We start from the raw sequence: 138388 nt of genomic DNA on the forward strand, positions 1-138388 counted from the left end.
TTAAATTTAATAATGTTCTCTAAACAAAACATATAGTATATATTTTAGAGGCTGAATTAAAAATAGTAACTTAGAATCTCTCCACACAAGTCATTATACAACTTTAATATAATTATTTAAATGAGATATTTCTGTTGGCCTACTTATTATCTAAATCGAAAAAGTGTTTTCTGTTGCTCTCTACTGTCAACTAAACAAAATGGGAAAAAAATAATGTTCAAAAAGAAAGTGAAAGTGGCTAGACATTTTTTCTGAAAGCAATTACTTATTATAATTATTAAATTATGTCAAATTTAATGCAAATGCTACACACAAGCAATTTGTTTTTAGTGCCTAAGAATATGTATATTGACACACAGTTGTAACTTTTGGATATGACAGCAGACAATGATGTAAACTGGGTAGTGTAGCAACTACAAGCTCCTCCATCTCATGTCACTATAGTGTCTAATGAACAAATGAGATTTTTAAACAGTTCAGTGGCTTTGTCTCACATCACATCTAGACACAACACAGAGAACCGTTTTTCTTACTACACTGCGGCCGTGCTGCTGCATGCTATGTATTGTCTGCACACGTTGTGCTTGCAGTATCTTTGTTCAACACGCAGTTCTTAGCCATGATCCAGTGCCAAACTGTCATTCAGGTTCCAACAGACAGTTTGAGGGTCACCTTGTTCAAAGCATTAGATTAAAGTGTTGTGTATGAAACCTCACTGACGTGGATGAACTTGGGATCATCCGTCCTTTCTGCTCAGGGTCGAGGACACATGGCTGAGTGAATGTTGTGTTTTATAGCCCCGAATCATAAATAACTTTAATGAACTCTTTTGCGTATCAAACATTAATCCAACTTCCCGTAATCCAAACCAAAAAAAAGATGGACACTTAAAAGACACACAGAGAATCCACGAATGTGTTGTTTAGATGACAAACAGAGGAACGATACAAATGTTTTGACAGAGAAAAACTTTGTCACTAAAGTTTCCCATTGAATAACATGCATATATACAGTGAGTTAGTTATACTGTATTCTAGTGCTTTAACACACTGTTTTGACTTCTTTACCCTGAGTTTATATTTAGACTGAGAAGCCAAGGACTTTTATTGAACATTTGAACATTGGACACAAATTCCACTTACAAAATGTGGATAATTTCCTGATCTAAGTATTCTAATAATTGGATATAAATCAACACATCAAAGAGGTGCTGAGTCCACCGATTTTACACATAAAGGTCATTTTACTCGTCATGGTTTGTACAATACAGCCTGTGAAAACAGCTCAATGTCTTCTTTGACTTTTTGAAGTCCTGGAGGGAAGTATATCAGAGTGTAGAAATTCATAACAGAAAGCATTACAAACTGAGGGCATGGGGTCTGAATGTGTTCATTTACCAGACAGAAAGGGTCTCACAAAAAGCTATTATTGGTTGCATTATGCAGTATTTTTGGAGCTTGACTAATACCAGAGAGTTAGAATCAGGATATCTCGTACTCTACTGCTTATTTCTGGTGTAAATAATATTTGATACACTGTTCTAGAATTTCCCAGTAAAATAACATTAAAGTACTGGCAGCAGGGTTGCCTTTATGTTACTGTAAAATTAACATTATTATACTGTCGCTGAAATTTACAGCTTTGTACTGTCAATGAAAAATACAGTTTGAACTGTTTTTTTTAATTAATTTCACAGTATTTTACAGTTAATTTACTGTTTAAAGATACATTATATAGCTGTTTTTCACCTTTCTTTTACATTATCGTACTGATTTGTTTTAATGCACTATTTAGGTTGTATTTTTTACATACATTTTAATAAACATTATTTTTTGCCTAGATGAATAGACTTAGCAGGTTACAGACATAGGAATAGTCACACTAAATACAATTAAAGGCACTTGTTAGGAAAAAGGCTATAATAGACTTGTTGACACTTTTCCCAAAATGTCTGTCTCTAGCTGGCTACAAGCACAGAATGCAAACCAGAACAACATGTGAGTGAAGAACAATAAAGCTAATTCACTGATTTTTACAATCATGTACAATGTACAAGCCTCACATGTGCAGATCAGGTCCCAGAATTAAAAACATACTGCATGAAACTGTTACTGATGATACTTTAGACAGTTGATCAGCAGTAAAGTGATGTTTTTTAAGAATGCATTATAGTTCAGTTAAAAAACGGCCTACGAGCGTAATTTAACAGGTTTTCTTTTGTATTAACAGTAAAGCACTGTTTTTAGCTATAACAGGTTAATACTGTTGAAATCCTGCTGTAAATTAACAGCAATTGTTTACAGTGTACCTCTTTATTAATTTTTTTCATGATTGACTTTATACAGTAGTAGGTGTATCGTTTTTTTAAAGTTACTTATCTAGCAGTCTGTTCTCGTACTTTTAATGCTGTAACACTTCAATTTCTCTGTGTGAGATCACAGCTTCTCTTCTATTTCTCATGTCTTATATTACCACCACGTACAATCATTTGTCCCAATATGGGTGAAAACAACAACATTTTCTTACTATTACTAAGAACCTTTTTTGATAAACTATATGCCGTGGTGTAGTGGTCGTTGATGAGGTGGTTGTACTACTGGGTAGATGGGTAGGTTACAAAGGGGGAAGTGGGTATACTCTCCTATATATTCCAATTATTTATATATTTATATTTATATATATATATATAATCCATTTTTGGATGTAAACTACCAGAAAAAGAGGTGGGTATACCCCGAATATCTGCACGTGTGTATATCCTCCACTACACCTCTGACTATATGTATACCCTCTAAAGCTTCAGCTAGAGATCTGAACATGTGAATCCTCTCTGGCTGACTGTTTTAGACCTATAATTCAGACTATTAAGTCACTGAATAGTCAAGAAAATATGAGAAGATGACTGCTGTTTCCAAGCAGACATCGAAGCCTAATCATTACCAGTACCCAATCAATTCTCCTGTTTGGAGACAGTCACTGAGGCAGCTGCAGCATTGCGTAATTAGGCAGCTGTACAAACAAGCAATCCATCTGCAGAAGACTACATAGAAGCAGTAGAAAAAGAGGTGCGACTGAACAGCTGTGAGGACAAGCAACTTAGTGAACCTGTCACTGACACACAGTCACCTTCAAACCAGAGGGGGATTCTGAATGGGATTTATCAGAGCTGGAGGCAGCAGCAGGCCTCGTCACAGGCCGCAGCTGTAGCCTGGTAGCATTCACCATGTAGTGCCTGATCCCAGACACATTGTGACAAAGGTGAAGCAGTTAAATAGGCAGCATGCTTGTGCCGAATGTCAAGGAGCTGCACATAGTCAGGATGTGTCTACTGGCAGCGAACTGTTTAGGTCCCATTGAAGTCGTATGCTGTCACAGCGGGGTCTGAAAAAGGTTAATCAGAGTAATGAGGAAGATGTGAATTCAGACTCTGTTGCTTATGATGTACTCCTAACTGCACTATTGGATCAATCCTCAAGTAGTTTTTCAAAAATCAGCAGGGGTGGAAGAAGTACTCGGATGTTTTACTAAGGTCAAATTAACAGTACTGCAGTGTAGAAATACTCTGTTACAAGTAAATGTCCTGCATTCAAAATTTGACTTAAGTAAAAGTACAAAAGTATTCATCATGCAGAATGTCCCATTACAGAATAATGTATCATTGGATTTCCCCCCCTTATCTTATCTTAACCTTTAATAATACATCATGTTTTATTTGTTGATTATATTTTGTGTTGTTAATCTGAATCGACAAAGTAACTTAAGTTCTCAAATAAATGTAGTGGAGTAAAAAGTACAATATAAAGTGTAAAGTAGCAGAATATTGACATACTCAAGTAAAGTATAACCCATATCTCATTCCTCTTTCTCATTACATTTGTGCAATACTGTTGGAGATGGTCACTTACTTTTACACACTTTTTATATCATTTATGTGATCAACGTATTGTAACTTTATCTTATGATTGTCTTTCTAGCTTATTAATGTTATACTATATTATTATTATTATTACTTTCTTATCTTATATTGCTTTTATTGCTGAACTGTCCAGTTCTATCATCGTATAGTTCATTGTACTGTTGACCCTGTTAACCTGCTTATGACAAATAAAACTGTAACTGAACTGAACTGAGTAAATGTACTTAGTTACTTGCCACCACTGCAAATCAGAGCTGTTTATTTAAAGGTCTTTTGACGGTCTTGAGTGTTCATCACACTTCACAGGACACAGTATGTAGCTTTGTGAGGAGCAACAAGTGCTGCAGCAAGATTTACATGAGACAATACAAAGATTGTGTAAGCGCAGTGCTGAGTAAAGAAATGAAATAACAAAACCATGACGATGGAAGAGAAAGAGAGAGACAGAGAGTATTTAGATTTAATTTGGAGTAGCAGAAGTAATATCAGCATTTGGACTTTGGTGGCTGAAAGGCAGATTATTTAAAGTGCAAACTTTCAAAGTCTGGATCATAAATCTGTCTATCTTTAAGATATTGTCTTGTATGTTTTTTGCCTTCTCAGTGCAAATGTAATCTGTTATATGACTTGCACACTGAGGCAAACCATTTCATATGCTGAAAAGTTACATTAAATATTCATATTTAAGTTTTGCATTAGATGCAGCTGAATTCCCTATGCCCTCAAATGTATTACACAGCAACATCTTCGTCATTCAGAAACTTTATTTTGAATTGTTCAATGAACTTCAGAGTGCTGTGTGTAGTTTCCAGTACTAGATGGCAGCACAGTGCAGACTGCTATTTAATTCAATGCAGTTTTTCTCTTATTGACCTTTTCAGCATGTTGTTTTAATTTAATTGGTATCAGGCAGCAGATCACTATTGATATCACTTATATAATCAGCTCTTACAGATTTCAAACATACTAAGACAGTCAAAAGTAATACTCATTAAGTGCACTACACTATATAGCAATCTCCTATAAGCTGCATAAGGTACTGTTATTCAAAAGATGAAATTAATTTGGTCAGAGGTGCATACATGACATAAAGTAAAATGTGTTTACTGAAGCGAGTGGTTATTTATATGCACCACTGGCATAACAATGCTTTGATATTGTGAATCTTAAAAGTGTTAATTTGTCTTTTACTGGTCACTTCATCATTTGTTTATTACACATTTCACCTGACTGACATTTCAGTGAGAAAAAAAGGAGTGAATGAACTATATACAGTATAAAAATAGACTTTTTTGCACGTTAATGAACTACTACTGCTACCTCTGACTACAAGCAGCCATTCATTTTACAGAATCACACAGATTTGAATTTCCCAGATATCCACTAAATAAAGCAATAGTTACCAAGACGCTGCAAAAAGTAATGAATAAATAAAGCAGTCAGCTTTTTTTTTACAGCTAATTACAGTATTATTACAGTAAAGTCACCATATTTTTTTTGCATTTGCAGAAGTCTGGTTTACATGATAATATATGATGCAATATTTATCCCACTGACATACAGTATCAGCCTGGTTAATATTTACAGACGTCAAGGTGTTACAGTAAATGTGGAGCAGTTTATCAGCCAGGTGATGAGATCCCAAGTTCACCAGGTTCGTGTGACCGACAATGACCTATTCAACTAAATACGTGGTATAAGTATATTTGCTGATTTTCATGTACTTTAACTAAAGTTTTTCCATTTTATGCTACTTTATACTTCTATTCCACTACATTTCAGAGGGAAATATCATACTTTTTACTCCACTACATTTATTTGATAACTTTAGTTACAAGTTATGTTCCAGATTAAAAGTTTCAAGAATATATGACCATCTTCTAAAATATGCTGCATTGCAGATTAAACTGCTTACCAGTAAATAAAGTAGTTAAAACAACTCCACTTTGATGATATTAAAATGCTGCTAACATGTCAATGCATTTGTATTATTTCAATAATATATATGATGAATACTATGAACTCTGTGTAATGAGTAATTTTCCTTTTGATACTTGAAGTACATTTATGCTGATAATACTCCTGTACATCTACTTAAATGCACGTTTGCCTGCAGGACTTTTACTTGTAATGAAGTATTTTTAACTTGGAGTGTTAATACTTTTACTTCAGTAAAAGATCTCAGTACTTGTCGCACGACTGGCGATATGAATTAATGGTCAGGATATGCAATGCTGCAATACTTTTTCACACCAGTAATGGTCAATTAAAAGAACAGTGTGTAACATTACGGGGGTTCTATTAGCAGAAATGGAATATAATATTCATTACTATGCATTCATTAGTGTATAATCACCTGAAACTAAGAATCATTGTGTTTTTGTTATCTTAGAATGAGCCCTTCATATCTACATAGGGAGCGGGTCCTCTTCAAGGAGTCCACCATGTTGCTCCGCCATGTTTCTACAGTAGCCCAGAATAGACTAACAAAACACTGGCTCTAGAGAGAGCCTTTCATGTTTTTACGTTACCTGAAGGTCACCGTAGTTCTGGGACACGTTTGTGAAACTGCGGTAACGTGAGCCGCAGAGCGCAAACCTGTTGTACCGCCGTCTGACATCTGTTGCTCCTCAGTAGTGTTATTATGGTAAGGATGGACTCTGAGCGAGGCGAATGGTGTTCCCACGGTTTTGCACTCGGCGGCTCATGTTACCGCAATCTTGGAAAGGGAGGAGTGAGCGGAGGGGAACTCAGTTGGTTGCAATCTGCAACCACACCACTAGATGTTGCCAAACACACTGTACCTTTAACAAACACAAATATGTTAAATATAATTAAAAAAACTGACACACAACTCTTGTTTATTACATTTTAATAATGTTGCATAATACAAAAAATCTCTTGCATTCCTCTGTTGAGCCATTACTTCCCTTGAATTCATTGTTTCAAAATAAATATCAAGGCAGACTTGAAGAGTTACACACCCTATATCCATCATGTATATGCAGCAAAGGAATCATAAAACATCAAAACATCTTAGCACAACACAACATTTTTGCTTTGCACACAAAAGCAGCCAATCAGTTCAGTGAGAATGACTAGTAGCAGAAAACTGGCCCAGATTTGCAATAGAAGAAAAGGCAAAAGGTATACAATATCTGATATGGACCGCGTATTTTTAAAGTAAATATATAAAAACACTAATTGTTGGGAAATCCAATAAAGAGTATGAAAAATATAAATAGAACTTTGTCTGTTCAATCAATTAAAATCTTTACAAAATAATATACTAGCGATAAGAAATTTATATTGTTTAATGACCTACTTAACAACTTTCATACATCCCTTTAAATAATAAAAAATCCTTTGGAAAAAGAAAGAAGTATGGTGTCTGACATTTCCATGAGGAGGTAGCTTCGCTCCTCCTTGATTGATGACTTTCACATACCAAATTGTACCTTGTCCTAAAAGTTATGACTTGTAGATGTATAAGCCATAAATAATTCAAATTCACAATAGCCAGGCCAGAAATGCAGTTCATATTGAGATTACTGATTGAAGTAAAGTTATGTTCATTTGTTACTATTGAGCATATGTATATATATATATATATATATATATATATATACACTGTATATCTGAACAAAGCTGTTTGCAAAGGCACTGTGATGCACAGCAATGTCAAATCAAAACAACTCGTACATAAAGACCCATTACCCAAAAAGGACTTTGGTGCCACCTGTCATGATAAGACAGCCCAATTATTTGGTTTGAACAACATATTGTTCACTGCTTTGACTTTGAGCTGCAGCAGGTGACACCCAAACACACAACTTTCAAATACTTTTTAAGAAATTTGCCAACAGTAGATCTGTGATTAGTGTGTACATACACAATTGACTGTTAAAAAAGATTCAATAATAATGGTGGAATTAAGATTCCACACTGAAGCTTTAATCTTTAAAGCTCAATAGAAACTGCCTATTTCTGGCAAGGCTAGTGGAAGTAGGACTCCAGGGTACCACGGCGGCGGATATCGGTTGTCCAGCAGTGGAAGCCACCACCCAGGGAGTTGGCATGGCGAATATTCACCTTTATGGTCTCGATACCTGCAAAAAAAAAAAAACACATTCATGCATCAAATACAGAGTATTTTCCTCACAGATGAATTAGAAGACCAGAACATCTGTTGAAATGAATCTTAAATGATGCAAACATGAGCTGGAATAACTTGAATGTACGAACTCACCAAGGCTCTCAAACATTTTTTGAATGGTGCCTTCATTGGCGTCAACCATAACACGCTTCTCACCCAACATCAGGACGTTCATGGACAGCCATTTGGAGGACATCCACAGTGGGTGGTCTACATAGGAAAGGAGAGGGAGAGTCTTTTTTCAGTTAAAAAATCGAAATGTTTTGCTAATATAAGAGAAGATATGTTTTAGTACCCACCGTCAGGAATCAGAGGGGTCGGAGGTTTCACAACAGTCCAACCAGCCTTCTTGAACATGTCGACCTGAGGTAAAGGACAAAGAGCAGGAGTGAACGTGGAGCACTACAAGTTAAAGTCCACAATAAGGCAGCACAGGACACTATAAGAAATGAAAAGTTGCCCATCCTGTTCTATAGTACTACCTGGCGACATGGACGATCAGGGTTAGACAGCACCAGTCCTGGCCCGATGATGTTAAAAGTGGCATCAATGTGCATGGGGTTAGGGTCCTTGAATGAGATGATGTGGATGTTGTAGTCTGGAGCCAGATGGCGCCGCATCCACTCAATTCCCATGTAATTTGTAACCTGCAAAAAACAGTAGAGGAGGTTTGAGGGAGGTTCCCATGCTGTATACTCAAGATGCAAATTCTTAAACTTTTATGACCATGTGTTAGTTTTTGAGTGAATAAATGGTAAATTGGTGTTCACGCGCACACAGAGACCTCTGTACGTCATCGAGATTAGCAGTAGCAAAACTTTGCTTTATCTTATCTTTAATTCTGTACATTGCATGTCGGTAAGCAACAGACGTTTAAACTATATAGACTTCAGAATTTGTACCTGCTTTAAGAAAGGTCACTGTCCATATCAGATAGCAGCACATGAAGTGTAAGAGCCTTCATACCTGACTCCTCTGGACAAAAAGGTCCCTCCCAGCTCGGATGAAGTCAGCAGCATCGAAGCAGGGCTCGTACTCTGTGGTCACAAACTTCCCCTCGGCCGCCAGCTTGTGTCGGTCCTCCACTGTGCGGATGGGGTAGTCCTGAAAGACACCAATAATGATTTAAACTCTAGCAATCCGTGTGTAGCCTGCAGCCTTTTGCCACGTACAGGGCAATAAACAGCACACAGCAAAGAGTTCTGTGGTGACATGAAGAACCTAAACAAGGTGTTTTAATGCAGATTTAACTTTATGTTGAAGTTAAAAACATAATCCCTTCAAAAAAACATTAGTCCTACACAGTCCACACTGTGAAACTGTCCTAATCTCACAAGATAAGGCCTCACCTGATCATACAGCTCATCGGCCATAGTGGGTTTAGGGGCAGTGGTCCATTTAGCGCCGTTTCTGAAGTACTCCTTGATCAGAGGCCTGTAGGCTCGGTACTCAAAGAAGCGAGCCCTCCAGGCCATAGGAGCCTCAATAATCTCATTCCCCACAACCATAAGGATGTCTCTTGGCATGGCAGCATACATGCCTGCAACAGATGCACGATAAGCTTACATTAAATATTCTCTGAAATACAATATGATGCATCGATGCTGTTATTCAGTATTGAGATCATTTCCTTAAGTAAAAGTAAAAGCATTACACTGTAAAAATACTCAATTTTGCATGCAAACTTTTACTTAAGTAGAAGTACATAAGTATGAACAGCAAAATGCACTTTAAGTATCAAAAGTAAAAGTACTCGCTAGGCATAATAGGCCTTGTCAGTGTTATATCAATATATTATTGGACCATTATTATTGATGCATAAACAAGTACTTTAATGTTGTAAAATTAAATCTCTAAAAATGCGTCATATTTAATAAACTGCAAAGTAACTATAATTGTGAAATACATGCTGTGGAGTAAATAGTACAATATTTGCCTCTGAAATGTGGTGGAGTAGAAATATAAAGTAGCTGTAAATGGAAATGCTCAAGTAAAGTACCTACAAATTGTACTAGTACTTGTAAAGTGTGTAAGTGTCTTCATGGATTACTGATCTGTGAACTACTTACAGACATATTTTTGATATTAATGGGCACATATATGAAAGGCTGATCAGTGAGTGATGCCTCTGCTTTGTCTATTTATTTACCTGATGATGCGAAGTCTGGAGTTTTGTATTCCTGGGACCAGTCGATGCGTTCTGGCCTCCTTACAGTGACGCCCTCGTGACGCAGAATATTGCACATTTCCTCAATCTCAGCAACAGCTTTTTTCAAGTGGTCCGCAGGAAAAGAGTGGCCCCCATACTTCTGGTAGAAGGGCCAATGCTTCTCATATGTGTTAGCCTGTTGAGAGGTTCACAATATGACAACCTGGACTTAATCTCATTGTCTCACAATTCAATTTAGGCATCATTTTACAGCTTTGGTGCACTTTTTTTGTCAGTGACCCACACATGAGCATTATGTAACCTGGTTCACATCTTGACATCATAGCTTACTTTCACTTCCACAGAGAAGGGAGGCACACGGGCGTTTTCAGCACGACCCACGATGACCTCCTCAAGAGGGTCCCATTCATTGTAGCTGCACACAGGGCATTCCTGCAGCACAGTTTCAGTAATAGGTTCAGCTGCATGCTGTGGCTGTGCAGCAGCTGCACTGGAAGTGCTCTGAAAGGCCCTCTGCACCCATCCAGTCGCCGCCCGGCCAAGCTGAGGGGGGAGGAAAATGGATAATTTTAATGTTCTGCAGCACAAAAATGGCCTTCAGTTTTGTGAAAACTATGCCATTTTATTTTAGTTAATAGACCTCTTCACATAAAAATAATATAGAGCCTACATATTAATACAACAGTTGTAAACAAAACTGTCTGTGTGTAATTAACATTGCTGTATTTGTTTTATTATTTCATTTTAGTTCCAGATACTAAGTGAAATAAGAAGGTCAAATAAATTACTTAATTGTCTGGCAGCTCACATACAAAAAAGGCCAATTCAAATACATTAAAAGAGTATATTCTGATATAACACAGTGTGCATACCAAAGAGAAATGCTCCAGTAAGGCAGATTTGTTTGGTGCTAAAGTACACGTGTTAATAAGAAGCCGCTATCTCCACAGAGAGTCCTCTGCTGGCTCAGGAGCAGCTCCAGTGTCACTGAGTCTGAGAGAGCATCTGTGACTATCAGCTGTTCACTGTCACTCAGGGACCAAACACCAGAAAGCTCTCTCAGCAGATAGAGAAACAAATCAATCCTTTGACTAAGGTCTCCTTGAGATAATCTGTGTGTTTTTTTCTTTTTCTTTTCCAAATTGTATTTTCAGCAAATAAAATGCTTACTCAGACAAAATCAATAAATCAATGATCTCAAGTGAAAGAAGCAGCTCAGATGTATAGCCTCGTGCAGATTTTCTTTATTCACGTTTACCAATATGTGCTTTTTTAACCAAAAAAAAAATCTAAAATTTTTGGAAGGATAAGAGAAGACATGAAACCACCATATAATACCAACCATGGCTCCGATCAGATGGGCAGCCTCGGCCCCCCTGCTACCTCCTCTCAGACACCTGACTCGCAGCATTGTCCAATGTGTTAGTGAGTGTGTAGTCTGTGCGCAGGATCCACCTCTCAGTCTGCTCATGAATGAAGACGCCTCAGCTCTCAGCCAACTTTATAGCAGCGGGTCTACGTGTCTCTGAGTCTATTGGTCGACCTCATGTGGGGAAGCAACGTGACTTGAGAAAAAAAAACACTTCTGAAACACAATCCCTGACGCCAGCAAATTCTTATCAACTGGGCTATACTTGCGTTAAAAGTTCTCAAGGACGACGTCTGAAAATATATATCAAGAATTATTTTCATTGTGAAGAATATTTTTTTTTCCCTCCTTGGGAACTGTTATTTCTGCTAAAGAAATAATGAAGGAACAGATTAAAGACATGTTGGCATTGCAAAATAAACTAAATGACTGGAATTAGGCTACATTTTGATTGCAATCGCATAAAAAAGGCTGGAAACACATACATTGAGCCTTTTAATCTATCCTATTTATATATATTTTATATTTTAAATTAAGTCTACAAGTCTAATGGTATGTTAAATCTTCTCTTATTATTATTTCCTGTGTTGATCACAAAATTGCAAAAAAAGGCTGGAAACACATACATTGAGCCTTTTAGTGATTTAATTTATATATATTTAATATTTTAAATTAAATCTAATGATATGTTAAATCTTCTCTGATTATTATTTCCTGTGTTGATTACAATAAAGGCCAAACAGGTAAAGCTGCTGGCCTCAGACCCAATGGGGCTACCTGGGCCAAACTTTTGCATTACTGCACTTTATGTATCTTCAGATCTTTTAACATAACAAAACAAAACAACCTTTTTGCGTGTCTTTAGCATTTCTATTGTACTTTGTTGTTACTTTACTCGTTAGCAACAGGCCCACTGGCCTAGCACGACCACTTTACTGACAACTACCCGCTGATCTGTTCACATCACACCTTATCACCTTATCATCTACACCACTCTGATCCCTTATAGCCTACTGGGGGTCAGGCATGTGATTCTGAGGACTATTAACCCACCTGGATGTCGAAACAAAGGGGCAGGAAACTTTGGCTTGCGTTCAGATCAACTGCAGGATTTATTCTGTACCTGCGGGTTTAATTTTGCAACGCTGTCTCTGAATGTTTTAATAGTTTCCTCTCAGCGCTATGCGCGACCTAGAGACCTGCTGGAGTGTTGCACTACAATGTAACAAGTGGAGTACAATGTAACAAGTAGAGTACAATGTAACAAGTGGAGTACAATGTAACAAGTAGAGTACAATGTAACAAGTAGAGTACAATGTAACAAGTAGAGTACAATGTAACAAGTAGAGTACAATGTAACAAGTAGAGTACAATGTAACAAGTAGAGTACAATGTAACAAGTAGAGTACTATGAAATTGGCATCAAATCACTATTTAAGACACAATAAAATTAAAAAAATATATATAGGGGTATCTGTTTTTAAACACATTTAACTTATTATCTTTGCAATGAACTGTACCATAGTCCCATAATGAATTGTACCATAGTCCCATAATGAACTGTACCATAGTCCCATAATGAACTGTACCATAGTCCCATAATGAACTGTACCATAGTCCTATAATGAATTGTACCATAGTCCCATAATGAATTGTACCATAGTCCCATAATGAACTGTACCATAGTCCTATAATGAACTGTACCATAGTCCCATAATGAATTGTACCATAGTCCCAATGACATTTTAACATCTTTTTTTAATGCCATTTCTTTTTAAATTCCTTTTACATAAAACATATTTAAAAAGAAGCAAATTTAATAAAGCTATTAAATAACTGGTTTTACTGTGTGCTATTTGGGAGTGTCATGCTTGCTTGCTTGCTTACTTGGCTGTTTTTGACTCCAGTGTGATATAATAACAATATTGTTTGGGAACATTACCAAAAAGACACTCTGGAAAGCACAGCAGAGGGTGAAAAAGAAAGTGGACAATCGAAGAAATAGATATCTTTGTGTCGGCTGTGTCGCCACATGCTTCTCTGGACTGTGCTCACAAGAGTTTCACAACCCAAAGACCTCATTGACCGCTGGAGGTCCCGCCCTCTGAAAAAATCTCTGGCTGGTGTCCAGGGGTTCACAGGATATGCACAGAGGATGCCTCCAGCTCTTATTAGCATCTTACCGGTCCAAAGGTCACAAAGACAGCTTAGTGATATAATATTTTATCATTAAAGCTGCACTAATCAATTCATGGTCACTAGGGGGCAGGAAAAAAAATCCATACAAGCAGATACATACACGGCTGATATACAGTGATGACGAGAGTTCAGGAAGTTACTGCTCCCAGACAAGAAATAGTCAGATAACCCCCCAAGAAAACTGCAACCTATTGTTTTCACACTTCATTTTTTAAAGATAAAATGTGTTATTTAGTAAGCTTTAGAGGTGCTGGTATAGGTGGATTTTGTTACTTTTAAACAGAGCCAGGGCAGCTTTTTCAACCTGTTTCTAGTCTTTGGATTACAGTTCTTAAAGCTGCAGTGTGTAGAAATGGAGCAGATATGATTTTAAATAAACATAACACATAAACTGCAGGACTTTTGAATGTGATGTTTGATCTGAGGGTCTGAGTCCTCGTCCACTTTATCAGAGAAGCTCTCAATCCCAGGTGTGTCACAGTGTTTGGTCATCAGGAGGACGGTGACGTCGTGCTCTATCAGTGAGGGCAGCACGTCCTCCACTGCTTCCTTTAGCTCTAGAAAGGGACATACAGTACAATCATAACCACCAAATACTAGTTTCAGATTAATATACAGATATTGGCCCAATAATTGGCATTGAAATATGCAGCGTTACAGAAAATGTAAGTATGATTAAAGCCAACCAAAACCTTGCAAGCTCAACTTTCACAGACTTATAAGTGTGGACAGCAGTAACTGAGAAGCAGAGCAGCTGGAAGACAGTCAGTGAACTTTGGTAATTAGTTCAGGAGACAACGACACTGTGGTTGCAGTATTTGGAGAGCAATTAATACGGTCTACATCCATAATTGGATTAAAAGCTGTTCCACTAATCTGAAAGGCAACTTTTGAGAATTCCTGAAAGCGTCCACTGAGCCTTGTCAAACCAGAGTGAAATTCTGTGCCTGAATACAACTAGAACCAGAAATCTCTATATAGGCCATGATATAGGCTTGAAATTTAAACTTCAGTTGGATATAAAATCATTTTGGTACTTACTCAAGTACTGTAGCCTAATTAAGTACAATTTTGAGTTACTTTTACTTCACTTGAGTATTTCCATGTTATGCCACTTTACTGCACTACACTTCAAAGGCAAATATTGTACTTTTTACTCCACTACATTTATTTGACAGCTTGAGTTACGAGTCATTTTACATAAAAAAAAAAAAAAGCACATGATAAATTTAGGCAATACTTTGCATTGTTGTAGAGATGAAACCAGTGGTTTCAAAACAAGCTGTGGGGTCCCTTGTCACTTTTCAGGTGCCTATGAGTTGTTAGACGACATGTGTAGCAGATCTTGTTTGTTATTGCTATCATCTCCCAACTCCACAGGTTTGGAGGGAGTCTGACCCTTTGGGTTGGGAACCTGGAATAAATCACCAAACTGTAGCCTGTATAAAGGAGTAATACAGGCCTATTTCACTATATGACTAATAATGATCAGAGAACCTCAAAATGCATTATTTTTTTGTCAGTTGCTAATAATTCCTTCAGCCGTTAAATGGACTGTTTGTAACTTTTTACACGTATAAATCTACCGGGTCGGGATCCCATGCGCGCTCGCATATGCATATGCGCGCTCGCATATGCACGCTCGCATGTGGCCGGAGTCTCTGCTCCTCTGCCTGCTTGCCTTCAGTCACACACCACACGTGTTGTCGCTGTCACGCTCCAACTCTACTCGTGCATGCGTGCAAACTCCACACTGCAGGAGAGTTAGTTTAGCTCTGAGAATATCTAGTGAATATACAATGGACGTTTCTGCTGCAGCTCCTCCAGACCAACAGAGGCTTTCCGTGTCTTGTGAAGTGACGGGGCTCCGCAACGAGAAACGATATTGTCGCTGACCGGGTGCCGGTGTCTCCCTGCGGGCGCATTCGGGAGACAATAACGTTTCTCTTCCTGCTTCAGCCCCGGCACCGACCCGCACAGGAAAAGCCAACACTAGGATCAGTGATTCATGGAGAGACCTTTGTCTGGTCAGCTAACATTACTGCCAAGCAGGTGAAATATAGTGATATTGTTGTCTTAGCTGACGTGTGTCGCCTCACTGTTTTGAGCGACGCTCGTTCAGGTATATTTAGAGCGAGCACAAGCCCGACGCTGACTTTCGTCCACTTAACGGCCACAGGTGTCGCTGTTAACCAGCATTTCTGAAAGTTACAAACAGTCCCTTTAACTTTGTTTTCTTAATAAATCTTGATCAGTTCTGTCATCCAAAGTGTGAAGACCACTCTTTTCCTTTTTTTTTTGCAATAAAAAAAATGTGCCACGCAGCTGCTGAGCAATAAACCATTCAATCTTCTGTATTCCAAATGATTCACATATTTTCCATTTTCCATGATCTTAACCTACTTTGTGAGAAAATGCCCCTCCCACTGAACACAGTCCGTAATGCCACAACATGCCCCATTCTGCAGCTGTGGCTACACCTTGTTTTTCTTTTTTCTACAGGACCTGTGGCTTTTAAACGAGACGACATGATGCTGATATATATGATTTCAGTCCTTTTAGCAAGTCTATTCATCATACCGTTCGCACTCAAGACTTTGTCCCCTTATCTCTGGATGGATATTCAGTATTTCGGGGATCTACTGCGGATTGTAGTGAAGTTTATGTCGAGGCGAAGGAGGAGACCTCTCTTCTTTGTTTTGGACCGTTTCTTGGAGCAGACCGCTGCGCATCCACACAAGCTGTTCATAGTGTTTGAGAATGAAAACTACTCGTTCACTTACACAGATAAGAGGAGCAACAAAACAGCCAACGCGCTTCTGTCTCAGACTGGGTATAAAGCTGGAGACACCGTGGCACTGTTCATGGGGAATGAACCCGTCTTCATGTTTACCTGGCTGGCCTTGGCTAAGTTAGGCTCCCCTGTGGCTCTTCTCAACCACAACATCCGCACCAAGTCTCTGCTTCACTGCTTTAACTGCTGTAAGGCCAAAGTGTTGATAGCAGCCTCAGGTATGCATCTGTGCACACAGCAAAAGAGCAAAACTTTACATAAAGTTAAGGCAGAAAGACCAGGAGCTGTTGACTTCCTTCCTGCATTCAGATTGGATGTTAAGTTTTTTAAACAGCTGTGAAACTAAATGATTTCTGGTTTTAATGTGACCTCAGTCACGCTTAAAGGTTTAAGCTGTTTTAGAAGAAGAAGAAGAAGAAGAAGAAGTTAAAGTTTGTTGCCCATTGTTGGCACAAACTCCTAAAAGTGAACATGCACAAACATGTTCAGTTATGGTATGCTGTACAGTTTGCTTTTAATTCAACTTTGTGTGTTTCATCACAGTGAGCCAAGTGGCTGGTACAGTTGATGTTTCATCAGAGATGTAAAGCCAGATTGATTTAACACAGTCATGTGCAGGGGGAAGGGATTTAAACCTGCAGTAGGCAGAATATTTTTGGCATCACTGGGCAAAAATAACCTTTCAGCATATTGTAATTCAAGTGTTCTGAGAGAAAACTAGACTTCTGCACCTCTTCATGGCTCTGTTTTCGGGCTTTAGAAAATCTAGCCCGTGACAGGAGACTTTGGCCAATCACAAGTCATTTCAGAGGGAGAGCGTTCCTATTGGCTGTTCATTCAATGGAGTTATGTCTCACTCACTCGTGAACTCCGATCATACGCTCAAACTAGGCAGCGCTGATCAAATATGAATCAATATTCTGTTACGTTAATGCCGATTTCTCTCCTCAAATGTTTTCAGAAACATCTTGTAGTGCACTGTTTAGCTGTAAAATGAGAAAGTTTGCTCCGGCTGGTGGGCGGTGCTTGGTATATTACTTTATCATTTTTCTCCCTTTCTAGAGCTAAAGGAAGCAGTGGAGGACGTGCTGCCCTCACTGATAGAGCATGGCGTCACAGTCCTCCTGATGACCAAACACTGTGACACACCTGGGATTGAGAGCTTCTCTGATAAAGTGGACGAGGCCTCAGACACCCCGCTCCCTCGATCCCTCAGATCACACATCACATTCAAAAGTCCTGCAGTTTATATTTACACCTCTGGAACTACAGGTATTGGTTTGTTTATGAGTTTCATTAGATAATCTGTTCACACAGCCACATATCAGTTCTTTGGTTGTCAAGGTTTGTGTCTTGTTGTATTTCAGGTCTACCTAAGGCAGCGGTGGTTAATCAGAACCGCCTCTTAACCGCTCTGGCTGTTTTATCTTCAAACGGTGTAACGTCTAGTGATGTCATCTACCTCAACCTGCCTCTGTACCACACAGCTGGATTCATTATAGGCTTTGTCGGCTCCATTGAGACAGGTGAGCCGATTGAGATGTTTTATTTTTATTTTATTCTATTACCTTTATTTAAAGGGACTGTTTGTAACTTTTTTAGCGTATAAATGTACAAAAGCGTATAAATGTATGCTTGCATAAAGCAAGCATATGTACCCACTCCCATGTTGATAAGAGTATTAAATACTTGACAAATCTCCCTTTAAGGTACATTTTGAACAGAGAAAAAATGCAAATGCAATTCATTTGCAATAAATCATAATTAACTATAGACAATCATGCAATTAATCGCGATTAAATATTTTAATCGATTGACAACCCTAGTTTAAATCCAATTTAAATCTTTATAGTTGAACATGCAACAGATTGTGAAACATTTTGAAGAAAGGAAAGAAACAGAAAGTTAGAGCCTCAAAAATTGCTTTAGGATGACTGGAGATCTACTTCATATTGTTTTCATCCTGTATCAGCCTGAACAGTCCAGTGTGGGTCAGGCTCTAGTGGGCACATCACTATACTTACACAAATATACACATATCGACAAGCAGCAAAAGAAAGCAGACATAAACATACTGTATATAGACCTACAGTTTAGTTCACTTTAGATAGGGTAGTACAAGTAGTGCAAGAGTACAGAGCAGTGCAATAATATGACTGATTAACCATAGCAATTTGAACACTAGCCTACACACTGCAGGAACACATCTGACTGGTTTTGTGAACAATGAAAATAATCTGAAACATTCATGTGACGATAGCATAGGGGAGAGTGGGGTGAGTTGAGCGGGCTTTTACTTGAGGCGTCTTTAAAGTGTACAACATGTACATGTACAGTATATACAGGGTGTGTTGCATCCTTTGGAATAATTGGATCTAAAAGCTTTCAAAATATGACTTTCCAAAAAAAGAAAAGTGGTCTCTTGGCTCAACCTGCCCCCGATGAGGGGTAAGTTGAGCCTCGGGAGAGGATGTTGAGCCATATCGGTACGCCTAGTCTATCAATCATACCTGTCTATCACTGATGTTATCAAAGAAGTCCCCCACATTGAGCCTAAAGGCAGCAGCTCTTCTGACAGATGGTGACACACCCTAAAACCTGAACCAAACACATCCTAGAAAATGTAAAAAGCCTATATAATCATCTTTTTATTCATCCTTTATTGAACCGTGTCAGTTTACATTGAGCTTGACAGGACAAGCTGAAGCTATAATCTAATTATATATAATAATAAATGGCTCCATTGAGACAGGTGAGCCGTTTGAGATGTTTTATTTTTATTTTATTCTATTACCTTTATTTAAAGGGACTGTTTGTAACTTTTTAAGCGTATAAATGTACCGGGTCGGGACACATGCGCGCTCGCATATGCGCACTCTGCTCACAGAGTTAATTTAGCTCTGAGAATATCTAGTGAATGTACAGTGGACGTTTGTGCAGAAATAAATGCTGCAGCTCCTCCAGACCAACAGAGGTTTTCCGTGTCTTGTGAAGTGACGGAGCTCCTCAACGAGTTACGTTATCGTCTCGTTACCGACCGGGTGCCGGTGTCTTCGGCTGCCGGCTGCGGTCGGGAGGCGATAACATAACTCGTTGAGGAGCCCCGCAGCTGAAGCCTGCGCTGAGCAGGAAAAGCCAACACTAGGATCAGCATTGATTCATGGAGAGACCTTTGTCTGGTCAGCTAACATTACTGCCAAGCAGCTGAAATATAGAGTGATATTGTGGTTTTAGTTGACGTGTGTCGCCTCACTGTGTTGAGCGATGCTCGTTCATGTCTATGTAGAGCGAGCAAGCGCGAGCTCGACGCTGACTTTCGTTGCCTTAACGGCCAGGTGTCGCTGTTAACATGCATTTATGGAAGTTACAAATAGTCCCTTTAACCAGATAAATCAATTGAGAACCAATTCTCATTTACAATGACAACCTGGCCAAGAGGCAGCCACAGAAGGCAAGCGACAAGACATTAGAACATAAATACAACTAGCAATAAAACAACATTAGTAGGGCTGTCAATCGATTAAAATATATAATCGCAATTAATCGCATGATTGTTAATCGTGATTAATCGCAAATTAATCACACATTTTGTATCTGTTCAAAATGTACCTTAAAGGGAGATTTGTCAAGTATTTAATACTTTTATCACTATGGGAGTGGGCAAATATGCTGCTTTATTCAAATGTATGTATATATTTATGATTAGAAATCAATTAACAACACAAAACAATGACAGATATTGTCCAGAAACCCTCACAGGTACTGCATTTGGCATAAAACAATATGCTCCAATCATAACATGGCAAACTGCAGCCCAACAGGCAACAACAGCTGTCAGTGTGTCAGTGTGCTGACTTGACTATGACTTGCCCCAAACTGCATGTGATTATCATAAAGTGGGCATGTCTGTAAAGGGGAGACTCGTGGGTACCCATAGAACCCATTTACATTCACATATCTTGAGATCAGAGGTCAAGGGACCCCTTTGAAAATGGAAATGCCAGTTTTTCATCAGTTTAGAGCATTATTTAGCCTCCTTTGCGAGCTAGCTTTAAAACTGAGCCTGTTACAACCTGAAAATCGCAAGTTGCGTTAATAAGTTCAAGATATTAGTGGCGTTAAAACGAATTTGCGTTAATGCGTTATTATCACGTTAACGTTGACAGCCCTAAACATTAAAACAAAATTAAAACATCACAATATATACAACAATATACAGTTTGTGCTGTGTTCGAGAGGCATATTCAGAAGCAGGTGCATTGATCAGAAACTATCGCTTGTAATGAGTTATTAAAGGAGGGTAAAGGGATGAGAGTGTGGAGTTCTGGCATTTTTTGCAACCCGTTTCATTCACTAGGAGCAGCAAACTGGAATGAGTGACGACCAAAGGAGGTGCCGACTTTAGGAATGACCATACTTATAAATTTGCTAGAACATAGTGAGCAGAGATATGGAGGGATTTTGCGTATGATAGTTTCATAAATAAACTGGTACCAGTGGATGTGACTCCTGGTATGGAATAATGGCCAGTTGACTAGAGAATACATTTGATGAGTGTTGAAAGGGGCCCCGGTGACAAAGCGAATGGCAGTATGGTAGATGACGTCCAGTTTATTGAGAAGATTTTTGGAGGCCATGTGTCTCTGCTTCTTAAGATAAATAAACCATTTAAAAAAGCCCTTGGATTAGCTGAAAAATGTGTCGTCACAAAGCTGTTTTTCTTAGCTCTTCTTCTTTTTTATGAAAAGTGGATGTTACATACATAGAGATACATAGTTTTCACAGGACAACAACAATAGTTAACACATGATGTTTATTCATTTTACTACTGTATTATGAAAAAAACAAGCTATGACATGTCAAAATTCATATATTTAGAATGATTAATCTTTCAACATGCAGTGACAAGGTATCGAGGTATCACTTGAACCTCAGATCTCTGTGGTTGAGGGCAAGTAAATATTATTATGCAGATTTACGACAGTTGCACCCTGTTACAAAACCTTCATAAGGTTCTCAGGCTAAATATGAGGCAAAATTGTAAACTGAATCCACACACTACACAAAAAGTGATGCCCCTGCTCCTCCTCCTCTTCCTCCTTCTTGTTTTCCTGCTCCTTTGGGAAACTAAATGAAAGAGTCTTTTGTCGCTGTTGACCAGGAATCTGAACAGACCACAACCAGATTACCTCTATTTTCTAACTGCTTCTTTCTAAATGGGCTAAAGTTCACGCTGCTATTATGTGTCTGGGTAAGCAGCCTGAGTTACAACACTGCTGCAGAACAATCCCCGTCCTGTTGTGTAGTACATGCAGTTAAATGGTATGCAGTTCAATATTGTTGGCATGAGTGTTTTGAAAATATCCAAGTCTTACATGAAGTACAGTAATTAATCTTTAATTCAAGTCAAAATATAGTGTAGAAATAACTAGGGATGCTGCAGTTAATACAATAGTGGTATTTGTAGATTTATTACACCTGGCATTTATTGGTCAATCATTTTTAAAATGTAGCTGAATATCCTTAATAAGCATTTTGTCTTTTTTTGAATGGGCATTACCTGTATCTTTACTTTTATAACTATTATTTAAAGTCTTCAAAAGTTCAGCAGAATTGAAAGCCATAAAAATTTATCTGAATCTTTTGTCATCACATTTCTTTGCTCTTTAGCTCATAATCAAATTTTAATTTTTGCTGTCTTATTTTGAAGGGTCAACGATCATTCTGAAGAGGAAGTTCTCTGCCTCTAAGTTTTGGGACGACTGCAGGAAACACAGTGTGACTGTTGTGCAGTACATAGGAGAGGTGATGCGTTACCTCTGTAGCACACCGAAGGTAAAATTATTATTATTATATTTATTTTTTATTTTGTCAGTGTGACATAGTACAAACAGGTGACAAATTAGACAGACAAAGGTGTAACAAATGTACAGAATATACGAAATAGACATTAACACAAGACGTATGAAACCAACGTTATGATTTCAATTTGGTATAGATTTTGTTTTGTTTTCGTTAGTGGGAGTATTGTAAGTATTTGTGTACATGTATGAAATCTGTAAGTGTGTCATATATATGAAAAACTGACCAGAGCAATGTGCAGGTATCCGAGGAGAAGTAGTAGGAGGAGGAGAGAGAGAGAGAGAAATAAATAAATGGAAATAATAATGATGTTGAAAGGTAAATTCAATAGCTACATAAATAGATAAATAATAATAATAATAATTATTATTATTATTATTTATTTTTTTACTTTTGTTATTATTATTATTATTATTTATTATTTTTCACGCAGTGTTGCTGCAGCCATGCAGAGTTCAGTACTGCAAAACTAAGCTGATTTTGAAGTCTGATGGCAATATTTTGTAACTGTTTTAAGCTGCTGATACCGCCCTTTAATTTCTTAATCATTTTATGCTACTAAGTATCAGTTATTCCATGTTTACACCACTTCGTTTTCTCTGCAGTCTCAAAAAGCCTCTGCAGCAATGTCTTGATCAGGTGACAGTCAAAACTCTCAACTGAATTGCAAAGTGTGCCATTGCTTTAGGGCTGGCACGAGATAAAGGTCACCCCTCCCTCTTAATCAGGGCGGCAGGGACATTTGAATAGATGATGCCTTCAAAGGAAGTTTTTTTTCGACCGAATGTAATTGTACAATGTAAGGGAGAACAAAAATGTATATGATTGCATTGCAGTTTTAGTCATCTGTGGTTGTGAAGGAGCTGTCATGATGTCGAACCGTCGTACCTGATGCCTCATATTCAAAAATATCGCTGCGATATATTGACTGACTGATATATTGGTCCAGCCCTATTTCATAACCTGTATCTCTTCATTCAGTTTTTCAATTACTAGAAAGATTGTAACACAAATAAGCTCACACAATATCTTTGGCTTGGCGTGTGGGAACGATGTGTTCCTCTCTGCTATTTCAACCAGTGTAAAACTCCTTGTGATCAGGACAGCTGCCAAGACAGAGCACTGTAAACCTGCTGCAGCAAGCTGCCTTTGAGACAGATCTGGTCAGAGAGAACTTTCCAAATCAGTACATTCCCGCAGAGCAGCACAGTTGGCTTACCAAAATAGAAATCGTTAAATCGCAACTATCGGGTTCCAGCCTTCTGCGTCATTATCTGTAAGGGTTTGAACGGCATGAAACATTATGGATGCATGTATATATGAATTGCTGATGTGATAAATGGATTTTGAAAGTAGCATTGCATACTTTCCAGATCTCTTAAAGATGCATCTGCTGTATTTAGGAGCACTGTAAACATTCTGCCTACATGTATGGCCATTCAGAGTATCTAATTGCATCACATGAAGTGCAGTCTCAATTTACTGCATGACCGTGTTTGAGTCAGAGGAGGTGGTCTGTCTGTATCTGGTCACCACTAGGAATAGATGCTGACCTTAACTTAGACCATATCAAGTAACTTGGCAACTAAACTACCCTGTACTAGTAGACGTTAGTGTCACATGTATTACAGTGAATTGTATTTATTATACAGTATTTGTTTGGTTTTTAGAGAGATGAGTTTTTTAAGTCACACTGAAGTATTTTTGGTCTTGCGATCTGGTATTTAAATTACAAATTCTCACATATAGACAGGAATTAGCCACTTGATCAGAGAGGATCTTAATTAATTAATTAGATGACTGATGTCTGTTGATTATAAAGCACATGACTTCACATATGTGTGTGTGTTTCAGGGGTGCAAACATGTCACCTTTTGGCAAAATCTGCGTTTTGAATCCAAAATAGGTCATTTGTGTGGTTTGTGTAGATCCAATGAGTTTTGTAAATTTTTGGAGGATGGGGGGTGTCTGGGTCTGTTTAGCTTGCAGCCCATGTCTGATTCTGGCCGCTCGGGCCTTTACATGTAGCAGTAAGATTGCATTAATCTTACACAAAAAAGTGTGTTCCTATTGTAACAAATGTCCCTGTTAAATTACAGTAAACTACTGGCAGCTACTGTTGCCAGCATGAAACTTTTATTATACCGTTTACCTACTGTAATCTACAACAACAGTTTATTACTGTAACAAAATATTACAGTAGTATGCTGTACAAGCTTTACAGTATAATACTGCCAGCTGCTTGGTTGCCATTATGTTGTTATTTTAGTACTGTAATCTCCATAAACAGTTATTAGCCTACGGTAAATGATATCTGCAGTTGGTAACTATGAGCAAATATGACATAAGGTTTTATAACATGGGCACTATATGCTGACAGTGGTGCATGAGACAATCTGTGAAAGTAATTATGTTCCTCTGCCTCCCTCTTGTGCTTCTAATGGCATTTGCAAGTTTCTACCGCGCCCGAACAAAAACTACCAATCAAAGCCGAGAACACGATTTTTTTCAGATTACCTGTCTCATATATTATTGTCAGGATATATTGACCATTTTAATATATATATATATATTTTTTTATCATATTTGCTCAAAGTTACCAACTTTAGCTTTTAAGTTCTGAAGACTGTGATTTTTACTGTCCTCATGTTAAAATCAACTGTAAATCCACATTTTAAGGATTCATTCAAAATTCTTCCTGGGGCGTTCACATCTTTGTCACCTTTTTCAACCCGGATGAGTTTGCACCCCTTCTGTGGTTGATAACATTCATTCGATTCTAGTACTTTGACAATTTAAGCTAATCAGCTATCAAATCAGGTATTTCAGTAGTACTTGCAAAATGCGTGATCTATTTCTTTTCTTTTTTTATGTGACAATCTAGAGAGAAAATGACAAGGACCATAAAGTAAGACTGGCCATTGGCAACGGTGTCAGAGCAGAGATATGGAGAGAGTTTCTCAATCGCTTTGGGAACATTCAGATCCGAGAGTTTTACGCCTCCACAGAGGGAAATGTGGGATTTGTCAACTACGCAGGGAAAATTGGAGCTATTGGACGAGTCAACTTTTTTCATCAGGTAAGAATGAGATCAGAAAAACTTTTATGTTTCTGTTAACATTGTTGTGTATATGTAAAAATAAACTTATATGTAAATTTGTTGGATTCACACATATGTCTTATATTAGATATATAAAGTTGTATAAAATGTGTAAAGTATTTAGTTAGTATAAAGATGTATTGGGCACATAATGCAACACTGATGTCTTTACTCCTGTAGAAGCTGTTTCCCTTCACTCTGATTAAGTACAACACGGAGCTGGATGAACCGATTCGAGATGCTAACGGCCTCTGTGTGGAGTCACCCAAAGGTGAAGAAACTCCTGCTTAAACTTGATATAGATTTCAAGTAGTCAATTGATAGACAATGGCAGTAAAAGACACGTCTCTTGGCTTTTTCTTTAAGGTGAGACCGGACTGCTGGTGTCAAAGATCACAGACATCGCTCCTTTCGTCGGCTACGCCCAGAATGAAGAACAAACTGAGAGGAAAAGACTACGTAATGTTCTCAAGAAAGGAGATCTTTACTTCAACAGTGGAGACCTAATGAGGATCGATAAAGACAACTTCATTTACTTTCAGGATCGTGTAGGCGACACATTCAGGTACAAAACTCCTCTGCACCATGATTTGATTTTGATGCTCATTGTTTGTTTTTTACAGATATTATACAATGACAAATGAAAGACTTTTACAAATAGAGGATAAAACATCACAAGCTTACTGACTTTTTACTGTTAAAGGTGAAAATGGTTAAATGATGTATTACAGAATATATCCATTGCGTTTTAGTTTCTTTAGAGATCATAACTTTCTCTTTAACAGAAATTCTGCCACTTTTTGTAGAAATTTAGAAAGAAGAAAAAAAGTTCTTACTAATGATTAAATACAAAATTAAACATAAGGGTTATACCTTTTTTTCTCCCAAATGTGCCATTTTCTTTCCTTTTATATTTGTATGAATATCCTCTTCCTGTTTGAGACGCAATCCGTTATTCTTATACAACATGCTTTCTACCAAAACTATCGAAACTGGAGAATTTTACGAGACAACTTCAAGAACCAGTGTGTAACAAATCTGCTACACGCTTGGCACACGGCTTCAGTTGGTTGCAATCTGCAACCTCACCGCTAGATATCTCCAGATCCTACACACTGCTCCTTTAATATACTGTATATATAATACATTTCCTATTGGTCCCTAAATGCAATTTTCTAGCAGTCCTGCAACACTTAATGTACAAACCTGCATGTTATTCACCAGACTCTTTTGAATGAGTGAGGCAAACTTGTATTTGTTGCTCAGACATGAATATGTTTTTGATTCCTCACATGCACAGACCTGTAAATTGATATAACGTTGTAACTTCATTGAGCCCACAGATGGAAAGGTGAGAATGTGGCCACGAACGAGGTGTCTGACATCTTGACCATCAGTGATTGTCTCAAAGAAGCCAATGTTTATGGAGTCCAAGTGCCAGGTGACGGTCATTTCCTCTGCACATTTTACCTCACAGTATGTTTGATAAGAATGTCATGACTTCCAAATGGCAAAATATTGAAGAAAGACATTGATTTGGTAATGAGTTGGTAAATAAATGCTTGTTTGGCAACGTAGGGCATGAGGGGCGGATAGGGATGGCAGCTGTCACTGTGAAGGAAGGTGCCCAGTTTGATGGAAGTAGAATATATCACCATGTGGTGAACTACCTGCCTTCATATGCTCGACCTCGCTTTATAAGAATACAGGTACGTTTATTTCACACACACTTTTGGAAGAAATGACGCATTAAATGTAAAAAAAAATTAATAAAATTTGTGATGGAGTGTCTGTGCCACCATTTCAATATTGGACAATGTATTTTTCCCACTGTGTTTGCAGCATGTGATCAAAAGCAGATGATGATATTTTGAGTATTTTGTACTTTTCTTCCAACTAGAATGCCGTGGAGGTGACGGGGACTTTCAAGCAGATGAAGGTGAAGTTAGTGGAGGAGAGTTTCGATCCAGGACGTATCCAGGACCCTCTTTACATCCTTGATGATGCAGAGAAGAGTTACACACCGCTGACAGCTCAGGTCTACAGCTCCATCATATCAGGAACCATCAAACTATGAGTAGGCTCTCAGTGTTCACTAACTGTGCAGGCTTTTCAGTCTGGCTGCATTGATACTTTTAATAATGAACTTCCAGGTCAATGACTGAAAAAATCTATTTTAATAATTGTCATATTATTTTCTGTTTAGTAAAAATAATGTGGAAACTTAAAGGTACAGTGTGTAGGATTTGGTGGCATCTAGTGGTATGGTTGCAGATTGCGACCAACTGAGTATCCCTCCACTCACTCCTTCCTGCGGTAACGTGAGCTGCAGAGGGAAAAACCGTGGTAACGCCGTTCGCCTTGCTCAGCGGTCATCGTTACCATAACAACACTACTTTAGGAGCAACGGAAGTCAGATGGCGGCTGGCGGTATCACGGTTTCGCACTCTGCGACTCACTTTACTGCAGTTTCAAGTGTCTTGGACAACTACGGTGGCCTTCAGGTAACTTAAATACGTGAAAGTCTCTCTAAGGCCAGTGTTTGTTCATTCTCGGCTACTGTAGAAACATGGCGGACTCCGTGCAGAGGACCTGGATTGCTCCCTATGTAGATATGAAGGGCTCATTCTAAGCTGGCAAAACACAACGATTCTTAGTTTCAGGTGATTATACACTAATGAAAACGTAGTTATGAATATTATATTACATTTCTACGAATAGATCCCCTGAAATGTTACACACTGTTCCTTTAAGCGGCTTTATTAAAAACAAATTGGAGATTTTACTTTATTCAGTCTAACAATAGTGCTGACAAGCGTTGCTGTATGTATGGACAAACAGATGTAGTTTAATGATATGTTTTTGAGAACAAACTTTAGGACAGTGGCTATTGGACTTTCTTTTACAGGTAGTATCTGATGTACCTAAAATATGTTGAACAGGACCTAATAGAGATGTTTAGATTCATGTGCCAATATCTGTAAATATGAATTACTTTCCTAAAAATTAAAGTGATTTTTATTGTAAAACCAGGACTAGTTTCCATGTCCATGTCTGCTCTGATTTTACTCATAATTATTATATCAATACAAAAACAAATCTCAGATGCAACAGATGTGGAGAGACCACAAGGTCTCTGTCCTCAGTGTAGTTGTGATATACACTAATTACACTAGTATACTAGTTAGTTAGTTAGTTAGTTATTTTATTGACACAAAAACAAAACATTTGGGTCCAAACAATATACAAAACAAAGAAAAAATGTAATATACACAATAAACCCATTAGTAAAAATAAAGAAATATTAAAAGGTAATACAATTAAAACCACAAAATCCCATCAGTCAGTCTAAAGACACTTGCTGATGCTCAAATAACGCAAGGCAAACGTGTAATATAACTAGAATTATTTTTTAACAGTGTCCACAAAGTGCTCAATTCACAAAGAGTACTCAAGTGAGCTCAATTCATTGAAGTCATCTCCATATTTTTCACGGATATCCTATGTGCAAGGGCACACAAGTATGTGTCCTTCGTTTTGTATGCCAGTCTTACAGTAACACACATGTTGCTCAGGTGGTGTATGCCTCCACCTCCCCATTTCTACTCGTAGTCTGTGAGAGGACAACCGGAACCGTGTAAAGGTTTTTCTCAAATGGTCTTCAATATATGATGCATTACTGGTGTAAAGTGGATTGACGGATATATCTGGGTTGATGGCTCGGTAGGTTTTGTGTCTTGTTCCCTCTTTAGATTGTAATTTCTCAATCATTTCCATCTGGCAGAGGTTCGCTGCCGCGAGAGCGCATTGGTCTCCTAGATGGATTCCAAGCCTTGTCAATCCACAGCTCCACTTGAACCTTGTCCAGTGTGGAGGCAGCATCCTCTCTCTACTCAGACCTGAGCTGCATCTCAATTCCCGATTTTTTGCCTCCTCGTCTCCTCGCTCCTCGCTCCTCGATCCTCCGGCTTGTGACCCGGAAATCGATCTCAGCGCTCAATCTTGGAGGACATCCTAATTCCTAAACTGCATCTCGAGGAGCGAGGAGCGAGCATGGATGTATTAAAAGAACTGGATACAGTGTTGGAGGCGGGGCCCCGGTCATTCCTATGAGAGTTGCTCATTGGCGCATGAAGCCTAAATGGCTCGACTTCCGTCTGGAAAAGTACCCGGATCTTGGCGGATCTTGGGCATCTGGGACATGCGCAGTAGCATCCGCTCGGTCACATGACTCGGTCGCGGGGTCCAAACGTCACGCCGTCATCGCGGCTTGCGCTCCAGCCTCGGTCTGGGTCTCACTCACATGAACGGAGGAAGGGAAATAACTCTGGATTCAGCTATTAGTGCCTTTATTTCAACTTTAAAAACTTATTTTTTAAAATAAGGGCTATTAAAGTGTTCGTAATGTGGAGTTGATTCACCTAAAAAAAAAAATTTGGCTGAGTTACAGACGTCTCTTTCCCAAGGTAAGTCTATGGGAAAAAGTATTTTTGGGCCCAACGGCATCACGTGACTGACACGGAAGTTGCAGTACTGCTGTTTGGCCACTATGAAAGTCTGGAACGTCGACCGGCGCTCTTCCTGGGGGGTTTGGAGCGAGGCACAGGAGGTTTGCCGGAGCAGCCATAAGCCAAGGCCTATCTATAGAAAGGAGGCTGGGTCACGAGTCATATCTCCCGGGTATAACACATGCGCAGTAAAATCTCGCCTGCACTCGCCGAAATTGAGCCAATCGCAACGCACGACCGCAGCTTCAGTTATACTGGGCATGTGTTATACCCCATACCCCAAGACCCATGTCTGTCCGTGACCCAGCCTCCTTTCCATAGGCCTTGCCATAAGCGAGGATACAGTGTATCCTTCACAGATTAGCCATCATCTAGTTATAATCTGTGTTAATTGTAGGTGTGAACAACAAACGGACCATGTTGATGGTAAAATGTTCCAGCAGCAGAAGGACCTGCAGTATCTCTGCTTCACACACCGCGGCTGAAGCAGCCTGCCACTGAAAGGGCTTTATAAAACATGACAACGAATAGAAGTCAAACAACTTTCTTCAATTATTAGAAAGATTTTTCTTTTCATAATCTGTTATTTCCCACATTAACTTTTATTAAGGATACAGTTAAAGTCAGAGAGAGAAGGAGGGTCTGTCTTTTACACCTTTTACATCATTTATCCTCATTTCCATTCAGTCACATGTGAGGCTGATTATTCCTGAGCGTCTGGTTTGATAGGAGTTACATAATTTCAATTTTCCCCTCAAACAATTAGCCTAATTAACAATTTCTAGTGTCAGAATATAAATGACTACAGACGCTAATAATAAATAAATAATATAAGGGCATTGTGCCAGTAGAAACAGTTCCTGAGCCTCTAAGCAGGACAGTCCACAGTATAAATACAGACTGCAGACTGTTATTCATGTGCATTTTTGTTAAACAGGTAACAGGCTACAGAGAGAAAACACTGCTGCTCTGCCAGTAATAACTGTGTCTCTTTGTTAGTATTAGTACAGTTCAGACAAAAACAGTTGTTAAAGCCGACTGACAACTGATCCAGCTGTGATCAGCTGCTGCTGTCATCAGAAACGGACGTTGCTTCATGTGACGCTTCAGAGGGAAGGACGTCTCATGTCTCTAAAAACATATTTCCTTGCTTCCTCTCTCCTCGTGTCTCTGCCTCGCCTCTACCGCTCGTATCTCCAGTAGGAGTGACTAAGACGCGAGGAGAGGAGTCGAGGAGAGGAATCGAGCTGTATAAATTCAGAAATGGGAAAGGCCTCTGGTGTCTGAGTCGGCGTCTTGGTTTTCCTCTATCACCTCATCTTTCCCTGATTTTGGTGTGTCTGCATCATTCAGAGCCTGTGTCTCAGCCAGAAGAGTGGAAGCCATTTTGGAGATGATGCTCCAGTCCTTAAGGATGTCCTCTGCGGTAGTGAACTGCGAGGTCACCGTGAATCGGATGATGCGCTTGGTGTGAATGTCTGCAGGGATGAGGTACATGGTACCCGACTGGGTCAGTCTCCTCAGCAGCTCCTGGGTCAAAGCATTTCCTCCCTACAATAACAAAACATATTCATAAACGTTGCAGGGTCAAAATACTCAAAGCTTCCAAACTAAACTGAAGCCTTTTCAGCGATATCACGTCAAAGTTTCAGCTTTTTTTATTGCTCAACCCTTCAGCTGCTTGATTAAACTAGTTATTCAGTAACTCTCCTTTGAATGAGCTGTGACTGGGCAGGTTGTGCATCTCAACAATGATTAGTCAGTGAAAGATAAAGTTTACTACATAGTATAGTTTTGTGCCACATACTTTCAGACAGAACACAACCAGGCCAAGGTGCCTCTCAGCAGGAACCTCGAAATGTGGGTCACTCTTTATGAGAGACTCCAAGAGCTTTGCCATCTCAACCCCCTAGAAAAGACAGAATAAATATACATGTGAATCCTGAAACTTAAAAACAAATCAATTCTGTGGATTTTCATAGAATTCATACAGTAAATACACTTCTAGGTCCCTTATCTGATAATATTTGATATTTATGCCTAAAACAATTTACATGAAGAGAACTGAGTGCCGCTTACATGTCTGATATGAGCCTGGAGGTTTTTCAGTCCAAAGGAGCGCATAACAAACCAGAGTTTGAGAGAACGGAAACGTCGGCTGAGAGGAATTTGCCAATGCTGAACAACAGAAAAAAGCAGCGTCATTGCATGAACCTATTCACTATCATAATTGAATCTTTAATTAGGTGAAGTCATGATAGTATGATACCATAAAGTCCGTGGCTGCCTTCGAGTTGTCATGTCTGAGGTAAACAGGATCAACAGTGAACGTCTGTTGGAGCTTATATTTATCTTTTACCCTGAGATAACAAAGTTATACCATGTTACCAACCAACAAGAATCCTTCATTTCAGACCTACTTTCATAGGTAATGTGTATTTCTATATACTGTAGGTAAGATAAGGCTTCAGTGTTCTCACTCACCAGAAAGCTGTGCAGTCAAGATGGACCATCATCCACTTGGAGAGGTTGAAGACAAAAGAGTCAGCCAAATCAATGCCCTCCAAGGACCAGCGGAGCTCAGGACAGAAGTAGGCTGAGCCAGCGTACGCAGCATCAACATGGAGCCACAGTCCTTCCTCTGCACCTGGAAAAAAAAGATTCAAATACAAGTACTGTAATTCAACATCTCAACACAATGTTTTGACTTTAAATACAGTGTTTAAACAGACATTATTGGGAGTACATTTCAAAACGTACAAACTGGTCCCAGTTCAGACAGATTGTCAAAGGCACACACTCCTGTAGACCCCAAAGTTGCACAAAGCTGAATAGGAGAGAAACAAAATTGTATATAAGATGTAACAATTAATATCAGTATTTTGTTATATATATATATTTTTTAAATATTCCAATGTTTGTTCATGTTCATTAGCCCTACAAATTGTACAGTATTGTACAATCAAATTCTAATATTACCTTCTAGGTGGTATTGTTTCTATTTCATGTCAAGCTATTTACAGTGGTAGAAGAAGTATTCAGATCGTTTAAATAAAAGTACCAATACATTAATGTAAAAACACTCCATTACCAGCATTTAAAATCCTACTTAAATAAACACACAAGTGTGGGGGGTTGAAGCTCAACGATCACCTTGGATTTACTCGTGTACATTTACTTGAGAAGGAAAAACTTCCACAGGATTCCCTCGTAAAAAACGATACTACAAAACTGTGGAATAAAGATTTTTGTTTTATCTTCTTACAGGAGTATTCAAAGCTAAGTTCTCCTAATTAGCCATCTGTACTACGGTAAGAAAACTGTGTGGCTCGGTCCTTAACTTGAGCCTCAACTGAACGAACCACTGTTTTTACCTCAATGAGCACAAGAAGCCTATTTCTCTTAAAGCGACGGTAACCTACTTACCGGTCTAACAGAAAGCTTATATAGTGTTGCCTTTACAAAGTAACACATGAAGACATTACATCGAGATGAATTAAATCAAATGATCATTAAATGACTTTAAAACTTTTAACATATTAATTACTATTAATTAACTTATTCAATGGAATCACTTATTTATCTCACCTACATAAAATACAGACTGTGCTTATTTATTGTACTAAAAAATGTATACAAAACTTGGCCCCCACACAAGTAATATACATAATGTATCAAAAGTAAAAGTAGAGGTTCTGCTGTAAAATGTCCCCTGTGACCTTAAATAATTTACCCTCTTTGGCCTCAAACAATTATTTAAATGAAATCATCTGAGAAGTTTAGAGGGGAAATCTGGCATGATCTGAAAAGACTACACATGTGATAGGCTACGTAGAAAATCACTCTAATATCTTATAGTACAATAGAGTATGCTTTTATTTTAAGTCATGACCAAGACCAGTAAAATGTGAAACATATAGCCCATCAGCACTCCTAAAATTTATCAGAAAAATCCATTCACATAAAAACACCCATAGAAAGTAAATGATGATTCCTCTTCATTCACCTCTTATTGTCATATATATACTGTATATATGTGTAATTATCATGCACCATGAACAGTGTCTTAAAATAATTAAACAGCATTGCGTAGGTACATTTTATGTGAGGACATTTTTCTGTGTTTTCTACGAGCAATCACAGTAATGATGTTAACAAATAAATCAGACAATGCACATGTCTGAGACCGAGATAAGAGCAAGTAGAAATGTGGTCTTCACACCGGTCTCGAGACCAAGACCAATTCCGAGTACTATACAACACTGCTGTACAGTGTCAGCTAAAACACTGTTATGATTTGTAAATAATCCACCTAAACAACCCCATGATCCTTCAGTGTTGACTACCTACCATGAAAGGGACCAGTCCTCTCCTCCTGTCTTCTTGTATGGCTTGTTTCAAAGTGTCTCCTCTCAGAGACAGCTGCTCATCAGTGGGCAGAAACCTGATCTTCACCAGAGAGATCAGACCTGCCTTCTCAACCGAGGAATGAGCCTATAAATGCAATCGCAAATCAAATTCTCAGTTTATTTGTATTAATAAGTTATTGTAGAAGGCGTGGTGACACTGACCTGATCTGAAGCGTAGGCCACCAGTCTTGAATTTAGGACCGAGTCGTCCACGTCCTGGTCGAGCTCAGGCCGCAGCTGCAAGATTTTGTCTTTCCTGGCAGCCAGCAGAGCAACCAGTGTAGTCTCACTGACTGTACTCTGACGGGAGAGTCAGGTGGGGAAAAAAAGGATAATAAAGAGACTATTGCGCTAAAGGTTTTAAAATAAACAGATCAAGGTTGTTGCAAACCTGTAGTATGCCTCCACCAATGCTGTCAGGATGGTGATGCAAGAAGAAGGAGGGGAGCCCCAGTGCTTTACACAACCAGTCCATCACATTCATTTCCAATTCTGTGCATGCTGGGCTGGAGGCCTGATCAAAACCAGCACGGACAATGTCATTTATTAGGATGATATGACTTCATTGATGTTGTACTGTAACAAATTACTGTAATTTCCTCAGCAGAATTTTACGTAACTTCTTGTTCTGTTATTCTACAAAGTGTAACTGTATATTGCAATGCATCATGTGACAAAAATAACTACATGTAGTTCACAGCATTTTTGAACAGCAACATATTGTAACATTGCAGGCAAGTTGTGTGTTGACTGTATATGATGCGTATAGTACAGTTAAATACTGTCGATTTGAATTGCCCTGCACAAGTTGCACAAGGCGGTTTGAAACACGTAACATCACTATTGTTTAGCATAAGCTAAGTTGTCACTGTATTAGTCTGTTTTTAGCAGACTTTAGCTAACTAACGCTAGAGCCAGTTTAAGTGAAGAAGCTAATATCTAGTGATGTTACGCGCTGTGCCGAGGCTTCTGAGCGTGTGTCCAGTAATGGTATTAGTAATATCCACCTTATTCTCAGAGGTCTTATTGTAGAAATAGTTATGGGCGTAACTTCCGGTGAGGTAGCGGAAATAGCGGTACGCTAGTTAGTCCCATAGGCTAAAGTAAAGTAATTCACCTTCATTTCACAAAATGCTGCTTTATTTTTAACTGATATTTAACTGACATTAAATTAGCATTTTCTAAAATGTCCTTGCGGAGCTGTGGTACGGTGTTCCGTATACTTGTCGCCCGTCAGCGCCACGCCAGGCGGCACTCCTCTTTTGTTAAGAGCCAGACAAGCTTGTTTGTGTGCTCATTCTCCGGGGAAATGTCCATTAGAGAGTCTACACTTTGACTGATGTCTTTTGGACCAGTTTTTTTTATTGTTTTTATCTGTTGTAAAGCATTATAAAGACCGATTTTTTATGAAGGACATGCAGTTCAACTGTTTAACATGTTGATGTCTACATGGAAGGCAATAGAACAAACAATTACATATAAACCATAGGTCTATGTTTATTCATGTTTAGGTGAAGTGCTGAGCATCAAGGGTCAGGTGGTCGGTCCTCCACATCCCACCTTCACGGCTGGAATGGCAGCGTTCTCTTTTTGAGCTTTTACAACTTTAATCTGGTGTACCAGGAGCAAGCATTGTGCACACTGAATTTCATTCAAAGGTAAGAATGTGCTGGAAGTTTTAAAGAAGTAATTGTGTATTGGAAAACAGATTCATAAGGGTTAGTTTGGATTTTTTGTCACAAGGTTGTACAAGTTACTAACCAGTAGTGATGTTGTTGCATGTACATAGCCCTGGGTCCTTTAACGCAACTGAAATTTTACTGAAAAATAATTAGCCTAATTTTTTTTTTTTTTTCATGTTTAGCAGTTTTTCATATTGAAAGGGAAAATGATAAGCTTGTCTTGATGGATTCTGCTTTTTCTTGTAGGGAAGCTGTGAGGTTTTTTTCAAATGGTCTTCAATATGTGATGCATTACTGGTGTAAAGTGGCTGAACGGATATATCTGGGTTGATGGCTCGGTAGTTCAGTCAGGACCACTTTAGTCAAAGACACTTATTACATTTGCAGTAATATATACATTATATTTGGCGGTATGGCTCTGCTCTGGGACCTCCCTGCCCATCCACACGCATGCGTGGATCCACGAGCCTACGTGGTAACATGAGGCAAGGAGAGCACTCCTCCTTGCCCTTCCATGTGCACACATGGAAAGCCAAAGGCAGGGAGAGCAGCAGCAAAGACCCCCCTGGGTGCAGAACAGAGCCGGCATCAATGACAACAGAATTTACATTGATTAAGTCATAAACAGTTAGGGGTGGGCGACACATCGAATATAGTCGCTGTATCGCGGCTTATCCCCCGCGCGGTACAGAAAACGACTACATCACGAACATCGAACACAATTTGTCATGTAATGTTTCCAAGCCAACCCTTTTGTATGAAAGATTAAAATTTTTCCAAAGAACCACTAATGAATATCAACAGAAGGTTTTAATGCAGACATATGCTGCAGGGACTACAGAATCATAATATTGGTGTGATTGTATGCATCAAAGGGTTAAATTGAGCATTTATGCAGTGCTTAGAAGATATTTGAAAATATTGCGATATATATCGTGTATGCGATATAGCCTAAAATATCACGATATTATTCCTAGGCCATACCGCCCAGCCCTAGAAACAGTATTAAAAGGAGGTGGTGGGGTGGAGGTGGGTTGCGAGCGGCTTGTAGAGGAAGCAGCAACGGTAGGCCGGCTGAAGCAGCTTAAATAAGGCGCCCTGTATGAAATTTACCAATGAATGCATAGAGAGGAATCAGCTGATCCGTCTTAAGATCAGCTGTATCAGCCGATAGCAGTTGTATGAGCAGAGCTTGACATCATGGCCTGCCCGAACTAACGCTACGCTTGATTTTTTGTATCTTGTTCACTCTTTAGATTGTAATTTCTCAATCATTTCCTTATGGTCACTCTCAGTATGATTTTGTTTCTCTATTTTCTCAGACAAATGTGAATTCAAGACTTGATTCTCTTTTCTTGTTATTTCAAGAACATGCCACAAGGGGTCATCCAGCATGCCATGACGCTGTTTCTTCTTGGTCAAAAACCTGGCTTGCTTTTCTCTCACTAAAGCGTGCACTGAAGGGAGTCCTTAGACCTCACCCCAGGTAGGGATTCCACTCCAGTCATGTAGAGAGTTTCAACAGACTTTGAGGGCATTTTTAACCAAGCCTCACACCCATACAAAATAGCTGATGAAAAAGCATACTCAAAAACCATTAGTTTGACAGAAAACTACATTACATTAACAAAAACATTGAACAGATTATTGTGGACACTCAAAATGTACACCCATATATGATTGTTGAACATCTTGTTCCAAAACCATGAGCATTATTCTGAGCGCTATTTTATAAAATCTCACTGAATGCTGAAGCACGAAGATTTCACTCAGGTGGAACAACAACTAAAAACAGCACCAGACCAAAAGTGCACATAAGAATATGGACAGGAGTGTCTACATACCCTTTGCCATGTATGCTTTTGTGTCTAATATGTCCCGACATGGACAGCATATCTGTTCAGCCCTCCAAAACTGTAATAATTAAAAAAATAAGTAGCAGATTTCTTTCAAGGGAACAAAGTCCTGCTGCAGGAACAGCTCGTACAATACTGTCAGTTTTAATCAGTCACATGTCAGTTAAAATGTCACTTTTCATCAAGTAAACAACGGCAAAATCATCCACGCACAGGTAAATGATGAATATATTAAACAAACTGGACATGACAGGCCTAACCTCAGATCTAACTCAGAAGAGTGCACCGTTGGCACGGTCACACATGAAGCAAATTAACATGGTGATAATTTGCCTCCCAACCAGTGGCACCAAGATGGCAAAGGTGGTCAGCCAACGAACTGGGACGGTGCATGAGAAGAAGAGCAACTCTGTCAAATCTCACGTCTCCTCGGGCGATTAATGGACTTTGAGTGGCTTTGTGCATAAGTCATAAATCATATGCAAAATATGAGGACTTTTCTCTTCCCCACTATGTGAATGGAAATAGTTCATAACTGTTGCTAGGAACATGCTGAAAAGTAATCTTTTATACAGTTAAAACTAACATTTTTGGAATTGGTCAAAGCTAATTTAGTTGAGGCTTTTTATGACTGAACTGTCAAAAATGTGGAATGAAACTGAAATTTAATGGTTGAATCTGTGGCTTTGGCAACTTACTATAAATTATTTTAGGAGTTGTTCAGAAAAAGGAAAAGTCACCTCAGCTTCAAACCGTATTTAAGAGTTTTAATGAAAGTTTTGCTTTGTTGCAGCTCTGACTCTGGTTTTATTTAACAGGTGAAGAGAATTGAATACAATGTTGATGAATTTGCAATGTTTTTAACTGTAAAAATATTCTACAACAACACATTGTATTGTGAAGTATTAACAGCTATTTACTGGCAACTCTAGTTGCCAGGTAACTTCTGTAATTTTAATGGAATACAAAATAAAGTTGTAAATTAGATTATTAGTGATTTTTTTTATCTGTAAAAAAACATACATTGCTGTAATTTATATACAACAAAAAAATTTAAAAGGTTTCCTGTAATATACTGTAATTCTTTTTACAATAATTAACAGAAATTGTACAATACTTTATTGGACACTTTTTTAGGTGTGTTCTGTAAATTCTACAGTCAATTCTTTACATTGTGGTGGAAAAAATATGTAGGTTGTCCCCTGAGCCAGGTGAATCCAGCACAATTGATGGCGTCGGCCAGCATGTCCCCAAGCATAGAGGGCCATGAGGTCAGACTGGGGTAGTAGGCATGCATGTGAGGGCTCTGCCAATGAACCACCTGCGGAAAAAAAGATGAGAAAACACTTGCTTCCTTGCAATAGTTTTAAAATACTGATATGATAATGGATGACTTTAGGAACTTACTCCTGGCATGATGACTTTCTCGATGTCGTTGAAGATACTCTCCCAGTCCTCCGGCTCCGTGGGTGCAGTGTCAGGGAGAAGCTCCTTCATGTAACCTGGCTTTACATCTGGAATCACCCTCCTCTCTCTGATGGAGCCCAGGTACTGTGTGATGTAGTCCACCAGTTCCTTTCCTACTTAGCAGTAAACAGACAAGCTGGAATGATATTCCTATTGAAATTCATAATGCATCTTTGTCTATTGTTTACTAATCATTATTTTCAGTGAAATATAACAGACAAAATTAGTCAATATAGTAAAATGTAAACTATCATTACCTTTGCGATTGTATTCCTCAGCCTGCATTGTCTCAGATGAGAGCTCTTTGGGTTAAGTTGTTGTGTAGAACAGGTGGCTGCAGTGATGCTTTGTGTATTCTGTAGGAGAGATAAAAAAAATGATATAGTCCCTATTGTAAAGAACACGCCCTAAACTGGTGACGCATTTGAACCACCGAACAAATGCCCTTCACACATTCTTTCCATCATCGGAATCAAAACAAGCTTTTGCACTGAATATTTACCCTCTGTATGTAATTATTAATTTATTCACATCTCAGTGACACAATACTGTATTTAGCATAATAGGACAATGCTGGAAAATGCATGTGAATGATGAAAGCTAAGATTAATTGCAAAGCATTACTGAAAAGTATTAAAGCGCACTGCTGAAAAACCTGGAAACTGAAATGTAAAACTGGAAGAACTGGTTGCGGAAATGCATTCCATAAACAAGCAATACATTTCTAGAAAAGCTGTAGGCTAAGCTAAACTGTCAAGAGGTGAAAGGTGAAATTAATTAATTGAAAAGGTGCATTAAAAGGCGCAAAAGAAAGAAAATAGTTTAATACAAGCATACATGTCCTTAAAGAGCATAGCGTTTTGACATTTGAATGGTTTCTTTAGCTGAAAGAATGCAGAAGTAGTTGATCAAAAAATGTATGGAAGAAGTATAATGACGTTGTGACCTGTTTAAAGCGTAGTCCCTATATGAAAAATATTTCAATTTGATCATATTCTCATCTAGGGTCTTATTTTGAAAATCCAGCCGCAACTGTGACCTCCTGTTACCTGATTGGTGCTTTAGCTAAGAAAGTTAAGACCTGAAAGACATTGCTGGAAAAGCTTGAATCTAAACTGTAATGCTGTCAAAGCTGGAAGTTGAGATGGATTGTGTAAAGGGGATAAAAAAAGAAATACTCTATATTAATGGCACTGCCATTTCTACTTGCAGTCTGTGAGAGGACAACAGGAACCGTGTAAAGGTTTTTCTCAAATGGTCTTCAATATACAGTATGATGCATTACTGGTGTAAAGTGGATGAACGGATATATATAGGTGGATGGCTCGGTAGATTTTTATCTTGTTCCCTCTTTAGATTGTAATTCCTCAATCATTTCCTTACGGTCACTCTCAGGATTGACTTTGTTCTTTGTTTAAGACTTGGTTCTCTTTTCTTGTTATTTCAAGAACATGCCACAAGGGGTCATCCAGCATGCCATGATGCTGCTTCATCTAGGTCAAAAACCTGGCTTGCTTTTCTCTCACTAAAGCGTGCACTGAAGGGAGTCCTTAGACCTCACCCCAGGTAGGGATTCCACTCCAGTCATGTAGAGAGTTTCAACAGACTTTGAGGACATTTTTAACCAAGCCTCACACCCATACCAAATAGCTGCTGAAAAAGCATACTCAAAAACCATTAGTTTGACAGAAAACTACATTACATTAACAAAAACATTGAACAGATTATTGTGGACACTCAAAAGTTACACCCATATATGATTGTTGAACATCTTGTTCCAAAACCATGAGCATTATTCTGAGCGCTATTTTATACACATAAGAATATGGACGGTCACATGTGCAGAATTAACATGGCTAAAATCCCCCTCCCGTTCACTGTCTCAACCATCATGAAAAGGTGTTTTTTATTCTTTCATGATCCGTCTGCTGCTTTAGATAGAAAAATATGATTTGATAACTGTATAAAGGTCAATAAGCTTGTTTTTACTGCCTTGGTTGAACAGTGTCAGGAATAAATGGTTTCAGGCTGTAGGTCATACTGATGTTTGACACAAAATGCAGTTTTAAATAAACCTTGTGTTATTTGGAGTGAACAATGTTGATAATTAACTGATGTGTGTGTCAACAAAAACTCACAGAACAGATGTTTTATCAGGCTTCATGTTGTTCACAAACTAGTCATTGATCCAAAATGAATTCTTATTATCATAATTCTTATTGAACAAATCCCCTGCAGGGAAGCTTGTTCTGACAACAATGGCGATAACACAAATATAAAATAGGATTGCAAGAAAGGACGAGCAGTAAAAGCATAAAAAATTAGCCATTCACAGAATTTAATTTCTATTGTCAGGAGCTGGAGAAATTATTTCCACCCATGAACTCTTTTGTTACTCCCCCAGAGGAGGAATTTGGTCAAAGTCCAAGAGGCGTAAACTGAGGTCTACAGGTCTGAGGCTGTTCTGTGCTGTTGAAACTTGAACCTTTCAGGACTCTTATTGCAGCAGGACCGACTTTTCTTCTGATTTATAATGATTGCATATATTCTATATACCGCTCTTACAGGTTTGGCAATTTTGCCGTTATTGCTTTACTTGAGAAACCCTTATTTTTTTAAAGATTTAGGTTACACGATTACTGCAATTCAAATTGGTTTGAGCCTGAGTAAATTCAAGAAGCAGAAACCCTTTTACAGTATTTTGGATCGTTTTCTGGACCAAGTGGCGAGGCAGCCACATAAGAAGTTCATACTTTTCGAGGAAAGCTCCTACACTTACAGCCAAGCCGACAAAGAAAGCAACAGAGTGGCCAGAGCTCTGTCCACACATGCCCACCTGAAGGAGGGGGACACAGTGGCCCTCTTCCTGGGCAACGAGCCTCAGTTTGTGTGGCTCTGGCTCGCACTGACCAAGCTGGGATGCTGCGCTTCTTTACTGAACTACAACATCAGATCCAAATCTTTGCTGCACTGCTTCTCCTGCTGTGACGCCAAGGTCCTGGTCGCTGGTGCTGGTGAGCAGGGAAAATAAGACTGAATTAGCATTGTATCCTGTCGTGAATATGTTCTCTGCATGGCGTTTGAAGTATAGCCTGAAAGATACTGGATTTTTTAGGCTGAAATTTCTTTTAACATGAACAAACAATCTTGATATACAACCCTTATATTTACAAAAAGTGTGACCAAGATAAAAAAAAAAAAGACATCTACAGTTAAAAAATCAATTTATCAGTTCTCTCTGGTGGACAAACTATGTAATGGAGACTGTTTCTTAAATTACCTCAAACCTAGTTTGGCATTTCTGTAATGCAGTTTCTTGTCAGCTGACATATACATACCGATATATCTGCAATAAGCTGATATCGGCAGATGTATTGGCCTGGGCTTGGTCTTAATGTTTCTCATGGTTCTCCACATATGTTTTGATTGTTTTCCCATGTTTACTGTCACTGCATTGACCTCCATGAAGCCTTCACTTGCTCTCTTTTGCCTTTCTCTCTCAGACTTGCGAGGGGCTGTAGAGGAGGTGTTGCCCACTTTGACCCAGCAGGGCGTCCGTGTCTTCATCCTCGGCGAGGACTGTGATGTGGAGGGCATTGAAAGCCTCTCTGATAAAATTCAGCAGGCCTCAGACCAGCCTCTGTCACCTCAGCTGAGGGCCAACGTTAACTTTAAGAGTCCTGCGCTGTACATCTACACCTCAGGAACCACAGGTAATCGGAGGGGCTCGTCTGACCTTCACTTCTAATCTGCGTTTGTGTTTTTATAGTGCAGGCCTTGAGGACAATAAAGATATGCTACATCTGCTTCTAATGTTTTCTTTTAGGGCTTCCCAAGGCAGCACTAATCAACCACGAGAGGATATGGATGGCATCTTTTCTCCAGGCTGTGGCTGCCGTACGCTCAGACGATGTCATCTACGTGTACCTGCCTCTTTACCACAGTTCTGCCTTTCTGATGGGGCTTTGTGGAGCCATAGAAAAAGGTAATTCATGGCATCATAAAACTGCAAAGCAACTCTGATGAGTTTACGAAAGGTTAAACTAACAGGTAAATGACCTCAAGTAACAGTTGGGCTCTGATTTCCACTATTTGTATTTCAAAGTCCTAAAAGTTTACAGCTCTCGGTGTGAGATTATCCGTTGCTGAAATCTGTGCCTCTTCATTTCCAGGCATTACCATTGCTTTAAGACGTAAATTCTCTGCCTCCAATTTCTGGAATGACTGTAGAAAGTACAATGTGACTGTTATTCAGTACCTCGGAGAAATTATGCGCTACCTCTGCAACACACCAAAGGTAAACCTCAGTATGTATAATATCACATAATATGGTTATAACACTATTACAATACAACAATATATTGATAAATTCATTATAGTTTTAATGACATTTGCATGGGCAGCTAAAGCCTGCAGCTGTCAGACACTCTGCTTGTTGTAAACACATGTGATGTTTATTATCCTGGTCTCACCTCTCCTTCACTCTCCTCTAGAGAGACAATGACAGAGATCATAAAGTCCGACTGGCTATTGGGAACGGGATAAGGGCCGACACCTGGGCTGATTTCCTGCAGCGATTTGGGGACATTTGTATCTGTGAATGCTATGGAGCAACAGAAGGAAATGTTGGCTTTGTCAACTACACTGGCAAAGTTGGAGCTATTGGCAAAGAGCATTTTCTCCACAAAGTAAGAGGTCCCTTATGCAAAGAAGTTCCAGAAGGCTTTTTTGTTGTAGAGTAACATTTAACATGTGCTAATTGCATCATCAAATAGTTTATATGCAGATGCTGCATGAATTTAAATGTGCAAAACAACATTATTTATATGACTAACCATTAGTTATTATTCTTAAACTGTGTTTCAGATGGGATATCCATATGCCCTAATAAGGTACGACACAGAGAAAGAGGAGCCAGTCAAAGACGCCAGAGGATTTTGTATTGAAGTCCCCAGAGGTGAGCCAATCTCCTCCAATAATACACTGTAGCTCTCTCTTGACCTTCTCGCGCTTACTAATACATACAGTATCCTTTGCTTGTTGCTTTCACCCGCAGGAGAGACCGGTCTGTTTGTGGCAAAGATCGGAGAAAGAACACCTTTCAGCGGCTACGCCAAGAACAATCAGCAGACAGAGAAGAAGAAGGTGAGAGATGTGTTTGTGAAGGGAGACCTCTACTTTAACAGTGGCGACCTCCTAAAGATAGACAACGAGGGATTTATCTACTTTCAAGACCGCATCGGAGACACTTTCAGGTGAGTGCAAACACAGTGAGCAAATTTGACAACTGAGCAAATAATGGGGACAATGAGTACTCATCTGGACACAGTGTTACTGTTGGTTAGATAACAATGTCGAAGGTCGAACAAAGCCTGAGCTGTACAAATGGTTGACCTTTGTAGATAAATGTTATTCAGCAACCATTCAAGTTTTATCAACTCAGGCTACGTATGTCTTTTAAAGTCAGTTAGATGGAAAATAACTATAAAATAGTAACTGATAAATTTCATCACAGGGAAACTGAATTCAAGATGTAGGACGTTAAATTTGACTACATTCAAGGCCAGAATCTTCATTGAATTATTATTTCAGCATTTTCTGCAAAGAAAACAGGGTTTTGTCTGACTATGTTTGTATGTAAATAATAACAAACTGCCCCCCTACGCTAAATTAAAGCATGGCTATCTTTGTTTTGTCATTCAATACAGGTGGAAAGGAGAAAATGTGGCAACCACAGAGGTGGCCGATCATTTGCTCATGGTGGACTGCGTTGAGGAGGCTAATGTCTATGGTGTGAAGGTGCCAGGTAATAATATTACATTGTTAGCACTGATTTAAGATTATACATGACATACTCATTTAGTAAAATCCTTTCATCTGTTTGAGGTTTTTAAAGGTTTGATAAGACCTCTTGGATCTAGATAACCTCTCACATGCCCATTAATCATTAACCCTTGTAACCATGAATCATGCTCGGGATGAAACACATAAAGATCTCTTCATACTCACGTCCTGAAATAAGTCCTCTTTTTACTTTGACCTTGACTGATTAGGACACGAGGGAAGAATTGGAATGGCAGCACTGACGCTCAAAGAGGACATGGACTTTGACGGCAAAGCTGCATATCAGCACGTCAAAAACTTCCTCCCCAGCTACGCAAGACCACGCTTCATTCGCATACAGGTAAACAAGTGTTGCTGAATAAGATAACACGTAAAAAAAAAAAAAAATCTGGAATTTGATATAACCACTTATCTTTCTCTGGCAGGACGCACTGGTAGTAACTGGGACGTTTAAGCAAATGAAGGTGAAGCTGGCAGAGGAGGGCTACAACCCTGCCATCATCAGGGACACTTTGTTCTTCCTGGAGGACACCAAGGGCTACGTACCCATGACTCAGGAGATATACAACTCCATCGCAGAGGGAAGAATCAGGCTCTGAATGAGTTCAGTGTTTATTATTGGATTGTCAATTTCAAAATGGAACATTTGATTTTTAAGTTTTAAGTGATACAGGATGCCAAATAATGATTAATGACCTGCACATTGAGCGTTTATGTACAGCACATTTCATGAGCTACTTGTGGGGAATATTGTGTACTGAAATACTTCAAATATCATTTTGTTTGAAACACTTTTTAATGAAAATATTTTAAAAACACAGCTGTAAATGAGCAAAGCAATCCCAAATCATTGACCCGGTAAGATAGTGATCAATTTTCCAACACAGCTGGAACAGTAGTAAATTGCTTAATTATCATAATTTGTGTGTGTATGAACTACTGTAGTTCATACACTGTAGTTATTATAGAAAACTAAAACTAAAATGAAAATAAGCAATGAAAAATATTGTAAGTAAACTGAAACTAACAAAAAACTATATCCTTTAAGAAAAACTAAACCGAAACTATATTGCCTGGATGAAAACTAATAAAAATGAACTTAAATTAATTTGAGTTTCAGTCTTTTTAGCTCTAATATATCACGACACGAAAAAAAAGGAGACGGCATGAATTTCTGTCACCTCTCGTGACATTGAACCACAGAAATGGAACAGACTTGACCTTCCAGGAGATGGCGCTATTGCTTCACATCAGACACTAAAGTAGTGTGAAGATTAAACATTAAACATTATGGCCATTCCTACACAGTTCTCCAAACATGTATATTGTATGTAGCTACTTATTTCTGAGACATTATACCCAGTCCTAACAAAAACAACCTAAAACTATTGTAAAACTAAATATATAAAAACTAAAAGCTGAAACTAAACTAAAACTAGCAAACACACTCTGAACTAAAACGTAACTAAAATGAAACTGAAGAGTCAAAACTAAAATCTAATCAAACCAACAGCACTATTATAACCTCGGTGTGCACTGCGTTCAGGATCATTACAGGAGCTTTGGTGCCAGTTCGGTGTCAGTTTCCAGTGGAGAAGGAGAAGGAGCTGTGTTGGCTACAGGAGAAGAGCACAGACAGTTCATTCTTCTACAGGTGGAGGACAAGTGTTTCTGAGTTGCCTGTGAAATCTTCACAGGGCAGCACAGCTGGTGGCGGCCACACTGCACCCACTGGTTGCAGAAACTGGGCACGCTGTAGAACTTTGTCAGCTTTTTCAGGTCCTTTTTACCCAGAAGATTTGAAGGCGTCTCTGTAATCTTACACATAGGACCAGATCCTGCCGTTGATGGCGTGTTGGGGAGGGCGCCTGCAGCATCTTTAAGACTAGGCCTTGTTTCAAAGTCGTAGCCAAACAGTGGCCTGATGCAAGGCAGTGGCTCGCTGCTGCAACTAAGAGAGCGCATCTGTCTCCTAGATGGATTCCAAGCCTTGTCAATCCACAGCTCCACTTGAGCCTTGTCCAGCGTGGAGGCAGCATCCTCTCTCTCCTCAGACCTGCTGTCTGAGTCGGCGTCTTGGTTTTCCTCTATCACCTCATCTTTCCCTGATTTTGATGTGTCTGCATCATTCAGAGCCTGTGTCTCAGCCAGAAGAGTGGAAGCCATTTTGGAGATGATGCTCCAGTCCTTAAGGATGTCCTCTGCGGTAGTGAACTGCGAGGTCACCGTGAATCGGATGATGCGCTTGGTGTGAATGTCTGCAGGGATGAGGTACATGGTACCCGACTGGGTCAGTCTCCTCAGCAGCTCCTGGGTCAAAGCATTTCCTCCCTACAATAACAAAACATATTCATAAACGTTGCAGGGTCAAAATACTCAAAGCTTCCAAACTAAACTGAAGCCTTTTCAGCGACATCACGTCAAAGTTTCAGCTTTTTTTATTGCTCAACCCTTCAGCTGCTTGATTAAACTAGTTATTCAGTAACTCTCCTTTGAATGAGCTGTGACTGGGCAGGTTGTGCATCTCAACAATGATTAGTCAGTGAAAGATAAAGTTTACTACATAGTATAGTTTTGTGCCACATACTTTCAGACAGAACACAACCAGGCCAAGGTGCCTCTCAGCAGGAACCTCGAAATGTGGGTCACTCTTTATGAGAGACTCCAAGAGCTTTGCCATCTCAACCCCCTAGAAAAGACAGAATAAATATACATGTAAATCCTGAAACTTAAAAACAAATCAATTCTGTGGATTTTCATAGAATTCATACAGTAAATACACTTCTAGGTCCCTTATCTGATTATATTATATTTATTCCTAAAACAATTTACATGAAGAGAACTGAGTGCCGCTTACATGTCTGATATGAGCCTGGAGGTTTTTCAGTCCAAAGGAGCGCATAACAAACCAGAGTTTGAGAGAACGGAAACGTCGGCTGAGAGGAATTTGCCAATGCTGAACAACAGAAAAAAGCAGCGTCATTGCATGAACCTATTCACTATCATAATTGAATCTTTAATTAGGTGAAGTCATGATAGTATGATACCATAAAGTCCGTGGCTGCCTTCGAGTTGTCATGTCTGAGGTAAACAGGATCAACAGTGAACGTCTGTTGGAGCTTATATTTATCTTTTACCCTGAGAAAACAAAGTTATACCATGTTACCAACCAACAAGAGTCCTTAATTTCAGACCTACTTTCATAGGTAATGTTTATTTCTATGTAGGTAAGATATGGTTTTAGTGTTCTCACTCACCAGAAAGCTGTGCAGTCAAAATGGACCATCATCCACTTGGAGGGGTTGAAGACAAAAGAGTCAGCCAAATCAATGCCCTCCAAGGACCAGCGGAGCTCAGGACAGAAGTAGGCTGAGCCAGCGTACGCAGCATCAACATGGAGCCACAGTCCTTCCTCTGCACCTGGAAAAAAAAAGATTTAAATACAAGTACTGTAATTCAACATCTCAACACAATGTTTTGACTTTAAATACAGTGTTTAAACAGACATTATTGGGAGTAAATTTAAAAACGTACAAACTGGTCCCAGTTCAGACAGATTGTCAAAGGCACACACTCCTGTAGTCCCCAAAGTTGCACAAAGCTGAACAGGAGAGAAACAAAATTACATATAAGATGTAATGTCAGTATTTTGTTATATATTTTTTTTTTTTTTTAAATGTTCCAATGTTTGTTCATGTTCATTAGCCCTACAAATTGTACGGTATTGTACAATTAAATTCTAATATTACCTTCTAGGTGGCATTGTTTCTATTTCATGTCAAGCTATTTACAGTGGTAGAAGAAGTATTCAGATCGTTTAAATAAAAGTACCCATAGAAAGTAAATGAAGATTCCTCTTCATTCACCTCTTATTATCATAAATACTGTATATATACTGTATGTATCATGCACCATGAACAATGTCTTAAAATAATTAAACAGCATTGCATAGGTGAATTTTATGTGAGGAAATGTTCCTTTGTTTTCTATGAGCAATCACAGTAATGATGTTAACAAATAAATCAGACAATGCACAGGCAATTTAGTGATATCCCCGCAGTTGTGGTCTTGAGTCCTCTTGTCTGAGACCGAGATAAGAGCAAGTAGAAATGTGGTCTTAACACCGATCTCGAGACCAAGACCAATTCCGAGTACTATACAACACTGCTGTACAGTACGTGATGTCAGCTAAAACACTGGTATGATTTGTAAATTCTCCACCTAAACACCACCATGATTATACCCACCATCCTTCAGTGTTTTTATTTTTATTTTCATCACAAACAAAAAGGTAACATCTATAGACAGACTCACAAACATACCAACCCCACATACAAAAAACAAGCATAAAATAAAAAAACAATGAAAACAATGAAAAATAAAGAACGTCAGTGTTACCATGAAAGGGACCAGTCCTCTCCTCCTGTCTTCTTGTATGGCTTGTTTCAAAGTGTCTCCTCTCAGAGACAGCTGCTCATCAGTGGGCAGAAACCTGATCTTCACCAGAGAGATCAGACCTGCCTTCTCAACCGAGGAATGAGCCTATAAATGCAATCGCAAATCAAATTCTCAGTTTATTTTTCTATTTGTATTAATAAGTTATTGTAGAAGGCGTGGTGACACTGACCTGATCTGAAGCGTAGGCCACCAGTCTTGAATTTAGGACCGAGTCGTCCACGTCCTGGTCGAGCTCAGGCCGCAGCTGCAACATTTTGTCTTTCCTGGCAGCCAGCAGAGCAACCAGTGTACTCTCACTGACTGTACTCTGACGGGAGAGTCAGGTGGGGAAAAAAAGGATAATAAAGAGACTATTGCGCTAAAGGTTTTAAAATAAACAGATCAAGGTTGTTGCAAACCTGCAGTATGCCTCCACCTCTGCTGTCAGGATGGTGATGTAAGAAGAAGGAGGGGAGCCCCAGGGCTTTACACAACCAGTCCATCACATTCATTTCCAATTCTGTACATGCTGGGCTGGAGGCCTGATCAAAACCAACACGGACAATGTCATTTATTAGGATGATATGACTTCATTGATGTTTTTTTTGTTGCTTTTTTTAGTGGAAGAAAAAATATGTAGGTTGTCCCCTTACCCAGGTGAATCCAACACAGTTGATGGCGTCGGCCAGCATGTCCCCGAGCATAGAGGGCCATGAGGTCAGACTGGGGTAGTAGGCATGCATGTGAGGGCTCTGCCAGTGAACCACCTGCGGAAAAAAAGATGAGAAAACACTTGCTTCCTTGCCATAGTTTTAAAATACTGATATGATAATGGATGACTTTAGGAACTTACTCCTGGCATGATGACTTTCTCGATGTCGTTGAAGATACTCTCCCAGTCCTCCGGCTCCGTGGGTGCAGTGTCAGGGAGAAGCTCCTTCATGTAACCTGGCTTTACATCTGGAATCACCCTCCTCTCCCTGATGGAGCCCAGGTACTGTGTGATGTAGTCCACCAGTTCCTTTCCTACTTAGCAGTAAACAGACAAGCTGGAATGATATTCCTATTGAAATTCATAATGCATCTCTGTCTATTGTTTACTAATCATTATTTTCAGTGAAATATAACAGACAAAATTAGTCAATATAGTAAAATGTAAACTATCATTACCTCTGCGATTGTATTCCTCAGCCTGCATTGTCTCAGATGAGAGCTCTTTGGGTTAAGTTGTTGTGTAGAACAGGTGGCTGCAGTGATGCTTTGTGTATTCTGTAGGAGAGATCAAAAAAATTATATAGACCCTGTTGTAAAGAACACGCCCTAAACTGGTGACGCATTTGAACCACCGAACAAATGCCCTTCACACATTCTTTCCATCATTGGATTCAAAACAAACATTTGCACTGAATATTTACCCTCTGGATGTAATTATTAATTCATTCACATCTCAGTGACACAATACTGTATGTAGCATAATAGGACAATGCAGGAAAATGCATTACAAAAAATGCATGTGAATACTGAATGCTAAATTGCATAGCATTTCTGAAAATGCAGAAGTATTAAAGTGAAATCCATTGCTCGGCACTGCTGAAAAACCTGGAAACTGAAATGTAAAACTGGAAGAACTGGTTGCGGAACTGCATTACGTGAACAAGCTAAGAGTACATTTATCGAAAAGCTGGAGGCTAAACTGTAATACTGTCAAAAGGTGTCATCTTGTCAGGATTTCAGGGATAACAGGCTTGGACCCAAATACAGGTAAGGATGAGGAGGCAGCAGGCTGAGTACAATGATTAATAATAAAAAAAACATACCATCCATCCATCCATCTTCAACCGCTTATCCGGGGTTGGGTCGTGGGGGCAACAGCTCCAGCAGGGGACCCCAAACATCCCTTTCCCGGGCCACATTAACCAGCTCTGACTGGGGGATCCCGAGGCGTTCCCAGGCCAGTGTGGAGATATAAACTCTCCACCTAGTCCTGGGTCTTCCCCGTGGTCTCCTCCCAGCTGGTCGTGCCTGAAACACCTCCCTGGGGAGGCGCCCAGGGGGCATCCTTACCAGATGCCCGAACCACCTCAGCTGGCTCCTTTCAACGCAAAGCAGTAGGGGCTCTACTCCGAGTCCCTCACGGATGACTGAGCTTCTCACCCTATCTCTAAGGGAGACGCCAGCCACCCTCCTGAGGAAACCCATTTCGGCCGCTTGTACCCGCGATCTAGTTCTTTCGGTCACGACCCAGCCCTCATGACCATAGGTGAGGGTAGGAACGAAGATTGACCGGTAGATCGAGAGCTTTGCCTTCTGGCTCAGCTCTCTTTCGTCACAACGGTGCGGTAAAGCGAATGCAATACCGCCCCCGCTGCTCCGATTCTCCGGCCAATCTCACGTTCCATTGTCCCCTCACTCGCAAACAAGACCCCGAGGTACTTGAACTCCTTCACTTGGGGTAAGGACTCATTCCCTACCCGGAGTAGGCAATCCATCGGTTTCCTGCTGAGAACCATGGCCTCAGATTTAGAGGTGCTGATCCTCATCCCAGCCGCTTCACGATCGGCTGCGAACCGATCCAGTGAGTGCTGAAGGTCACAGACCGATGATGCCAACAGCACTACATCATCTGCAAAAAGCAGCGATGAGATCCTCAGCACACCGAACTGCAAACCCTCCTCCCCCCGACTACGCCTCGATATCCTGTCCGTGAATATCACGAACAGGATTGGTGACAAAGCGCAGCCCTTGCGGAGGCCAACCCCCACCGGAAACGAGTCTGACTTATTGCCGAGAAGCCGAACACAGCTCTCGCTTTGGGCGTACAGAGATTGGATGGCCCTGAGAAGTGCCCCCCTCACCCCATACTCCAGCAGCAGCCCCCACAGTATCTCCTGGGGGACCCGGTCATACGCCTTCTCCAAGTCCACAAAACACATGTAGACTGGATAGGTATACTCCCAGGCCCCCTCCAGGATCCTTGCGAGAGTGAAGAGCTGGTCCGTTGTTCCACGGCCAGGACGGAATCCGCATTGTTCCTCTTCGATCCGAGGTTCGACTATCGGCCGAACCCTCCTTTCCAGCACCTTGGAGTAGACTTTACCAGGGAGGCTGAGTAGTGTGATACCCCTGTAATTGGCACACACTCTCTGGTCCCCCTTTTTGAACAGAAGAAAACCACCAACCCGGTCTGCCACTCCTTAGGCACTGTCACCGACTTCCACGCAATGTTGAAGAGACGTGTCATCCAAGACAGCCCCTCCACACGCAGAGCCTTCAGCATTTCTGGACGGAAAAAACTTACTATATACAAAAATGCAGCTGGTCCGACAGGAAGGTACAAAAAGTAAAGTCAAAATCACTTTGAAAATCACTGCTATAAGGTATACACAAATCCGGGGAAATACCGGAAGTAACCAATTCGCCATTACTGTGGTGGCGTGTCCTAACAATATGCACACGTTTGACTGCAAGCTGGCCTAAGAAGTGTACATTTTTCTACTTTTACCTTCACTCTCTATGTAACGTTACTTTTGACAACGATGTCTAGGAGTTTGGGTAAAACCTGAGTAGTTCTCAGCTGCCTAACGTTAGCCTAACATTGTGAAACAAATAACATCAGCTAAGTTAACACTGCTTAGCTAGCATAGCTAAAGTTAGTGAGCTAAAGGCACTTGTCTGTCTGGGGGCTGCGGTCCCATAGAATAATTTAACTCGGTCAACTAACTGTAGTTTTATTGTGAAATGTAATGTTAGCTGCTCTAACTAGGGCAACTAACCTAATGACCACAAATTAAACATCTTTAATCGGCCAGCATCATAAACAGAACACGTACAAAGTGTCTGCTAACCGTGTTAGCAGACACGTTAACTTGTGATTCTCAGCCAAATGCGTCGTAGTTGGTCATGGTTACAGCAGCTGTTGAATACACAAACCGAACATGTGGGTGTCCTCGTGAAAGCCTACAATTTGAATTGAATGCATTTTAAATACATACTCATCTGTGTTTATTAACTACGTGGACCATTTACATAAGTTCCTACAAGTAACCACGGACGCTTTCGTCTGAAATGTCGCCAGTTAACATGGTTAGCAGACAGAGGAGTCACTACGACTTGCCACCGCAGTAATGGCGGCACCGCTAGATCGCAGAACACACAATGTGTTCACCGGATTCGTCTATAGGCTTCACCCTCCAAGAGCTGTCGCTATTGGGTTCATCCCCGACTGCCTGATTGACTACATCCTTCCATTGGACCTTCATCCCAGCTGCAAAACCTGCCTTGATGCTGTCCACCCCAGGCTAGCGCTTAACCCGCAGGGCGCTTGCCAGTTCTGTGCTCGCTTGCTTGCGGAGGAGCTGCAGTGACGGGCTGATGCCTACATGGCGCTTCGTGTTGAAGGTGGCGGGGAAGGCAGCTGGGCAGACCAGACCAGGATACCTTGCCGACGGATAAGCTGGACATCTTCACCTGCGACTTCCCGAATATCCCGGATGAGGACCACTGTGATGGGCACGGATCTGTGGCTCAGCTCCTTCCATAGCGGGATCTCTTCCTGTTTCTCTCTCCTCCCCGTTAGGAACACTGGAGGCTGATGAAGACAGATACGGAGCCCCGCACTTGCAACTTTCTCCATCCCCACTGTGGCCAGGAGCCCCGCAGCAGGTGTAAGCCCATGCTGCCGCCTCCTCGGGACCAGGTTTATGCTCGCCTCACTGACCGCTCATACAAGTGTGCCGCTCAGGTGGCTGCAGCGCAAAATAACATCTCGCTGCTGTCCTCGCTGTTTCCGGCATGGCCACTAAGCCCGGGGCTCTCTTCCCTGAGCAAGCCGGGAAGGCTATGACGGCTGTTCTGACCCTCACAATGGCTTCAACGGAGGCGGTATTCAGAATTATGGCATGGCAGATGATGATGCAGCGTAACATCTGGCTCCTCCCACCCATGTTTCATTCCGGCCTCCGGATTAGGTTATGTTTTCATTGTTTACACTTTTCAGTTATTATTTCCTGTTTTATTTTGGTATACTCATCTCCCATCTCGTTTCAGAAATCTTCACTTCCTGCCGTTGTTTGTTTCCTGCCTGTGTGATTGCCTGCCACCTCGCCGATTAGTTTCACCTGACTCAGTAGTTTCACCTGTCCCTTATTACCCTTCCTCCCCTCCCCTTAGTCCTTGCTCTCCTTATCTGTTGCCGGTGGTTAGCGTTCCAGCATTCTAGTTTCCCAGTGTATACCTCTAGTGTTTAAACCTTGTTTCTGCATTTTTGGACTTGCATGCCTAGCATTTTTGATACACTTGCCTGTTTTTTGGACCGAACACCGTGTACCGAATTCTGCCTTATGTAAAGGAAATGCCTTGTGTCCCGAGTCTGCTATTGAGTCCTTTGTCTGTTGGCTCCAGTCTGATAGTACGAACTGGCCACCATGGACTCAGCAGACCCAGACTCTGTGCGGGCTGCACTCCAAGCCAGAGGAGGAGGATTTATCATCAGGAGGAGCAACTTACCCTGCTTTGCCAGGAGATGAGGGGGGATGGCGGAGAGACAGGAGTCCGTCACGACTTCCTTCAGTGGTCAGATTTGTTTTCTGGTCTATAATTTGCAGAAGATGCAATCTTAGACTCAGCCTCCCATTCCTCCTCTTCCAACCGTTTATCCAGCCCCGCTACCCACTTCCTTGCCCTCGCCAGCTCCTACCTTGTCACAAGTTGTCAATGCTTAAAAATTTGTTTCCGTTCTAACTCTCCTCTGGCTCCGATCCCTCGAGCTGCAGTATCCCCTGCTCCTGCAGTCTCTGGGTCCCCAGACTTAGATTTGCCTAACCTCTCTAACCTTCTATCCTTACCTTAAAGAGGCTTTTAATAAGGTTAGAGCTACCTTGTTGCCCCCTCGCCTTGATTATGACTGTGCCATTGACCTGTTTACAGGCGTCTCGCAACCCAGAGGTCGGCTCTATTCCCTGTCCGCTCCTGAGATACTGGCTATAAAGGAGTACGTGGACTCTTCACTAACTGCTGGCTTAATTCGCCCCTTCGTCTTCCCCTGACAGAGCCGGATTCTTCTTTGTGGGGAAGAAAGACAAGACTCTCCGCACCTGCATTGATTGCCATGGTCTGAACAACATAACCATCAAGTATCTCCTGATGCCCCTTGGATTCCCAAATTCCCCAGCTGTTTTTCAGGCTCTGGTTTACGACGTCCTCCGAGACATGCTCAACCTTTTGTGTTTGTCTGTCGGGACAATATCCTTATCTTCTCCCCGTACGAAGAAACCCACGTTCAAATGTCCGGCGTGTCCTCCGGCGCCTCCTCGTGGTTTCTGAGGGGAGAGTTCTAGTGGACCTTTCTAAGGTCAGTGCTGTCTCAGAGTGGCCCATTCCTGTCAACCGCAGAGAGGTGTTTTTGGGGGTTTGCTAATTTATACAGACTTTCCATTAAGAACTTCAGTACAGTGGCTGTCATTTGGTAGTGCTCTAAGTAAGGTATAATGTACGGTGAGCCAGTCACTGTTGTGAAAGAATCCCCGACAAGGCGATGCTGCACCCCGAGGCGCAGTGGTCTCTCAGCGCCCTGAAGGAGTTTCTTCACAACAATGATCCGCTAGCTCTACATTATCCCGCTTATTACACGGCTACTTACTTAAGAAATCAATATTTTGATACAAAAACGGTCCGCCAGAGTCCGACATCAGCGCCCGTAAAAACGGTCTGTTATACATAGCAACGGTCTGTAATACAGAAATTAAAGACTGCAGAACGCCGTGATTGACCAATCAGAATCGAGTATTCAACACAGCCGTGTAATAACCTCTGCTAATGTCAAGTTTCAGTGGACTTCTCAGGCTGACCAGGCCTTCCTGAAACTAAAGATCTGTTTCACCTTTGACCCTGTGTTGGTCCTGGAGAGAGTGCACAGAGCACAGGTCAGAACAGGTCTCATCTAAATCAAACATATTATCTTCATATTTGAAGGCTAAAGAAAAATCAAGGTTAAGAACTGTGCAATCATATTTTGATGATTGATCAAGATCTAATTACTCTAGATCTTTAATATATGATTCAGACTGCAAAATGCATGCAACAAGGAAAAGTACATTTGAAAGAAGTAGAAATGTCTTATTGTGAAAATGTATGCATTTTTTTGTTGTTTTTTTTGTTTTTGATGATAAAAAAAGAGAACAAGATTTTACAAATGGAAAATTAAACTAACTTATTTGTTAAAGGTGTAATCTTAAATATTATTGATGAATTTTTAGTAACAAAGTGTAACTGTAACGGAAAAGTTTGGTTTGAGAAATATACATTTTGCGTTTCATATCTGATCATAATTGAAAATGTAAGTCTGTTGTCTCACTGGCTGTGTGAAGCCATCACACAAGTCTACAGTGCAGTGGGAGTGGAGCTTCCGCAAGGCATCCGGGCGCACTCCACAAGAGCTTTATCGTCAGCCATGGCCCTCCTAAGAGGGATGATAGTAGCAGACATCTGCACAGCGGCATCTTGGGCTTCTCCGTGCCCTTTCTTCGTTTCCAACTGTGAGATGAGTCCTCCCTGACTCATTCAGTTTTAAATGTGCTGCAGATGAAGCGTTGCCTGATCCAGTGCTTTTATGCACGGGTCAAACGTTGTGCCTTTAATCCAATCATCACGGATTAGAGGGCTGTATGGGGGACCATTATAGTACATAGTCGACATCCCATTCTTCTGCAGCAGCAGTGCTGTGTGTAGGAAGTGCAACATCACTTGGCCCCTTCTTCTCTACATAGGGCTGACATGGTGTTAACCATGGCACGGCCAGTGCCTTCCTTCCTTATGACACGTGGCATTTACGGTTTGTGAAGTGGTGTATGTTATCTGCTTGTGGACTTTGGTGTCACAGTGGGGCATAGACTACATCAGCCTTCTAAGCTGTGTGCCCCTCTGGCTCCACCTACGCCTGCTAAAAAGTTATAGTTTAAATTGGGAGCAGAACTATGGTTGCACAAGAGCACGAAATACATTTTCACGACTGTGCATGTGCACCGGGATGAACCCAGGAGCGACAGCTCTTGCAGGGCTACGACTATACTCATAGAATCTGCAGTTAAAATATGTAAGCAACATTTTATATACAGTTTGGTAGTTTAGACCAGTACATACTTCCCAACCCGGAGTTCAGGCCCCCTCAAAGGGGTTAGGAGATAAGTCTGAGGAGTTGTGATATGATTAATGAGGGCAGGAAAGAAAGAAAAATCAAGATTCTGCTACACAAACTTGTATTCAGGGTTTTTTTCTTTTCTTTTTAACTTTTCTCTAATCTTTGCTTTTTTGTGAAATATTATATATTCATAATATGACTTCTCTGGTCCTCATTTAACCGGAGAAAACCCACACTAATACGGGGAGAACATGCAAACTGCACACAGAAGGGCCCTCTCGCTGTGAGGCGACAGTGCTAAACACTACACCACCGTGCAGCCCCATATTTACACCATAAACCTCTAAAACAATGCTCTACTATTTCCTCCTGGCCTGTACGCATGCAGATTATGAGAGCAAATATTTGTATTGGATGATGACTCTTCATGAACAAAAAAATAGTGGTTAAATAGTGACATTACAAACAAATGAACGATGAATGAACGTACAATAACAGATTATAAGATAATGAGATGAGATGATGTGAGGTCAACGCTCTTTAAACTCCGGAAAAAGCTGGAGCCACACCTGGACTGTTCACACACTGTGCTATTTACTCTCTATTGTGCTCACACATGCGAGCTCTCATGGTTCTCTAGGGCATAATTTGTAACCAAATCCTGCCGGGAATAAGATCCGGGACCAACACCTATTTGATCAGATCTTAATAGATTAGATAGATAGTAAAATTAAATAGATAGTATATCTACTCACATTTACGTAGCGCGTGCACACAGGCGAGCGCAAGCAACAGGACGCTGACTTCCGTTGACTTCACGGCCACAGGTGTCGCTGTTACAACCAATTTCTGATTCTTACAAACAGTCCCTTTAAACAACTGGTAAATAAAAATGTCCTGTTGCTAATTTGACCTGTGTTTTTAAAATTACGATGTTAAAGGGACTATTTGTAACTTTTTAAGCGTATAAATGTAGCGGGTCGGCACACATGCGCGTTCGCATATGCACGCTCGCGTGTGGCCGGAGCCTCGTCTCCGCTGCCTGCTCTCCTTCACTCAGACAGCGTGCGCGTCCACCACCTCAAAACGTGAACGCGCGCTCACTACACACTGCAGAAGAGTTAGTTTAGCTCTGAGAATATCTAGTGAATACACAGGGGACGTTTGTGCATAAAAAAAATGCTGCAGCTCCTCCAGACCAACAGAGGTTTCCTATGTCTTGTGAAGTGACGGAGCTCTTCAGAGAGTTACGTTGTCTTCTCGTTACCGACCGGGTGCCGGTGTCTCCTCTGCTCTCTCCGGCTGCGGAAGGAGAGAGCAGGGAGACACGCTGCAGAGCCCCGCTGCTGAAGCCTGCGCTTAGGCAGGAAAAGCCAACACTAGGATCAGATCTAAATCATGTTCATGGAGAGACCTTCGTCTGGTCAGCTAACATTACTGCCAAGCAGCTGAAATATATAGTGATATTGTGGTTTTAGCTGACGTGTGTCGCCTCACTGTTTTGAGCGACGCTCGTTCAGGTATATTTAGAGCGAGCAAGCGCGAGCCCGACGCTGACTTTCGTTGATTTCACGGCCACAGCTTTAGCTTAGCTTGTAATGTCTCATAGAGACATTACAAGCTAAGGGCGAAATAGAGATGTTTATTGTTTAAGTTAGATAGATTTTATATCAAAATTGAACACTACTTCTCAGTATTAGTAACATGTCCCACATTGTCCCACATTTGGTTTGTTGGGATCTGGTCACTTTAATTCAAACAGCAAAATGTAAACAAGACAGTTTGACAGACAGTTTTAATGTATGTTTTTCACAAAACATGATTTGAAAGTTTATTCTTGCCTCAGTTGAGCTTAAACCCATAAGTTCTTTGACAGTGAGCAATAACTGCTACAGAGACTTTTGATCCCACTGAGCCCAGTAGCAGCAATGACTAGAGTAATGGTGTGCGTGCATGTGTGTGTGGTACAATACAAACATAAGTGTTATGTGATATGGAGCAGAACACACTGTGACTATTGTGCTCCTTGTGTGCCTTTACGTCTGGGACTCTGTGCCTGATGAAAGCAGGCCTAACCATAATTGCGCAATTGGCATGACATCAAAGTCAAAGTGCTTCCTGATGGATCAGATGCGGTTGCTTTTATTCAAATAAGCTTAAAATATCAACATGACATCAGCCTATCACAACAACAAAAAAGCCCGTGGCCTTGATTTTCAGACCCAAAGTCAAACAATATTGACAAAAAAAAAAAGAGCCACACTGACTAATGATGTCTGTGAATGAAGGTGAAAAGAGTTAAACAGGAACTACGTTTGAGTTTAGAAATGTTGCTTCACAGTGACAGTAATATAATACACCTTTAGTTTTATACCTTTTATTTGCTTGCCTATAAAAAATAAAATAAAAAGCACTGTCCTGCTTTCATTCATTACTGAGGTACCTTTGAGCAAGGCCTTTAATCCCCAACTGCTCCAGTGGAGCCGCTTAGTGGCCAGCAGATCAGACTGGTTGTACTGGGCAGCTTCCCGGTGCATGTGGATGTGTGTGAGTGTTAATCATGCATTTGTGAAAATGACACCATTGCATTCTGCATTATTATGTTATTTTATTTCAATCCTGAGCTGCACGTTTTTAACTTCCTGTTTTTATAAGTGCTATTCAAAAAATCAAATAATATACTAAGTCAAACAACGCAAAACTCCTTCTGCTGGATAATGTAAACTAGGGCTGTCAAAGTTAATGCGATAATAACGTGTTAACGCAAATTTGTTTTAACGCCACTAATTTCTTTAACGCATCTTGTGATTTTTAGGTTGTAGCGGGCTTTACAGCGAGAGTGAAGATACTGTCATCGTATGAAACTAGAAAACCTAAAGAATCCATTGGTGGGTCATACTAGCTTGTCGCGAAAGAGGTCAAATAACGCTCTAAAGGAAAAACTTGTCATGGCCATTTTCAAGGGGTCCCTTGACCTCTGACCTCAAGATATGTGAATGAAAATGGGTTCTATGGGTACCCACGAGTCTCCTCTTTACAGACATGCCCTCTTTATGATAATCACATGCAGTTTGTGGCAAGTCATAGTCAAGTCAGCACACTGACACACTGACAGCTGTTGTTGCCTGTTGGGCTGCAGTTTGACATGTTATGATTTGAGCATATTGTTTTATGCTAAATGCAGTACCTGTGAGGGTTTCTGGACAATATTTGTCATTGTTTTGTGTTGTTAATTATTTCCAATAATAAATATATACATACATTTGCATAAAGCAAGCATATTTGTCCACTCCCATAGTGATAAGAGTATTAAATACTTGACAAATCTCCCTTTAAGGAACATTTTGAACAGATACAAAATTAATAAATCACGATTAACTATGGTCAATCATGCAATTAAATATTTTAATCGATTGACAACCCTAGTTTAAATCCAATATGAAATCTTTATTGTTGAACATTCAACAGATTGTGAAACATTTTGAAGAAAGGAAAGAAACAGAAAGTTAGAGCCTCAAAAATTGCTTTAGGATGACTGGAGATCTACTTCATATTGTTTTCATCCTGTATCAGCCTGAACAGTCCAGTGTGGGTCAGGCTCTAGTGGGCACATCACTATACTTACACAAATATACACATATCGACAAGCAGCAAAAGAAAGCAGACATAAACATACTGTATATAGACCTACAGTTTAGTTCACTTTAGATAGGGTAGTACAAGTAGTGCAAGAGTACAGAGCAGTGCAATAATATGACTGATTAACCATAGCAATTTGAACACTAGCCTACACACTGCAGGAACACATCTGACTGGTTTTGTGAACAATGAAAAGAATCTGAAACATTCATGTGACGATAGCATAGGGGAGAGTGGGGTGAGTTGAGCGGGCTTTTACTTGAGGCGTCTTTAAAGTGAATGACAGTAATGTCTCCAACTAAAACATGTACATGTATTTCAGGGTGTGGTGCATCCTTTGGAATAATTGGATCTAAAAGCTTTCAAAATATGACTTTCCAAAAAGTGGTCTCTTGGCTCAACCTGCCCCCGATGAGGGGTAAGTTGAGCCTCGGGAGAGGATGTTGAGCCATATCGGTACGCCTAGTCTATCAATCATACCTGTCTATCACTGATGTTATCAAAGAAGTCCCCCACATTGAGCCTAAAGGCAGCAGCTCTTCTGACAGATGGTGACACACCCTAAAACCTGAACCAAACACATCCTAGAAAATGTAAAAAGCCTATATAATCATCTTTTTATTCATCCTTTATTGAACCGTGTCAGTTTACATTGAGCTTGACAGGACAAGCTGAAGCTATAATCTAATTATATATAATAATAAATGGCTCCATTGAGACAGGTGAGCCGTTTGAGATGTTTTATTTTTATTTTATTCTATTACCTTTATTTAAAGGGACTGTTTGTAACTTTTTAAGCGTATAAATGTACCGGGTCGGGACACATGCGCGCTCGCATATGCGCACTCTGCTCACAGAGTTAATTTAGCTCTGAGAATATCTAGTGAATGTACAGTGGACGTTTGTGCAGAAATAAATGCTGCAGCTCCTCCAGACCAACAGAGGTTTTCCGTGTCTTGTGAAGTGACGGAGCTCCTCAACGAGTTACGTTATCGTCTCGTTACCGACCGGGTGCCGGTGTCTTCGGCTGCCGGCTGCGGTCGGGAGGCGATAACATAACTCGTTGAGGAGCCCCGCAGCTGAAGCCTGCGCTGAGCAGGAAAAGCCAACACTAGGATCAGCATTGATTCATGGAGAGACCTTTGTCTGGTCAGCTAACATTACTGCCAAGCAGCTGAAATATAGAGTGATATTGTGGTTTTAGTTGACGTGTGTCGCCTCACTGTGTTGAGCGATGCTCGTTCATGTCTATGTAGAGCCTACACACTGCAGGAACACATCTGACTGGTTTTGTGAACAATGAAAAGAATCTGAAACATTCATGTGACGATAGCATAGGGGAGAGTGGGGTGAGTTGAGCGGGCTTTTACTTGAGGCGTCTTTAAAGTGAATGACAGTAATGTCTCCAACTAAAACATGTACATGTATTTCAGGGTGTGGTGCATCCTTTGGAATAATTGGATCTAAAAGCTTTCAAAATATGACTTTCCAAAAAGTGGTCTCTTGGCTCAACCTGCCCCCGATGAGGGGTAAGTTGAGCCTCGGGAGAGGATGTTGAGCCATATCGGTACGCCTAGTCTATCAATCATACCTGTCTATCACTGATGTTATCAAAGAAGTCCCCCACATTGAGCCTAAAGGCAGCAGCTCTTCTGACAGATGGTGACACACCCTAAAACCTGAACCAAACACATCCTAGAAAATGTAAAAAGTTGATTAGCCTATATCATCATCTTTTTATTCATCCTTTATTGAACCGTGTCAGTTTACATTGAGCTTGACAGAACAAGCTGAAGCTATAATCTAATTATATATAATTATAAATGGCTCAACATCCCCCAGGCCTCTTGGCTCATATTACCGCCATTTTAACAAACTGGTATCATCCAGCAAGAACTAACGTCATACTAACAGTATAGCCTCATATTGTAACTTCCTAAAGTACTAACATGTGTGACATTGTTTCAAACTTGTCTGTAATTGTTCAGACACAAGAATCATGACTACTTGAACATAAAAAAAACACTTTGAAGAACGATGTTTTTTTTAACCTAAATATGCTCACCACTTGTCATATGGGCCTCTCTCCATCACAGGGTCAGAAAAATTGATGACTCTTCAAAAATGTGTGGTCACATGACCAATTTTGTCTATGGTTGCCTAGAAACAAGGGGTGGTTCAACTTCCCCCACAGGTTCAAATCCCCCCACTGCCCCCGACAGTAAATATGTGGCACAGAGGGCATAGTTCACTGAGCTATAATAAAAAAAACAGAGCTATTATAGATGAAAAAAAAAAAAACTATTCAAGATTCAAGATTCAAGATGATCATTGTCATGTTTATTGTCGTGTGAAATGTTTTTTGCTGGGAAGCTCCATTAAAATAATCATTTATATTACAATTATAAAAGGAAATACTTTGTACAAGGGCATATTAAGAACATATACATTAAGAACATATACAGTATAAGATATATTTTTGTGTGAGAAGGTGTCGTATGAATTATCTATTTAAAAGTCTGATGGCCAGGGGGAAAAACTGTTCCTCAGTCTACTGGTATATATTATTAATATTAATATTATGGAGGTGTGAGAGTTTTGAGTAGCTGAGAAGGTGGGACAGGAGGACAGGACAAGAGAAAGTCAAGTACTGGCTGAGAAAGTGGCCAGTGAAGTACACCATTATGTCCAGAAGGTGGCAGTAATGCAACATTAAGGAGAGCAGCTGCCGCAAAACGTGAGAGAAGAAGAAGAAGAAGAAGAGGAATAGTAGGGAAAAGGGTCAGTGATGATTTATCAGTTTACACAGGAAAAATGCTCTTAATACTGTTAGCAGTGCAGTGGATAGAGGAGACCAGACCATTAAGAGCAATAATTTGCTCAGACTCAAGTTCATCACTAGTTAGTTTACAGTTCAGTCATTCAGACAGCAACAAACATTATACAGCATTCAAATGATGGGGCTTACAGTAATATTTTTATGGATACCAGCACACATATATTGGTCAAAGGATATGAAATGGTAAGGTTGCAAAGGAGGCTAAAAAAATAACTACATTGATTTGACAGTTAGCTTCAGCAAAACAGAAATGAAGAGCATCATTAAACAGAGACTGAGGGAAAGGTGGCAGAAGCAATGGGAGGAAGAGAAGAAAGGAAGATGGTTTTACAGAGTTCAAAGGAAAGTGGGAGAAATGAGGTGTAGTAGGAAGGAACAGGAGAGATGAGACAATCATATCAAGACTTAGATTTGGACACACTGGACTAAACTGCACACTATTTAAAATAGGTAAACATGACACAGGTAGATGTAATTACTCTGGACAAGAGGAAACGGTGGAGCATGTCATATTGCATTGTGAGAGATATGAGGAAGAAAGAAGGCATTTGAGTCAAGGCCTCGAAGAGATTATTATTAATAATAATAATAATAATAATAATACATTTATTTATATAGCACTTCTCGAAACAGATGTTACAAAGTGCTTCACAAGACAATAAAAGCAGATAAATAAAGTAAAAGATATGGTAACTGTTAAAACAGAACATCAGGGAACATATCACACAGTACACTTTGATTTAATAGATATTCTACATAAGAAGTCACTAAATGAGTGTTATAGAACATTATTTCAGCATCTTAGACAAATTAATATGATTGGAAAAATATGAGGTTGTTTTTTTTCTTTTTTTCTTTCTTTGTTTTGTTTTTGGGATATAGTAATTATTAGCCAGAATGATCCAAACTCCAGACCAGATGGAGGCGGTAATGCACCAAATCGTTGTTTGCCTATAAACACCAAAGAAGCTGAAGCTGAGGAGGAGGCGGAACTAGCAGTCAGGAATCAGCTGTTACTAAAGTAGCTAAAGTGAAAGCAGCGGATCAGAAAGAGGTATTTACTAAATAAACAGCATCTTATTAAACAATCAACACGTGTTGGTATTATTACCAGGAGACGTGTCTGTACTGCTGAGTGTGATTACAGCTGTCAGTAGCTGTCAGGAGCTGAGCTAACTGCTAACTGCTAACAGAACTGCGTGATCTCACAGCGGAACGTTAGCATGCTAACTGACGTAGCTAGGCTAGTTAGCTTAGCTGGCTAACTCTGGAGCCTACAGAGCTACACGGTGTTCATATCAAAGCTGTGGTCTGTTTGTGCTCTCACGTTGAGTACCGTCTGTTTAGCTGCCCAATGGCCTCTGCTAACGTTAGCCAGACAGCTATTACTGGTTGTCGTCAGTGTTGACATACAACAACAACAACAACCACAAGAGAGCTAGTGGCTGACAGTGAGAGCAACATCCTGGGAGAGCTGGAAGTAATGATCATCCACATGTCGTGTTTTCATCTTTACCTAGTCTTAACTGAGGCCATGTTTAAATGACAGCTAATGACAAGTTAAAACTACCATTTAGAATAGAAAGCTTTATTGTCATCGTATTAAATACAACGAGATTCACAGTTTGCCACTTCTTCTGATCAGCTTTAAAACAAATACTTGACAAGACTAAACGAGGCAGATAAAACATATAACAGGTAAAACACACACAGTTAAAAAGCAAATAAAACAGGTGAAGTAGATGTAATAGATAAATATAAACAAGTGTTACACTAGAAGTATAAAATATAAAAATAGATGTAGTGTAAACAGAGGTAATTGCACTTGTAAAACAGGTAGGGGAGATGTAATAAATAAAATGTAAACAAAGGTAGTTGCACTTGAGGTGTGTATATATATTGCACAGACAAATGTATTTCACATTCAGTGTATTAATATTGCACAGAGTTATTGTATTTGTTTAACTGCTATCTCGCTGATAATATTGGAAGCTAACAGCAACTTATCTATATCTTGTCTTAATTGTTTGTTATCACTATTATGTAGTCATGTTATTTCTTTATATTAATCTTGTCTCTAGGTGAAGGCTTCAGATAAGCCCAGTGGGGTTTTTGCCTCTTCCTGCACTGTATATTATTCATTTATTTTTTTGTTATGTTGTATAGTCTTAAATTGTGCAATAACAAAATAAACAATATATCTTGGCTAACGCTATTCAATAATATATTCTGAACAGGACTAGTTGAATGTTTTTAGAGGCAGCGTGTGTTTACTTTATTTTACTTTTTTCCAGAGATGATCAGAGCTTGTGTACAACACTGACTAGTTGTGAGCTCTGACTGAACACATCCGCCAAGATGCCTGCAGTTTCCACCGGGGTCAAAGAGCTGCATCTGTCCACATCTCTGGGTGAACTCAATAAAAAGGCTGAAATCAAGCCAGATAAGACGAGCACCAGAAGGTAACGTTAGGTTTCATGTTTACCGGTATCAATCCATTATGGGATACGGTGAGAAAAAAAACACACTCATAACACAGAGAAACTGTCTCTACGTGAGCGGAGAGAAATGGGGATAACATGCACAAACGGTTCCCAGTCAAAAAAAGGATATTGCAATCGTAGTGATGAATGTATGTTTTCTATTCGCTGTGTTGCAGCTATGTTCAGAGTGCCTGCAAAATCTTCAAGTTGGCAGAGGAGTATCGTCTGGACAGAGATGAGGAGAGAGCTTATGTGATGTACATGAAGTATTTAACAGTATATGACATCATCAAGAAAAGACCAGACTTCAAGCAGCAACCGGTATGGTTAATAATTGTAACTTTTTCCTGTGTATTTTTTAGGGATGCACCGATTTATCGGCCGAACATTGGTATCGGACGATTTTTGCCTCGTTGACTGCCAATAAAATGGCATTCATCGTTGGAAGCAGCCGATATTTATGTATTGTGTTGCATTACAGTAACAGAATATTGATTCATATTTGATCAGCGCTGCCTAGTTTGAATGTTTGATCGGAGTTAGTGAGTTATTGACAGCTGCTCAGAGACGGCAAGGCTCCAGCTCGGCTCTAACTGGTTGTTTTCCTCCAGTCTGTGGAATCTTGCAGATGCTGTTAGAAGCACCAGAGGACACAGAGGCACATGATTTTTTTTCAGATTACCGGTCTCATGTACTTCTGTCAGGATATAGTGATCGTATTATAAAAATAAAATTTTTTAATCATATTTGCTCTGTTACTACCCACTGCAGATTTAATTTATGTTTCCCAAAATGTTTTTGTTGGGCCAGGTAATGAATTCCTCCCGTTGAGTAGGTAGTTGTTTACAGGCTAAGGGGCTTTTGAAGCACTTATTTTTCATGTGAAAGGTTATTTAAAAGCTTGTTTCAGAAATTTGTATGATTTAATTTGTGCTCATTCAAGATATGAATAAAGGGCTGAATTACTTTATGAGTGAAGACAGGTCAGTTATTTTTTATTATGAAGATGTCTTTGTTTCCCTTGCACCAAAGGGGGAATAAATAACAACAAAATAAATGACAACAAAACATTGGTGTTGTATCAGCCAAATTTCTATTTTAAACATCGGTATCGGCTCATCATTTTGCAATCGGTGCATCCCTAGTATTTTTATGTAAAGAGTTGTTGTATAAATGTATCAAGAATTCGAGTTAGTTATTTCTGTGTAACTCTTCTCTGTTCCAATGTACAAAGGAGTATTACATGACCATGCTGGGGCCAAACAGCTTTAAGAAAGCCATTGAAGAAGCTGAGAAGCTCTCTGAAAGCCTTAAACTCAGGTAAGAGGCTTTGGTTGTCTTGTGTTGTACATGCCTTATTAATGCATAAGGTATGACATTGGACATTTTTTTTTCTATTTTACTCAGCTAATCTTTACATTTCAAACAGGTATGAGGAGGTTGAGGTTCGAAAAAAACTTGAGGAGAAGGAGAGACAAGAGGAGAAGAAAAGGAGGGAGGAAATAACAGAGAAAGAGGGCGGTCGAGGCTCTCCAAAAGTGTCTTCGGCAAACAAGAAGGACAGTAAAAAGGTAGAGATGAGCTGTCATGGTATCTGCATATTAAAACATATTCATCATGACAACACTAACACTTGATTCTCACTGGAATCAAGTGTTAGTGTTGTCATGATACTGGAATTTCTAACTTTGATACAGTACCTTGAAAAATATGGATATTCAATACCATGTTCAATACCACAGGGAAAAATTGACACAACATTGAGGGCATACAATTTAATATTTTTATTAAAAGATAAATAGCAGGGTGTGTGTGTCAACTTGCTGTCCGAGAGAAGAGAGAGCAGAAAGTGCAGCCGGTACCCGTGTATCCCTACTGCAAAAAATGAGTATTGAAACCATTTCAAATATTCAGTATCGATATATATGTATATCAATACTCTGATATTTTTGACAACAGTGCTCTACGTGTCTCTAAAAGTGAAGTTTTGCACGTGGATGTTTAGGATGTTGTTTTTGATTGAGCATAGTAAAAGATTTACCACATACTTGTGTGACTTTTGGAAAAACAAAGCTAAAGCCTTCAAACCTTTTTTTCGCCCAGTCAGACATAATATAAATCAACATGGTGGGGTTTTATTTGAATCTACACTCACTGAAATTATACAGTTTTACATCTACAGTTCCGACCATACCAGAAATAACAGCAACACTACTAGCTTCATTAGAAAATATATGTATGGCATTGTTGTTATGTTGTATGGTATGTTTCATCATTTGAAGTTAGAAGAAGAAATTAAATCTGTCAAATCAATATTTAACGTATTAACAAGATGATTGTTGTGTCTGTCTGTCTGTCTGTCTGTCTGTGTCTGTCTGTCTGTCTGTCTCTGTCTGTCTGTCTGTCTGTCTGTCTCTGTCTGTCTGTCTGTCTGTCTGTCAGGTAAAAGCAGAACAGAATGAACTGAAGAATGCAACCTCAAAAGGTAAGCAGAATAAGACAGAAGAAGCCTGATAAAACTGTGTAGTTCTGAAAAATTTGCTGCCATTATGTTTAGTTTTAAACCCATGAAGTCTTTTTTGAATTTGAGACATTTTCTTTGTGTTGACTTAATGACTTTATCTTTTAGCTGCGGTGCCAGCTGGTGGGATCTCAGCTGAGAAGCTTTTCCACATGATGAAGGACCAGACGATTACAATGATTGTCATGGATGCCCGCAGCCACAGGGACTTTGAGGAGTCTCGCATTCAGGTCCCAGGCCAGACCTGTGTCAGTGTGCCTGAAGAGGCCATTAGCCCAGGGTGAGAAAGGGGTTTGGGGACCAGAGGCCTTTCCCATTTCCCAGATTGTACATCCTCGACTCCTCTCTTCCCGTCTTAGTCCCTCCCACGGGAGATGCGAGCGGAGGAGGCAGTCATTTCAAAGCAACGTCAATTAAATATGACATGTGGCACAGCTGCATCAGCTGTCCATCGTTTTCTTATTATGATCTGATCTGTCAGATGAGCAGAACAGTGTTCATGACAACAGGCTATATTTACAATTACTAATTAAATTTACAACGTGGCAAAATGTGACAAGAATGAATGTATGCCAGATTTTCTTTTACAAACACATTACAGCCTTTATATATTTTATTGTGTGAAGTAGTTTTATTATATGAGTGATAGCTATATTATACACACAACACACTCCTGTCTATATGACAACATGAAATACAGCAAATTAGAATGTAAGAGAATGACCTTATTGATATGATAATTTGCTGTCAGCAGCTGTTTGCACTTTGTAAACATCATGTCACAATTATAGCAGTTGAATTTGATGTAGCCAAGGCCTACATTCAAGATAAAAACATAAGTAATATCAAGGTGAACTGTCAAGTAATGTGATAAGAACAGCGCCTTATAAGGAGCTACACAAAGGGCAGAAAGTTTGACCATCTTAAATAACAAGGCTACAATTTATGAATACAAAGGGAACAGATACATTTGTAGTCCTGCCATGGTTTGAGATTATGTGTGTCATGCCTCTTTTACGTCGTGGGTGCCGAAAATCCTTCCGCAAAGGATACAGCGGTGTATCCTCGCTTATAGCTCCTCCAGCAAGCCTCCTCGCTCCTCGAGATGCATTTTAGGAATTGGAATGTCCTTCAAAATGTGGAGCACTGAGATCGATTTTTGGGTCACAAGCCGAAGATGACTAGGAAGCACAAAATCGGGAAATGAGAAGCCGAGCAGGCTTCATACCTGAATGTGTAATTTGTAATCTGGTTTTGGAGTGATAATATGAATGAATCTAGTATCTTATTTCCTTTTTGTTAACTTGTTTTTCTGTTCCCTCTGTTTGTGTCATTAACTGCCAAACAATGAGAGAAAAAAGTAAATTCCTAAACCTGACCTCCTGAACTGGTGTGTCATGACTTTTTAGAATCACTGTGAATCAGATCGAGGCGAAGCTGCCAGAGGTGTCGACAGAGCGTTGGAAGCAGCGGGGATTTGTGGATTATATAGTCCTGCTGGACTGGTTCAGTTCAGTCACTGACCTTACACTGGGCACCACCTTGCAGAGCCTAAAAGATGCCCTCTATAAGGTAACTGTATGTGTGTGTGTGTGTGTGTGTGTGGGTTGGCATTTGTGAACGTTGCTTATGTATGATTCTAATAACAGCAGCAGAACTTTCCTGTGAGGTACAATAATGTGTTTGCACACTCCACAGTGGGACAGCATCACAATCCTGCGTAGTGAGCCGCTGGTGCTGGAGGGAGGCTACGAGAACTGGCTGTTGTTTTACCCCATGTACACAACCAACGCTAAAGTTCGCCCCCCTAGACAGGATATCATCAGCTCATTCCCTCAGTGTGAGTATTACCAGCACGGCATGCACATTACAGCTTTGGCTCTTTGTATTTATCAGGCCACGTAGTTTAATTTATTGTTAATTGTTTGTGTTAATGCAGCTGCTGTTATTTTATTTTAAGAAATTATAAAAGCAAGTTAATAAATTAGTCAAATGAAGTGGGCTTAGTTCTGTCACAGATTTTTATCAAAATGTCAAACTTAAAACTCAGATTTAATTTTTACCACAAAATGTATTTCTGAGCCTTGCATCCCACATTATGCTTGTGTTTTCTGGATTTGAATCTTCCTAACTGATGGGGACATTTTATTTTTTTATTTGGTCTCTGTTGAGCGACAGCGCTGCAGGTGGCAGCTGCTAAATGGGCTGCAATGTAATCGCATCGGGGGAATTCCTCACAGTCAATTTACGTCCATTATAAGCACTTGTTTTTGCCACTGACAGGCTCAGGTTGTTATTATAAGTGTCTGACATTATTATGGAAAGGACCCTCGAGAGAAATAAAACATTTCTCTTTACCTTACGCTTGATCCGGTCTGTTTTGTTATTGTGTCATGTGACTTGTTGCTGGAAAACAACGGTAGAAACGTGAGTGAGAGCTGGAGAGAGGAGTGCCGGTGTTGTCGGAGTTTGTTGTGTTGGAGTACAGAAAGCATTATCTAAAAGATTTTCAATGTCATGGTTGAATATTTAACTGGTTTTGACAATGTGGATGCAGTGCAAATTTTCAAAACTAAACTTCTCCTGAGCGAGACACACAACAACAAACAGACCTGATCAAAAGTAAGTAAAAGGTTTAATTTCTCTGTAGGGTCCCATTATGTTATCAGAGTCTTATAATAACAATCTGAGCCTGTCAGTGGCAAAAACAAGCACTTTTAGTGAATGTAAATTGACGGTGAGGAGTTGTCCCCAACGATTGCATTGCAGCCCGTTTAGTGTCTGCCGTTCAATACTGGACCAGTTTCAAAATGTTTTATCCCAATTAGTCACTTAGGGCCCTTTGACAAGCCATAGTCTGTTTGGTTAGTCTGAATCAGAGTGAAATTGATACTTTTGGTTCATTTTCTTTTTAGTCTAGTTCAGTTTCACAGTGTACAAATTAAAGCAGATCAGATAAAAACATTAATTTGCTGAGAGGCGTGTACGACTGAGCAAATTTATCTTTTTCGTCTCGAGAGCTGCCAGTTCTATACAGGGAATCGCAGACTTTGATATATTGCTGTCGACGTTTTTTCACTTTGACTCGGCACTGATCTACTGTGCACACAAATCCCTTCTCCTTCAGTTAATCTTAAATTACTTTTAAAACGTCAATATTTTTGTGGACTTTTTTTTTCTCGCATATTCTGCATGTTCTCTTCGGCCCAGATGTCAAGCAAACAAAGTCCGTCTTCTCCCACTCATGTTAACCTGTTGTTTACCTGTGTCCATCTCAACAAATTACTCATCAAGTGTAGCTGGACTCTTTAGTCTAATCTTTCTAAGAAAATGATTCTGTCCTAAATTAATTAACTCTCTTTGATGTTTTGAACAGTGAACTTTAGCTACCCATCCCTAGAGGAACCAAGGCCTCCTACCCCGCCTCAACCAGAGCCTGAGGTTACGCCTGAGCCCCAGGAACCCTCAGCTCCTGTGCTGGTGAACGGGGTTGCCCCAGCAGAACCCCCCACATCTAAAACTTCCATGGTTACTGACAAGCTGCCAGACGTTGTTGATTCCACTGTCACAGTCTCCACAAATTCTGGGCAGGACCTTAGTAAGAAGGGCCCGGCAGCAGGCACAACCAGTCAGTCACCTGCAACAGCCAAGGCCTTCCCACAGGTATTGTTATCTACCCTGATAACTATTAAACTTTGTGAGAGAACAAAACATTCAAGTGTATCTAAACATCACTCATGTTTTGTTCTATCCTCCTGTTCTCCTGTCCCAGTTTGACCGTGCCAAGAAACCCTCTGTCCGGGTGTCAGATGAGCCGAAGCCCAGCCAGAACGGGTCAGCGAAGGACTCCGTGCCGAACGGCCCATTCGTCCCTGATCGCTCAGTCAAACCACCCCTCATCCCCAGCACTTCTCTGTCTAAAGAAGAACAGAGCCAGATACACTCTGAGGCGGTGGCAGGGATGGAGAAGGCGAGGCAAGAGCAGGAGAAACGCAACCAGGAGCGTCGTGTAGAGGAGGAGAGACGGGAGAAGGACCAGAAGGAAAGGCTAGAAAGGGAGCAAAGTGAGAAGAGGAAGAAGGACGATGAGGAGAATGGACCTCAGGAGAAGAAGAAACTGGAAAGGCAGAAGGCGGAAGAAGAGGAAGATAAAGAGAACAAGGTGTGGAACGAGAAAGAGAGGAGGGGAAAGGAGCAGAACTCTGACACTCCCTCGAAGAGTATGTCTCTGGACTCACCTGCTCCCAACCATATTGTTTGTGAAATTAAGGTGAGTCCTTTTTTCTTTCAGTCTTTGTTTTTAAAGATTCTTTTTTTGGGGCATTTTTGCCTTTATTTGACAGCGTAGAGACAGAGGCTGGAAATGGGGGGGAGAGAGAGAGGGGAATGACATGCAACAAAGGTCCCAAGACTAGAATCAAACCTATTGTAGTAATGTGGCCTGCGCTGTAACCACTCAGCTACAAGGGCACTCTTTTTCTTTCAGTGTTGATCACCATTACAGTTTGATGTTTCGTTTCACCACTGTGTCTGTGGGGAAGTGCGTAAACAAGGTTTAACGTTTGTGCTTTCGTCGGTCACAAGTAACACAAGCATCCAATGCAATCACAAAAGTCATTCCCAAATCACACAACAGGGATCAGATGCTAACTTTAAGTTCTCAACCTTTTTTGTGTCAAGGGCCCCTAAATTGATACACATTTGGTCACAGACCTTCAGGGACCTCCATCTGTAAATATTTTGGTTGTTAGATATGATTAAGACCAGAATTCTATAGTTGTCAACTACAGCTGAGGAGATAACCGTGGAGGAAGTGAAACCTATGATCAGAATAGTCACTCTTAATACTCACACTTGGCTCACTTCTATAGTGAATTAAATAGAGAAAATAAACTTCTTTTCTGCGTCACAAAAACAAGGGTGTTTGGTCGATGAGTTTTATGCTTGAACAATGCCTGACGTGCTTCAGAAATACCTATTATTCCTTTTACTGTCACCATGAAATTCCCTCATAATTATTTTGGTGGAGAACTTTTAAGTGAAGTTGGTGTGTGTGTGTGTTTATCCCACAGAGGGAGCCCCTGACCCGAGCAAGGAGTGAGGAGATGGGTAGGAGTGTACCAGGCCTTCCAGACGGTTGGATGAAGGTACCAGATGTTTAAATCTGAAATATGTTGAGTTAAATTAAAAAAAATATATTTTATGAGAAATAATGATTTCCTTAAGTGTGATTGTTCCTTTCCACCTAATGTTCTATTTATTTTCATGCTCACCCCTCCATTTTTGGCTAGTTCCTTGACACGGTGACGGGGACCTACCGATACTACCATTCTCCAACCAACCGTGTCCACCTGTACCCTCCTGAGGTCTCTGTTCCCCAGACCCCACCCTCCACACCGCCAACAGTCAAACAGAAGACACCGCATTCAGCTGAGGCAGACACCGGCCATGAACGAGAGCGGGAACAGTCTAAACTGAAACGCTCCTACTCCTCTCCTGATATCAGCCAGGATCTGAGAGAGGAGGTCCAGAAGAAGGCCACTGCCCCGACCACTGCTCCTCTCATACCCACCATCAACAGAGAGACAAAGTAAGGCACACAGAGGTTTATGTCAGTCAATTCTGGGATGGTCAACTGTGATGATTACAACTAAGAATTTAACACGGGGAACATATTCAAGCACATTATTGGCTACAAGAATGGGGCGAGGATGATCGAATAAGGTTCTATTTTTAGGTTTGAAGATCAGATAAGCACTCTTTTTAACGTTGGGATAATTTACTGCATTTGAAACAGATATCCATCCGATCTAGAATATTGTTCATACGAGTTATCAACCTATGTTCATCTTTATCTGTAAGAAAGATATTATATAAAATAAAGAACACTTCTTTTGATATCAAATACAAATCATTGTAGATAAGAAATAATAGAGGACCTAATATGGAACCTTGTGGAAAACCACGCTGTGTATGGCTGTATGATGAATTAGTTCCACTCCAAATAACATACTGTTTCCTGTTAAGCAAATAGCTTTTAAACCAATTAAGTTTAGTACCATTAATGTCCTGCATCTAGTATCTATTATCATAAACTAGCTGTACTTTATCCCTTTGGATATATTACACATTTTATTTCCTTTAGTCTCTGCAATAACTAGTCTGGTATTCTCTCATTGTTCTCCTCTGCCCTGCAGACCTTCCAGTAAAGTCTATTCTAAAGTGGAGATTGTGCGTCCGTCAGCTGCCAAAATTCGCAACCTGAATCCTACATTTGGAGGTCTGGGTGCATCGCTGACTGGCCTCCGTAACATGGGCAACACGTGCTACATGAACTCCATCTTGCAGTGTCTGTGTAACACTCCTGCCATGGCTGAGTACTTCAACAACAATTACTACCTGGAGGACATCAACAGGTCAGGGCCCAGATACGTGGAAGTACTTACCATAAAAGAATCATGTAAAGACAAGTATTTAACATCTCTGTCTCTGCTCTTCTTCCTCTGCCAGGTACAACATCCTTGGCCACAAAGGGGAGGTGGCGGAGGAGTTCGGTGTGATCATGAAGGCCCTGTGGGCCGGTCTGTACAAGTGCATCAGTCCGCGGGACTTCAAGGTCACCATAGGCAAGATCAATGACCAGTTTGCTAGCTACGACCAGCAAGACTCCCAGGAGCTGCTGCTGTTCCTCATGGATGGGCTCCACGAGGACCTCAACAAGGTAGCGCACACACTTGTTTCATGCAACATTTAGGACATAACCATCAGTGTGGCATAAATAAAGTCTTAAAAAGCGTTCCATATGTGCTAGGAGAAGCATTTACATCTAGATGTGCTCACCCTGAATTAAATACTGAGTGAATAAATAATAAGTAATTTATTCATTTTAACCATGGCTTTCTATGGCTTGTCTTCTACTACCCCTGTATGTTGTTGCCATAGACTGTATATAACGATGGACGACATGACAGCTCCCCAAAAGTGAAGCCAAGACATCTTGATCGCCCCCTGGTGGCTGGCTGCAGTATAAGTCATAAAGCCCGCCTCCTCCATGTTAGCGGATGGGGCATAGGCCAAACTAAAAAGTCAAAGAACGCGTCAAACAAATTTTCCCCAAAGATGGTTTCTGTCATTTTAGGTAGTTCTCATCACGCTGATGTATGTTCAAGTGTTCAGTTTTCTGATTCTGGTTTTAATTAGTTATTTGATGCTATAAAAAGGGGGTGGGACGTCATGATTGGCAGCTGTGAGTCTCTCTCGCTGACAAGCTGCGGCCGTGCTCGGCTCGCTATTGGTTCGGACAGGTGACCTCGATACCGCGGCTCCACCGCCCGATCACTACTGGGCAGACTCGGGTTCCAAATTACGTCAAAATCTCAAGATGGCAGCTCCAGTAACCGGAATATTTTGGCTTCACTTCACTGGGAGGAAGTAGAGACGCGTCGTCCATCTTTATATACGATCTATGGTTGTTGCACATTTGCTTGTTAACAAATTAAAACGCAGTCTTTTATCGTTTTCCTTCTTTCTGTTTTTTCACCTGGTTTCATTTTGATGGCAAATTAGAGAGTAAGTAAATAGCTGTGTGTCCTTGGTCCTCCTGCAGCAGTGTGAGTGTGGCGTGTCTGCATCTGTCCGGTCTGATGCTCTGTCAGAACCTCTGTGCATGTAGACCCAAGACATGCCTCATTGCCTGTATCGACTGATTTTACTGGCTTCATGTGCATTTGAATGGGGGAAAGGACTAGGTGAATTGGTAAAAAGACAGAAAAAGATCATTTCATAGCTTGTGATATTTACATTTTTCTATTTTTAGACTCGCTAAAACATCAAAACCTGATTGTTTTTAAAATACATTTTTTTCTAGTGAAGGCCACAAGCTGTCAGAGATGGTTCTTAGAAGAACAGGCAGCTTTGAGTTACTGTGACAACTGTCTCCACCTGGGGTTGAGTTGAAGTAATACATTTTACCTATCAAGCTATTCACTCTTTCAAATTTGAAGGATGAGATGCCAATTAGGTTGTAACAGCTGATGACATGCATTTCTCATGAAACACTCCATCTCATCACATCCCTTTTGTGTGATGTTCAGACCCGTCTTGCCATCAGGTTGGCCCTGTCCCAGTCCACTGTGTCTCTCCAGGCTAATTGATAAATCAGTCAAGTCTAATTAATGAGATATTAATTAGCAAGTGTTAACCTGCCTCTCATATCTTCCTACCTATCATAATGAGAGTGATCTGGCTGAACTGCATGCTAATGAAGCTGACGGAGATTAGATAGGTGTTGAATACAAAGTCTATCACTTAGATATTCAGTCTGCAGTTCTCATTTAGTTCTGTTTTGTCAGTGTTAACGGCAATATTGTAGTCATGACCAGTATATTATATATCTGCCATGAGTCATGAAGGCAGGTTTTTGCTAACACCTTAAGCTGCAGTTGCTCTTGTGTACCAACTTGTTTTGTTTTCCATCTCTGGTGTCAGGCGGACAACAGGAAGCGGTACAAGGAGGAGGAAAACGACCATCTGGATGATCATGCGGCAGCCGACTTGGCCTGGGGCAAACACAAGCTGCTGAACGAGTCCATCATTGTAGCACTGTTCCAGGGGCAGTTCAAGTCCACTGTGCAGTGTCTGACCTGCCATCGCAAGTCGCGGACCTTTGAGACCTTTATGTACCTGTCGCTGCCTCTGGCCTCCACCAGCAAGTGCTCCCTGCAGGTCAGTCGGACATTAAACATGTGTATCAAACCGTTTTTAACAGTTTGTGAGAAGCTTTGAGCTCGTCAGAGACACATAGCCACTCAAAGTAAAAACATGTCCTTTCAGTCTTCAGTTTCCTTTACAGCACTCATTGTTGAGGGCAGTGAAAAACAATTTAGATTATATTTACATATTCCCCCTCGCGGGCGATCCCGACCGATTACTGCCTTTCAGAGGCTGTAGCAGGTTTAGTTTTCAAGGTAGAGTGAATATACAGATATGAAACTGGAAAACCTAAGGAATCCATTGGTACCAACCATGTCATGCTAGCTTGTCGGTCAGGAGGCTAAATATCACTCCAAAGTAAGGCTAATTTTTGGCAAGGAAAAACTAGCATGGCTATTTTCAAAGGGGTCCCTTGACCTCTGACCTCAAGATATGTGAATGAAAATGAGTTCTATGGGTACACACGAGTCTCCCCTTTACAGACATGCCCACTTTATGATGATCACATGCAGTTTGGGCAAAAAACATGCAGTTTTTTGAATGCAGTATAAATGTTATTTTTGCTTATTCTAAAAATGGTGTGTTTGAATATTTCTGCATACTGGGGTCCCTAAACAGTCGTGGAATTACATACATTGGATATCACTGTAAAGCTGAGACTCTTGTGGAACCAATGAGCCCAACTGTATTCATGTGTGATGATGTTAGTCCCCATAGTAGCCATTTCATTGTAGTGAGACCATTTTTTGAAATTTGACCTCACTGTATAAAATGACCTGTGGTGACCTCTAGGATAATCACAGCCTCATGAAACTTTACAGCCACAAACTAGAGACCTAGAGCATTCAGAGGATGGATGGCTTTCCTAGCTAGATTGACAATAAGGGGGTTTCTGAGCAGTTTACACAACAGAAGTGCTCACCATCCAATCGCTGAAAAATGCAATTCTTGCAGAAATCTCCAAACGTCAAAAGTTTTTGAAACCAAATCACCGCATGGCTTTTTGACCATTCTCTCGAGTGGTTAAAAATGGTTAAATTTAGCACCAAATCTGTGTAACAAATGGTATGAACCCAAAAATTGCTGCAACAACTTATGAGACATAATAGAGCATGGGGATGACTATCATATACTTCTATCATAATGTTCTAAGCCCTTATACTCCTTCACAGTATTTCACTCGTTTTAATTAACAAATTCACGTTTATTTCTGATTTATGACTAGAACAACGTGACACACAGTGCAGAGCTGCACCTCAAATTAATCTTCATGTTCTCAGCTTTCAGATGATGTACACCACTTCTATGTGACATATACTGTTGACCTATGTCCCCCTAAAGACCCCCTGTACCCCCCTAAAAAAAGACAGAAACGGGTCTATTGTGGGTCTCAGAGTTAAGATTAATGAGTGAACAATTACACACCATTTTCACTTGTTAAGGCTGGACTGTTGTTTCAGAGTTTATTGTCCTTGACAAACACATAAACCATTATCTCACTTCACCTTCGAGGCTTATAAAGTTCTTGAGTTTCTATGTTTTTCAAAAAAGTCAATGAAAATAGAAATGAAGCTTTATGATCTGTAACAGTTTTTTTGCTTTGTCTTACTTGACTGATGTGTTTGCTGCTTCTTGGCAGGATTGTCTGAGGTTGTTCTCCAAGGAAGAGAAGCTGACCGACAACAACAAGGTGTTCTGCAGACACTGCAAAGCCCACAGAGATTCCACCAAGAAACTGGAGATCTGGAAGGTCCCACCCATTGTCCTGGTCCACTTGAAACGGTCTGTAGTCCGTGATGTAGACTAGACTCAGTGGTGGAATGTAACTAAGTACATTTTATGCTACTTTATACTTCTACTCCACTACAGCTCAGAAGGATAGATTGTACTTTTTACTCCACTACGTTTATTTGATAACCTTAGTTACTTTGCAGATTTAGATTATTAATACAAAATAGAAATCAACTAACACATTATGATGTATTATTATAGATTAAGCTACCAAGCAGTAGGCTTTTTAAAGTAATTCAAATTAGCCTCACCTTTACCAGCTGCATCATTAAAGAGATGCATCAATAAATTATAATCCAGTTATATAATATAGGCTATATGATTCTAAAATGTGCCATTCTGCATAAGGAGTACTTTTACTTTTGGTACTTTTATACTTTTACTTTCGCAAGAGTTTGAATGCAGGACTTTTACTTATAACGAAGTACTTCTACATTGTAGTACTGCTACTTTTACTTAAGTAAAAGATCAGAATACTTCTTCCACCGCTGACTAGACTAAGACCAAATGCTTTATCACTGCCTACTGATGAGCAAAGAACTTCTAGCTTTTTTCTTTAGTAAAACATTGACACTGTTTTTCTTTAATTGGTGTAATTTCTGCAGGTTCTCCTACGAGGGTAGATGGAAGCAGAAGCTGCAGACGACCGTAGACTTCCCTCTAGAGACACTGGACCTGGCTCAGTACGTCATTGGACCCAAACAGAACATGAAGAGATACAGCCTTTATGGAGTTTCTGTAAGTAGAAATGAAATTAATTCTGTTGTGAAGTGTGTAAAAATCATAATTATATATTTGAATGTTTTTTTTTATTATTTGCGCATATATGTATACGAGAGGCCTGATGAAGAGAGACAGAAAGTAGAGACCAAATTATACACACAAAAAAAAAAAGACAAACTGCTTTTATTTCATGTGGACATGATGACTGATATGTTTCAACCACAGATGGTCTTCCTCTGGTCAGAGTGAAAACACCTGTATTTATTTATTAGGCTATTAACGATGAAACATCACAGCATTATTTCCTGATTAGCCTAAATGAGTCATCTGATATGAGACACTTTCAGATTTGCTAGAATTTGCCAAATCATTCTATAATATAGGAGACAAGAAGCAAAGGATGTATTTAGAGAAAAAAACTTTATTCATTTTGTAATGTTGTAATGTTTTGTGATCACACATGAGAGATACAGACTGGGGATATTGTTTGGTATATATGTGTCAGGTAATCTAATCAGGAGATGATGACTTGTCATTTCATCACAAATAAATACAGGTGTTTATTACACGGCTTTGTTGAATAATCGATTCAGATTGGTCAATCACGGTGGTCTACGGTCGGGTTTTTCTTTATAACAGACCGTTGCTATGTATAACAGACCGTTGCTATGGGCGCAGTTCTGATGTCGGACACTGGAAGACCATTTTTTTGGTCAAATTGATTTCTTGAGTAAGTAGCCGTGTAATAAGCGGGTAATGTACGGCTAGCGGGTCATTGTTGCGAAATAAACTCCTTCAGGGCTTTGCCAGGTCGGGGTTTATTTCACAACAATGAGCTCGCTGTACGTTATACTTTACATGTTCACTTTAACTTTACCTGAGGAAAACCATATGTGGTTGAAGTAATTCCATCCAGTTGTAGCTGTGAAACAAAAAGTAAAAACAAGAAATTTACTCAAGAATACAGGAGGAGGATACGAGATGCAGACATAGTACAGAGTACATTACAGAGCAATGTATTATTACTGTTGCTATGTAGTTATATCTTGTACATCATCCATGAACAGTTGGAAAATAAGCAAATAAAAAATGTGTGTACCAATGTTTTGTCCATTTGACAGCAAGATAAATTGACTGTACTTAAAAACATATACACATAACATTCTTAATTTCAGCAAATATAATTATGCATCTGTTTAGACGAGCTTAACCTTCTTCTTCTTCTCCACTACCAGAACCACTACGGGGGGTTAGATGGCGGCCATTACACAGCCTACTGTAAGAACGTCCTCAAACAGCGCTGGTTCAAGTTCGATGACCACGAGGTGTCCGACATGACCACCCCCTCCGTCAAGTCCTCCGCAGCCTACATCCTGTTTTACTCCACCCTGTGATGGAGCCGTCGGACACGAGGAGAGAACACTACACCACAGCAGCGACGCTGAAGCCTAGAGGTTGTTTTTTTCTTTTTAAAAATCACAGCTCTGAGGACCTGGTGCACATAGTTGCGGGTTAACTAGTAGTCGTGTATGTGCACGCGATGACGCACTCGAGCGAGTGGCGATGAGATCCAGTGTGTGGCAGATCGGAGAAAGGTGCAGGCACACTGTGCAATGCTTCAGCTACTAGAGGACCCTATACCTGTTAAAACATGCCGTCTGTTCATACCACTGATCATCTAGTGACTAAACAGATGCTCCTTGTACTCCGACTTCTTGATGGTTGTGTTGTAGGGCTCACAGCTGATTCAGACGCTCTTCACTCTCATTTATTGCGCTCCGTGTGGATGGCCGTATCGCAGAACTGATCAGCTTTCTTGTACTGTGTCTACACCGGGGTTAACAGTTAGATGGCATGTACATACTTACCAATGCTGATGTTGCACATTCAAAAATGTAAATACTGGAGGGCGAGGTGTTAATCTGTTAAGTGACCAAATTATCATTTTTTTTCTTGAAAGTAGCATCCATCATAGACTCACCATAATCATAAAGACAAACTGTGTGTTTTAGGGGTTTAACTCTATAGCCTTCTGATGTTTAACATGATCTTAAAGGGGACGGAGGAGACTGCGAGTGTTGACTTTTGCATTCTTCCCAAATAGAGGAGGGAATTGAGATTGTTGCTTGTTCATATTAGCCACATTGTTGCACTTACACAATATGCAAATTTAAGTTGTTTATGTAGAACACATTGTTGAACCGCAGACATTAATACTCAACTCAGAATGCTTTAAAACGACACTGATGCTGAGAGCTTGTCTGTCTTGCTCGGTCCAGGCAGTGACCTACCTGCTTCTATAAAAAGTTTGTTGTAGAATTTATTCTCTGTTAAACATACTTAACTCTTTACATTAGTATATTCAAACACAAAACGTATTTAGAGGACAAATTACTTGGATAACTTGGCATCCTTCCTCGGCTTATACCAGTGCTGCTGGTTTTGAAAGTTTCCAGAAGGCTGTGATTTAGATTTAGCTGATTAATTATATTTCTGTGTTCAGTACTGACCTGGGATAATATGAGGACATGAGAAATGTATCTTCATTCACTTAGGCTGTGTTAGCGTAAACATTTGCTGCCTGACTGACCGACTGACGAGAGCAAGCACAAAGTATACTGATGTTTCTTCTGAATGGACCAGAGATCTGAGGTGGCAGGATTTGACTTCCTGAGTAAAGTTTTATTGCCTAGCATGAGCTCATAATCTGTTTTCTTTTTACTTGTACATGTTGATTTTATTTCTTTCAGATATAACGATTACATTAACCTCAAACAACTCATGACTATTTATTAAAATTGCTTCAAATTAGTGTTTGTGTCTGAATGAGTGTTTCAGGATAAATCGATTTTAAAAACCAGTTGAAAGAAACCTTCTGGTTAATCTTATAGTTCCTTCATTCCTGAGGCTGTAAGACAATATGGTGTATAAACATTACACACAAACAGGCTATACTAATGGCACACAAGTCAATGCTGGATCTTTAAAGAATTTTGGACAGAAGTTGGAAGAACAGAAGGAAAACTGACTGATGCCAGGCCACTGATGGAGAGCAGATCTAAAAGAGTACTTTACAGATTTAGAACATTTTCAGACTCACAAAAGGAGGCTGAAACTCAGTCCCCTCATGGATTTGGCTTGCTGGTTGGAGCGCTCAGAGTCCGTGGATCTTTGGCTTTTGAAAGGGCTTGCGGCTGTAAAGCAGCACGTAGGCATTTGGAGATTGCACCAAGCTGTCCTTTACCTCCCTGACCGCCGAGTCGTCAAAACAGTGCCAGGTCCGAGTCAGGGCGTTGTGGCACAGAGCTGTGTAGTGACCCATGTTCAGATGACCTGTATGGTTCTAGAGAAGGAAAGGGTTCATTTACATGAAAATTATATAAAAGACAGAAATTGTGGATAAGGTCAAATCTTGCTTTGTCCACAATTTATCGTTTCATGCTAATATTATTATACTCTGGTTTAATTTATTCCTATTTTAGCAAGTGCTGAACGCGGTTGCCATTTTTGTGTATCGTATAAAAAAATATAATCAAGAGCATTCTCCTTTAAAGCACAACATCAGTCAGCGACCCATGAATTGTGTTGTAAAGAACATATGACTTTGCCATCCTGTGAATGAAAATATGTGAAATCGAAAGGGAATGATGTTGTATATAAACTCCAAAAATCACAGAACCAAAACTATCATGTTATGAAAAAACAAAAACCCTTGATGATTTAGTCAATTTTTACATTTTAGGTTATCTTTACATTTGCCCAGTGTAAAAAAATATAAAACTTCCAACTACACCTTCCAGATTTAAAGAATCAGTCATTATTGTAAGTAATTGTAGGGCTGTCAATCGATTAAAATATTTAATCACAGTTAATCACACATTGTTTATCTGTTCTTAATGTACTTTAAAGGGAAATTTGTCTCTTACTCTTACTCTTATCAACATGGGAGTGGGCCAATATGTTTGCTTTATGCTAATGTATGTATGTGTATTACTGGGAATCAATTAACAACACAACAATGACAAATACTGTATAGTCCAGAAACCCTCACAGGTACTGCATTTAGCATAAAAAATATGCTAAAATAACAACATTGCAGACTGCAGCCCAACAGGCAACAACAGCTGTCAGTGTGTCAGTGTGCTGACTGGACTATGACTTGCCCCAAACTGTCTGTGATTATCATAAAGTGGTCATGTCTGTAAAGAGGAGACTTGTGGGTACCCATAGAACCCATTTTCATTCACATATCTTGAGGTCAGAGGTCAAGGGACCCCTTTGGAAATGGCAATGATAGTTTTTCCCTCGCCAAAATTTGAGTTATTTTATTTAGCCTCCTTCGCAACAAGCTAGTGTGACATGGTTGAATGTCATATGTCAAATGATTCCTTAGGTTGTTTAGTTTCATTCGATGACAGTATCTTCACTCTAGCTTTAATACTGAACCCGCTACAACCTAAAAATCGCAAGTTGCCTTAAGGTGTCAAAAAAATTAGTGGCATTAAAACAAATTTGCGTTAACGCGCTATTATGACGTTAACTTTGACAGCCCTAATAAATTGTAATCTAAATTGTAATTTAGCAAGTAGAGTTCCTAATATACATCTGTGTGCATGTGTACTTACCACAACAGCATATAGGCGGTATGAAGAATATAAGGTTTTCTGTACTGAGCTGGATAGAAACGGGGAGACATCGAGCCTCATGGAGAACACGACATTAGTCCTCAGTTTCACCTGGTTCTTCCCCTTACAACCAAACCTGCAGAGGAGATAAAGATCACAGTGATTTAAGAAGATATTATTGTTTTAAAACTATTAATACCCACAATGTTAGCTCTCCAGTATTAAGACATAGTCGCCCTTCATAATTACTCATGTTAGTGCATAAAAAATACAAGACTCTTCTTGAGTTAATGCACACGACTGATTGTGAAGGTCTGTTGCTCATTATGAATACACGCTCAAGACACTCTGTTAGTTTGTTTACCGTATGAATTTTAAATCATTCATGATTAAAATGTTGTCAAATTAGTATTCATAGTCTTTATCATAGATTCCACACGGCCGTTCTTTGACCTCTCTCATTAACAACATGGTTTCTGCCCACTGTTTCTGAACTGCTGCTTAAATTAATGGTTTTAATTCATCAAACTCCTCCAATTATTCTAATAAATATCCATGCTTGCATAATGCTGTCATGACACTTATTGTGATTTCAGGTTTTCTGAGGCTTACAACTTTATTTATGATTGCGTAAATAAAGAGCGAATGCAGACTATTTGAAAGCAAAATAGAAGTTTATCACTGATATAAGTTGAACTGAAGTCTCTTTAGCACAATCAGAATTTGGGCAGGAAGAAAATATTCATGAACTATCTTGTTTTTAATGAAGCTGAACAAGGCGCTGTGGTTCACAGATTTAATTTAATTATCATATGACTCAATTGCAAGTCCTACATTGAATGATGATTAAATGAGACGGTGTCGTCAACCGCTGTTTTCAAGGTCAAGAATGAAGTTGGACACTAAACTTCAAACCAACATGGACTAAAAGTCCTTAAAGGAGCAATATGTAAATTCAAACTCAAATACTCGCTGCCTTGATAACCCAGCTGCACACAGACCACAGAGAGATGTACCGAGGCTTTTCAGGTCAAGTAGAATCTAATAATATGTTATCTCTGTTGATCAGTTTGTTTGCTTGTTTCCATGGCTGCAGAAGGCTGTTCCGTTTGTATGCCAATTTGTTTCATATGTGGCAACGGGGTGTCGAAATTGGCCAGAATGGAAATTTCAAAGCAGAACAAACTGGCTGTAGCATTTCTGATAAGCCAGTATTTCAATTGAGCATGTTTCCTTAATCTCTGATGACATATCATGGTCATTTTTATGATCTATTACAGTAAATATTACATATTGGTCCTTTTAAATTGCTCTACATTTCTATGGCAACTAGACAAAGTCCATCTGCTCATGAAGATCATGCAGGTGAGACCGTTTTATCAATGAGGATTTTAAATCTCATGCATTTGTTCACGATAACTAAAGATTCATCAATCGAACATGTACCGTTACTATAACGATAATGTGTCTACTCACCGTTTCAGGTGCAACATGAGGATTTCGGGAGGTTTATCCAAACAAGTGAGGACTGTCGTTTCTCTCCTCAGCCCACACACTGAACACAGCATCTGCTCTCCACCGGTCAGGATAGTCTGTTCGAAGAACAGGGACAGGCAATCCTGCACAACATAAAGACCGGATTGTGAGAAGGCACAGAACAACAAGGCCAAGACCACCAATATATCTAAAACTGAACATGCAGACAGTTTGGATGATGTTGCACAAATAGCACCTGTATCATGTGTTAAAAGGTACCTGAATAGAGCACTTGATGATGTCTGTTGGAACCGGTAGTGACAGGACAGTGAAGGTCTGTGTGCTGTGTGTCTGGTGGTCGCAGTGCATGCAGAGGGTCATGTAGCCCAGCTGGCCCTCAAACAGATGTGATACAATGGTGGTGGTCTCTCCAGCTGCAGTGGCACAGTTCCTATTCTGGTCTTGTCTTGGCTGTCGTTTTGAGGTGCGCATCTGGCGCTTTGCAACCTTGTAAACATACACACACACAGTTACTCTTTCTGTAGGTGTAGTGATCTACTACAGAGAGTGTTGACTGATGGAGCAGATGTGATGGATACCGCTGCACCTTTTTGAGGTCGTCGTGGAGTGCATTGAGGAGAAAGAGCAGCAATTCCTGGGCGTCTTGCTGGGAGTAGTTGTTGAACTGTGGGAGGATGGAGCACAGCACAGACCTGGCCTCCACAGGGGCACAGCTGGAGCTCCTTCCCAGCCACATCTCCTCCAGCAGGCGGACAAACATCTCAGCCATCCGGCACTTAGACCTGCTTGAACAGAGGATAAACCGCTGGGAAAACTGTTAACATTCAAGTGTGAGTCAGAAAGAGAGACGGTGTGGGGTCTTACCTTCCCAGCTCTTTGCGAGAGTCCCGATTAAGGAGGTGCTCCACGAGGGGCACAGTGGAACACAGACACTGTAAAACAGCATTTAAGTAGCAGGAGTTGCCGGAGTTGTCCAAACCGCACACGCCTGGTCTGTTCCACCCCTGCAGCCTCACTGCAGAGCTGCAGCCTCGTTTCTCATTTTCCATCAGCTGACCGCAGCTGATAGCATTCTCCCTGCAAGATCGGTGAACAGAAATCAAAATAGTCACACCATTTAAAACCTTAAATATGTTCTCTATAGCTGAATGGATTAGTTTATTAGTTCGGCAAAGTTAATTGATAACAATTTTTTATCATTAATCCTTAAAGTAATTTATCAAGAAAAAATGTCCAACACATATTGGCTCCAGCATTTAAAATGTGAGGATATTCTCTCATTTAAATTATTGTAAATTGAATATTTTTGCATTTTGGATGGAAGAAATTGGAAAATGTCCCCATGGGATTTGTGAAATATTTTCTGAAATGTTACTGACTTAATGAATAAACAATTAATTGAAAAAATAACCAGAATAATAATCATAAGTTGCAGCCCTAATATTAGAAATGCTAACCCAGTTTACATTGATAAGGCTACTGTGCTGTTACCTTACATACAGAGCACCGTATCTTTTCTACTCTTCACTTGCACTATATACACATTATGTTAACTACACTATTAAAATCTGTATTGATAGATTAATAGCACATACATTCCTTCTTGCACAACTGTCTCATAATTAAATGACCCAAATAGTGCACCATCCTGAGAAAATGTGATTACACATTTCATTATTTGCTGTAGATGTCCTTTTGAGTCATACTGAATTGAATTCAGCTGAAGTTGCACTGAAATTAAATGAATTGAATTCAAAACACGGTGGTGCAGTGGTTAGCACTGGCGCCTCACAGCTAGAGGGTTGCAGGTTCGAATCCGGCTTGGGACCCTTCTGTGTGGAGTTTGCATGTTCTCCCCGTGTTAGCGTGGGTTTTCTCCGGGTACTCCGGTTTCCTCCCACAGTCCAAAGACATGCAGGTTAGGTTAATTGTGGACTCTAAATAGGTGTGAATGTGAGTGTGAATGGTTGTCTGTCTCTATGTGTCAGCCCTGTGATGGACTGGCGACCTGTCCAGGGTGTACCCCGCCTTCGCCCAATGTCGGCTGGGATCGGCTCCAGCCCCCCCGCGACCCCTAACGGGATAAGCGGTTGCAGATGAGGATGAGGATGAGGAATTCAAAACAGTAGAGCCATCCACAGTTTGCCTTGATACAAATATTTTTAGACATCAAATGTTTTCGAAAATAGAAGTTATCACTGGCTTGCCTTTTTAAAAAATATTATATTGTGAAGGCTATTATTAGCTTGACTTTGAAAACACTATAACAAAACAGTGAGACTAACCTTTGCTTAGAAAGATTTGTTAAACTCGTCTCTTGGTATGAGCTGCTGTTTAGTCGTGGCAGAACAGGCACGGTGATGCTGCTGTCCGCGGCCAGCTTAGAGGCCAGAGTCCTGGTGAACTCGGTCAGGTGGACCTGCCTGCCTGAGCCGCCCTGGCTCTGCAGAGTGTGGAGCACAAATGTGTTGATACAGATGATGTGTAGCGTCACCCAGAGGCCTGGGAGAAACACATCTACCACTGATCCCTTCAGGTCTGACAGAGGAAACAGAGCAGGTCCGGTCCAGCCCTGCAGGTGGGCTACAAGCTGAGGCAGTGAGACCTCATGTGTGCGTTGGAGCTGATGCGGCACGAGTGGTGGAGATGAAGATGATCCTTTAACAGGTGGCACAAAACTAATATCAACCCCTAAGCCAGAGAAGATGTCTGTGAGTCTGCCCTCCATCCACGCAGAGCTGTCCAGCTGAACCAGGTGTCTGTGGCTGCAGAGAGGTCTCAGCAGGTGTCCGACCACCTGCTCCACTACAGGCTTCCTACTCTGCCTCTGGAGTTGCTCTGGACAGTACAGATACATGTTACAGATGAACCCGGAGCTCGTGTCGCAGAGGAGGGCGAGATGGAGAGAGCAAGGACCCTGCTGGTAGGAAAGTGTGTATTTCTTCACAGCCAGGTTGTGACCAGGTGTATATAAGGCCTGGTAGCGCCTGATTAAGTGGCTACAGAAAACAGACAGGGCTTCCAACTTGTCTCCGTCCTCCAGCCTGGTCAGAGACAGGAGGTTGGTCTGGAAGCTGTTTCTCTTCAGGACACCCTGCCATCCATCCAGTTTTCGGGTCAGCTCAGAGCCAAAGCTGCAGTTCTCTCCTACAGACAGACCACTCTGTAGGACTATAGAGAACCATGTTAACACCTCAGCATACTCCTCCTCAGAGACATCTGCACTCTGCTCTCTGCTCTGGCTGTACGACGGACGGTTTGCTCCTGGCTTCACACCAGCAGCTCTCCTGATCAGCCTCCGGACGGCTCCTCTGTCCAGCACTTCCAGCAGGAGCTCTCTTGCTGTATGGTAGACCTGGTAGGTGGGTCCGGTCTGAATCCTAGTGAGTGGCTTCACTTTTTTGGACCTGAATATGTTTGGTAAACACAAACTGTCCCTCTGGGAGTCTCCATGCAGCTCATCCGCTAGGTGGCACTCCTCTGACATCCAGGTGCACTCCCTCACTGATAAAGCCTTGGCCTTCATCTCAGCCTCTCTGCTGCTTGGTCTAACAAAAAGCCATCTCAAAATAGTGACGGCCTCTCTCAAAAGAGACCTCTGCTCTGGAACCACTATGACATGTCAAGAGATAAGCCACAAATTGCCTGAAACTCCTCCCTGTAGCCCGTTTAGTTTGATGACAAAAGGAGAAGATAACCAAGACGCAGAACGCGGTGTTTCTCTTATCCTAACTGTGTGCTGTACATGTTGATCTGTTCTCAGGTGAAACACGCACTCTGGGACTCATGAGAATCTGCTGTTGGGGTAAATCTCCAGGGATCCACTGTAGCCAGACAACTGTGTCTCGGCAACCTATAAACACACTTAAACTGCAGTGCAGCTCTCATGACATGTTTTTGTCCTCCTGTGCATAACTTCAGGGTTGACATTTAGCAAGTCATTTAGAAGCTAAGAGGAACCCTGTATATTATCAGTTTGCTTCATATCGTCATTATTTGAGGTGTAAACAGTCTTTCATACACTCCACCAGATGGGACTCTGGAATATTTTTTAGATGCATGATTTTTAAGCTTATGTAAGAATTACAAGACATGTAAAGCAGCTTTCAGCCAGTGACAGTAGCACTGCGCTCACTGCTATTGCCACTGTCTGTCTATGGTGCTTAATGTCCCCCAGATCCCACCCTACTCCATGCAGGTGTTATTACCAGCCAGTAGGAGCCCCTCACTGGTTTCCCACGGGCAAGCCAAAGGTATCAGTATCAGGGATTGTACCCGGGTCTCTTTGGTGGAAGTGACTGATTTTTGTCCTAGCACCCACATGCATTCTTATTTTTCTTTACTACTCAGATAGATGGATAGATAGATCTATATCTATATCTATATCTCTATATCATTATATATATCATTATATATATCTCTATCTCTATATCATTATATATATCATTATATATATACATATATATAATGACAAATTACATTATAAAGAATGTTTTACAGCGAGCAGTAAGAAATCTTGATAACATACAAAGTTAAGCTGAGCAAATATTTGTGTAATCTTGAAGAAAATTGTGCTTCTCTATTTTTTTTTAATCTGATATGAATGAGCACATTAACCTCATAGTTATTTCACATTCAGATGGAGCTCAGTGCGTTCTGACCAAACATCTAAAAATCCTCGAGTTGATAAGAAACCGTCTGATAAAAAACCTCAGTAACTGTTTGTTTTGAATGTCATGGTAGAAGTTCAAAGTTCATCTGTTTACGTTTATGTTTCTGTGTTTTACAATGTATTTACTGTGTATATACTGTATATATACACATCAACACTGGTGATGAAATAAAAGCAAATGCAATTCATCTGCTTTACCGCCCAGATGTATCAGCCCAAGAAGTAGAGGTACACCTTTTGGATTAACACAACAATCTCTCAAGCAGTATCATGAGTTCATGTTTGCCAGGCTGCAGATTCTCCACAAGGGAGAGCTGTTTAGTGACCGTCAGGCCAGCTCGTCTTGAGCCAACCTGCATCATCTCCAGGTCACCTCCTATACAGGCAAATCAAGTTATAGCTACCACAGCTTTAACACTCGTTAATCTATTAGTAAATACTATTTTTCCCCACATAGTGATATGCCATCAAGTCTACATTTACAAGGGGTTGGTAAATCAGTAAAAGCTTCTTATTTTATATGAAGTAAGTAAGTAAGTTCAGTTACACTGGGCATGTGTTACACCCCAAGAGCTGTGTCTGCCTGTGTCCCAGCATCCTTTTCACAGGCCTTGGGTTTTAGGTGCATTAGAATCAATGACAGTGGTCTTCTTGTTTCACAGAGCTCTTTCCATTGAGGATCAAGATCAGTTTAACTGACAAAGTGTGGACAATTTCAGCCAAATTATTCAGCCAACATTCTGTGTTTTGACAAAACACATTTTTGTTTCTACAGATTTGATCCAAAATTCCCCATACGGGAACGAAAATATCTGTTATAAGCCTTTACTTTGGCTTCAGCAGAATTGTAATATTTCAAGCTGTTTGGCTGTGAAATACATGAGGACACAAAAACAGGCCTTTCTCAGTATTGGTTTGCCTGATTATGATCAAAATTACAAAATTAATAAGTCCCCAAAGTTCCCAGGTTCATTTCACAACAATCCTGCAATTGCCATTATTAGTTTATTGTTCACCTCCTGGGATTTTACCTGCAACCTCCAAAAGAAAGTGTCATCTATTGTAAGCAAATAGCATTGGTAAATCATTTTTACCCATAAGAGAAATTACATTTTAAGCCTCAGTACAGAATGATCTGACACTAACACTGTATATTTCTGTCCTGCACAAGTAGGCCTAAACAAGTAGATGAAGAAGCAATAACAGTTTCTAACCGTCTTTGGTAAGTGTTTTTTCCACGGTGAATCAACTGTACTGTATATACTGCAGCACCAGGGCGTCGTGACAATACCCTGCCTTCTGTCATCGGGGGTGGAAGAATCATACAATTACCTTGGAGCTCTGGAAGCTCTCTTGCATAAATCAAATCCACTTTCAAGTTCAAATTATGTTAATCCATTAATATCAAAGGCCATCTTCTCTCCTCCAGTACGCCCTTTGAGCTTTTCTGCGCCTTCTAATATAAGACCTATTCATTTACCCACAGAAAACATATCTGCTGTTACTGGATGTGCTTTACTGTGAAGTGGCCAGTTCATGTCACCCACACAATGGATAAGAAAAATACAAAGGTGATGATTTTATTTCATGTAGGAGTCTCAAGTAATACATATGTAGGCGATATTTTGCAGTGCAACAACACTCACATGATCTTCTGAAAACACAATTCCAGCACCTGGGTGTTTTTTCCTTTCGATGCTTTGTGAGGGTGGGTGTTTGCATGTGCATCTTAATGTAAAACACATTGCAATTTATTTAATGTATCAGTTTATTTTGTAGTTTATCACTGTCAAACTATTATTTTTATATATAGGCTGTTTAATCTATAACAACACATCATATTTTACAAAAACAAAATCTAAAATTAAAAGGTAACTAGCTGTCAAATAAATGTAGTGGAGAAAAAAGCACAATAATACTCCTTTGAAATGTAGAAGTATGTGAAGTATGTGGAGTAGAAGTATAAAATAGCATCACAGTTATTAGTGGAGGAATACATCCTCAAAAGTGCTTTAGTTTTTCAGATACCCCTACACGAGGTAGAACAAAAAATAATGTTATACTATGTCATAATAATTGTCATAACAAATTGTCAAATGATAGTATATAATCATGAATGTCAAACAAAAGTTGTAGTGTAGCATGCCATAAAAAGTGTCATAAAAAATGCCGTGGTATAATATGTCAAAACAAAGTCAGTATAGTATGTCAAAAAAAGTCATAGTATAATATGTTGAAAAAATAAAAGTAATAGTATAATGTATCAAAAAAGTCATCGTATAGTATGTCAAAAAAACAAAAAAGTCACAGTATAGTTTGTCGGGAAAAAAAAGTCATAATATAGTATATTGAAAAAATATTAAAAGTCATAGTTTAATGTGTCGAAATTTAAAAAAAAAAAAGACATAGTATAGTATTTTAAAAAAAAGTCATAGAATAGTTTGTCGAAAAAATTAAAAAAGTCATAATATAGTATGTCTAAAAAAAAAAATGTACAGTATAGTATGTCAAAAAAAATGTTTAAAAGTCACGGGTATAGTATGTCAAAAAAAGGTGATAGTATCTTACGTCGAAAAAATAAAAAGTGATAGTGTAGCATGTCAAAAAAATAAAAAAGTCATAGTATAGTTTGTTGAAATAATTTTAAAAAGTCATGGTAAAGTATGTTGAAAAAAAGTCATAGTTGAGTATGTCAAAAAATATAGTCATAATTTGGTATGTTGAAAAAATATAAAAAGTCATGGTAAAGTATGTCGAAAAAATAAAAGACGCAGTATAGTATGTCAAAAAAATATAAAAGTCATAAAATTGTATATTGAAAAAAATGTACAAGACATAGTATAGTATGTCAAAAAAAAAGTCATAGTATAGTATGTCGACATTTAAAAAAAAAAAAAGTCATGGTATAGTATTTTTAAAAAAAAGTCATACTATAGTATGTCGAAAAAACAATAGTTAGCACTGTTTGCGTTGTTAGCAACATTAGCTGCTGGCAGCCGGCTCAGACATCTCCATGTTGAGAGCTGTGTGGAGTCAATCCTGACTGCTGTAGTAATGGCCGAATCACACGTTGCATTAAATCCAAGAGTTGTGGTTATTGGCTGCAAGCAAAACCATAAAATTCATCATTTTGTAGTTTCGATACTACTTAGTATTGGATTATTTCAATCGATACGGTATCGAGCACCGATACCCAGTCCTTCAGACTGGTTTTTGTATAATATCTTTTAAAAATGTTTTTAGTGTTTGGAAATTTTCGTCTGATCTCTCCATGTTGGACCCCTTCTTAAAATCCCTGTTTTTATTGCATTTGCTGTGTATGATGTTCTTTTATTTCATTTATTTAATTATTTTTTTTGTGAAGCACCTTGTAACTCTGGTTTCGAAAGTTTATTATTATTTTGAAATGTCTGTATTTTTGAGTGAAACAGTACAGTGGAAATGTCTTTGCCCTGAAAAAGGTCAACTTTGTTTTGTAAAATACAAGGAATTGTTATTGAGGTGGGAATGTATGCAGGCTTTCTCGTGAGCGGTGCTTGGAAAACTACCAACAATGTGGAAAATGGGCCTGCTCAGCCCAACACCTGCAGACCTTACGCCTTTTCCTCACAGTTATGCGAGTAGTTTATATAAGGTTAGAGAGGAACCCGGGATGCCCCCAAAGTTGATATATTTTTTTAATCATGTGGGAACAATTCAATTTACTTTATTTTACCAGGATAATTCACTCAGTATCAATACTGCTTTCTAGGGAAAACAATAGGGAGTACATGTATTCAAAATAAAACTATAATACTAGACATTATGTTGTGGAGAAAGCTTCATTGACATTATATAATCTTTTTTTAAAGAGTGTCCTGGCCAAGATATGCAGCAATAACAGTTACAGGTAAGCTGACAGAGAACTCAAAATGTGCTTCAGAATTTTAAAAAAATTAGATTATAGCAATCATGAATTATATTTCTAATAAAGGATGAAGGGGGGGAAGCAAATTCATTTTAAACAATTAAGAACCTTTTATTCTTACTACGAGATGATAACTTTTACGCACAACATGATATTTTGATTGCACACGATAAAAAACATACCATATTTTGGGATTTTCATTTGTACGCACACAAAAGAAGAAATCTTCTTTTATGGAAATTTCTCACCTAAACTCTATGTCTCTGCTTAATAAATGTGCTTTACCAGCTGTTTAAGCTTTTATAATGATTTTCTTTGAATGAAGGCACAAATGACTGTGTTAGCTACAGTATCAGCTCCAGAGTACGTACGCCTAACTGAAGACCAATGCCTTTCTCTCAAACTGATCATACAACTTCAACTGCGTTTTCCTCAGCTCTGTTTTAAAATAATGTTCTGCAGTCTGAGGGGATTTTCAAGTACTCAGGCTTCAAGTCCATCATAAAACAATACATGCCTGAAAGATTGGTTGCTGATCAGTCTATGGCTGTGAACTTATCCACCTGTTATAACTGATTTATTGGCCATTTGAGGGCAGCAGAGACAAGGTGTGAACACAACATTAACATATCATCTTATCATAATGTCACTGTGGTGCAGTGATTCTCAAAATGGGGTCATGGGACCCCCCAGGGGTCAGTTTCACTCTGTCAGGGGGTCCGTGAAATAATTAGCTATAAATTATAAAATTGTGCTGTATCATTAGAAAGTACATATCTACAGATGGAGACCATTTGTGCCAATAAAACAAGCATATTGTGTCCATTACTCCTACACATGTTAGCACGTTGATTGTGACACTCAGCAATAAGTTCATTATTTTTAAGTTGAAGCACTTGCTGAGAGTCAGCTTTAGACTGGTATACTTAAATATCTAGATTTATTATTCAAAATGAAACGTGTTTCTGTTTATCACTATGAAACAGGCCTGAAGTATTTAGGTTGAAAAGTTTTAGTATACAAATAGTTCCAGTGGCATCTAAGAGTACAAATGGTAGTAAGCATTATCCTTAATCGGTGTTATGAAGGTCCTTGGAAAACGTTCTCCTCTCTAAGGGGTCCCTGAACCCAAAAGGTTTGAGAACCCCTGCTGTAGTGTATATTTATGTCAAAAAGAATGTTTTCCTACACATTGATCACTGGGGGCTCTAACCTGCAAGCTGCTCTTTAAGTAATATGTCAAACTTCTTAGCAAAACATTTGCTTACGTACATGTCCAGCAGTTATGGAGCAATATTTATTTTTACACCTTCATTTGGAGTCATGTTTCTGCACTTTTAACTCTGTTTTTGGTCTCCTCCAACTCCTGAGGGAATTATCTGACTCTTCAGATGTTAAATTCCCCATTATGTTCACCAGCTAGTCACTTCCTGTGTCAGCAGGTAGTTTTTAGAGCTTTTTTGCAGAAAACAGCTGCCTACTAATGCCAAAAAACAACTTAGTAAATCTGATGTCAAACCGCACCTAGCTTAGTATTATAAAATGATACACCGATCTAATGTCGATGGTCGGAACGTTCTGTAACTTTGGCAGTAGATAAAGCTTTCAAAGTGCAAGTGCACAAGAGGTGATGTTTATTTATAAAGGCACTTTGTTCTAACTTTAGTATCCAGCGCTCTGCACGACTCTGGTCTGAATATGGACACACATTCTGACCCCGTGGTGCCATAATGAGCAGCCTCGAGTTGTAGCAGATAACTATTGGAGGCTTTGTCTCCACGTGAATCCAACCTCACTGCAGGATCTTTGCCAAGCAGGTCATCACCTCTATAAGTTATTTCAATACTTTCCGTTGGAGGAAGAAATGCTGTAGAAGCCTAATCAGTTCCTGGTCTGCTGCAATCCTCAACATTGAGTTTTAATTGGCCTTCCAGGAAAGAGAATAGCAACCGTGACCTTGAATTACTGTAGTAGGCAATGCGTTAAGCTTCTGCCAGCTGATGGGTGGCGAGTTGAGCTGCTTATCCCGGTGTTCCTGGATTTTATTTTTAACCCGACAACACCTGACAGGCCCGGGACCTGGGGGAGACCTCAGAGGGCGAGGGATGAGTGGCAGTCAGGAGAAGGAAGGAGGGAACGTGAGAAAGTGAGGTATGTAGGTGCAAGACTATAGGGGGAAATACACAATACAATTAGTCGTACCTTGCAGCAGAGCGGGAGGATGGATGTTTGTCTCATGGCGGCGATAACGAGGAAGCCTGTGTGATGTCGACGCGAGTGTTGACATCTGAGCAGAGATGCCGACAATTAAATATGAAACATCACACATCTTTCTGTAAAAGAGAGAACCGAGAGAGAACGAGGAAGCTGCGGGAAAGATACGAGACGAGTTCACAGAGGACATGTGAGGGTGTGGGAATGAAAACAGTGGAAATAGCACATGACATTTTGATTTTGACCTACATTCAGTCTTCAGGCACTCCTCTTATTCTGTCACTTGGCACAAGTCAGGTACCTTTCACTGGAGTATTCCAGCAGGATTTAATCTCTTCTGAGAATTGTAGTTACCAAGAGAGCAGAAAAACAACACAGAGCTGGCCTAATTTTTCCCAGCAGGAAGTAGCAGCAGTGAAAAACCCTGAGCCCAGCTGTGGCTGATTATAGAGAGACAACCAGCTCCAACCTTTGTACCACAGCTTCTCTCTTCCTGTAAGGTTAGAGTTGTTTAAATGACAGCAGAGCGTCTGGTCAGGTCAGAGAATTATTCACATTATAAACCAGTTTTTAAACATGATTGGCGCATGTGGACAAAAGATTATCTATTAAGAAATATGCCAAAGTATTTAATGAAATTCTATTCACGCTTTGGTACAGAAACAATTCACCGAAATATCATGTTGTCTTAACATCAACATATTTAATGTACCCGATACACATTTTTAAGAAATAATTCACCTCGACTCCAAAATATCAAGCTATCTCAATATCTCCGAGGCTATATATGCTTTGAGTAAATAAAGACACAAAAACTGCCCCAAAAAAAGTATTGTGTATGTTTGATCCCAAAATTGACTCTCAGTGTGACCATGGCGATGTCACCACAACCTGCAGGACACCATCTGATGGTCATCGCGTTGAGTTCTGTCTCATGTAGTTTACGTTTTAGAGAAGTTTGGAAATAGATGAAGTCAGGCTGCCTGTGATGGGATGTTCAATGGCATAATACTGTTTCTACACCCGTTTCCTTTACAAGGAAATGCGTCACTGTTGCATTCGTTATGTAATCCTCTCTGCAGTGTTTTACACCTAAAAGCAGGTGGGAATCTGTGTACGCAGTCGACAGCTCTGAAATATGGCGGTCTGAGCCAGAGCTACATTTAGCTGGTGATTCAAAGCTTGTGTCCCCAGCGCTTGCGGTGTAATTTAGTCTGCCTGCTTTGACATTAAAAATTGAGTCAAGAGGTGGCAGCACTGAAGTCAGCACTTCTTCTCCACCAACAAGGCTCCTGTGGCTGTGCGGTCATACAAAAGTTACAAAAACACCACTTAACTGAGTGTATGAGGTCAAAGAGTCATCCCTGACCAAAAAGAAAAGGAGAGACACAAGCTAAACTCTTTGCCAGTAATTTTATTTCGAGATATTTTGTAGAACAGGGGAACCAATGATTACAAAAAAAAAAGTTCATAAGTGTTCTACATGCTACACCTTAACCTAATTCATCATGCTTGCCTTGGAAAAAGTACATAGAAATTTAACAAAAAACGTACAATTAAAACTGACGTACATTATACTCACCATTAACTTTACTTGTAATGTACCTTTCTCTTGCCTCCATGCACGCGTTTTTTTAAACATTACATTTAGATAAAAAATTAAGACTTTTAGGCGCTTCTTTAAACCATAAAGCAGTTTTTCCATTAAAGACAGAACGCACCTATAAATAAAAAAAACGAAATGAAACAAAAAGAATGATATCCATTTGGACAATATTGATGGAAAATGGAAAGCCTCGACTTCTTTTAGAACACAACAGATGAATTTGCATCCTACCATAAAACAAAAGAACACTTACCATATAGTGCCGAAATGAAAATGGAAGTCTGTCCAACTCCTCAATCTTCAATAATCACATTGAAATAACACATTTTGATAAAATAAATATCGCACATCTGCTAGAAATAAATAATGATTACTGAAACACCTCACTATGTTAAATGCTTAAGTGAGACAGATTTCATCTACGCGACCAGGATGGTCATGTGTGTAAAGCACTAGTGCGGCTTCGAGTGTCTCTCGCGGCTGTTACCTTGAGGTAGATAACACATTTACATTAACGCCTACGATAATGGTTGCTGCTGGCATCATGTGTCAGATTTACAGTATGAAAGGGTTATCAAGGAAGCTTTCTTCAGGGAAAAATGTCATAAAGTCATAAACGAAAAATAAAAAAAAGGACATCCCATCCCCTTTTTTCTTTTGTATCCAGTCCCAGGAAAGGCAATGTTAGCGTCTACTATCCTTCCTTATGTCACACCCTAACAGCCAAACCTCATCGTCTCTTAAATCAGAACTCCTCTCCTACCACCCATCTTCCTTCTAGTTACTTCTCTCCTGCTTTCCGTTCTTCTACAGTACTTAAGTGTGCAAGTGACATGCCAGGTTAGCAATGAGGGCGTAGACATTAACCCATGAAGGCCTGGTGATCAAGGCTCAGAGTGATGACCAAAACTCCTTAAATATAATAAATCACCTCTCTCTCAACTCTTAAAAAACAAAACAAAAAAATAATTAAAAGTAACCATAATAAAAAAAAGGTATGAAATGATTCAAGTTCAATAATATACCGTATTATTAAAAAAAACATAAAACAAAACTGCCTAGATTTTGCACTGTGTGGGAGGATATACATATCTCTTTAATTAAGATGCTTGAATATGCTGCTGTATGTTTTGTGGGCAATCTGTGGGGAGCATTTGACCGCGCAGGGGGTGAGGGACGCCTGGATGGATTTTAGAGGCAAGTCATCGGTGCTGTCAAAGCCAGGCAGGGCCAGAGACTCCAGCTGCATATTAAGCACAATCTCTGTGTTCCTGCCGAGGAAGCTCTCGTCCAGCTCTCTCACCTCCGAGGGCTCCGTCTCCGTGCTGGCCACAGTCTCTCCGGCCCCTTCTTCCTTCCGGCTGAACAGGCGGTCCAGGTAGCTGGTGTAAGTGCTCTCCTTCTGGAGCTGGTCCTCTTTATGAATGTCCCAGCATGCTTCATCTATCAAACAGCCGTTCTCCCCTACTCTCTCCCCGGAGCCGAAGCTCTCCCAGGGGTGAGCGGGCCAGGTGTCGTCCCCGCTGACGACTCCTAACCCTCCTCCGCCTAACTGGGCGAGGTTTACCAGGCACTTCTCCTCCTTCTCCTGACTTATGGACTTGGACATGGAGCCTGAGCGGGGAGCCTCCAGCTGGGAAACGGAAGAGTTGAGCTCGTTCAGGAGGCCCACCTCGTTGAGCAGGGCCGCCTCCTGACAGGGCTCTGGCTGCAGGCTCAGTTTAATGGTGCTGGCGATGAAGGAGTCAAAGTCAAAGCCTTGGTTCTGCTGGCTTTGAGGCTTCTCTGTCTGGTGTTTCTCCTGCTCGCTGTCCTTCTCCACTGGACTCTGGGTCTTCTCGGCCTCCTGCAGCGCGATCTGGGCCTTCACCAGCCCGTTCTTCTCACACTTGCTCCTGGCCTTGCGGTCCGCCTTCTCCTTGCTCTGCTGCTCCTTCCAGTTGGAGAGGTCGATGATGAGCTTGGGTTCATAGTAGTGGTTGACTTCACTGTCCCTCCAGATGAGGTTGTCCAGGTAGGAGGGCGACACGGCCTTGTAGTTACAGGTGTGGCTACACTGCAAGTCACAGTATTTGTTCTCGTGGTGGTCGTCCTCCCAGGATCGCTCTGGCTGGAACAGAGTGGAGTAGTCGTAGGACGGCTCATCCAGGAACTTCTCCCGATCTCCATCAGCATATTTACGAGGATCCACCTGGAAACGGACAACAGCCACCATTTAGCCTCATCAAAAAGTCAATTTAAATCAGTCAGGAGCAAGACCTGTTATCCCTACACAGCTTTGGTCTGCAACACTGAAATCTATTTTCACTTTGTTATGTATTCTATTTGGAACAATACTATATAACCTCACATTTGGGAAGCACATTTTCATACAACTCTTTATCTATAGCATTCAAAATGTATTTTTTAAAGTAAACAGAAGAGAAACTAATTGTTTTAAAGGGAGTATTCAGATGTTTGTCGAAATTCAAACACACCTGAACCTCCTCCTCGTCTGTCACATCAGAGAGAGCCCTTGGGTCAACCTGGACTTCGTCTGGGTCGTGGGTGCTGTGCAAGTGCCAGTCAGCCTCTGACAGCTGGCTCTCATGATACCTGACAAGAGAATAAAAGAGGGAGACTTCAGTACACAAACACAAAATGACTCAAAAAAGCTCCAGTAAAGGATCTAACTATGTAAACAAACCATTAAACTAACTCATAAAATCTTGTTCTTTTTCTGGTCAGGTGATCTTTGTGTTCATATTCTTACTGCTTAGTCAGCAGAGAGCAAAGCGGATTATTCTCCACTGAAACTAAGCTCAAAATGTCAGAACAGAACAGGGAAAATATAAAACTTTGCATCTGCGAGCCTGGTCACAGAGAGCAGGTGGTTGAGAGGGAATAGGTGAGCGCGCATACCTGTCCCAGGTGTGGCTGTGGCTCTGGTCCATGAGCAGGATATCATCTACTTCATCCTCAATGTGGAAGGGGTGCAGAGAGATAGGCTCGTCTAGGGGGAAGGAGTAGTCAGCCATATAGGGGTGGGCCAGGGCCTCCTCCGCAGTGAGACGATCCATGGGGTTGAACGTCAGGATCTTCTCCAGGAAATCCAGGGCTGCAGAGAGGGAGGGCATTGAGATTAGCAAGTAGGAAACCTGAATGATGAGAGATGAGACCCTGACCCCAACCGTTGGTCTGTGTTCATGAGAGTACTTTATGAGCCTGAGAGTACTTCTGAATGAATAATAAGTGGTACTCACCCTGGGGACTGACGTCAGGCAGCAGCTTGGCCAGTGGTGTGTGAGGCTTGGACATGTCGTTGCGGATGAAGACTGGGATGACGCTGTGGAGCTCCTGTCGGTCTTCCTCTCGCAGTACGGGGATGGACTCCAGGATCAGCTGCATCTGCTCCAGTTCATGGGCTCCTGAAACACCGGGCGGACAAACATTAGTCGCTTTCTTTGAAGGGTTACGTAACATTCAACATCTGCATGAATGAGGGAGTTTATTTTGAGTGAGAATTAGCGCGGCAGATCATGAGAACAGAGGTGTTATTTGTCTTGTGTTCAGCTCAAGGCAGTTTCAACAAATAAGAATAGTCCGTCTCTCCCAGCTCCAGCTGGATTTGCAAAAGAGAGCAATAAGGATAGTAAAAGCAGATTGACTTTGGGCCCATCTCCTGTCCGTTCTGACTTTAACTAGCAGGATGAACATATGACTCATCATACCTATATCCTATATGAATATTTACCTCATCAGAGTCACCTAACCTGCTTCAAAGACAACTCGCCAGTATGTTTGTAGATGAGGTGTTACAGTGACATAGGACATAAGAAACTCGGTCGACATTTACCTGCAAAGAGGGTTTTCCCTGTGAGCATCTCCGCAAAGATGCAGCCAGCGGCCCACATGTCGATGGCTTTGGTGTAGTTGTTAGGAGACAGCAGCAGGCGAGGAGACCTGTACCACTTGGTGACCAGACCTTCAGAGAGATGGCCCTGCGTTAAAAGGGGACAAGACATGTTTAGTGGGACTCTTAGGGAAAAATAACTTACAAGAAATCATGACTCAACCATATCTTTCCAAAAAACTACCCTAGTTAATGAACTGCTGTGCCCTTGTGCTTGGTTCCTTCACAGTTAGTGTAATAACTAATAGATAAAAATGTGATTAACGTGACTTCCTGTGCCTCCATGTTTGCCACACAACACTGCTGCTAACACGAGTCCCGGAACAAACCATGCCTGCTGGGCCGTGCTAAACTTGATAACCCCCGTGCCGTTTCCTTGACAGACCTGCTCTGTGCTGGTCACGTACACAACACAGCACGGACACAAAGACCCCAGAGAGAAAAGACAGATGAAAGGGGGAGATCAGACACGTGCAGGCCCTGTCAGCAGTCTGGGAGAGCAGGATAATCCCCCGCTGCCACACTCTCCAGTGACACACCAGTGACACCAATCTGCACTCCACTCTCTCACAGAGCCTGACTACCCACAGGAACAGGAGGACACGGAACACAAAGGAAACTGACCTGTTTGTGTGCACGCGCACACACACGCGCACGCACACACACAGGGACATTGGGGGATGGGAGGAGGTAAAACAACACCCTTGCTGCCCTCTCTCCCCTACATGCAGTGGTAGTTTGTGGTGAGACCAAAATGGTCGGCTCACCACTGAACCAGGCTCCTGTTTCTGCCCTAAGTTAGCCGCAAATACTTGACGTCACACTATCCTGGAGTGTATCACTGCGATGCACACCCCTGTTTTGATAGGCCTATAAATGACACACCGTGTAGGCTGTAGATGTGACTGAGTCTAGCAGAGGCTTTCACAGTGAAGCTTGTGAAGAGGTTCGAAGGGGAACTACAAGGCAGGTCACACCTACTGACTGAAACTTGAAGGCTGTCCAGCACCCATTCTGAGAAACAGACAATAAATTGTCTGACATATATGGATGTGGTAACAAGGGAGAAATACATGCAACCAGCTTTGCAGAGCATTGCAACAGACTTAGATTGGGTTAGCTTGAAAGAGTGTCGGGTCATTGCATAAGGACAATTCTGTGTCCGACGTACTCTGAACTAAGAGGAGCAGATTAGAGTTCGCCTACCAGCTGAGGGCATTAAAGTGCATTAGCTGAACATTCCAGCTACTTTTACTGATCTCCAAGTGAGCCACTCGTCACAAAGGCAGAGACACAGGAATTAAAGCATCAGTCATCTCATTACCTCTGGCAACAGTTGGTGAATAACTTAACTGCCTGATCTAGATCAGACCAGAGCAGGCTGACATTTAGTGACTCATAAAAGGCTCCCTCAGTGTGTCAGGCTGCGGTTAGTCACAGCAACCTTTAGCAGGTCGGACCAGTGAGATCATCCCCAGAACAGTCTACATTTGCATGATCACAGAAGCTAGTGACTGAAGACTAAAACAATAGATTTCCTTGCCGGCACTGAATGTATTTTAGTTTTAACCCACCCACACACACTCACGTGAATTATTTCACAGGCAAACCACTATAAATAGCAGGTTAAATGGAGATTCACTGCAGTCTCACAACACATGGACTTAATTAATGGATAAACAATTTATTTCAATATGTCCAATCTGGTCTATGGCTGATCACCATGATTCTTGCAAGAAACTGCAGGATCTTTTTAAGTTCGAGAAAATGAGTGACACCATGTCTCTGAAATTCATTAAGCCATAATTCGACTCTGCAGCGTTTTTCTTGTTCTAGTTTCGGTGAAGTGTGGTGCCAGGCAGCCCTGTTGCTGGCTGACTAATTAGGTCAAATATGTGTTCTTACAGTTTTGGTTTGTGCTGGATGCTTGTGTGGGAGAAAGCACCACTGTGAACTCCACCCTTTCTTCTCATTCCTGAAAATTGGGTGTGGAAAAATTACCTATGTATCGCACTTTTTTACGAGTTTGAAATTGATTTTTTAATGCCAAAATCAATATATTTGCTTCATTTGAGTCCATGCGATGGTAGAAGGAAGTTACCGCTCTTATTGTTATAGTCTGAGTAACGTGGCATCATATTCGTTCCGTATCCGTCAACCAAAACAAACGAGCCGAAACGACAGCAGAAAATGTTGAAGGGTCCGCGTGGATACGACCTGCACCCTCACATTTTAAATCCAAAGTGGTAAACACTACGCATACAGTAGAGTATGGAAACACTTTGGGTTTCACACATTGCAGTAAAAGCAGAGCTGGACATAATGGCTAAAGCTGCATGCTAAGTCTTTCATGGGCAGGAAATGTTATCGTATTGCGGTAATGTGCGCCCAAGCCAACCGTCACGCTCATCTCCATGGTCAAATCGGCCGATGCTACGACTGTAGAGCACCCATATACTGACATTTATGTTAAATACATTCAAACGGCCACGATGGAGCTGACCATGGATGAATAAAGACAACGGAGCTGATGGGGAGAGCTAGCGACGGACTTGGCGAAGTTAGCTTAAGTAAACTGTACACATGTGACTACGTCCGGTTTGCAAACTAAAGTGTTAACAAAGGGAACTGTATACAAAATACATATATGGAAATAAAATTGATTGTATTATATTCACCAGAAGTGTAAAACATGTGACAAGTCCCTTATAAATTAAAAAGAAAATACCACTAATTTGTGAGGGAAATGTTTTTATTCTTTGATTTTTGGGTTGCTGAAAAAATTTAATAAATAATGCCTGACAATGACTGATATATTTGACTTCAGGACATCTTTGACTACATGCATGCTGAAAATCAAACATTTTACTGTATTAATTTAGATATTTTCCAAAGTAAAAGTCCCTAGAGGTGTATGATTTAACTTTTTCCCATGGTCTAGTGTTAAAAATGTTAACAAAGAATAGCAATAAATTGTATATTGTATATAAAAATTGCAATACTTGTAGAATTGCAATACTTAAAAATCACAATACATATCGAATCTGCACCCAAGTATCATGATAGTATCGGATCGGGACATAGGTGTATCGTCCCAGCCCTAGTGAAAAGGTCCCTGTTAATATCTCTCTCTCAAATAGACCATTTTCTACATCAAAACATTTTCTTTAGGTCCCACACAAGTTTGTCTTGCACTTGTAGTCTTCATTTCAGAAAGACAAGCCTTAGATCTAATAACTGGTTTGTTAACTTTCAAAGCAAATGATTTGACATTCAGATGATGTGACATGTGAAAACCAGACTGGATTTCCCCTCTGAAAAACATGTGTTGCCCCACTGAGCAGATGTAAAATCACTTATCTACGGAACACATTTAACTGTGTTACACTATCCTGGAGTAGTTAAAGCCTCAGTTAGCCTGGTGTAAAACCAAAGCAGCTTGCTTAAGCATAACCAATGCTAAATCTAAATGGGTGAGTGTTATATCCGCTGTATTCTCTTGTTTAAAAGGGTGGGCTACAACTGGAAAAGACCACAGGCTTTAGATCAGCTTCAAATAAGGCTCCCACAACAAGACAAAGAGTTGGCTGGGAAAAGGAGGGGAATCGGGGTTGAAGACGTTGTGTGAGAGCACGTGAATTCTTGTCATTCTTGATCCTGGGCCACCACGAGGGCTGGCCTTAAGGTTCACACAGGCAGAAAGAGCCTGCTTTCCCAAAACAATGGAAAGATATCACAGAAACACAGGTCCTCTTGGCAAGCTTTATACAAAACAAAGCCATGCAGGATAAATAAAAGCCTGAAGGGAACCATGAGGAGCTATGTTTTTGTATTAACCCAAGCAGTCCAAAAAATAGGAAAGTGGGAGGAAAAGGTAGAACAAATGCCTTTTGCCTACGCCACTGATGTATAAATCTATACAACACGTTACTGAATCTACGCCAGAAACCGAGGTTCACTGGCGAAGAGCGCTTCTTTATTTAGAAACAACGTTATTCAAATAACATGCACTCAGCCACCCAGCTGCTCTGCCTCACCCAGCCTACTAGAAGTAGAGGATGGTTGTGAAAGCAAACTTGCCCCCAGTGATTCTGCCATAATGTCCGGCCAACACTGAAACCAACTGTTTTGTTAACGCCTCCACACTCCACTGGGCACCATAGTGTCGTGTGGGGGTGATGGGTTCATTTTCAAACAAGCCTCATTTGGTCTGAGACACCAGACACACACTCAATCAGATGACTTTAGGTGCCATGAAAAAGTGTCTGGTCGAGATATCAGCGTTGTCCCTCCCCCCACCACACCACTGTTATCATAGTAGCGACAGACAAAACACAGCAACACTGCAACACTGCTTGGAAAGGAGAGCAGGGTAAAAGCCTATTAACGTCAGTCTGACAACACGACTACAGCATTTGTATCCTTGACAAAGCTCAGCAGCAGTAGTCTGCTGCAGTGCTACGGCAGACAATAGTCCAACACAAGAGAGCTGACCCCAGACAAGCAGCTTTTCAATACCCACTTGCCTGCATGTTTCCCATCAGGAAAAACTGCTTATACAGAGGGAAAATAGCCCACACGGTAAACCCTGCTGTAGGGGAGTAGTGCAGTAACGGGGTGGGTGGCTACAGTGACGGAAATGTGTGAGAAACTCTCACTTCTTCCCAGCAACTATGTCTCACCTTCCCCTTCCTATTGCAGACAGAGCTATTGTCTCAACCTAAGATATGACTCATAAAAATATAGAAGTCAGAGCTGAAACTGTGACTAAACTAAAAAAACATAGTGGTGGAAAAGAGCAGTTCTGGTAAACAAGTGTGTGTAAGTCTGTCTCAGAGTGATGTATGCTGTGGCAGGAGTCCAGGCTGTGTAAGGGATATGCTCTGTGCCAGGCAGAAGGATCACATCATGTGAGCCCACTTCAGACCTACCACTGACTAATCTGACGCACGTGCGAGTATCTCTGTGCTCTAAAGAGATCCAGCAGCTACAGCGGGAGGGAGAGACCTCCCAACCTAGATTTTCTCACATCACGCCACCATATGGCCTTGGACTGGAATTCCCTCATCTCTTTATAAGGTGACAGTGACACACAAGGGCAATACAGGCCTTCCACCTGGCTACAATTGGACAGGGTGATCCATACTCTTCACTTACTAAGAACAAAAGCAACCTGCTTTATTGCTATCATTACAATGACTCACAAAACAAAATATAGGTTTATAGAGATCATTAAAATGTGTACATTAAAGATTTGGTGTGTCAACATCTGGCTTTTAATGCCCTAGTTTACATTATGCTGGCATCTGATGAGAGACAAGTATGTAACACAAAAGCCTTCTCTGAGACCCAATTTTCTTGACTCATAGGTGTGAAAATGAAGTAATGACCTCATGCAAATGGAACTGAGGGAAAACGCACTCTGGTATAAATAAATATTTATACATTTCAATGCAGCATGTCCATAACAGATCTGCTGCAGCCTCGAGCCTTCAACATTATCATTAGAAGCTGACAAAGGCTCAAGGCTGAACTGTGCCCGTTTGCGCATGCTACATTCAAGTATTTGCTGTTTTTTCTCACCCGGGAATGAGGATTATCTTCATCTTTGTTAAGCCACTTTATCATGAACCCACTCATTTGTATATTCAGGCTTGGAATGGAGCCCATTTTCACTTCTAACTGTATACACTTGGGGAAAAAAAATACAGTTCCCAGGGTTGTGTTTTCCACAGCCTCACTTCTCCTGACAAGGGAAACAGAGGCGTTACCTAAAGGAACCACATCCCGTCTTGTTTACTTCCTGCTGTGAGACTGCGTCACCCTGGGGGGTACCACATTACCGAGCAATAACGCAAACATCACGTGTTAGAGCAACACAGCACTCAGCTTTGGGCAGAAGGTGTGCCAACATTGCTGTGTCTGCTCTTCTTTAAGCTCTTGTCTGTGTAGCATTTCAACAAACCGCTCATCACGGAACCCCCATAAAAATCATTTTGTCTCCACGAATACCAGACTGACTGAAAGAGCTACTCAGAGACTGGTCCTACCTTGTGAGAGTAGTGTGGGTCCATGATGCGGGCCAGCCCAAAGTCCCCGATCTTCAGAACCAGGTCCTCTGTGTTGACAAACAGGTTGGCAGGCTTGAGGTCGCGGTGCAGCACGTTGGCAGAGTGGATGTACTTGAGGCCCCTGAGGAGCTGGTACATGAAGAGCCTGGCGTGGCCCTCAGACAGAAGGCCCCTCTCCAGCAGCTGACACAGGTCTGTCTCCATGTACTCCTGCACAATGTAGACCGAGTTGACCTCTGTCAGGGACACCACATCCTCTGTTAGCGTGCGACCGTTGGGGCCCAATGTCTCAAACACCTGGTGACATAAGAAGACGGGTCAGTGCCGAAAACCAGTTTTCAAATCAGACAAATTATTTTTTCCAGCCCCAGAAAATAAGATAAACACCCTTTGCAACTTACCTTGACAATGTTGTCGTGGTCGAGGCGTCTGATAATCTTGATTTCCCTCAGGGCATGCTTCACACTCTGGGGGTCGGTCAAGATAATTTTCTTCACGGCTACACGTTTGTCACAGTCTGTGTCAACTGCGGAGAACACCAGGCCGTTCCCTCCGTAGCCCAGAGGCTTCAAGTCCATGTAGCGAGAACCCAGGTCAAAGCCGTGGATGTTCATCAGTGACTCAAACTTCTCTGCCATAACGACTGTTTTTAGCTTTAACGCCAAGCTTCTGCAATCTCTAACGTTTGGTCTCTGGCCTGTTTCAAGTACAACACCAACTGAGGAATTTATCTGACAATTCCCCAACTGGTTCAGCGGCTGAGCTAACTGACCCCTATACAGACGACTACTGAGTCCCCCCTGTCTAGCCGTCACTGTCAGATGTGGGGAACTAATGTGAAGTTGAACTTTTGTTCCATCTTGAATAAGGAGAGAAAATGTAAAAGTTGAATTTCTCCCCCAATCTTGGACGTGTGGATATCTTTAACGGAACACGTTTAATAGATTAGTGTTTTTAGACTGCAATGGAATGGACTTTGAGGCCAATTAAAAAGCACTGATACTATAGTAAACTATAAAAGCGTGTAGTTGCATCCTTACAGTGCCGATACATTCAGTGTATGACTGGTCCTGAGCAGCTTCATATGATATTCTTTTTAGTTTATATTTATTTATCTGTCGTTTATCCACCTGATCTATAAAACTGAAATGAGTCTGGCCTTTTAAGTCTTCAAAGTAATTTTTCACCCTCAATGATCAGGTGGCTCAAGCTCGCCACAGTCGCAATCAAAACTATCCTCCATTTTACTTGGGTATAACCTGAAAGACAAGAGAGAAAAACAAGAACAAAAAGGGTCAGAAAAAGCTCAATGTAGTGCCACAATAGAAGGGTGAAGAGTCCAGTTTCACAATATTATATCCAGGGAATGAAATTAGCACCCTCCAAACACAGGGTAAATGTTGGCTGTGGCAGGTAAAACTTTCAGGTCACCTGCCACCATGGCAGACAGGTTTTCCTTATATTAAGAAATATTAGTTTTTAAAAGCAATTCCTAAATTAAAAATAGTCAGGGATTAGGGTTACATGATCCATATTTCTACTGTCTGTTACAACTGACTCTGTTTTTACTAAGGGTGGACGGAAATATTGAGTATTGCGATACTGTATTAATTCTCAAAAACCCCTGCATTGAATTCTAATTAATAGTTTACATGCAAAGATTAACTCAGGAAATACTTCACTTTTTTATGCAATCAGATTAGTAGGATCTGCATTTGGATATCTTTGCAAATAAAGTGAACTTTTTTATGCTCAGATTGTATGTATATAGCAGTGTTATTTATACTATGATAGTTTTACTCAAATTAGATTTTAAAAAATTGCAATATATCGTGATACGTATCGTATTGCCAGGTTATTGCCAATACACATCCCTAATGTTTACAAGTCTAAAGTATTCTACATAGACTTCAGAAGTGGCAGACAAAACAATTGTGTGTCTAGTAGAAATGTTCAGTGATCTGCCACAGTGAGGAAAAAACTTAATTTTAGACCCTGATTATATCCCAACAAAATAACCTAAAATTGCAAAAAAAACAAGTAGTCAGACTTCACCCTTACTCAGTGTGTGTTTGAGGATGTCACAAAACCATCAGACAAACAAACAAACGGTGTCATTGACCGGCTGTAGTCTCAACGTGGTGTCATTAATGGAAACTAACCCTCCCCCCAGGCCCGCTTAGAGGCTCGCTAGTCCGGTTTTTAGGTATCGGTAAAACTGTAAAATAATACACAGAGGCTCAGCTAAGATCAACACCAGCCAGGGTGCTTAAACACCACACATTAAAGCAAAAACACAGCTTTTATTCGGAGTTTTCCGTCTTCATACCGCCTGTTTTCTGACTGGCCGGCGGAAGAAGCAGGAATGGACTCATAACGACTACTTCTTGGTTTTAATACATCACATAACATCCACCCGATAACACACACACATAAACCATATTATTAGGAAAACAAAGATGTCAACACACTACGTATTTGGTGGATATTAGACGTAACGTTAGAGAGAAACCCGCCGGTAGCCTGAACAAAGGAGTCGTTGTTGGCGGAGGCTTCTTCTGACTACGTGGTGCGGCTCAGAGCAGCACAAAGACCACCTCCGTTAAACCGAGAAATACACCACGAATATACACTGCAGAGGCATTTCATGTGAATAATAACAACAACAATCGATGTATAAGAGGCTACTTACAGTCCGTATTCGTCGCATTAGTTTGGTTGTGTGTTAAATCAAACCCTAAAGGAGGTCTGACTGCTCCGCTCTCTGGCTCTGCGGACCTCCTGCTATCGCCATTGAGGCTGGGCAGAGCGGAGAGAGGCAGCGTGACGACACGAAGCGGCTTTCATGGACTGTCGGAAACATAACAACTACGGTGAGAGCCCTTCACAAGATGATAAGATGAATTTGCTGTAATGTTAAGTTTTTTTTTGGCCCTTTACAAGTGAGTTACTCAATTTATTTTTTAATTATTTACACTAATTATTTCTCTGTTGTGCAATTGTTGCATTAACTATAATTATCAGTTGGCTATGAATAATATTCTGGAAAGGGAATGAAATTAGCACCTGCCACCTGCCAAATACAGGGTAAATGTTGGCTGTGGCAGGTGAAAATACAGGTCACCTGCCACCATAGCAGACAGGTTTTCCTTATATTAACAACTCTTATTTTTTAAAAGCAATTCTAAAGCCTAAATTAAATATAGTCATGCATTAAGGTTACATGATATATTCCATAATTCTACCATCTGGTACCGCTGACTCTGTGTTTACAATTTTAAAGCGTTCTACCTTGATTTCAGAAGTGGCAGACAAAAAAATGGAGTGGCCGGTAGAAATGTTCAGTGACCTGCCACAGTGGCAGGTGAGGAAAAAGGTTAATTTCAGACCCTGATTCTGGAGCTGCTCAGGTTCAGTGGGTTCATTGGTGCTCATGTAGTGTATAATGCAGTAGGCCTATACTAACACAATCACATATTGTTGTTAACCAGCATTTACTGCTTTATAACCAATTCAGTTTAATATTAATTGACATTAACTTTACATGTACTTCTTATCATATTTTTTCATGACCTCAGAAACCCTTCGTTCTCGGTCTCATCTTTCTTGGTTGAAGTGTTGTTGTTTTTTTATTATATGGAAAATATATAATGAAGTAAAACAAAAGCTCCCTTTAGTAATGCATATTCGTGACAGTCTCAGATACTGTACTGTAACATATCAGATATTGTTGACTATATCATTAAGTTGGAGCTTCGAGTAGTACCTGAACGCAGCAGGAGTCATTCAAAACATGTGTCTGAAGTTGGAGATCACGTGACAGCGGTGGATTCAAACTCCAGATGATAACAGCATAGTAAAAATGCCGAAAAGAAATTCTTCCAGTAAACAAGAATGCCATATAATCATCTTTATGTGGATAAACACCTTGAAAACAAAGTTCAGCCACAGCTGCAAAAAATTGTTATCTTGTCATAGCCCAATTAAAAATAATAGACATATACTCCCAGTAGAAACTCCTTGAAATGAAATGAACAAAATGATCTATGATAAGAGACAGGGGGTAAAGAACATTCCGTATCCTAATTTATTGCCTATACAAGAAAAAAATCCCAAAACAGGTGATTAAAATGCACAAAAATGCTGCAGAGGCGCTGACAGTTGCATATCCCAATCAGATCAGTGATTATGTTTTCTTCTTTATTAGCTGTTTATTTGGCAATGTCACATTCTTCTATATTGCGTCAGAAAATGCAGGTCTATGCAGGCCTGCCATTATCTAGATGGAGGTAGATTATAAACTTTAGAAAACAGTCTCTTCACCGATTATAGTCTTTTTCATCAATTATCTAGATGGAGTTTAGATTAACATATATATAGATATATAGATAGATAAACTTTAAAAAACAAGTCTTTTTCATCCATCCACGTTTTTACAGAAGTTGTTGTCTGTTTATTCTTTGCAAATATGCGGTTGTTTTTCCCACGATTTGTTTTCCCTATTTGTTTTTGCCTTTGATGGGTATTAAGGTTGTTTTCAGATTATTATGGCACGCAGTATATTGCATTAATCGTGTCAGTCAGTGAGAATAAATCGACGGTTCATTCACTCACTGCGGCTTGTTGCGGATTTATAAAGTCCATCTGGCACCAGATGATGCGCAGGGTGTTTTCTCTCTCAGCGGTGCAGCTTCACATCTGATCTCCATGAGGTTTTACACATCCCGAGCAAAACAAAGTCAAGAGATCAAATCAAGGAAGGCACTAATTCTCTCTGTTCAGACTGCGGTTATAGCCTATACAGCGTCTAGTCCTCTCTCTCTCACTGTGAATGGCTGACTGTATATGGATGGATGGCAGGGCGTGCAGGCAGCAGCATCACAGCCGCAGCATCAGCATCCGCAGGCAGACCATGTGGGAATCCATGTGCACGAGAATGCAGATGCCTCTCACAGGCCGGGATGGGCTCTGCGATGGAGACCTGGAGGAGCTGCATGCGGACTGAGAGGGATGCGACAGACTTGGAGAGCCACTTATTATTGTCTCGGTTATTATTAGTCGGACAAAGAGAGAGAGAAATGTTGAGAGAAAAGACACCTATACCTGGCCACTGTTATTTTTTTTTTAGGTGATGCTTTGGCATCAATCCCAAAGAATAATAAAAGTGATGATTGTAATATCTCATACTGGTTAGCTTTTAATATATTTATATAATAATATTATATATAATAATATAATATATGTGTATATGATAGATTTTAAAGAGAGAGGAGAAATGGGAGGTGTCATTTATGCAATTTAGAGCTTTTATTTAATTTTTCGGTTTGCTGAGACAGCCTATAGGTATAAGTCTAAGGTCTGAGTTTAGCACACACTGTCATACACTGTCAATAACCCTGTAACACCAGACATCCACTGCTGCTCTTATAGACTATAATTCTTATAGTCTTTAAAGCACATTTTTAGATTATAATTTAAAGTCTTTAATGCACATTTTTCTGTAATATGTACATATCATCTGTCACTTTATGTACATATTATAATATGCACATACGTGGCACTGTAAATGTAAATCGTACGCAGTGTTCATATAGACATCATAATCATTCAGTCCACGTGTATCCATCCAGTATTTATTTCTTTGCACTATTTGTATTGTTTATAACTCCCGATAACACTTGACTTGTATATAGACATTTGATTTTTTTTTTTTTATTGTATTCTTTATTCTGTTATTTATTTTCTGTGTAAGTACATTGAGAGCGCTGCTCAAAAACTGGAGTCAAATTCCATATATGTATACAAAATAAACCTGATTATGATTTTTTTTCAAAAGGAAGAAAGGATACGTTAATTAAACTACTTCAAAAAGATTTTCTAATGTAGGTTTACAATGAATATGTATTAAATCATGCTAAAATGGAAGGTCAGAGGTCATGTTAGAACAGATTGCTCTGTGGCACTTCAGTAGATCAGATGCAGCCAAAACACATTACATCTTCTACAAATCAGACATTAAGAGATACGGTGTAAAAATTCCCTTTCAGTAGAGCACATTATCGCTAATATGATTCCCTCTCACTGGCCTCGGGCCCCTTTTCACAAGACTGACTGGTTGCATTGCTTCTGATTAAGCTACACTAATAATTAAAAATCAGATTGGTAGATAAGGTATTGGCACTTTATTGCCCATATGAGTGCTCTTTGCCCTCTGCGGTAGATGAATGAACGGAGGTCAGAAAGGTACAGCTGCGTCTCACCCTACCTGTTGGGGTCATGAGATAATTCCCTCACATTTTGATTGTTTAGGAGTTTTAAAAATAATCTTCCTCTTTAGTTATATGTATTGCAATCACAAACAATTACGTGTCTCCACCAGGGTCAGCACAGAGTCTGCTGCAGGCCTCCCCTTGTTACATCATGGGACAAACAGTTGAGTCAAGTCCTTTGACTATGTACTTTAGTTGGGATGACAGTGGCGTCTATCACTGCCACTTACAGTTACTGTTAGTGCCGTATTGCTGCAATGCTCTAAAACAAAACAAACACTACTGTTGCAATCCGGGGGTCTTGTTTGAGGATCAGTTGTGTGACGAATGAAGTTGATGTTATCTGTGTTCACCGCTGGTATGACGCTCACTCTCACACACTTTCACCTGTACACAGCATCCAAGTGTGTCTAAGCCCCATTTCTGCATTACTATCCTCTAGCTCACTATAATATAACACAAGGCATACTGTATGTTCTGTACGTTTCACCTGTTCTCTTTTTTTTGCTTAAGCAAATACAGAAATGTACACATTCATGTCTATTTGTCCTTTATGGAAAATGAAACCTTCTTGCCACTTACCGAAGCTGACATTCTCTTGAGAAGACCGGAGCAACATGGCACAGAAGTTAATTAATAGTCCATCCAGGAGAGTTTATGCTGTAAATCCAACCCTGCCGGTTGGACAGGCAGACGGGTGTAGAGCGCAGTCCAGTACCTCCCTGTGTGTGTGTGTGCGGGTATGTGCCTGTATTGTCAGAGCTTTGCCGATGTGTTGTTCTACTCCATGTGCCTGTGGTTGTGAGGTGGAGCTCCATGGAGAGTTAATATAGGCCAGGCCGGAGAGGGGAGGAGACTGCTCTGTGTATGGTTTGGCCTGTCTGTGTGTCAGATCCAGCACCATTAGAGTCCACTGCCACCACCTCTCTTTCACTGCTACTTTCTTACTCTTCTCTCTTTCTTTTTTCTCATTTTCAGATCTGCTCCTGAATGTAATTTCTTCATGTTTTGGTCCAGTCCGGGCAGAAACAGAACTAATCTTTTTGTGGCAAGTACTGAAACATATTCCTGCTTCTGGGTGAGACCTTTGCAAATCCAGTTTCGTCAGTTTAAATCAAAGGATTACACACTCCTGAATGTCCTGCATTTCTTTGGATTAGGAAAAGCCTCCAAAACACATTTGAATGAAATGAAAAATACATGCAAGCAGATTGTTTTGTCACATTACAGCACATACCGTATTGTTAGTCAAATATTTTCACAAGCTGTTGACAGTCATCAGATGACTGTTTTGCAAAGAGCAGAGCCTACAATATATGTCTGCACAAGAAGACACTTTTATGTGTTTGCAGTTCATCCCCTGAAGGGTAATGTCTGTGTTTTACTGCTTGCTGTAATGGTCAGTATCAGTGGGGGGTTTATGAAGTTGCGAATCTACAAATGCCAGAGAAGAGTCAACGATGATCTCCTCTGCAGAACGATATTTTCCTCCTGCCCCACAAATCAGATTGTTCTGCTCTCTTTACTCACAACATCACATGGTGTCTGCCACTCTCTGCCTGCGAGACTGGTCCTGCTGGCAGGACTCCCTCCTTCCGTGTTTCTCTGCTCGTCATATGGCAGGTTGCGGGTATCTCGACAGACGGGCATGTTTGGTCTGTTGAAGGAAATGTGTGTTTGATATTCAAACCAGACTGCTGCAGGGTCTGGACCAGCTGCTTGTTATCAAAATATCCGAATGTACATATGAGGAAATGAGGGCAGAGCTGTGGGTTTGGTGTTATATTTTCCTCTGACTGCGCTGTTATTATCACTTCTCCTACTTAAGAGATTGATTCATGATCTGTGATGTCTGCAGAGTAGGGCTGTCAAAGTTAACCAGATGATACATTTCTTTAACGCATTAACTTGTGATTTTTAGGTTGTAGCGGGCTGGCATACTGCCATGTCATACTAGCTTGTTGCGGTTAAATAAGGCTCCAAACTTGCGCAAGGAAAAACTGAAATGGCCATTTTCAAAGGGGTCCCTTGACCTCTGACCTCCAGATATGTGAATGTAAATGGGTCCTTTGGGTACCCACGAGTCTCCCCTTTACAGACATGCCCACTTTATGATAATCACATGCAGTTTGGGGCAAGTCATAGTCAAGTCAGCACACTGACACACTGACAGCTGTTGTTGTCTGTTGGGCTGCAGTTTGCCATGTTATGATTTGAACATATTTTTCATGCTAAATGCAGTACCTGTGAGGGTTTCTGGATCAATATTTCTAATTTTTCATTGTTGTTTATTGATTTCCAATAATAAATATACACATTAATTTGAATAAAGCAGCATATTAGTCCACTCCCATGTTGATAAGAGTATTAAATACTTGACAAATCTCCCTTTAAGGTACATTTTGAACAGATAACAACTGTGTGATTAAGTTGTGATTTCTCACAATTAACTATGGACAATCATGCGATTAATCACGATTAAATATTTGAATTGATTGACCGACCTAGTGATGAGTAAACCTTGCCGTCATGTGAATGTAACTAACACTCAGAGGGTAGCCTGTATGGGCTATGCTGGACTTGGTTGATAAACACCATTAATTAATTAGTCACTGATTATCCTGAATGAGTACATCCAGAGAGCATTACATAACACGACTTAGAAAAGCAATATGGCCCGCTCTCTATAACGCTAGCCGTCATAATGATTAATTCTCATCTCTGTTGCTTCTGCTGTTTTCCATACAGTCCCTGCTGTTATATAAGAGGCAGTCTGTCTCACTAAACCTAAAGCCAAGGTGCAGAACGGATCAGGAGCAGACATGAGATCTTGCACCCACGTTTAATTTCAGTGACCATTTGACCCTCAGAGGAGCTGTGTTATCCACACACACCCTGCTCATGTCAGATACCACGCAACTCAGGTATTTCACAGCGTTGTGAAAGAGGCCTCCACTGTGATTGTGTCTCCAGTGCAGCGGCCAGTGTTTACATAATGACATCTTTTTGTGGTTCGGTGTGATAAGTAAAGGTGAAATGTTCAGATAGTCACTCTGCGTTCTCCTACTCATGTGTTATTGCTTCATTTCTAAACTTCTCTGCCTCCTCATACCCATTAACTTGGAGTGAACTGGCTGTGCCATCTCACTGTTTTCTGTTCCAAGATTTTTCTGTCTTCCTGCGTCATCTCCGAGGATGTTCACGCAACGCTGTTCAAAAGTAAGGCAAGGTTAGTGTATAAAGAAAATAAATCTAGACACACTCCTGCATGACAATTACGTCCTGTGAGCAGGACAGATGGGATCTGCTGTTTGAATGATTTACTCCGAGGGTAGAGTGTTAGTGGGATGTGACGGTATTATTACGTAACGCACAATAGTGCCACCACCACTGGCCTGAGATTAGTCTTTTTTTTTCTCATTAAAGGATGATGTAGGCTACAGCCAGCAGCTCCAATGATAACAGGCTTATCAATTGAACATATAGAGTGCTCCAGGGATGACGTATTTTTGTAGGCCAACCAGGAAGTTAGCATCGCTCTGGTTCCCTCGACAAAAAGCCAATGGGATTTTTCCATTGGATTTTGGATTATTGATAAACTCTGACACTTATGATATGATGATACTTACACATTTTGTTCCATGAGATAATCTCCACAAATGAACACCACCTTTAAGATTTTTGAAGTGTGAATGCAATCAGCAGAAGTAAAAAGCTAACGTTAGGCTATAAACAAACTACACCACGGTCGCATGAGCGCGAGTATACGCAACAAGGCTGTAAAGGCGGACAAGTTGGCGTGATGACATTTAGTAGTCTCATTTAGCTACTTTTTTAAAGCTTCAAAATTCACGAGTGGGATATTTATTGACATATTTTAAATCGTAGAACAAACCTTAAAATCTGTTAAGCTTGTGTTAACTACAGACCTTATTTCAGGCTAACTTAAAACTAGGGCTGTCAAAGTCAACGCGATAATTGTTAACACAAATCTGTTTTAACGCCACTAATTTATTTAGCATATAAAAGCAACTTGCAATTTTTAGGTTGTAGTGGGCTCAGTTTTAAAGCTAGCTTGTCACGAAGGAGGTTAAATAACGCTCCAAACTTGTGCAGAATTTTGGCGAGGAAAAACTGACATGGCCATTTTCAAAGTGGTCCCTTTGACCTCTGACCTCAAGATATGTGAATGTAAATGGGTTCTATGGGTACCCACGAGTCTCCCTTTTACAGACATGCCCACTTTATGATAATCACATGCAGTTTGGGGCAAGCCATAGTCAAGTCACACTGACACACTGACAGCTGTTGTTGCCTGTTCAGCTTGAGTTTGCCATGTTAGGATTTGAGCATATTCTTTATGTTAAATGCAGTACCTGTGAGGGTTTCTGGACAATATTTGTCATTGTTTTGTGTTGTTAATTGATTTCAAATCATAAATATATACATACATTTGAATAAAGCAAGCATATTTGTCCACTCCCATGTTGATAAGAGTATTAAATACTTGACGAATCTCCCTTTAAGGTACATTTTGTACTGATAAAAACTGTGCAGTTAATTTGCAATTAATCGCGATAAACTATGGACAATCATGCAATTAATTGCGATTAAATATCTGAATCGACTGACAGCCCTACTAAAAACCCATTCATAAAACACACTGACTTCCAGACGACGGAACTGGAAGTGCTAAAATAACTAACTAATTTCCGGGTTGTAGGACTCATTCCTGTCCTGTAGCACTCTATTAATGCAAAGAACAGATGTTAGAGCAGCAACAAGTATCATCATCATTATTAAATGTCGCTGAATGGTGCTTTGTAGTAATCTTGTTTTCAAAAAGTAGTAATAAAATTAAATATCTTTGCATTGTAGGAAGAATCCAATTATCAGCATGGCTGCAGATCTTGAATCTTTGACCTTTACCAGCATTCCTGCACTAAACACGGCGAACAAGGCGAGAGGAGAGGAGAGGACCATCTGCCTTTGCTTTGCAGTCCTCTCACCATCTGTGAATGGAGCATCGTCAGACCTACAGGGCTCTGCTTGTGTACATGTGTGTGTGGGTGTGTGTTGGGTGTATGAGCCATCCTCTCTATGATGTGATGTAACCTGTTTTGCTTGCTCCTCGCCCTCAGACAAACGATAAAAAAATACTATCTGTTCTCGGGATATTCTGCAGAGAAATGATGTGGCAGGGACATTGTTGTGTTTTGTGTGTTTGATGTGATTGAATTTGCTTGTATGGGGTCAGAGATAAAACTGGGAGTTTGGTGGTGATATAAGAGGATCAGACGCTGTGGAATCTGGAGGTTTCCTAACAGGACTAATACAGAAACCTTTCACCCAAAGGTGCTTGTGTGTTTAAAATGACTCAACAGGTTCAGAAAACAAACATGTTATCAACGTAACTGTCCTCGTTTCCTAGATCTTGACGGGGTGTTTCTGGATGGCTTTGATAGAATTAATCTGGTATAAATTTAGATCTAGCCTTAATTAGTCCAGAGAAGCTTGTCGGCACACATTAAGACAACTGGAGGTATAATCTGTGTTGTGCTTCTAACTCACTATTCTTTATATGTTACCAACTTTTTTATCCGTTCAAAATTTACCTTAAAGGGAGATTTGTCAAATATTTAATACTCTTATCAACATGGGAGTGGGCAAATATGCTGCTTTATGCTAATGTATGTATATATTTATTATTGGAAATCAATTAACAACACAAAACAATGACAGATATTGTCCAGAAACCCTCACAGGTACTGCATTTAGCATAAAAAATATGCTCAAATCATAACATGGCAAACTGCAACCCAACAGGCAACAACAGCTGTCAGTGTGTCAGTGTGCTGACTTGACTATGACTTGCCCCAAACTGCATGTGATTATCATAAAGTGGGCATGTCTGTAAAGGGGAGACTCGTGGTACCCATAGAACCCATTTTCATTCACATATCTGGAGGTCAGAGGTCAAGGGACCCCTTTGAAAATGGCCATGACAGTTTTTTCTCACCAAAATTGAGCGCAAGTATGGCGCGTTATTTAACCTCCTTTGCGCTAAGGTATGACGTTTTCTAGGTTTTCGTATGAGACCAGTATCTTCACTCTAGTTTTAAAACTGAGCCCGCTACAACCTCCGAAAGATAAAACTAATTTGCATTAACGCATTATTATCGCATTAACAATGACAGCCCTAATTAAAATAAATCCTTTAAACAACCTAAAATCCTGAGCCGAGGTTCAATTAAAGGGACTATTTGTAACTTTCAGAAATGCTTGTTAACAGCGACACCTGTGGCCGTTAAGTCAACGAAAGTCAGCATCAGGCTCACGCTTGCTCGCTCTACATAGACATGAACGAGCCTAAAACAGTGAGGCGACACACGTCAGCTAAAACCACAATATCACTCTATATTTCACCTGCTTGGCAGTAATGTTAGCTGACCAGACGAAGGCCTCTCCATGAATCACTGCTGATCCTAGTGTCGGCTTTTCCTGCTTCAGCAAAAGCGGGTCGGTGCCGGGGCTGAAGCAGGAAGAGAAACGTTATCGCCTCCCGACTGTGCCCGCAGGGAGACACCGGCACCCGGTCGGAGACGATAATGTTTCTCGCTGCGGAGCCCCGTCACTTCACAAGACACGGAAAACCTCTGTTGGTCTGGAGGAGCTGCAGAATTTATTTCTGCACAAACGTCCACCATTCACTAGATATTCTCAGAGCTAAACTAACTCTTCTGCAGTGTGTAGTGTGCGCGCATGCTCATCTAGAGGTGGAGCGAGACAGCGAGAACGCGCGTGGTGTGTGAGTGAAGGCAGGCAGAGGAGCAGAGACTCCGGCCACACGCGAGCGCGCATGGGATCCCGACCCGGTACACTTATACGCTTAAAAAGTTACAAACAGTCCCTTTAATATATATATATATATATATATATATATCTTACAGTCCTAGGAAAGTCCCTTCTCAAAAGTTTGATGAGTGGAAAACTTTTCTTTTTCTTTATAGATAGTCGCTATGTGTTCTCCTACTCATGTATGATTGCTTCATTTCTAAGACTCTCTGGTCTTTGACTGAAATGTGCTTCCTCGTACCCATTAACTCAGAGGGAACTGTCTGTCCCATCTCATGGTTTTCAGGTAGTACCAAGAAAAAAGAGCATCTTCCATTCTCTCGAGCAGAAGTTTGTAAAGGATTGAAATAAATCCTGTAAACAACCTAAAATCCTGAGCCGAAGTTCTTTTAAAAAAATAAAATCTTACAGTCCTAAGTCACTTCCTAAAAGTTTATTGACAAACTTGAGTGGAAACTTTTTTTTTCTTTTTATGGCAATAAAACCATAAAGATTAAAACACAAGGTCAAAGTTGGAAGCTGATTTCTTCCACAGTTGTGACGGAAATCCTGGAGACGTTCAGTGTTCAATGTCTGAAAGAGTCCATAAAAGTCTGATAATTACACAGAGAACAGACTGTCCAAAGCATTACACCATAGAGAGACAGAGGTGGACAGACATTGATAGATATGAGAGCTGCTATTTAAAATACTGTGTATAATATCTGCTATCTAGATGTGTGGTTATATTACTACTGCACCTCTGTCCTCTCACTCTCTTCTTACTGTCTGCAAGGTCTTATTACTCATAATATTTGGGTTTCAAATAAGATCAAGGACGTCCTGTGTCATCATTATCAGCACTCTGCTGTCTGAACATACTTTTGTCTCTGTTTTGTGCACGTTGTGGGTCACGTGTTAATTATCTACATGTGTGTTGTGACATACTGTATGTATGCATGTAAACACTGGTGTTTTTTTATGAAATCAAGTGCATTTGTGTGTATATATTCGAGTGGAGGTCGTGATAATGTTCCCATCTTGAACATCTGTGACTTCATTTTCACAATTACATAACATTCCTCTTATCTCTCCTTCCAGACTTATCTTCAACAGAGTGAGATTTCCATTCGCTGACTTTTAGCAGCTCTCTCCAGTCCCCGACAGCCGCAGTATCAAGCCTCTCATCTCACATCGGGTCACACCGGTGCAGCGGTACGTATAGAATTGATTGGCCTCTTCTCTCAGAGTGTGTGTCACAGCAGCACTCGCCATTAATCACAGGCTGATCACAGCTGAACCTGAAACTCACACAGATTGCTCAGCGTGTTGGCCTACATCCCTCTTCAGTTTCCCTTCAGCTAAACTACACAGTGGATGGTGCACTGACGTGTAGCAATAATGGGCTCGAGTAGAACGCAGCCAGCCAACAGCATTAAGCCTACCAGCATGGGTTTCAGGCCTGTCTTTTAAATGTGGCTGCAGTCTAGTGAGTCGCGCTGCAGCTGCTCTCACTGCCCCTATGCCTCCTTGGCCTCCCTGCTTCGTGCTGTGTGTGTCTGGATCGATGCAGCACTAGAGCAGGCAAAAGGCACACAATGTTCAGTCCTATGGGCAGGCAGAGTGGCGGGTCTAATGGGGAGCCCGTCTGGCCAATCTTGGCCTGACCTAGCCAAGCTGTCACTGCCCACCCCTGCATGCAAATCACTGGATAAAAGGGATTCACAATGCTCTGCCTGGATTGGCTATCTACACATCTCCCAGCTGATATAACTGGCCACCTGCTGCAAAAAATGCCGAGCATCCTTATCTGAGACGAATGCTTCAAAACACATGCCAGGTTTTGAAAGTCAACTCAATATGACTTCCTCTCCATATAAAACCTCTTTGAAATGGGATTTTTCCAGTCACACGACAAGCAGGTCTGTGACAGTCTATCGATTGGCCTGTGCAAAGTATCAATCATTAACCTGTGCTACTATGGCAGAGGCTGATAGGAAGGGAAGTGGAAAAACACATCGCTGTTGTTGCAGGTCGGCTGCACTGCATCCGCTCTCTATCAGGGGACTCAGGTTTGTTTCCCAATAACATGTAATCCTGTACCACGGAACGCTACAGCTCTCGGACCAACTGAGGTGTGTGTTCATTGGGTAATCTGGAGACTTGTGTGTGTGTGTGTGTGTGTGTGTGTGTGTGTGTGTGTGTGTGTTTATGTGCCTATGTGCCTATGTGCCTATGTGTTTTCCCAGCTGCACTACATGCTCCACAGTACACCCTTGTGTGGGATGATAAGTTGGAGCAGAGTTTTTTGGGTGGATGGGTCACTGCAGTTCAGTCCATCTCTGCTCCTCTGCACTACTGAGGAATATATTGCATAATAAAACAGGATTAGGGTTCTCATTTGCATCTGATGAACACTTCTTTGCAGCCTGCATAACTCTTATCAGGAAGGATTAGATAGGGAGATTTGGGCGGTGCAGAGTTCACCCAAAAATCCCATTAAGAGCGCATCAGAATTTGGGCTAGAGGGATTGTATCGCACTGTGATCGTTACATAAGATGTCAGAGGAGATCCTACCTCTGCTCACCCCGTTTATCCTGCTGAACCGTTTCTCTTTCAATCTACATGAACACACCTCTTGTGATGTCACAGCCTAAATGCTCCAGTAACTGATCAATACACTGGGTTTGCTACGAGTGTGTGTGTGTGTGCGTGTGGACATGCATGTTCTAATTATAGTTGGTAATGGATGGATGACTATGTGCTTTCAGATAAATCCAATGCCACAGACAGGTCAAGGCGACTAGCCAGGACTGATTTTTTACGCCTCTGTTAAATCCCCACTCAGACACTCAGGAATGTAATGAAAGATCTCGTCTGAATGATTGTGAATATTTTGCCTCTTCTTCTTCTTCTCTGCATTTAGATCAAGGATTTGTCTTTTTGATCACAGCTACATAAACGTTTTTATGCACACCTGCAGTAGTGCTCAGCTGAGGTAGTTTCACAAAGAAAAAAGACAAGACAATCCTTTCTCCTAGGAATATTTGTTTATTAAAGAAGGGCGGGTGATCTTGAGAAACTAGCAAGAGTACATTAGATTTTTAAAAATGATTCAACCAAAAAACTGATCTCAGTGTTGCCAACTCTTTCCAGTGAGAGAAGCTAGCAGCACTGGATCCGAAAGTCTCTAAATTTAGAGAGAAAGTCGCCAAGTCAGCAACACCGTCAGTCCGTCGTTTCAGGCCTCCCTCCAAAGCCACTCCCCCACTATTATCATTACGAACATAAACACATCATAATGAACATGTACGCCGAACATGGCTATTGTTAGTACTCACAGCTGTCAAGTTAGCAGCTTGTGGAAGTGATGCACAATGAGTGCACGGGCAGAGAGCACACAGGTAGACAGGTGGGTAGGTAGGTAGACAGGTTATTACAATACAAGCCACAGACACCGTATTTTTCCTTTTTTTTGAGTATTTGATTTATTGATTGCTGGCGGGATGTAATGAGAATTTCAACTAATATAACAAAAAAGGTTTCTAAGATCTTTACCAAGCCTGTCTTTAAGGGCAGAGTTTACTCATTCTGCAGCCCGGTGTCACCAAATGACGTATGAATGACACAATAATTTGTACATTTTTAATCATAACGCCTTTTGTTGCTTTTGGCATGTCATGTGCATGCCATGTAATCTGTACTGACTGCAATGCAAACGCATATGCGTGAATGTGCTTCGCTGAGAGCTAGTGACGTCGAATACAAAGTATTCTACGATGTACCCATATAATTCCGATTTATATATTTTAATTATTTTCAATGTATATATAGTGTGTTTTGTATAACTTGCACAATAATTGCAAATAAATGTAGTTTGGTTAAACTGATACTGTTATATTTTTCTCAGTTTTTCTTGACTTTTGGTGATAAACGGTCATTGTTAGTTTTCGATCTAACCTCTGGCCCGACATGATGTAACAATAAAGACAGTAGACGGGCAACTTATATTTCTTGTGTTGCTTTATGTTTATTCCATGCAAGTTTTGTTAATTCTTTCATAAACATAAAACAATATGGTATATATTGTTTACATCACTCGTATTCCCAGGGCGTCAAATAGTGATGTTTTGTCATGGTAGGGGAGGTGGAACACAAGACTTCCAAGCAGGAGACCGGTGTTCGCGTCCCAAAGTGTTGTTGAGATATTTTGACATTTGTGACGTGTTTTCCGCACCTATGTTACGTTGTTTACTTACATATTTTATCTAGTTAACGTATTATTTTAAGCTTAACCATGACGTTTTCCCTAAACCTATGTAGTTTTCTAAACTGTGGCCGTTACTGGAGTTTTGTTGCCTAAACATAACCGCGACTGTTTCACAGTAACGTCATGGCGTTAAATGACACTCAAAATGTCGTTTCACACCGTTAAGCCCGCGGCGTGTAAAACGTTGTGCTATTTATACGCCTTCCCATGAGATCCGGTTGCATTCTGAGAGCTAGATGAGAATATACCACTCACTTAGCCTATTATATCTGTCTATTCAATATAAGGCTACAACCAGCAGCCAGTTAGGATAGCTTAGCATAAAGACAGGAAACAGGGGGGAAACAGCTAGCTTTGTCCAAAAGTAATTAAATCTGACTAAACCGTACACTTTAAACTGTAACACATGTATGTCTTAGACAGGCACAATGATTTCCTGTCTCCACCATGGGCTCACCAGGCAACCAGCAGATAATCCAGGTTTTCTCATTGTGTTGATAAAATACATAATCCGAGTGGCATTTCCTTCAAAGCGTATTTGCGGTCGCATATTAGTATTACATAAACTGAATTTCTGAGATAAATAAGAATGTGGTGCAACATTGATCCCTATGACAAAATAAATAGACTTGATTAGCTAATCAGAATCCAGTGTAACATTGTGCATCGGGGCAGATAAGAGTGAAATCAATGGCTGTTTTTGTTTAATTGCATAACAGGTCTTAGTCATGCATGAGCAGCTTGAACTCAGTGTTCCTTTTCTGACTGCAGAGGAGAGCAGAGAAGTGTTGGATGTGGATTTACGGCTAAGTTTCATGTATAAAGCACAAACAGACGGAGGGAAAATCCAAATCTAGAAAGACGATTACTTGCAAACACATCCAGGTGCACATGCAAATAGCACAGGATGATACTTTGAGATTCAGTATTTCATTATAAGGCCAGCCTCTGTCTCTCTTTGGGTCTTCTATCTCTCTACTCTATATTTCTCCCTTTGTTTCTGGGATTGTTGACATCTTAGGATAATAGGTACACATCTCACCCAAATTTCCAGGTGCTTATGGCGTTGTCAAACTCTGCAGAAGGAAATTACTATGACATGCTCTCTTTATATTAGTATGCTTTCAAATTTGAAGGGTGAACAAGCACAAACTCACTCCACTTTGCTTTTTTTCTGGGTGAGGGCCTGAGGCTTTGTTAGCAAGCCTACCGCTTCTGAGTGTGTGCTGTTCTCTCACACAGCAAATATTACCTCGCAGTAATCCCCTTTTGTGAGAGAACAGAGCGTTTGTGGCCTAGAGACAGGCTTAATGGGTACATTTCGTGCAGAAGATGCAAATCTACGCTTCACAAAATGGGGAAAGATGGCAGATAATTTAGATCATGGCAACATTTCCATCCAGTTTTGTAACCACGGATCTATTTATTCTACATTGCTTTCAGTGAGAAATGTTCAGAACTTGATTACAGAGCATCTTCTTTCTTTGTGTGTTGCAGACAAACAGAGCCGTCCGTCCAGGCCTGTCTTTCTGCTCTGGGGCTTTACAGGTAGACACAGTGGGAGAGAATTAGTGAATGTGACCTATTTACTGATAAGGAAGCAGTGTGCAGCAGTGGTCTCCTGCTAAGGCAAAGCCCTCGCCGTCCTCTCTGCCCATCAGGTTTGTGTGTGCAACCAAGCAGAACATCTCCCACATGTCCTCAAAGCCCTGGACAGGCTCCAGTATGTGCAAAACTCGGCTGCCAGGGTTCTCACCCGCACCAAGCCCTGGCAGCACATCACCCCCACTCTCATCCACCTCCACTGGCTCCCGGTCAAGTCCCGCATCACCTACAAAATCCTCCTCCTCACCTACAAATCCCTCAACGCCCTGGCTCCTCAGTATTTATCTGACCTCCTCCACCCTTACACACAGCCCCGGAACCTTAGATCCTCAGGCACGGGTCAGCTCTCCGTCCCTCACACAAGAATGAGAACTTTTGGGGACAGAGCCTTCAGTGTGACAGCCCCCACACTTTGGAACTCTCTCCCCATAGAGCTCCGCAACGCACCATCTCTGGACACCTTCAAAAGACTCCTCAAAACCCACCTCTTCACCAAGGCCTATGGCCTCTAGCTTCTGTTACAGTTGTTGTGTTTATTTATGTCTTTGTTAAGCGTCCTTGGGTTTCATGGTAGGCGCTATATAAATCCAAGATATTATTATTATTATTATTATTATGTTACTCGCATCCAGTGAAACAGGCTGCACGCATGACAGAACAGGAGGCCTATATGTATCACCTACACATGCCAACAAACTGACCTCCATAAGGACAATATACAACGTACTGTAACACACACTGTCTTTAACGCAATGCAGACAAACCTGTAGTGATGTCCCGAAGATACTGAATGCCTCAGAGGTTAGACACATGAATTAACAGCAACAAAACAGACAGCACAGACTCTCATTTATGTCTGAGTATGCATGCAGTTATGCTGTGCTGGTTTAGGTATTTTAAAATATAGTAAAACTTCATAATCATACAAGCCCATTCTCATTCCCAGGTCGTTAAATACAGAGGCTTTGTCACGGTCGTCAGCGTTCGGTACCGCCACACCCAACACCCTTTAGCGCCGCTATGAAACGCACCAGGCGTTCCATTAACTATAGATGGGTTTACACCTATCCGTAGCAACAGTAAACGCCCAGAGAAAGTGCGCCGGGAGAGTGGTGACATAGTTTAAAGAGCGAAAGAGACACACCGGGCGGGCAGGAGGGGAGGTAGATGGGTCCAACAAACACAAGGCTTTCACTCAGGAGACCGCTGGCTAGTGTCGTGTGCGTCACGTTACAATCAGCTGTTCGTTCGTGTCCCGTGTTCACAACGTTCAGTCATTTTCACTGTACAAACGTAGTAGATTTAAGCCCACACATGTTGTTCTTTCCTAAATCTAACTATAGTGGTTTTGTTGCCTAAACCTAAAGGGACGCCAAGACTATAGTGGTTTTGATGCTGAAAATAAAGTGACGCCAAGGGGCGTGACAAAGCAGCGGTGTGTGACGAGTTGGGATGAGAACATGTTGCATAGACATGGCTTATGTACTATAAATGTATCATTCAATATCACATACTGTCATGTTTTTTTTTCAAATATGCTGTACTATCGCTGATGAATATGTTTGGTCTAGGGCTGTCTAAGTTAACGCGATAATAACACATTAACGCAAATTCGTTTTAACGCCACTAATTTCTTTAACGCATTAACTCAATCAATCTTTCGGAGGTACCAGGCTCAGTTTTAAAGCTAGAGTGAAGATACTGGCATGATGTGAAAATGTAACTAGAAAACCTAAGGAATCCATTGGTACCAATCATGTCATACTAGCTTGTCGTGAAGGAGGCTAAATAACCCTCCAAACAAAAAAGAAAAACTGGAAAAACTGGCATGGCCATTTCCAAAGGGGTCCCTTGACCTCTGACCTTAAGATATGTGAATGAAAATGGGTTCTATGGGTACCCACGAGTCTCCCCTTTACAGACATGCCCACTTTATGATAATCACATGCAGTTTGGGGCAAGTCATAGTCAAGTCAGCACACTGACACACTGACAGCTGTTGTTGTCTGTTGGGCTGCAGTTTGCCATGTTATGATTTGAGCATATTTTTTATGCTAAATGCAGTACCTGTGAGGGTTTCTGGACAATATGTGTCATTGTTTTGTGTTGGTAATGATTTCCAACAATATATATACATACATTTGCATAAAGCAAGCATATGTGTCCACTCCCATGTTGATAAGAGTATTAAATACTTGATAAAGCTATTTTTAAGGAACACTTTGAACAGATAAAAAATCATTCATGCGATTAATTGCAATTAAATATTTGAATCGATTGACAGCCCTAATTTGGTCATGTCCTCTGTTGGGTCAACAACAACTCATGGCGTGGCACAGGCACATTTCCCAGGGCCTGCAGTACCAAATGTCAGACTTTTTCTATGAGTTAGGTGATTTTGCCTCGTTCAAGATATTACATAACACTCACCTCAGCGCCAGAATCACTTGTATCCTAATTGAATGTGGTTTATATGAGGACAAATAACTTGGCAAAAGAAGACATTTTGCAGTGTTGGCGACTGATCTCACTGACGCAAGAACTTGTTGCTTATCTACTTATCCATCTCTGCAGTAGTGTCTTGTGTTATTCTACAGTGTGTCACACTGTAATAAAAGTCATTTGTAAGAATGGTCAACTTGTTTCACTTCCAAGAGGAGTCTTTTCTGCCTCTACTCATGAGGTTAATCATTTTCACTGGAACAAACCTTCTTTTATTGGTGCAACACTATTGTTGATGTCTTATGCAATCTCGTCAAATTGAGCCAAACAACAAAAGTGCCAACAGCTATAGAGCAAGGCACTTAATTCCCAAATGTGTACGTCTGGTATTCTGCACCGAGGAGCTTGCAGCCATAAAAGTGTACTGACATTGATAAAAATGAGCCGAACACTTCAAATTTCATCAAGTAAATAAACAGCCCACACTGTTTCTGCACCAATGTGTGTTTTTCTCAATGCCTGATTCCACCTCGTGCTCTCTTCATTTCTTTTCCTCCGGCGCAAACTTTTCCTGCCAGGGCAGTGATACATGGAGATTTAGCTGTCAGCGGTTTCTGCAGTGTGGTTTGGATGTCGTTCAAGTTTAAAGAAGTTGGTGTAGTTTCCCAAACAAAATACGTCCGAAAAGTTTTTAAACTTTTACAGATGGTAAGTTATTTTTTACTATCTCCCCATCATATTCTAAAACAATCTTACAATTGTTTTAATCTGTGAAATTAACCAACCACTGAACTTTGTATGATTTCATTAACAATACATTACTATGTTAAATTACAGTATATGAATTGTTGTGAGTTAAAATCAAAGAAAACTACACAAACAAATGTTTCTGAGCGAATTAATTTCACACAAAGAAGGAACAATTTTGAGGGGCGAAAATTATCTGTGTAAGGGAGACACACGTATGTTTACATAATCGTCCAAATACTGTCTCCAAATACAATCTCCACATTTGGTGATTTTTAAATGTTCTCTATACAATATCCAGAGCATTAATATAGCATCAAACAACTATTGTCTAGGTAAAGATATAGAGAAGTAATGTCTACCTGAGCAGAGAATAAAGTCGCTCTCCCTCTGTGTGGGTTGTAATCAGAGCTTCTCCGTGCTTTATTGACATCGACGGGCCGGCTGCATGTGCTTTTAGTGCATGTGAGCATGCCCCACTAGCTAGCTCACGGCCGCCGCTGTGCACTGTGCTCATACGGCGGTTACAGCTGATAACACCGTACAGACCGACGGCGCCATTGCAGAAATGGCAGTGTTAACCTAACACTGTTAGCCCTCTCAGCACTGTTGATGTAGTTTTCACTGTTAACACCGTTAGCTGCAACAAGATACTCTATAACAATGATGACGCCTTACAAGCGAAAAGTATTTCACACGTTTGTACCTGTACAACCGGCGTGACAATAAACATCTTGAATCTTGAATCTTGAATCTTGAAGCTCCACCTATGGTTTTACACTTCCTGTCTCCTAAGTGGGCGTGGTCATGGTGTGTTCGCCTCTCCCCTTCCCTCTCCGTGTGAACGTTTGGATTATATTTGCATAATATATTTACATTTTCTTTTGCTAACATTAGATATTTACACAGCTAATAGCCATATTTACCATTACTAAAATTAGTTAGCTACGGCGTTAGCAAACATTAGTTACCAGATCTCGTGTGTGTTGCTGAGACAGAGAAAGGTCTCAAACTTAATTTTCTCATGATTTGTCCGTCTGAAAAATGACATTTTAGTGTCAGAGTGTTTGGAAGATATGTGGCTTGTGAAAAATGGGTCCAATGTTTACTTTGGTGACTAACCTGTGTTCACGCTCACGTCTCCTAAAAGCAGCGGAAACCCAGTCACAAAACCCACGTGACACAGATACAGGAAACTGACTCTGAGTGCACTGTCTCCGTTCTGAACTGTCTCTGCGCTGCGAGCCGCCGGCTAAGCCGTCGCCATGTTGAAAGCCGTGCGGAGGCAACAGAAATGCTCCCAATCTCTCATTCAGCACCTTTAATTAATGTTTCTGATAAACTCATGGATTACGTTTTCCTTTATGGATTTAGAAAAACCTCATATTTCTTTAAATTCTCTAAAAAGTCTTTGTTGTTTTTCTTATCTAATGAAAAGTTAACCATTTGGAGATACATGTTTTTTCACAGGACAGTGACGAAATGTTAAAAACAGAGATAAAAAGATGCAACACACCCTCCAGCCTAGTCGTACAGCAGTTTGTGAAACAGACACAAAATGTAATGTTTTGATTTGTGTACATAGATACAAATTACACATTTTCTTCGTGATGGTCAGCACAAAATCAATTCGCCACCTCCGGAGTTATTTTAACCCAAACCACGATCTTTTCCTAAACCTAACTAATTCGTTTTGTTGCCTAAACCTGACCAAGTCGATCTATTCCTGCACCTAACTAAGTAGTTTTATTTTGAAAAGGCTTGAGCGTATTTGACACATGCTTCACGTCACGTGTCAAATACGTTGTTGAAAGTCGTGCTGGGCGTTCATGTCTTTGTACACAAATCAAATAGATTAAATTTTGTGACTATTTCATGAACTGCCGTGAGACTGTTGCACCTTCACAACTAAAACACAGTTGGTGTCCAACAGTTACTGTTCTTCTAATGTGGTAAACTATATATCTTCAGAGGAGTCCCTCTGTAATCCTCTCAACTTTATCAGACCAAAGGCAGTGAAATATAGAGTAAATCTGTGAGACTCTTTCCCCTGTCTCCTCCTGTATACTGTATATGATCCGACGTGTGCTGATACAGCAGACACTTCCACCCTCTCTCCCACAGCTATGGCCCCCCCCCCCCAGCTCCTATATAGTCTACTACAGCACTGATTTACTTTCCTGGAAGACTCGTAGCCCACATATAGCATACAAACTGGGAGTTATTCTGGGAGATAAAGTGAAGATAGACACAAAAGAAATGCAGACAGTAAGGTGGTGAAACAGAGAAGAAAGAAAGGTTTGGGGAAACTAATGAGGGGTTTTCATGGCGGAGGAGGGGGTTTAGCCAAGGAGACATGTAACGGCCAACAAGAATGCGGCTTATCTGATTAATCTGGTGACGGGCCAAGGAAAGGAGGTGTTGGGTTAGTTTAGCTATTCAAACTCAGGGTGACATGGCACTCTCTGTGCGCTATACAGCAAATAGAAAACAAACATGAACACATCTTTCAAATAGAGCGGGTAGGATGGATGGGAGAAGAAAAGAAAAAGAAAAAACTCTATGAGGCCCGGCTGTCTGTTTCCTAATATCTATCCTAAGAAGCAGAACCACCTCCTGTATATGGAGCCATCTATTTTTAACAGCTTGCCATTTGCATCATACTGTCATCATAGATGAGAGTGGGGAGGTTGCACGGGCCGTGTTGTCTGCATCATCATGAAGGGATCAATAATTCCAGAGGAAATCAAAGAAGCAGTAAATGTGAGAGAGATTGGACCACAGATGACAGATGTGAAGCCTCCTGCATAGTTCAGCAGAGTGAATGATCCTGGCGCGTTCACATTGCCAATGCTCCTAACAGCCATAAATGAAAGAATTGATTCGTAAGTGAGCTATTTGAAGTGCTTCACACAGAGGACGGCGTAGTGAATGAGGTGGAAGCAGTTCACAGGGTGTACCTCAGACAGTGTAAACGAAGTCTTCGGCTCTGGGGAGGAATCTGAGTCCTCAACAGAATGTGCTGCTCGTCCCCTCCAGGCCCGCCATGGGGATTCCTCACTAAGACTCTCCCAGCATGCAACAGAGCCTGCTGACATTTGTTAATTTAGTTGTTCAGTCAGTCTCTCAGGTATTCTCCTGTCCTGTGGTGAGATATGTACTCTAATGCCACAATAGGAAATACTCTATTACAAGTAAAAGTATTCAACACTGCATGAGATTTCTTTTAAAGAGTTAACCTGATCAAATGAAATGATTAAATGCTATTGCTGGTGCAGATAGATAGTGTTAGGTCTGACTACATCATTATAATATTAATCTACAACTTTGCGTCATATTGTTGCTGTTGGGTGAAAACATCTAATTTGGGGGATGTCGTGCTTTCCAGTCTTTCTGTTCAAAACTCTTTAGATAATGTTAAAAGTGCAGTTATTGTGAAGCTGTTACAAGGGGTGTTCTTGTACTTTTAGAAACTACAAGATTTCTGGAAATTAGAGGAGTAAAAGTAGAAAGTCTTCTGAAATAAAAAATATATAAAGCAAGTCTATGTAACTTAAGAAGAAATATTCAATCCATACACATGAAAAGCTGAATTTATAGCCAATAAAGCACACCCACAGAATTATCTAAAGTGATAGAACGGCTGTTTTGAAGTTTTGGAGTTGTATGAGGTTCTTATCCATAGTAGGTATATTACCTACAGTAGATGATGGTCAGCACGCCCCCACCATCGAGAAACAGACAGGAGTACTGACACCTGGGCAAAGCAAAATGCTGTGGACGGGGATGGCAGAAAAACATATTTTAGCCACCTAAAAAAAGGGCTCACCTAAAAAAAATCGACATCCGTTCACGCTATATTCAGAATATTTTCCGACGGCGAACTAAGGATCTATACTGTTTTTGTCACCTGAGCCTGCTGGCTTTGGAGAGAGCGGAGATAAGTTTCACTTTCAGTCCAGTTCCCCGTCCAAAAAGAGAATGAAAGGGCTGTCTGACGGCGAGATAAAGTGGTGAAAATATTCTAAATATAGCGTAAACTTAAACAGATATTGATTCTTTTAGGTGAGCCTTTCTTTTAGGTGGCTAAAATGTGTTTTTCTGCCGTCCCCGTCCCCAGCACTGTATTGCTTTGCACCGGTGCCGGTGCTCCTCGATGCTGGAGGCACACCGACCGTCATCTACTGTAGGTAATACACCCACTATGGATAAATACCTCATACAAACCCACTTCAAAACACTCAAACTATCCTTTTAAATACATAAAAACATGGTGATCTTTTTACAGAAGATCGACAAAGATCCAACTGGGATCTAAACCATGTCCATTTAAATACATTTGTCTCCAAATGTCACCTGTGTCACATCACCGATGTTTATTTGGAACACTGTATCCAGTGACCTTCTTTGTTGACTGTCTTTGTCTGTTGTCAGATTTCAGGTTTTTACTCTCAAAACTCACATTAGATTCCTCTTCTATGGCTGCAAACTTGCACTCAATCTAATGTGAACTACATTAGTAGCAGTATTGGTAAAGGTGATACTTCAAAGTCTTTTTTCATGATGTGTTTACAATACTTTGTCTCTGCTACTTTGACCATCTGGAAGTGGATTTCTAGCTCCCTCCCTCCTTTCCTTATGTGCAATATACATATTGTTGCCAGTGAAATGTCTGCAGCATGTGTGCAGTGGTGTGGTGAAGGGTATACGCAGGTATACGGTGTTTACCCACCTCTTTTTCTGGCAGTTTACAGTATTCCCACCTATCAGCTAAAACGCCATTGAAATACATGAGAGTTTACCCACTTTCTCCTCTGTAACCTACCCATCTACCTAGTAGTACACCCACCTCATTAACGACCACCACAGCACTGCATGTGCATGTGTGTGTCTTAAAGTGCTGAGCTGCGATTGTTAATAAGATGTTGAAAGAGAAAATCCCTCTTTCACAAAGGTATGTAACCTCACAGATCAATCCTCTTAACTGATTAAAGCTTTACCAGAGGTTGCACTCCCTGCAGCCATCCGCAGGTCAGCTGCCTGCCGTTATGGAACAAACTGGGTTCAACACTGATTAGGGCCATTACAGCTGCTGCTGTCTATACAGAAATAATGTTGACGCAAAGGAACATTAACTATAGAAAATGTAATCGTCAGCATGGTAGAAAACATTCGATTCTTTTGAGTGCCGTGAAACCGATTCTTTGCATTGCACTCTTACTGAACTTTTGCTGCTGCTGCTGCTGATGTTTGCAAACTTACTAGTTGTATTTTAGCTTTATTTTATTATGTTCATATTGCTTTATTTTACTCATGATTCTACACGATAGCAAATCTGGTGTCTTTGGTCCACTTATATCAGTGATTCATTCACTTCTAACAGGAAATGTGAACTTTAAACAACTTTTTTTTTGTTTTCTCCAATTCTACTTCAGTCTTGACCGAGTTTGGACGCTTCAATCATGCAACTATTTTCCTCCGCGTCCGCACTTATGTGCTATGTCACAGTTAAGGAGTCTGAAAGTGGGTCAGACTGAGCATGTGAGGGGCCCAGAAACGAGGCTACCCAGCAAACTGGACCATTGTACCCTCACTCCAGGTATGAAATGAGTATGTACAATATGTGTGTGTGTGGTGTGTGTGTGTGTGTGTGTGTCTGGTGTGTGTGTGTGTGTGTGTGTGTGTGTGTGTGTGTGTGTGTGTGTGTGTGTGTGTGCTTTTGGCTTCTCTCTAATGCACTGGTTGTTCACATTCAGCTGATGCTCTATTTGTGGAAGTATCCATGGTGATAATGATTTGCAGTCAGTCATGGAAAAGTGGCGGATGGACAAGTGGAAGCGTTTATTTGGCACACATGGGCGAGATCTCCGCTCTCCCTGCTGGTTTATTTACCTGCTCAAACAAGAGTTGGGTGGATGTAGGGGGGTTAAACAGGGATAAGGGCAATGAGGGTAAGGATGGGTAAAAGGTTCCAGGAAACCACCGAAAATGAAGGGAGGAAAAAATGGAAGTAGAGAAAGTTTAGGGAGTGATGACAAGACCAAAGGGCTGACACAGAGCTCCAGTCGGGCCCCAGGGGTAATTCGTATTCGCAATGAGACACGTCGCTGTACATTCCCTAACATGACTAAAGCTGCTGCGTCCTGCTTTCCTTGCTATTCTACAGTAAAGGCCATTACATAACCAGCAGCCTACGGCGCTAACGAAGCCGTTTACGAAACATTTACAGTAGAGAGAACACGTACCTGCACACCAGAGACACAAGGCACAAATCCACAGAGGTTAGCAAACGTAATGTGAGGATGTTTACTGTACCAAGAAGTGTGTGAAGTGAACTGTACCATTGATTGTGCACTGCTGCAGCAGACATTAAGGGACTTCTGAATGTGAGGGAGGGAGAAGTGGGGACAGGGTGGGAAAACAGTTTATTGCAACTTTTGGAGGCTACAGATGGGAATGAGTAGAAGGTGTACACACACACACACACACACACACACACACACACACACACACACACACACACACACACACTCTAAATCATAACCAGATTTTATAATTCCCTCTCCGTTGGGGGCCTGTTTTGACCAGGGAAAAGGTGTAAGCTTCAGCAGAAACCAGCTCCTCTGCAGCAGCTCTCTCAGCAGTCCACTGCGGGGTGATTTCATAACTGCAGTCCAGAGAAGACAAAGACAACAGAGACCAGACCAGACCATCAATCATCTACAAATCAAAGCACACATCTAGATCAAAGTGTCCCAAAGGGGATATAAATGTTACCCCGTGCTGTTGCGTGACATGGGCTGAAGAAATACATGTACAGTACATGTTTGCTCTGATGCTTTATAGTTGCAAATTTGTTCCAGAGGAAATGAGGACATTATGCCAATGTAACATCAAATCGAAGCTATCAAATCAAATGCTAACAACTGTGTGACGCAGTGACTATTTCAGATCTCTTCAGATCAGTTCCAGTCTTATTCTGACATCAAGGACTCAGTTATGAAAACTGGTGGGACACCATCAGAAAAAACATTTATAAAAACTTTATGTTTCCTAAGATTAGGCAGTAAAGGGAAGCTGGTTTCCAAGCTATCGGGATATTTAGGTTTACTTCTGTTCAGTGGG

At 40.6% G+C, this 138388-nt stretch overlaps 8 protein-coding genes and 1 long non-coding RNA gene across 12 annotated transcripts; 4 read left to right on the forward strand and 5 right to left on the reverse strand.

Moving 5' to 3' along the window:
• Positions 1-6771: 6771 nt before the first annotated feature.
• On the reverse strand, positions 6772-11740 carry gatm (glycine amidinotransferase (L-arginine:glycine amidinotransferase)). The gene is made up of 9 exons (XM_074619867.1): positions 11585-11740; positions 10573-10785; positions 10222-10417; positions 9422-9612; positions 9039-9176; positions 8555-8719; positions 8372-8435; positions 8166-8282; positions 6772-8025 (listed from the first exon to the last, which is right to left on the reverse strand). Exons 1-9 carry the CDS (start codon positions 11711-11713, stop codon positions 7913-7915), a joined length of 1326 nt encoding a protein of 441 aa, XP_074475968.1. The 5' UTR covers positions 11714-11740; the 3' UTR covers positions 6772-7912.
• Positions 11741-16244: 4504 nt separating this feature from the next.
• LOC141758467 (long-chain fatty acid transport protein 2) lies at positions 16245-28618 on the forward strand. The gene is made up of 10 exons (XM_074619938.1): positions 16245-16822; positions 17667-17876; positions 17972-18130; positions 22315-22439; positions 25351-25545; positions 25747-25837; positions 25933-26131; positions 26910-27007; positions 27145-27275; positions 27467-28618. Exons 1-10 carry the CDS (start codon positions 16339-16341, stop codon positions 27641-27643), a joined length of 1869 nt encoding a protein of 622 aa, XP_074476039.1. The 5' UTR covers positions 16245-16338; the 3' UTR covers positions 27644-28618.
• A 1995-nt stretch (positions 28619-30613) lies between these two features.
• On the reverse strand, positions 30614-39773 carry LOC141761731 (histidine decarboxylase-like). The gene is made up of 12 exons (XM_074625325.1): positions 39746-39773; positions 39429-39601; positions 39230-39375; positions 34875-34998; positions 34646-34783; positions 34425-34568; positions 32835-32901; positions 32559-32721; positions 32344-32434; positions 32154-32252; positions 31882-31983; positions 30614-31625 (listed from the first exon to the last, which is right to left on the reverse strand). The coding sequence occupies exons 1-12, from the start codon at positions 39771-39773 to the stop codon at positions 31332-31334; spliced, it is 1569 nt and encodes a 522-aa protein (XP_074481426.1). The 3' UTR covers positions 30614-31331.
• A 2148-nt stretch (positions 39774-41921) lies between these two features.
• On the forward strand, positions 41922-46440 carry LOC141758491 (long-chain fatty acid transport protein 2-like). The gene is made up of 10 exons (XM_074619984.1): positions 41922-42502; positions 42992-43201; positions 43315-43473; positions 43661-43785; positions 43982-44176; positions 44355-44445; positions 44545-44743; positions 45197-45294; positions 45542-45672; positions 45758-46440. Exons 1-10 carry the CDS (start codon positions 42022-42024, stop codon positions 45929-45931), a joined length of 1863 nt encoding a protein of 620 aa, XP_074476085.1. The 5' UTR covers positions 41922-42021; the 3' UTR covers positions 45932-46440.
• LOC141758489 (histidine decarboxylase-like) lies at positions 46079-51052 on the reverse strand. The gene is made up of 12 exons (XM_074619969.1): positions 50940-51052; positions 50623-50795; positions 50423-50536; positions 50189-50311; positions 49960-50097; positions 49731-49874; positions 48867-48933; positions 48590-48752; positions 48380-48470; positions 48190-48288; positions 47920-48021; positions 46079-47663 (listed from the first exon to the last, which is right to left on the reverse strand). Exons 1-12 carry the CDS (start codon positions 50965-50967, stop codon positions 46884-46886), a joined length of 2022 nt encoding a protein of 673 aa, XP_074476070.1. The 5' UTR covers positions 50968-51052; the 3' UTR covers positions 46079-46883.
• Positions 51053-65287: 14235 nt separating this feature from the next.
• usp8 (ubiquitin specific peptidase 8) lies at positions 65288-83423 on the forward strand. Of its 2 annotated transcripts, none has more exons than XM_074619996.1 (19): positions 65288-65435; positions 66676-66843; positions 67041-67185; positions 68099-68184; positions 68294-68435; positions 69307-69349; positions 69494-69665; positions 70795-70957; positions 71084-71225; positions 72762-73048; positions 73158-73655; positions 74458-74532; positions 74677-74975; positions 75583-75801; positions 75896-76106; positions 77873-78109; positions 79737-79879; positions 80494-80626; positions 81847-83423. In XM_074619996.1, exons 2-19 carry the CDS (start codon positions 66740-66742, stop codon positions 82003-82005), a joined length of 3258 nt encoding a protein of 1085 aa, XP_074476097.1. In that variant the 5' UTR covers positions 65288-65435; positions 66676-66739; the 3' UTR covers positions 82006-83423. The 2 variants fall into 2 exon arrangements, with proteins under 2 accessions (XP_074476097.1, XP_074476105.1); XM_074620004.1 differs by lacking the exon at positions 81847-83423 and adding an exon at positions 80858-80875 and having other exon boundaries at positions 80494-80650.
• On the reverse strand, positions 81279-90259 carry LOC141761736 (uncharacterized). Its single transcript, XM_074625338.1, has 8 exons — positions 89019-90259; positions 87598-87810; positions 87320-87515; positions 86992-87219; positions 86713-86855; positions 85237-85372; positions 83712-83954; positions 81279-81533 (listed from the first exon to the last, which is right to left on the reverse strand). Exons 1-7 carry the CDS (start codon positions 90257-90259, stop codon positions 83766-83768), a joined length of 2346 nt encoding a protein of 781 aa, XP_074481439.1. The 3' UTR covers positions 81279-81533; positions 83712-83765.
• Positions 90260-98924: 8665 nt separating this feature from the next.
• Positions 98925-116168, reverse strand: mapk6 (mitogen-activated protein kinase 6). 3 transcript variants are annotated; one of them, XM_074620034.1, is made up of 9 exons: positions 115947-116161; positions 113710-113793; positions 109497-110354; positions 109075-109392; positions 102968-103112; positions 102375-102539; positions 102034-102229; positions 101610-101727; positions 98925-101323 (listed from the first exon to the last, which is right to left on the reverse strand). In XM_074620034.1, exons 3-9 carry the CDS (start codon positions 109731-109733, stop codon positions 100229-100231), a joined length of 2274 nt encoding a protein of 757 aa, XP_074476135.1. In that variant the 5' UTR covers positions 109734-110354; positions 113710-113793; positions 115947-116161; the 3' UTR covers positions 98925-100228. The 3 variants fall into 3 exon arrangements, with proteins under 3 accessions (XP_074476135.1, XP_074476126.1, XP_074476118.1); XM_074620025.1 differs by lacking the exon at positions 113710-113793 and having other exon boundaries at positions 115947-116168; XM_074620017.1 differs by lacking the exons at positions 113710-113793; positions 115947-116161 and adding an exon at positions 111788-111926.
• A 2283-nt stretch (positions 116169-118451) lies between these two features.
• LOC141758525 (uncharacterized) lies at positions 118452-128162 on the forward strand. Its single transcript, XR_012591884.1, has 3 exons — positions 118452-118583; positions 123300-123413; positions 127967-128162. It is a non-coding gene; the product is annotated as an uncharacterized LOC141758525 (long non-coding RNA).
• The last annotated feature ends 10226 nt before the right edge of the window (positions 128163-138388 follow it).

This window comes from Sebastes fasciatus, chromosome 2, assembly GCF_043250625.1.
Source record: "Sebastes fasciatus isolate fSebFas1 chromosome 2, fSebFas1.pri, whole genome shotgun sequence".
Lineage (NCBI taxonomy): Eukaryota > Metazoa > Chordata > Actinopteri > Perciformes > Sebastidae > Sebastes > Sebastes fasciatus.

What these genes read in the sequence shown, in the direction of transcription:
- LOC141758489 (XM_074619969.1), bottom strand. Translation starts at nt 50,967, where the DNA reads ATGCAGGCTGAGGAATACAATCGCAGAG. An exon ending in TTTGACTGCACAGCTTTCTG is followed by an intron (nt 48,471 to 48,589) that starts GTGAGTGAGAAC and finishes TTGTTTTCTCAG; the next exon opens with GGTAAAAGATAAATATAAGC. An exon ending in TCCAGGCTCATATCAGACAT is followed by an intron (nt 48,022 to 48,189) that starts GTAAGCGGCACT and finishes TGTCTTTTCTAG; the next exon opens with GGGGTTGAGATGGCAAAGCT.
- mapk6 (XM_074620025.1), bottom strand. Translation starts at nt 109,733, where the DNA reads ATGGCAGAGAAGTTTGAGTCACTGATGAACATCCACGGCTTTGACCTG. An exon ending in ACCACGACAACATTGTCAAG is followed by an intron (nt 109,393 to 109,496) that starts GTAAGTTGCAAA and finishes TTATGTCACCAG; the next exon opens with GTGTTTGAGACATTGGGCCC. An exon ending in ACCCACACTACTCTCACAAG is followed by an intron (nt 103,113 to 109,074) that starts GTAGGACCAGTC and finishes CTTTTAACGCAG; the next exon opens with GGCCATCTCTCTGAAGGTCT.
- gatm (XM_074619867.1), bottom strand. Translation starts at nt 11,713, where the DNA reads ATGAGCAGACTGAGAGGTGGATCCTGCGCACAGACTACACACTCACTA. An exon ending in GACCCCTCTGATTCCTGACG is followed by an intron (nt 8,283 to 8,371) that starts GTGGGTACTAAA and finishes TTTCCTATGTAG; the next exon opens with ACCACCCACTGTGGATGTCC. An exon ending in AAAAATGTTTGAGAGCCTTG is followed by an intron (nt 8,026 to 8,165) that starts GTGAGTTCGTAC and finishes TTTTTTTTGCAG; the next exon opens with GTATCGAGACCATAAAGGTG.
- LOC141761736 (XM_074625338.1), bottom strand. Translation starts at nt 90,259, where the DNA reads ATGAAGGCCAAGGCTTTATCAGTGAGGGAGTGCACCTGGATGTCAGAG. An exon ending in TCCACGACGACCTCAAAAAG is followed by an intron (nt 87,220 to 87,319) that starts GTGCAGCGGTAT and finishes TATGTTTACAAG; the next exon opens with GTTGCAAAGCGCCAGATGCG. An exon ending in ACCGCCTATATGCTGTTGTG is followed by an intron (nt 83,955 to 85,236) that starts GTAAGTACACAT and finishes TTCCTTCTCTAG; the next exon opens with AACCATACAGGTCATCTGAA.
- usp8 (XM_074619996.1), top strand. Translation starts at nt 66,740, where the DNA reads ATGCCTGCAGTTTCCACCGGGGTCAAAGAGCTGCATCTGTCCACATCT. An exon ending in TCTGAAAGCCTTAAACTCAG is followed by an intron (nt 68,185 to 68,293) that starts GTAAGAGGCTTT and finishes CATTTCAAACAG; the next exon opens with GTATGAGGAGGTTGAGGTTC. An exon ending in TTCCAGACGGTTGGATGAAG is followed by an intron (nt 74,533 to 74,676) that starts GTACCAGATGTT and finishes ATTTTTGGCTAG; the next exon opens with TTCCTTGACACGGTGACGGG.
- LOC141758491 (XM_074619984.1), top strand. Translation starts at nt 42,022, where the DNA reads ATGATTGCATATATTCTATATACCGCTCTTACAGGTTTGGCAATTTTG. An exon ending in GGTCCTGGTCGCTGGTGCTG is followed by an intron (nt 42,503 to 42,991) that starts GTGAGCAGGGAA and finishes TTTCTCTCTCAG; the next exon opens with ACTTGCGAGGGGCTGTAGAG. An exon ending in TTGTGGAGCCATAGAAAAAG is followed by an intron (nt 43,474 to 43,660) that starts GTAATTCATGGC and finishes CTTCATTTCCAG; the next exon opens with GCATTACCATTGCTTTAAGA.
- LOC141761731 (XM_074625325.1), bottom strand. Translation starts at nt 39,773, where the DNA reads ATGCAGGCTGAGGAATACAATCGCAAAG. An exon ending in AGAAAGTCATCATGCCAGGA is followed by an intron (nt 39,376 to 39,428) that starts GTAAGTTCCTAA and finishes AACTATTGCAAG; the next exon opens with GAAGCAAGTGTTTTCTCATC. An exon ending in AGGCAGCCACGGACTTTATG is followed by an intron (nt 32,253 to 32,343) that starts GTATCATACTAT and finishes TCTGTTGTTCAG; the next exon opens with CATTGGCAAATTCCTCTCAG.
- LOC141758467 (XM_074619938.1), top strand. Translation starts at nt 16,339, where the DNA reads ATGATGCTGATATATATGATTTCAGTCCTTTTAGCAAGTCTATTCATC. An exon ending in ACCTCTGTAGCACACCGAAG is followed by an intron (nt 22,440 to 25,350) that starts GTAAAATTATTA and finishes GTGACAATCTAG; the next exon opens with AGAGAAAATGACAAGGACCA. An exon ending in TTATGGAGTCCAAGTGCCAG is followed by an intron (nt 27,008 to 27,144) that starts GTGACGGTCATT and finishes TTGGCAACGTAG; the next exon opens with GGCATGAGGGGCGGATAGGG.